At 43.1% G+C, this 128,065-nt stretch overlaps 7 protein-coding genes across 21 annotated transcripts; 2 read left to right on the top strand and 5 right to left on the bottom strand.

Moving 5' to 3' along the window:
* Positions 1-6,397: 6,397 nt before the first annotated feature.
* LOC112261267 (calcium uniporter protein, mitochondrial) lies at positions 6,398-37,769 on the top strand. 4 transcript variants are annotated; one of them, XR_006083009.1, is made up of 8 exons: positions 6,399-6,732; positions 30,801-30,873; positions 31,173-31,343; positions 32,004-32,135; positions 34,153-34,319; positions 34,586-34,789; positions 36,991-37,365; positions 37,497-37,520. XR_006083009.1 is itself a non-coding variant. In XM_042318936.1 (8 exons), the coding sequence occupies exons 1-8, from the start codon at positions 6,622-6,624 to the stop codon at positions 37,572-37,574; spliced, it is 1,053 nt and encodes a 350-aa protein (XP_042174870.1). In that variant the 5' UTR covers positions 6,404-6,621; the 3' UTR covers positions 37,575-37,769. The 4 variants fall into 4 exon arrangements, 3 of the variants coding, with proteins under 3 accessions (XP_042174872.1, XP_042174870.1, XP_042174871.1); XM_042318936.1 differs by having other exon boundaries at positions 6,404-6,732; positions 37,249-37,365; positions 37,497-37,769; XM_042318937.1 differs by having other exon boundaries at positions 6,405-6,732; positions 32,004-32,108; positions 37,249-37,365; positions 37,497-37,769.
* Positions 37,770-37,944: 175 nt separating this feature from the next.
* On the bottom strand, positions 37,945-43,364 carry LOC112261268 (caspase-6). Of its 3 annotated transcripts, none has more exons than XM_024436524.2 (8): positions 43,244-43,364; positions 42,721-42,759; positions 41,968-42,010; positions 41,582-41,734; positions 41,392-41,468; positions 41,094-41,269; positions 40,665-40,815; positions 37,945-40,360 (listed from the first exon to the last, which is right to left on the bottom strand). In XM_024436524.2, the coding sequence occupies exons 1-8, from the start codon at positions 43,272-43,274 to the stop codon at positions 40,218-40,220; spliced, it is 813 nt and encodes a 270-aa protein (XP_024292292.1). In that variant the 5' UTR covers positions 43,275-43,364; the 3' UTR covers positions 37,945-40,217. The 3 variants fall into 3 exon arrangements, with proteins under 3 accessions (XP_024292292.1, XP_024292290.1, XP_024292291.1); XM_024436522.2 differs by having other exon boundaries at positions 37,945-40,322; positions 43,244-43,361; XM_024436523.2 differs by having other exon boundaries at positions 37,945-40,322; positions 41,582-41,731; positions 43,244-43,361.
* An 8,794-nt stretch (positions 43,365-52,158) lies between these two features.
* Positions 52,159-54,817, bottom strand: pla2g12a (phospholipase A2, group XIIA). The gene is given in 5 exon segments (XM_024436525.2): positions 52,159-52,593; positions 53,454-53,619; positions 54,039-54,115; positions 54,413-54,652; positions 54,655-54,817. Coding segments are annotated over 5 exon segments (624 nt in total). The 5' UTR covers positions 54,677-54,817; the 3' UTR covers positions 52,159-52,474.
* Positions 54,818-55,966: 1,149 nt separating this feature from the next.
* Positions 55,967-71,017, bottom strand: dnajb14 (DnaJ heat shock protein family (Hsp40) member B14). Of its 3 annotated transcripts, none has more exons than XM_042318928.1 (8): positions 70,773-71,017; positions 66,979-67,162; positions 60,167-60,312; positions 58,774-58,962; positions 58,497-58,582; positions 57,925-58,034; positions 57,388-57,560; positions 55,967-56,939 (listed from the first exon to the last, which is right to left on the bottom strand). In XM_042318928.1, the coding sequence occupies exons 1-8, from the start codon at positions 70,780-70,782 to the stop codon at positions 56,815-56,817; spliced, it is 1,023 nt and encodes a 340-aa protein (XP_042174862.1). In that variant the 5' UTR covers positions 70,783-71,017; the 3' UTR covers positions 55,967-56,814. The 3 variants fall into 3 exon arrangements, with proteins under 3 accessions (XP_042174862.1, XP_024292294.2, XP_042174863.1); XM_024436526.2 differs by lacking the exon at positions 70,773-71,017 and adding an exon at positions 69,615-69,802; XM_042318929.1 differs by lacking the exons at positions 55,967-56,939; positions 70,773-71,017 and adding an exon at positions 69,615-69,803 and having other exon boundaries at positions 57,496-57,628.
* Positions 71,018-72,377: 1,360 nt separating this feature from the next.
* LOC112261271 (tetratricopeptide repeat protein 39B-like) lies at positions 72,378-88,049 on the bottom strand. 4 transcript variants are annotated; one of them, XM_042318920.1, is made up of 19 exons: positions 87,975-88,047; positions 87,192-87,209; positions 80,316-80,356; positions 79,613-79,717; positions 79,207-79,338; positions 78,683-78,759; positions 77,514-77,643; positions 76,808-76,913; positions 76,501-76,566; positions 76,098-76,206; positions 75,482-75,549; positions 75,342-75,401; positions 74,921-75,082; positions 74,254-74,345; positions 73,915-74,035; positions 73,707-73,818; positions 73,421-73,538; positions 73,146-73,262; positions 72,378-73,050 (listed from the first exon to the last, which is right to left on the bottom strand). In XM_042318920.1, exons 3-19 carry the CDS (start codon positions 80,354-80,356, stop codon positions 72,936-72,938), a joined length of 1,731 nt encoding a protein of 576 aa, XP_042174854.1. In that variant the 5' UTR covers positions 87,192-87,209; positions 87,975-88,047; the 3' UTR covers positions 72,378-72,935. The 4 variants fall into 4 exon arrangements, with proteins under 4 accessions (XP_042174854.1, XP_042174855.1, XP_042174856.1 ...); XM_042318921.1 differs by lacking the exon at positions 87,975-88,047 and adding an exon at positions 87,476-87,611; XM_042318922.1 differs by lacking the exon at positions 87,192-87,209 and having other exon boundaries at positions 87,975-88,049.
* On the top strand, positions 88,047-102,886 carry snapc3 (small nuclear RNA activating complex, polypeptide 3). The gene is made up of 9 exons (XM_024438030.2): positions 88,047-88,408; positions 88,739-88,822; positions 88,954-89,035; positions 89,425-89,529; positions 89,771-89,920; positions 90,878-90,960; positions 94,653-94,811; positions 102,418-102,525; positions 102,652-102,886. Exons 1-9 carry the CDS (start codon positions 88,179-88,181, stop codon positions 102,797-102,799), a joined length of 1,149 nt encoding a protein of 382 aa, XP_024293798.2. The 5' UTR covers positions 88,047-88,178; the 3' UTR covers positions 102,800-102,886.
* An 811-nt stretch (positions 102,887-103,697) lies between these two features.
* psip1a (PC4 and SFRS1 interacting protein 1a) lies at positions 103,698-123,942 on the bottom strand. 5 transcript variants are annotated; one of them, XM_042318923.1, is made up of 17 exons: positions 123,844-123,942; positions 123,092-123,185; positions 122,454-122,530; positions 122,139-122,277; positions 121,239-121,334; positions 120,676-120,771; positions 119,247-119,306; positions 118,799-118,862; positions 118,478-118,577; positions 117,830-118,028; positions 117,299-117,402; positions 112,906-112,961; positions 112,736-112,806; positions 110,935-111,036; positions 110,255-110,456; positions 104,982-105,078; positions 103,698-104,692 (listed from the first exon to the last, which is right to left on the bottom strand). In XM_042318923.1, the coding sequence occupies exons 2-17, from the start codon at positions 123,161-123,163 to the stop codon at positions 104,617-104,619; spliced, it is 1,611 nt and encodes a 536-aa protein (XP_042174857.1). In that variant the 5' UTR covers positions 123,164-123,185; positions 123,844-123,942; the 3' UTR covers positions 103,698-104,616. The 5 variants fall into 5 exon arrangements, with proteins under 5 accessions (XP_042174857.1, XP_042174860.1, XP_042174859.1 ...); XM_042318926.1 differs by having other exon boundaries at positions 103,698-104,647; XM_042318925.1 differs by having other exon boundaries at positions 103,698-104,642.
* Positions 123,943-128,065: the final 4,123 nt, after the last annotated feature.

The following is a 128,065-nucleotide window of genomic DNA, read 5'->3' as shown; positions in this document are numbered from 1 at the left end:
GGCGCTCCGCGTTAAACGAACGGGGGCAAGAAATGTGAATTATTTGCTCTCAAGAAAAGGGCGCCATTGAAAGGTGTGAGCCCTAGGAGTATGCCTCAGGACTACCTGACATGATGACTCCTTACTGTCCCCAGTCCACCTGTCCGTGCTGCTGCTCCAGTTTCAACTGTTCTGCCTTATTATTATTGGACCATGCTGGTCATTTATGAACATTTGAACATCTTGGCCATGTTCTGTTATAATCTCCACCCGGCACAGCCAGAAGAGGACTGGCCACCCCACATAGCCTGGTTCCTCTCTAGGTTTCTTCCTAGGTTTTGGCCTTTCTAGGGAGTTTTTCCGTGCTTCTACACCTGCATTGCTTGCTGTTTGGGGTTTTAGACTGGGTTTCTGTACAGCACTTTGAGATATCAGCTGATGTACGAAGGGCTATATAAATAAATTTGATTTGATTTCGATTTGATTACTGGGGTAGCAGTAAATTGACCAAGTGTGATTACTGGGGTAGCAGTAAATTGACCAACTGAAGGGGGAGATTCCCAGTGTTTGTGATGCTCGTCGTTTGGTGCAGCGCAGACAGGGTGGTGTGAGTGGTGAAACAGAAGAGTCATTGTCTGTTCTTTGAGTTTTGATGTAGAGTCTTTGCCTGACAAAGTGATGTTAGGATGTATAAGTTATCCTGTATGAGCTTTTGTGTCAAATACAGTACATTGTTACAGGTGTCAAAGACTCAGCCATGGACACTCTTACTGACAGTTGTGTCTGCTTGGCGTGATGTATTGTTGTCTCTACCTTCTTGCCCTTTGTGCTGTTGTCTGTGCCCAATGATGTTTTTACCATGATTTGTGCTGCTACCATGTTATGCTGCTGCCATGTTGTTTCGCTACCATTTTGTTGTCATGTTGTGTTGCTACCATGTTGTTGTCATGTTGTGTTGCTACCGTGCTGTGTTGTCATGTGTTGCTGCCATGCTAGGTAGTTGTCTTAGGTCTCTCTTTATATAGTGTTGTGGTGTCTCTCTTGTCGTGATGTTTGTTTTGTCCTATATTTGTATTTAATTTTTAATCCCAGCCCCCGTTCCCACAGGAGGCCTTTTGCCTTTTGGTACGCCGTCATTGTAAATAAGAATTTGTTCTTAAATTGTTTTAAATTTACAAAAGACAAAAATGTACGTGTGGCAGCAGTGTAGAAGGGAGGTTCCTAGGTGTGAGAAGTGTGCAGAAGGGAATGAGACAAAGGAATGTGTTGCATTGGGAAAGAAGCGCTATGTGTTAATTGTAGGGGTGCCCATGGGGCTGGGGATCAGAAATGTCCAGTGCGAGAGAGGCAGGTTGAGGTTACCAGGGTTAGAGTAGTGCAGAAGATGTCATATGCTGAAGCAGTGAATAAAGTAGAGGAAGATGGGTCAAGGGGGAGGGATACTGAGGGGTGGTGTGAGTAGTAGATCTGTACCAGTACAGAGGGAGGGGTCCTGAGAGGAGAGGTGTCAGTAGTAGATCTGTACCAGTACAGAGGGGTAGGCCAACAAGTGATATATGTTTCAGTAAGATTGGATTTTTAGCATTTATAGCAATGGTTATCAACTGTACTGCAGGGATGGAACGTAAGTCACAGAACATAGAGTTTGCAGCTGCAGAGAGGTATTTGGGTGTACAAGATTTGACATCAGAAGAGTTACATGGTGTGTTAAGTGGTGGTGTCCCATCCCTTCAGGTTCTTGGCCTGAGGTACGACTAAATACATTTAAATAGTGGAGTATGGTGGTGATGTTATTTTTTTCTTCTGAGTGTAGTGTTAGATTGTCGGGTATTTGTTTATTTGATTATTTATTTTTTCAAGCAAAGTATAAGGGAGTTGTACTCCAGTCTAGTAGGTGGCGGTAAACATTTATTGGAGGCCAACCGCAGTTAAACCTCTTCAAAGAAGAAGAAAAAGTTCAAAAGAAAAAAAATCCAGTTGAAGGGCCCTCTTACTGGTAATTACTAGTGGGGAACTCATCTAACATGCTTGATCTCCGACTTCTCCCACGTGCTGAACACGGACGTCACATATTAAGAAAATTACCTGGATAACGGCATTTATGGGAGTTAAATGCTACAAAACATTATTTATAAAGAGCAATCTATTAATACGGTTTATGAACACTATAATTTGTGTGTGAGCCTGATAGCTGTACTTTTAATTTATGGTTGACGCAGCTTGTCTCTCATTAGCCAATCGGCATTTCTCAATGAGTTCAAAGCACGTGAATGCATCCAACTTGCATTTACCCGTTCACACCAGGTAATTACCACCTTCCCACTTGGTTATGAACGCAGCATAAAATTCGATCATCGTCTATAATTCGAAACAACACTGTATAACACAAGAAGATCTAAATGGATATCCCCATGAAACTGATTGAGATCAAATGGTTGGTATGCAGATTAATTATCCTTCACGATTGACAGTGAGAAATATGGAGTGAGGGTGACGACAAAAATCTGTGTGTAAAGTCGAGGTAAAGAACGTGCACATAACGTGATTCAGATCTCTGGGCGAAAGAGATCCGGGAGTCGAGACGGTAAAGTTTACATACGGATCCACAGCCTCGTCCGTGTCAAGAACACTTTCGTTATATTTTAATGTTTATATGTGTCCACGGGGTGGCAGTGTAGACTTTGAATCTGTTTTAATAATGTTGGCGGGAGCTATCAATAGTATATTAATTATACTGTCATGCTTATCTGTATCCACAAGATGTCACTGTAGGCTTCGAACCGATTTTAATAATGGCGGGGAAGCTAAATCATCGTTACTGCGCTACGTATGAGGTGTTCATTTGCTCAAGTCTATGACCAATTGGGCTATACGCATGATGGCATTATAATATAACTGTTCAAATGTTTATATGCATCGAATGCACTTTTCAACCCCGAATACATTTAATAGGCAATTAATTTGTGGTTAGGATATTTACAGTAAACTCATTAAATAGATCAATCTTCTCCTGAATTTGAGGCTCACAAATTGAGGTTCATGGTCACTACAGTTAGCAAGTCTTTACAGTTATCCCCCGGTCTCCTTTTCAATACAAACCCATCAACTGAATAGGAAACCTGATGCGGTCTTTCTCGATTAATATGGAACCGGCCAGACTCCTCACCTCAGAGTGCTAAGCATTAAACGAGTTTAAAACCATTAACCTTTTATTGCAGTGGGCTAAATCAGGGTCACACAGTGAGTCTTGGTAGTCTTAAACAAATCAACTTAGAAACAGAAGAATGCACCTCACACACACAGTTATGGGCTTAAAAAAAAGAAGACACCTGTAAGATATAGAGTTGAAATGAATTCGATTTTGAGTTTGCATCCCAAAATTACACTTCATCACAGAAGGCTGAAATATAACAAAGCCTTTCTGGCATAGAGACACTGTTGTTTTTTAATCGTCTTCATTAATTATGAAATTATGAAAAATATTAACATTCCACCCATGAGGCAACTACAGGGTGCTTTTGGTCATTGACTGGAGGAAAGGGCTAGTACAATGTGGTTGATATCAGAGTCTCGCAGTAAATAACTTCACTGTTTGCTGAGGCTGAGTACATTCTCCTACTCGCCCCACTCTCAGCACATCATATAAATCTGGCCAGTGGAATAGCTGGCAGACAGCGTACTGATGCCGGCCACGGTACTCTGACCTCAATTTCATTACTTTCTGTCTGTGTCCCAATTGGCACCATACTCCCTATGTAAGTGAACTGTTTTTGACCAGGGCCCTGGAATAGTAGTGCACTATATATAGGGAATGGGGTGCCATTTAAGATGTACTTCTCTCTCTCTCAAAGCAAAGTAAGGAATGATGGTTTAGAGCTGAAGTGGTCATTAATATTGCCTGTGTATCCTGATACTCTTCCTTTCACTTTCTTCTTTCATCAGTGACAACTGATTGCTGTTAACCCATCATGTCACTTCAGTTCAGTGATTGTAAAGGGACAGATTATAGATCAGGGGTCAGGGGTCACTGATGAAAGAAGTCAGTGAAAGGAAGAGTAATGTGATTGCTGTTAACCCATCATGTCAGTGCAGTGCAGTGATTGTAAAGGGACAGATTATAGATCAGGGGTCAGGGGTCACTGATGAAAGAAGTCAGTGAAAGGAAGAGTAATGGGATTGCTGTTAACCCATCATGTCAGTGCAGTGCTTGTAAAGGGACAGATTATAGATCAGGGGTCAGGGGTCACTGATGAAAGAAGTCAGTGAAAGGAAGAGTAATGTGATTGCTGTTAACCCATCATGTCACTTCAGTGCAGTGATTGTAAAGGGACAGATTATAGATCAGGGGTCAGGGGTCACTGATGAAAGAAGTCAGTGAAAGGAAGAGTAATGTGATTGCTGTTAACCCATCATGTCAGTGCAGTGCTTGTAAAGGGACAGATTATAGATCAGGGGTCAGGGGTCACTGATGAAAGAGAGTGAAAGTCAGTGAAAGGAAGAGTAATGTGATTGCTGTTAACCCATCATGTCAGTGCAGTGCTTGTCAGGGGTCAGGGGGTCACTGAGAAAGAAGTCAGTAAAGGAAGAGTAATGTGATTGCATCAAAGGGACAGATTATAGATCAGTGCTTGTAAAAGGACAGATTATAGATCAGGGGTCAGGGGTCACTGAAAGGTAGCCACTGCCTGTTCACCCCGCTGCCATCCAGAAGGCGAGGTCAGGGACAAAGCTGGGACCGAGACTGAAAAACAGCTTCTATCTCAAGGACAGATTATAGATCACTTTAAACAATGGGTTACTTACCCTACATTGTCAGGGGTCACTGATGAAAGAAGTCAGTGAAAGGAAGAGTAATGTGATTGCTGTTAACCCATCATGACAAATCAGTCAGTGCAGTGCTTGTAAAGGGACAGATTATAGATCAGGGGTCAGGGGTCACTGATGAAAGAAGTCAGTGAAAGGAAGAGTAATGTGATTGCTGTTAACCCATCATGTCAGTGCAGTGCTTGTAAAGGGACAGATTATAGATCAGGGGTCAGGGGTCACTGATGAAAGAAGTCAGTGAAAGGAAGAGTAATGTGATTGCTGTTAACCCATGTCAGTGCAGTGCTTGTAAAGGGACAGATTATAGATCAGGGGTCAGGGGTCACTGATGAAAGAAGTCAGTGAAAGGAAGAGTAATGTGATTGCTGTTAACCCATGTCAGTGCAGTGCTTGTAAAGGGACAGATTATAGATCAGGGGTCAGGGGTCACTGATGAAAGAAGTCAGTGAAAGGAAGAGTAATGTGATTGCTGTTAACCCATGTCAGTGCAGTGCTTGTAAAGGGACAGATTATAGAGGTAGCTTCTTGTACTTTGTGTATGACATGTTTTCTTTTTGCCTCTTTTCTAAGCCTTTCTAGTTTACAATCTGGGAGAGCAGCCTAGTTGTCTCTGGCCCTGTTAAGCTCAGGCACCGCCTGCCCGCCCGACCTTCTCTATTTTTATAATAAGGTGATAGACTGAATGTCATCTGTCCTGCTGCCTGTCCCACTGCTCCCTCATTTACATACAATTCAATTCATTTAGCAGTCCCTTTTCATAGCATCAACTGCTGCTGGCCTTGAAGGTCAGTATCTGTCTGATAAAATACATCACAAAATACCCTGTATTAGGCCTACATTCTAGGATATAGACATTTTAGGGTATAGAGATGTATTAGCTACACACACACACGTACACACACACACACGTACACACAATTACACTTCTCTCACACACACACACACGTACACACACACACACACACACACGTACACACAATTACACTTCTCTCACACACATACACACACACTCTCTCTGTGATGTTAAAATATTAATGAAGCACATGCAGTGGCTGGATCAATAGGGTGGGCAACTTTCCCAGTCTGTACAGGTTGGCTGTGCTACAGTAGATTGCCACTTTGTACCACCGACCAGATGGATGACGATATTAATAGTTCATATAGCTGGGAATGAGGCCCTTGCAAATGTCTCTGCTATTGACCACCACACACACACACACACACACACAGAGAGAGAGAGAGAGACACACACACACACACACACACACAGACACCTTTTAGTTGGGTAGTCTATATTATCCCAGCCATGGGTTTGAAATATGATGTAATTGTATATGTCATTGTACTTCCTTAACCTCTAACGGAATCGATTGCTTTAATAAACCCTCTACTGGAAGCCCATTCTGTTGATTGAACACTCAAATATTCTAAAAGGAATCCACTCTTCATGTTGTATTATAGAAGATACGGTATTATGACATGTACATGCATTCTGTTCTGACGTGTCGCCATGCTGCATGGCCCATTCATACCCGACCTCTACTATTGTGACATCCACCAAAGGGAAGAGAATAAAGTCTGTCACGCGGGCGCGCTCTGCTTGTCACCACTGACTGCTGCACACGGAGGAAACGGTACGCTGCTCTCTCTCGGGCTGTGCTCAGACCCTATCTCTTATCTCACCCGCCCTCAGTCTGTTTACACGCAAAGCAGTCCGTTGTTGACTGGAATACGATACGAAGATCCTGCTACTAGGCAGGTTTTCTACAAGTGTTCTACTACTCGGTATGCCAGAACGCATGGACTAATTTAACGACGATGGCTTCGTTGCGAATGGTCGCCAAACTCCGGGCTGGAGTTGTCGGATGTACTAAACCGTTCCGCTACGCACTCAGAACAACCCGATCTCCGGTGAAATTACTGCATACGGTAAACTGAAACTACTGTGTGGGAGTAGTGAAAGGAGAGTGCCTCGCTGTAGCAAGACTTTATAGATGGGACCGCTGCGTCGTTATGTAGACATCCAAACTAGGGTTTTGTGTCTTCACAAGTTTTGCACAGTAGTCTGTTATTGTAGGCCTGCACTGTACATGCTCTGTTGGTTTGGGAAACCGGTAGAGTTCTAATGAACTGTCAAATAGTGAGATTGTTGAGCGAGGGTGTCATGCACGTCGCTGTTTCAAATATTTTAGTCTTCGTTTCCATCTTAAACGGCACTACTTTGAAGTACACTGGATTGTAACAGAATTACAGATCCTTGAACTAATCAATAGGCCTACGGTGAAAAAGATATAGGCAGTCTAGAGAATACAGTGATGCATTTCAATTAGCAAACCATTGAATCAAGAGAGGGTTTTCCCTTTCATTCCATCACGTCTTGACATGTTGTTAAATGAGGACTAAATAGCTTTCCTCTCTGAATATAGTCATATAATGTAGTGAAACTGAATGCAGAAGACCGGTTGGGGATCTCTCTCTCACACACACACACACACACACACACACACACACACACACACACACACACACACTTGAATTGAATGATTCTCTGTCTCTTTGTCCTCCTTTTCCCCTCTTGTTCTCCTTAGCTTCAGATGACTGCACTAAAGTGTCACCTATCCCATGCGTAATTAATAAGTTACTGTTAAGAGCTCAGTGATTTCCTAACTAGAATATCAACACCATGTCACCCAGAGTGTTGGCATGGCAATGAATAATAATACCTAGTCCCCAAGGGCTTATGAGGACACTAATGAGGTTCTTTGCCAAGTTAATGAAGAATGCAATGTGAATTATGTGAAACCTCACCCGTGTGTCAGATTAATATAGACGTGTGTGTGTGATGTCTGGCCTCCTTAATGAACTGTTTCATTAGAATGATGGCCGTCTGGCAGACAACAGTCAGCAAAGCACAAGAGTGTTGTTAAGGAAGGTGCAGCCAGCCTTCCAATAGGATGGGATGGGATAGGATAGGATGTCTTGGCCCGGGGCCTGAGGGGTCATTTAATGTGCTTTGATCCCAGTAGACGTGTCCCTGTACCACCCATACCTTACTACTGCTGCTGTATCTCTGTCTCTCTGACCCTGCACTTCACTTCGGTCATTCTGTGGGGAATTACATTTGTGCAACGTCATCACATATGGTGAATAAACTAAGTGTACAAAATATTCCATGACACAGACTGACCAGGTGAATCCAGCTGAAAGCTATGATCCCTTATTGATGTCGCTTGTTAAATCCACTTCAACCAGTGTAGACGAAGGGGAGGAGACCGGTTAAAGAAGGATTTTTTTAAAGCCTTGAGACAATTGAGAATGTCTGCCATTCAGAGGATGAATGGGCAAGGCAAAATATTTAAGTGCCTTTGAACGGGGTATGGTAGTAGGTGTCAAGAACCGCAATGCTGCTGGGTTTTTCACGCAGAGCAGTTTCTTCTTTGTCTCAAGAATGGTCCACCTCCCAAAGGACATCCAGCCAACTTTACACAACTGTGGGAAGGAAGCATTGGCGTCATGGGCCAGCATCCCTGTGGAACGCTTTCGACACCTTGTAGAGTCAATGCCCCCACGAATTGAGGCTGTGGGGGGGTGTAACTCAATATTAGGAAGGTGTTCCTAATGCGAGGGTATACTCAGTGTACAATTACCCCACATTTTCTACACAGCACCACACATCACTGTCAACCAGAATGGAAGGGGGAGTTGAGTTTTCATTGTCACACATCAATGACTATCACCACAGAACATCTGGGTAGATTGATACTCTTGTGAACGCAGCCCCGCTTCCAGAGGGGGAAGGTCATCAAAGTGTAACAGTATAACTTTAGACCGTCCCCTCGCCCATACCCGGGCGCGAACCAGGGACCCTCTGAACACATCAACAACAGTCACCCACGAAGCATCGTTACCCACCGCTCCACAAAAGCTGCAGCCCTTGCAGAGCAAGGGGAACTACTACTTCAAGGTCTCAGAGCAAGTGACGTCACTGATTGAAACGCTATTTAGCGCGCACCACCGCTAACTAAGCTAGCCGTTTCACATCCGTTACAAAAGCAACAACATGCCACTGATGGAGCATCGTCATCTGGTTGTCACGTAGCCCCCCCCTCCCACCAGACACTGACAGATGCGCGCACACACACTGTTTATCTGCTCCTGACAGGCCCTCTTGTCTGATGAGTCAGTGTTTAATTGAGAGGGTTTTATCCATCTAGAGCCGTGATTGGAGGGAATTGCAGGAGTCAGTCGTACAATCACTAGATCTGACTGGCTGCCCATCTATCTGTTTGTCATGTTCAGCAGGGAACCGTTTGTGTAATTAATGCTTGGATAAGCTTATTTACTATTATGTATTGATTTATTTTCCCCTCTTTATGCGGTGCGCGCTGCACCGAACACCGCAAGAATTATCACAGTGAATGATTTTAATGTTTGTTTATGTGTCAATTAATCCCGTAAGGGATGAGTTGCCAACTGGTGATTTGACACGAAAATAAAATGTCACTCATTCATTCATACATTGTCTTCTCAATGGACAATATGGGTAGTAGCTTATTCCCTGGACTCCTTTTCAAAACATATCCACCAACTGAATAGGACCCCTGATGCGATCTTTCTCGATTTAATATGGAACAGGCCAGACTCCTCATCTTAGAGTGCTGAGCATTAAAAGAGTTTAAAATCCAGAAGTGCGTTATTAGCTACCGCAGACTGCAGTTAAAGGATGTTGTTTGGAAATGAAAACCCCTGGGGTTATTTTTAACTGGATGTATTAGTCATTGTAGCTTGCATGATTCCAGACTGTCAGTGCCACTTCCCATCTCTATCTGCCTTTGTGAAACAAGAGCACTTTGGTTCGACCCAGATAAGCGAACATGAAAAACGCTGAGTTGAGGAGTAACGGGGTATTTGAATATGGGCCGTATGTCCTTCAATATGCCCTTCCACATGTCCAGGGGGTATAAGCCAAACATTAACAGCAGGAAGCTAGGAGCTTGGTTCTACTCTTCTCTCTCTCTCTCTCTTGGTGTCTTTTTGTCTGTGGCTATTAAATCAATGATGACGCAGATGGAAAAATAATAATACTCCATGAGTTATAACAATGAACAGGACAATACAGAAAGAAATGAATGAGGACAACAATGAAATAGTTAAGAAAGACCGTTAGCAATGTTGTTATGGGTGTGGCAGGAGGTTCCATATATACTGCAGGTAATCTGGCACAAAGAGGTCTCTCTCTCAGCACACCCCACACTGCAACAATGTGTGGTGGCTTTAGCAACACGGGTCATATTTCACTCCAGTATGACAGTAATTGGGAGACTGGGGAGCCAGAGCACCATGGTATCTAAACCACTCAACCACTCTATCCATCCATCGTTATTCTAGCCATCCATGCTGCCTTTTGCATGGCATTTGCCTGAGGGCTGAAGATATAGTAACTCCTTTGTCAGATCTCAATTGGATCAAATCGGCTGTTGTATAGTGGGCTGTCATTTTAAAGGTTTATGGCTGCATATTGCCACCACTGCACTCCCATATTCCTGCTTTATAACCAGAGCCTATTGGGGATTTATCCTGATTTAATGGGAAATGTGGGTTGCCAAATAATATCCTCCAAAAAGCCAGGAGAATGGAGTTGTAATTTCACTCGCTGCTTAACTGTTGGCCCACACAACAACAAACTATGAGGATGGTAATGATGGATGTTCCTATTAATCTGTATTGTGAGAGTGAGCGAGACCCCCCCCAGCTGCAGAGCAAGAACTAGCCAGCTCACTGTCACTGATTCACCTCCAGCTAGAGCAGACTTGTCAGAACCCATTAGTTGTAGTATCCAGCCTTATTCCACACTCAATGTAACCAACATTGCTTTCTTCAGTTCTATACAGCCTCCTAGTCAAGTGTCCATCCTGCTATTCCATTTGTGTAATCATAATTGTTCTGCTCAGGTCTGCACCACTAGTGTAACGATTGTCGTTGGTGGAAAAAGGAGTAGACCAAGGTGCAGCGTGGTACGTGTTCATGGTAAATTTAATGAAGAAACTGAACACTAGAACAAAAAAACAACAAAGCGGAACAAACGAAACAGTTCTGTCTGGTGCAGAGACACAAAGACAGAAAACAACTACCCACAAATCAAAGTGGGAACACAGGCTACCTCAGTATGGTTCTCAATCGGAGACCCCGATTGACAGCTGCCTCTGATTGGGAACCATACCAGGCCAAAAGCAGAAATACAAAACATAGAACAAAAACATAGAATGCCCACCCCAACTCACGCCCTGACCAACCTAAAAGAGAGACATAAAAAGGGACTACGGTCAGGACGTGACAACTAGCTTCAATCACGTAGGCCTTTAAATGCCTTGCAGATCTTAGGCCATTGACAAACCACTTTTAAACCATCCTCTTAGTAACAAAAATATCCATTGTAGTCCGAGGCCAAATACAAACTATTAGTCTAGACTTGATTCATCACACCCTGGATTTTACAATGCCCAGGGAATCAATGTAATGAATGTGGTGTGTCCGTTTAGAGACTCTTCATTAGTATTCCCTTCCCCCATCGGACTGCACCACACTCCTTTATTATAGAGTAGGGATGTGTCCCAAATGGCACCCTATTACCTATTTAGTGCACTACTTTTCTCTTTTTTTTACTGTTTATTCAGTTTTACACACAAGACAACACAAAACAATATTAATAATATACTCAACTAGAAAAAATACAAATCTTTTTTTTTAACCTTTTTAAAGATACTGTACTTTAGACAAGTTAAACACACCGGGCAGAAGGCTACAAAGGTTAAAGGGTAATCTATACTACAGGGACCGAGCAAACACCATTGTTCCTACAAACAATCAAGGGATAAGGGTGGAGAAATGCAACCACTCACAGACAGTCATGGAAACAGACCGACCATCCACTGGACCAAAAATAAAATATACAATGCTTTAAAAGAAAAACATGAATAATAATTTTATGTAAGCGTGAACAAAATGTTTAAAAAAAACAAAAAACCAGGGCAAAACAAGCTCACATTTTAGTCTCTGACCGGGCAAGATGAACAAGGCATCCGCAGGTCAATCAATAAGCACATCATCTTTACCTTAATCCCCCCCCCCCAAAAAAGAAATGCTCGTCCAGCCTTTAAGTCATAGGGGGGTCAAATACAGACTTATTTTTGTTTTAATTATGAATGCTGTCAGAGGATGGACTGTTTAAAGTAAGACCTGAATGGAGCCCAAGCCTCATTAAACAGTTTGGGGTTCCCACGTGTATTAAATTAAAAAATGTCTAGTTTCAGAGAGCACAACACATTTCTTACCCAATATTTATAAGATGGGGGAGCTGCCATCTTCCAGTTCTGTAGTATTAGCCGTCTAGCTAAAAGAGTTGTATAAGCAACAGTGTCCGACTGGATTCTTGACAGGGGGGTATCTATGGGCAGTACTCCAAAAAGGGCTGTAATGGGAGACGGATCTATAACAGTGTCATATATATCAGAGAAACATTTAAATATGAATTCCCAGAAACCTGACAGTTTATGACAGCCCCAAAACATATGCAACAGTGTGGCTGGTTCCACTTTACATCTGACACAGGTAGGATCAAAATCAGAGAATATTCTTCCAAGTTTGGCCCCCGACCAGTGGATACGGTGAACCACCTTGAATTGAATAAGGCTGTGTCTAGTGCTAAAAGAGGACGAATGCACCCTGTACAGCACAGATTCCCAGGTGTCTTCCACAAGTTCCTCCCCCAAATCCTTTTCCCATCAACTCTTTAAAGACACCAAAGAAGGGTTCTGTAGGTCATGAATGATTGCATATACATCTGAAATTGCGCCCCTAGGAAGCTTGTTAAGCTCAAAAATGCTCTCTATAGCTGTATTCGCAGGCCTATGGGGAAATTCAGGTGTGTTAGCTCTGACAAAGTTCCTAGTCTGGAGATAGTGGAAAAAGTGGGATTGGGGGAGGTTGAACTTTTCCTGTAGCTGAGCAAAAGAGGCAAATGTATCAAAGAATAATTGGGCTAGTGAGGAGAGGCCTAGTGAGTGCCAGATGGCAAAAGCCCCATCATTCAAAGTTGGAGGAAATAAAATGTTCTGATTGATTGGGCCTGATAGAGAAAAGCCTCGGAGGCTAAAGGCAAAACGGAACTGATTCCAAATTTTAAGAGACTGTGTTACAATTGGGTTAACACACCTTTTGCCTAGGGACACTGGGACTTTCTACCAATCCGTGGTACCTTTCCATCCCAAATAAAATACATGAATGTTTGATCCAGTGAATTAAAAAAAGATTTTGGAATAAAAATGGGTAAACATTGAAATAAATATAAAAATTTGGGCAACACATTCATTTTGATGACATTTATCCTTCCAATAAGAGAGAGGTAGCGAATTCCAAAAAGTAAAACATTGTTTCTGTAACGGTTTTCTTCTGTGGACGAAGGATCGGACCAAAGCGCAGCGTGGTTAGTGTTCAGCATGTTTAATAAAGACCATAAACGTGAACACTACAAAAAAAAAAATGTGAAAAACCGAAACAGTCCTATCTGGTGCATAGACACAAAAACAGAAGACAACCACCCACAAAACCCAACACAAAACAGGCTACCTAAATATGGTTCCCAATCAGAGACAATGACAAACACCTGCCTCTGATTGAGAACCATATCAGGCCAAACAACAAACCCAACATAGAAACATAAAACATAGAATGCTCACGTCCTGACCAACACTAAAACAAAGAAAACACAAAAGAACTATGGTCAGAATGTGACAGTACCCCCTACTATTTCATAAATGGGTTGTGACAGAAAAACTGAGTGGTGATACCCCTGAGGCTATTTGTTGCCAGTTTCCATAGGATTTCAGTCCTGTGGTATCCAATAGAGGCTCAGTTTCCATAGGATTTCAGTCCTGTGGTATCCAGTAGAGGCTCAGTTTCCATAGGATTTCAGTCCTGTGGTATCCAGTAGAGGCTCAGTTTCCATAGGATTTCAGTCCTGTGGTATCCAGTAGAGGCTCAGTTTCCATAGGATTTCAGTCCTGTGGTATCCAGTAGAGGCTCAGTTTCCATAGGATTTCAGTCCTGTGGTATCCAATAGAGGCTCAGTTTCCATAGGATTTCAGTCCTGTGGTATCCAGTAGAGGCTCAGTTGAGGAACTATTGAGATGTATTCTCCTCCAATTGGAGTTTCTGCCTTTTTGAAGTTCTTTACCTCAGGGAATTAAAATTCAAAGACTGTAAAATGGGTTTTTGCCTGTCCATATTCTAACCTTCAGAATGATACACTGGTGTTAAAGATTTGATCAGATATAGTTAGCCTACAACAAATAGGAATTACAACAGTAGTGACATAAACATACTATTTTAAGGCAATGTCAAGTAGTCTTGGACGGTGTACCGTTTATCGGGGTTATTTTAAAGTACCGACGGTATGCTTTTCAATACCGCCAATGAAAAACATTTCTGTTGTATGTTTACAAATGGCACACAGAGCGACCGTGACAATTCACTGTTGAGCAGCACAAGAGAGGTGATTCACTACTAATGTTTGCCTGCTAAATATCTTAACTAGAAGTTAACTATCTAACTATTTTCTCCAGCTCAGGGCTCCAGCTATACATTTGGTTTGCTAACTTGCTAGCTATAGGTGGCTAGCTTGCAAGATCACCCTGTGTTATAGAAGTTCACAAACACTCTCTTCAAAAGTTGTCTAAACTGTCACCCAACAGAGAAGAATGTTTTATTGCCTCAGTGTCAGATTGCTGTCCGGCTGGCTGGCTGGCACTCTGTGGCTAAATCTGCTGCCTCACTCCTGTCAGTCAGCCAGTGTCACAGTAACCACTATCTTAAGGAACACCCTGTTTGGGTAAGAATGAATATAAACATGCAGTGCTTGACTTGGGCTGGAGCTGTCCGGAGCGCTGTACCAACGATAGACCACAGCCTGTCATTTCAAATGGGAACAAATGAGCCATAGTGGTGGGCAGAGCCAAGCACGAGCTAGTGAGATCCTATTGGTGTGTTCTAGCATGGATTTGCATATTTCCGTTTGAACACCTACTCTGTGAAGTGCGCGTGCACAATAACCCAATTCACCTTTGCGCTTCTAAACAAGGTCATTTTTTGAAACAGGCAAAGGGTAAAGTCTACAAAACATAGTCCACTCTGTTCATAACAGATTATATTTTTGGGAACAGAACTATATTCAGATCAAATGTTTCATCGTTGAGTAAATGATCAGAATGTCGGCCCAGATCCATCTCATTCCATCTTCTCCCACTGCTGGTCACTGGGCTTCCTCTCACTAACATATCTGCAGGGTTTCCTAAACTCAGCCTGATGGGTTCTGATGGGGGTACAACAGTTGTACTAAACTCAGCCTGATGGGTTCTGATGGGGGTACAACAGTTGTACTAAACTCAGTCTGATGGGTTCTGATGGGGGTACAACAGTTGTGCTAAACTCAGTCTGATGGGGGTACAACAGTTGAACTAAACTCATGAGGCATTTAAGTTATATTCTTCAAGAATAAATAGTTACATATCGTTAACGTATAAATCCAAAAATGAATATAGCAACTGCAGATTGCCCCTTTTTTAACTATCTATTAATGAAACACTGATGTCAGTAGGGAATGTATCTGTGACGGGAGGTGCACTGACACACATTCTCAATGACCCTGGCTAGCTGTCACCCTGCTCCTAATCAATTTCAGATTTGTATTGGTGAATCTGAATCCATGATGAAGGGTGAGGAGTAATGAGTCAGCTCAATGATTGGCCAAAAATCAAGGAATAGAATTGGATTGACACTCCGTTAAGGGCTGCTGATGAGAACAGATCAGTTAAATGAATGCTCTTTGAAATGTCAAGTAGCCCAGGGTCCTGTATTCATAAAGCATCACAGTCATAGGAGTGCTGATCTAGGATCAGGTTCCCCCTGTCTATGTGATCTTATGAGTGCTGATCCTAGATACTCTGAGAGCGTGGTGTCTTTTCAAATCAGAGTAAATTGTTCCTGTTTTGTAGACACCTTTTGTCTCGCGGCTCTCACTTTTGACTTTGTGTAGTAGACTTGGACTGCCATAGTTATCACTATGCAGCAGTGGAGGCTGCTGAGGGGAGGACGGCTCATAATAATGCCTGGAATGGTATCAAACGTGTGCTTGCTACCATTCCATTGAATCCATTCCAGCCATTACTATGAGCCGTCCTCCGCTCAGCAGCCTCCACTGCTATGCAGGTTAGCGGGTTTGTGGGGTCAACCTGCTATCGTTGTTTAGGCCTATAACTAAGGAGTTAAAAAGACATAGCTGGTTTAGAATGGAACCTTTTTCTGCCAAGCGTGATAAATAGTTTAATTTGCATATACATTTTGGAATGAATCTAAAATGTTTTATAGAAGATCTTGGAACGCAGGCAAGATTATGCGCCAAGTATGCACACTGTTCTACAATGGTTATTGTATGCTCTCATATGCCATGCTACCAACTGACTGACAGTCTGAATGTACCTCGAATAACTCCAGGAAGGAAGCTGACGAGCCAGAAAAGTGCTTGTCATTTTCCGCCTGTAACTGTCATTGTTAGAGGCAGGCCACTGGCCATCCAATGTGCAGTTCCATGTTTTAAGACGAATCTCCTGAAAGAATATCTATTTGTGAAAAATGAAAAGGTGGATTCTCTTCAGTTTTTCAATCTCTTTTGGGAAGCAATTGACAGTGAGTGACACTGTCCAAAATCAAATCAAGTTTATTGGTCCCATACACATTTAGCAGATGTTATTATGGATGTAGCGAAATGCTTGTGTTCCTAGTTCCAAGTACAGTAGTATCTAACAATACACAAATCTAAAAGTAAAAGTATGCAATTAAGAAATATATAAATATCAGGACGAGCAATGTCGGAGTGGCATTAACTAAATACAGTAGAATAGAATACAGTATTTACATATGAGAGGAGTAACGCAGTATGTAAACATTATTAAAGTGGCCAGTGATTCCATGTCTCTGTATATAGGGCAGCAGCCTCGAAGGTGCAGGGTTGAGTAACCGGGTGGTAGCCGGCTCGTGATTGCTGATGAATATGTTTGTGTGGTTTTGGTAAGAAACGGTGAGTCGTTACGAAACCCACTTATCTAGGCCTAGCTACCTGCCAGTTATCTACTACTCACTTACCCACTTCTATTCCTGACACACGCTTAATATATTGTTAATCTACTCTGCATTTCAGCTGCATTTTCAGCAGCTGACCTTTAGCTACTGCAGTCTGTTGTCTTAACAGTAACCTCCCTGTAAAGAGTCATTCAAAACAATGAACTGCTCCAAACGGTATCAGAACCGAATTCAGACCAATATGTAATATGTCTGTTGCAGTACGTAGAGGAATAAAAACTCTTCAAGTTCCAGCTCTCTATCATTTCTGCTTTATCACCATGTCCCCTGAAGTATGCAGAACACACGTTTGGAGAGCTGTCATGGGGAGGACGTCCTATACTCATCCAACCTGCTTGACTGTTACATCCGCCTCGCTCTGCATGCTGCCTTTCCCTTTTTCCTTATGTTTTAATATGTCTGCTCTCTCGCTCTCTCACTCTCTCACTCTCTCGCTCTCTCTCTCTCTCTCTTCTCTCTCTCTTCTCTCTCTTCTCTCTCTCGCCCTCTCTCTTCTCTCTCTCCTCTCTCTCCTCTCTCTCCATGTTCTCACTCAGCTGTCTTTCCAATCGTTGCCCACTCTCCTTCTCTCTCCATATTTCTGCTCTCTCTCTCTCCATGTTCTCACAGCTGCATTTCCAATTGTTGCCCCCTCCCCCCCTCCCACTCTCTTTCGCTCACCCACCCTCTTTTTCTCTCTAAATCACTTTCATGGTACAGTGCAGCCTGAGCTCATGACAACAGCCGGTAATTTGGTTTCTCCATCTCTGTTTTTCATCCCTGGCCCCTAGAACTGTTTATTACATGGGAACCATTCAGAAGGTCAAATAGGGGGTGCTTGTATTTGTCCTTTTTCACACGTGCAAATGTCTAACCTGTACAGTGTAATGAAATTTAAATGTTTTTTTTGCATATCCCACTTCCCCTGAGACACCCTCTAGAGTGGGGTCACGGCCAGGGGATCAGCCACTCATGATGACGACCCTGGAGCAACTAGGGTTAGGTGCCTTGCTCAAGGGCAGATCGACCAATGTTTCACGTAGTCGGCCCAGGGATTTGAACCAGCTTGGTCGACCAAGAGTCGTTTGTTCTTTCGACCAATCGATTGGTGGAGATGTTAAAATGTGTATTTTTCCATATATAGACGCATCCTATGTGTTTTAATCTAATCAACTATGTGCACTGAGCTTGTCTTATGCTTTAAGCACACTGCTTGATTAAATAATTAAAACACACAAATGACTTGCTGTGGTAAAAAATGTATAATAAAAGATGGCGTGTGACTAGCACAAGTTGTCGCTCTCTCCTCCATGCTGCAGCGACCACCACAGAACATCAACAGTGTGTATCCCGCTGTCCATGTTGTGGAAGCTGCAACATAATTAGCCATTTCTGACTGAAAATGTATGTTACCAAAATCCCTAATTTGTTAAGGAAAAATATTCCCTCAACCCTTGCTCTCTTTATGTGACACGTGTGCATCGCATGCACGTGACCAATAGGGCCTGACCTAGAGCATATCATAAACGCATCATTAAATTGGTTATAACAAACTATGAACACTGTAACACATGTGAAAGCAAAATGGATGCAGAAGACGTGATGAACTTGAAACGGGGGAGTGTTTACTGGTTGTTCAGGAGGTAAAGGGGAAGTCAGATGTGTGGTATGTATTTGACTAGTTGTGGAAAATACTGGAGATCAATACAAATAAGGTAAGGAGCAAGCTCTGCGTGGATATTATGTCATACTATTCAGCCAAACAGGTGCTGTTAGATTACAAAATGACTTGATATTAGAGATCGAACAATTCTGCTTTTTCAACGCCGATACGATACCGATTATTGGAGGACCAAAAGCCGGTACCGATTAGCTGTGCCACCAGAGATTCTGGGTTCGAGCCCAGGCTCTGTCGCAGCCGGCCGCGACCGGGAGGTCTATGGGGCGACGCACGAATGGCCCAGCGTCGTCCGGGTTAGGGAGGGTTTGGCCGGCAGGGATATCCTTGTCTCATCGCGCACTAGCGACTCCTGTGGCGGGCTGGGCGCAGCGCACGCTGACCAGGTCGCCAGCTGTACGGTGTTTCCTCCGACACATTGGCGTGGCTGGCTTCCGGGTTGGATGTGCGTTGTGTTAAGAAGCAGTGCGGCTTGGTTGGGTTGTGTTTCGGAGGACGCATGGCTCTCGACCTTCGACTCTCCCGAGTCCGTACTGGAGTTGCAGTGATGAGACAAGACTATAACTACTACCAATTGGTTACCACGAAATTGGGGGGGGGGGGAAATATATAATACATAAATAATATCCATCTAGTCTCAAATAAATAATGAAACCTGCTCAATTTGGTTTAAATAATGCAAAAACACAATGTTGGAGAAGAAAGTAAAAGTGCAATATGTGCCATGTAAAAAAGCTAACGTTTAAGTTCCTTGCTTAGAACATATGAAAGCTGGTGGTTCAATATTCCCACGAAAGAAATATTAGGTTGCAGTTATTATAGGAGTTATGACGCGTCAACTATTTCTCTCTGTACCATTTGTATTTCATATACCTTTGAGTATTGGATGTTCTAATAGGCACTTTAGTATTGCCAGCCTAATCTCAGGAGTTGATAGGCTTGAAGTCATAAACAGCGCTGTGATCAAGCATTGCTAAGAGCTGCTGGCAAACGAAGTAAAGTTTGAATGAATGCTTACGAGCCTGCTGCTGCCTACCACTGCTCAGTCAGACTGCTCTATCAAATCAGACTTTAATTATAATAAAATAAACACAGAAATACGAGCCTTTGGTAATTTAATATGGTCAAATCCGGAAACTATAATTTCGAAAACATAATGTTTATTCTTTCAGTGAAATATGGAACCGTTCCGTATTTTATCTAACGGGTGGCATCCCTAAGTCTAAATATTGATGTTACATTGCACAACCTTCAATGTTATGTCATAATTATGTAAAATTCTGGCAAATTAGTTAGCAACGAGCCAGGCGGCCCAAACTGTTGCATATACCCTGACTCTGCGTGCAATGAAATCGAGAAGTGTCACAAATTCACCTAGTTAATATTGCCTGCTAACATGAATTTATTTTAACTAAATATGCATGTTTAAAAATATATACTTCTGTGTTTTGATTTTAAGAAAGGCAAAAGATATTTATGGTTAGGTACATTCGTGCAACGATTGTGCTTTTTTCGCGAATGTGTTTTTGTTAAATCATCACCCGTTTGGCGAAGTAGGCTGTGATTCGATGATAAATTAACAGGCACCGCATTGATTATATACAACGCAGGACAAGCTAGTTAACCTAGTAATATCATCAACTATGTGTAGTTAACTAGTGGTTATGTGAAGATTGATTGTTTTTTATAAGATAAGCTAGCAACTTACCGTGGCTCCTTACTGCACTTGCGTAACAGGTGGTCAGCCTGCCACGCAATTTCCTCGTGGAATGCAATGTAATCGGCCATAATCGGTGTCCAAAAATGCCGATTTGTTATAAAAACTTGAAATCGGCCCTAATTAATCCGCCATGCCGATTAATCGGTCGACCTCTACTTGATATTGGTGGGAACTGAAACACGCTGTCAATCCAGACCATCCCAAACATGCTCAATGGGTGACATGTCTGGTGAGTATGCTAGCCATGGAAGAACTGGGACATTTTCAGCTTTCAAGATTTGTGTACAGATCCTTGCAGACCGTGTATTATCCTGCTGAAACATGAGGTGATGGCGGCGGATGAATGGGACAACAATGGGCCTTATCTCTGCGTTCAAATTGCTTATCCCTGCCCATACCATAACCCCATCGCCACCATGGGGCACTCTATTCACAACGTTGACATCAGCAAACCGCTCGCCCACACGACGCCCAACCGCTCGCCCAGGTATTGCATCTCAGTGCAAGAGGCGTCACTACAGTCCCTGGATTGAATCCAGGCTGAATCGCATCCGGCCGTGATCGGGAGTCCCATAGGGCGGCGCACAATTGGCCCAGCATCATCCGGGTTTGGCAGGGGTAGGCTGTTATTGTAAATAAGATTTTTTTCTTAACCGACTGTCCTAGTTAAATAAAGTTTAAAACAATATACAATAAAAAAATAACACGTAGTCTGCGGTTGTGAGGCCAGTTGGACATACTGCCAAATTCTCTAAAATGACATTGGAGGTGGCTTATGGTAGAGAAATGAACATTAAATTATCTGGCAACGACTCTAGTAGACATTCCTGCAGTCAGCATGCCAATTGCTGCTGTGCTGAACCTCAACTTGAGACATCTGTGGCATTGTGTTGTGACAAAACTGCACATTATCCCCGCACAAGGTGCTGCTTAATCAGCTTCTTGATGTGCCACACCTGTCAGGTGGATGGATTATCTTGGAAAAGGAGAAATGCTCACTAACAGAGAAGTGAACACATTTGTGCTCACAATTTGAGACAACCTTTTCTATTATGCACATAGCATCATGGTCTAGGAAAAGGCGGCAATTAAACAGCGCACTCTGAACCGTGAACAGCAACCCCTGTCTAACGGGGGAGAAAGCGCATTTGTTATTAAATCATATCATTTTTATTTGTGTTGCACAATTGTTGTTAATATTACCATCTAGAATTTAAGTAGCACGTCTTAGTGATGGACTGCCTTCCCCACGGGCTCCACAATGGATCAGTCAGACAGGTGCCAGTCATGTTTTTGTTGTTACTGCTCTACTATCGACCAAACAATCGGCCAGTCGACTAAATGGGTTTAGGCCTAGAACCAGCAACGCTCTAACCGCTAGGCTACCTGCTGCCAGATAGTCTTTGTTTCCCGGGCCGTGTCCTGCTGCACCCAAAAGGATAACTCCTCCTCTTCTGGTCAGTCAGGTTTGGGAGGACCCAGACTGGCCACGCCATTGGTTGGTGCTAAATTCCAGTACAGATTGCCCCATAGCCCCTCGTACTGTACCACCTAGACACTCTTCTAAATGATTTGTCAGAGCTGGGTGGGTGTGAGGTGGACCCAGACTGGCCACACTATTGGTCTGTTGGTGCTGAATTCCAACTCAAACACCAAGCCCCTAGTCCTTAGACACTCCTGTAGATAGGATTTGATAGGTTTAAGCCAAATGCAATTGCTCAACCATTCCTTCTGATAGGTTGGTATGTTGCTTGTACCCATCAGAGACGTGCAGATCTACAGGAGTGCCTATTGGGGAAAAGTAGCAAAGGGACCATTCAGCATGAGATGGTGTTAGAACCCTGGGTTGTGGTATAGTGGGTGGTGGGTACTGAAATGGGGCCCCCACAAGGGGCCATAGCTCAGCCTGTGACAGGAGCCATAATAACTGGGTCTGGGCCTGCCTGCCTGCCTGCCGGGCTCTAGGCGGCCGGCCACTGGAGAAATTAGCCAGCCTGTGACTGTCACCAATCAATCACCATGATGTCCCCTGATGAACACTGCTGGCTATGGCTGCTCCACCTTACTAAGGAGGAAAGGACAGTTTATCACCAAGCTGCTGCTGTACTGACCCTCTGAAATCCAACTTAAATTCTGGCCTGGACTCCAAACTGCTAGTGGTGAAACAGAGCATATCACTTTGAACTCCTGGTTGACTGTATACAAGTGAAGGAGGAATGATACCACTGTGCTGTGTCTGACTCTGAGAACAAACCACTCAAAGTGAATCTAGTTCCTCTGGGGTGGAATCTGTTCCATCATGCAGTCTATTGTTTTGAGATATGGAATATTACATTTGGAGATAAGAAATGAGAGATGAAGGAACAGAAGTTGAGAAATATCAGCTGTAGCTACTAGCCTCTGTTCCTTGAAGGAGTCACAAAATGTGTGAATGTCACCGAAGGGCCAGGGCGTTGTGGCTGCAGCAGTTACCTCAACACCCTGCATATTTATTGGATGAAGGAGGGAGGGGGGAGATTTGTGTTTTTATTTCACAGGCGGCGAGATGTGGGGGAAGAGTGCACGTCTAATTGAACGCCGCTGGTGATGCTGATGGAGTCGTACCTCTTGTTTGAATTGCACTTGACTCGGCCCGTGTCTCGCTGAGGGCTAAATGAGTGGCTCATCTAAACCCCCAGGTGCTTGGCTGGGAAGTAAGAAACCTGCAGGATTATTCATTCTGTAGCTCTTAATGAAGGCCAATACGTTCTGTCACCCCATTGATATATGAAGGGAATACTGTATTACGGTATTAATGCTATAGCTCTTAATGAAGGCCAATACGTTCTGTCACCCATTGATATATGAAGGGAATACTGTATTACGGTATTAATTCTATAGCTCTTAATGAAGGCCAATACGTTCTGTCACCCATTGATATATGAAGAGAATACTGTATTACGGTATTTATTCTATAGCTCTGAGTGTGTTCCTGTTCCACCATGACAGTCATCTCCCATTTTATGTTTTGTATGATGGGAACGGTGCAACATGGCATTGAGACGGACTGCTTACATATTTCCAGGTGTTGAATCCGCTGTCGTCAGCAGTATATCCCTATGCACAGCGCGTCTTCACCCCAGAGATAAATGACCTCGGCCTCTGAGTTTGACGCTCGGCTCCTTAGCCGTGCATTTTTCATATGTATAAAACACACACACAACAGACAAACGCACACATGCATACACACAAATGTAGACAAACAAATGCGCGCACACACACAGCACAGTCACACACACGCATGCACACACTAACACACAAACAAACGTCACAGTGCTCAAATGCCTCTCCAGTCCCCGTCACCACAAAAAGCATTTCACAAATGAGAACGATGAAAGGGAGGGAATATTTTGCCCCTGAATTGTGGCTGTGGCCACTAGTGCTTGACTGAATGCACAATCTGACCGTTTCAGTATTTTTAGAACACAATGCCCGCAATGGAGTAAATGATGTGCACATTTACATATATTCCAACAGATCACAATTGAGTCTAATTTATCATAACCATTACAGATAACAAATCCTAATTGCTAAATTGGACCATATACTGTATATTCAGTCATTTAAAAAAAACAAGTGCTATTTAAGATTAATTTATTGAATCTGTAATATCAACTGGTTATATTATATCATGGAACACAGTCTGTAATATCAACTGGTTATGTTATATCATAGAACACAGTCTGTACTATCAACTGGTTATATTATATCATAGAACACAGTCTGTACTATCAACTGGTTATGTTATATCATAGAACACAGTCTGTACTATCAACTGGTTATGTTATATCATAGAACACAGTCTGTACTATCAACTGGTTATATTATATCGTGGAACACAATCTGTAATATCAACTGGTTATACGTAGTATATCGTGGAACACAGTGGCCTGGAACGCAGTGGAGCTTGCTTGTAGACGCCTATGGCTGTGCAATGGCATAGCCTTGTTTTGTTAATTTAGCAGACAAGACACTCTTATTTCTTGAGCCCTTACCGCAGTCAAGACACAACTATTTTATAGTAAAAAAAAAATACATTATGTAATACAACAGAATAAAATGGAACAGAATATTTTTCCTAATAGTTGCCAGTGTGAATGATACACATCTAGTGCCTGGTACAGTTATTCTCAGTGATCATTTAAAACGGGGCTCAATTTGGCGAGTTGAAATCTGTCTTTTCCATGTACAGATGTTTGCTTTAGTTTATTCTGCCTGCTTCTTTGGGATGTTCAAAATGGATGAACAATTCCACTCTGAACACTGTATGGGGATGAGTTACGGCCTCGACATCTGTTTGGAGAGTAGGTATACACTTACCCGGTGTAGGGTGCAGTTTTTTTGGAATGGGACGTTAAATGGGTGTCCTGAGTCTCTGTGGTCACTAAAGATCCCATGTCACTTATCGTAAGAGTAGGGGTGTTAACCCTGGTGTCCTGGCTAAATTCCCAATCTGGCCTTCATACCTTCACGGTCACCTAATCATCCCAAGTTTACAATTGGCTCATTCATCTTTTTTAAATATTTTTTTTATTTCACCTTTATTTAACCAGGTAGGCTAGTTGAGAACAAGTTCTCATTTGCAACTGCGACCTGGCCAAGATAAAGCATAGCAGTGTGAACAGACAACACAGAGTTACACATGGAGTAAACAATTAACAAGTCAATAACACAGTAGAAAAAAAAGGGGAGTTTATATACATTGTGTGCAAAAGGCATGAGGAGGTAGGAGAATAATTACAATTTTGCAGATTAACACTGGAGTGATAAATGATCAGATGGCCATGTACAGGTAGAGATATTGGTGTGCAAAAAAGAGCAGAAAAGTAAATAAATAAAAACAGTATGGGGATGAGGTAGGTAAAAATGGGTGGGCTATTTACCGATAGACTATGTACAGCTGCAGCGATCGGTTAGCTGCTCAGATAGCAGATGTTTGAAGTTGGTGAGGGAGATAAAAGTCTCCAACTTCAGCGATTTTTGCAATTCGTTCCAGTCACAGGCAGCAGAGAACTGGAACGAAAGGCGGCCAAATGAGGTGTTGGCTTTAGGGATGATCAGTGAGATACACCTGCTGGAGCGCGTGCTACGGATGGGTGTTGCCATCGTGACCAGTGAACTGAGATAAGACGGAGCTTTACCTAGCATGGACTTGTAGATGACCTGGAGCCAGTGGGTCTGGCGACGAATATGTAGCGAGGGCCAGCCGACTAGAGCATACAAGTCGCAGTGGTGGGTGGTATAAGGTGCTTTAGTGACAAAACGGATGGCACTGTGATAAACTGCATCCAGTTTGCTGAGTAGAGTGTTGGAAGCAATTTTGTAGATGACATCGCCGAAGTCGAGGATCGGTAGGATAGTCAGTTTTACTAGGGTAAGTTTGGCGGCGTGAGTGAAAGAGGCTTTGTTGCGGAATAGAAAGCTGACTCTTGATTTGATTTTCGATTGGAGATGTTTGATATGAGTCTGGAAGGAGAGTTTACAGTCTAGCCAGACACCTAGGTACTTATAGATGTCCACATATTCAAGGTCGGAACCATCCAGGGTGGTGATGCTAGGTCGGGCGTGCGGGTGCAGGCAGCGAACGGTTGAAAAGCATGCATTTGGTTTTACTAGCGTTTAAAAGCAGTTGGAGGCCACGGAAGGAGTGTTGTATGGCATTGAAGCTCGTTTGGAGGTTAGATAGCACAGTGTCCAAGGACGGGCCGGAAGTATATAGAATGGTGTCGTCTGCGTAGAGGTGGATCAGGTGGAAGGTGGAACTATGTTTAGGGGGTTTATAGCTCAGGGCAGGGATAGGGATGGGCAACTGGCAGCCCATTTTATATCTACCTTTTTACATTTTGGAACTCAGTCGGGGTCTCAACTTACTGTTGAGAGTTAGAATACAGAAGTTGCATTTCGAAATTTGGATGTGCATCAGCTGTCACTCATTTAGCCCATATCAGCTGTCACCCATTTAGCCCATATCAGCTGTCACTCATTTAGCCCATATCAGCTGTCACTCATTTAGCCCATATCAGCTGTATTTTTAAATATTTTTTTATAGATTGGTAAATTAGTCTAGCGACCAGCTATCTAAACTTGTAGTAAGCAAGGTGGAATTACCGACCGGGAGGGGAGCCCGTTTGATCATCAGTTGTCATATTAAAAACGACAAGCATTTGCTTCCACCCTATGGCAGAATGTGTAGAATTGCAGGAAATTAGTTATAAAATTGCTAGCTCGTCCGTTTAAGTACAAAATTACACATTCCCATCCCTAGAAGCAATGTAATGAGTTTCAACTAACATCCAGTAGAGTTCCTACTGAAACCATTGTTTATTCATTATGAATCCAATTATTGAATTGGATTACATTACTGATTACAATTTTGGACAGTTAACTAGTAGGACCAGGACTATACCAGTATCGCGATACTCGTAAGTATCACGGCAAGGAAACCGAACACAAAGCGGATTGAACTTCTTTAGGAAAACAGCCCTAATGCTGGAAACCAACATTATTACGTTGTCATCCAGAGTCACGTATTTATTTTCCACCAAGCAATAGCACACACTATTTTACATACAGCAGGTTTTTGAAGGACCTTTGCGATATTGGTATCTTCCCGGGCCCTAGTAACTATAGTTACATTTAGAAAGGAACCTACACTGCTTATTGCTGGAGCCTGCCCCACTCGAGGCATGGATGTCTCTCCTCTTAACAGTGTTTCCTACCTTCTTACTCTTAACCTTAACTACTGATGTGTAAGTCTATAGATCTCCCTTCCAGTGGCGATTTTAGCATGTAAATCTTGGTGGGGAAAACAAATGAAAAGTGGGATGCTCCCAGCAAAGTCACTTCACAACACTGAACAATACATTAATTACACTATAATGGTGACCAACAGTGCCCACAAACTGTTAGGGAATACATAAAGCTGTCCCAACAGCAGTCCCAACATCTTACCACTGCTACACCTGGCTAACAGTGAAGCCTTGTCTGGCAGCGAAACAGTTAATTCAGCCTCATTTACTGCCTTTAAAAAAAAACATAGCTGATATGGCTGACTTGCTTAAACAAATGTGGTTTCTAATGACAATTGAGGTGTACAAACTATGGCATAAGGGGATGACAAGCGGGTAAGAGGCAATATGTAATTTTGATTAAGACATTAATGAGCGAGCTAGGACAGGCGTAGTCAATATAACTATTTGTTCAGCACTTTTGAAATGTACAGCAACAGAATTCAGAACATGTGCCGTTCTTAGTGTTCTGTACACCAAGTCAGAACTGTAAGATAAATAAAGGGGAATAGGAAAGCAGACAATGGCAGCTCTTCGAATATTTGATAATTACATTTCTCTAAAACAGGTTATAGGCTACATGTGCACCACCAAGTCAGAACAGTAGACAAATTAAGAGGGGTAAATTTATTAGGGTGAGGCACATGGGCTACTAACAGCTTACTAAACAATATTAAAAAGGAATGACTTGATTCATGATGATTACTCTTAGCTAAGACTTAGCTAAGTATGATGTTGACATGATCAGTCCAATCAAAGCTACTGTACATATAACATGATTTGATGTCATTTTATCTGTAGCAAATGACCTTGAGTCTTCCTGGATGGGCACTTCTAATGTAACTCTATGGCAGCACCCAAGGGGCTAGAATTTTCAGCTCTACCCTTTGACTTGGTGGTGACATAGTGACCCCATGAGTGACAGAACACTGAGCCAATCACGGCGCAACGCTCCATATTTTCTGCTGGCTTGCCCCACCACCACAGAAAGCGCTGAGCAAGGCTAAAATACCTGCATTGTGGAGCTGCATTACTCAAGAAAACAAAAAAGATACCATGTTTGTATGGAGACTTTATTAACTCAATGATATATATATATATATATATATATTTATATATATATATATATATATATATATATATATATATATATATATATATATATATATATATATATATATATATATATATATATATATATATATATATATATATATATATATATATATTTACACTGTTTGCAAACTGTTATGGAACATGTATTAATGGCAAGCCCCCCCCTAAAATGTGGGTCTCAAAACAGGTGGGGCTCTAATAACAGGTCGCCACTGCTCCCACCCGTCTGACCATACCCCCTGTCCTTTCCTTTGTGCGGTGTCTTTGACCTGTAGCTGTAGCAGTGTACGGATGGCTCCAGCACTCTGCTTCTTTAACTTGATATTGATTGGCTGACAGCCCAGGCTACGGACTGGAGGGTCGAAGAGGAGTGGCTGTCAGACACGCACACACACCCACTCTGTCAGGTCCCTGGATGTCACTGCCGCTGGGACAGAGACTCACCGATTCATTCAACCACCCAGACTCCTTTTCTATTAAACTGTTATTCTACAGCAGAAGGAATCCATTGAGAAGAAATCCATTTTTTCACTCTTAAGCTCCTAATACTGACCTTTACGTGGGGTCAGAAAGTAGTCTACATTTAGTTGAGTAGATATTGACATTTGATCACTTTAAGGTCACGAGGTCACACATTAGGCTTCTAATGCCATCAGAAAGGAATGCTTTATATTTTGAATAGTCTTTTGGCATTTGATCACTTTAAGGTCACGAGGTCACACATTAGGCTTCTAATGCCATCAGAAAGGAATGCTTTATATTTTGAATAGTCTTTTGGCATTTGATCACTTTAAGGTCACGAGGTCACACATTAGGCTTCTAATGCCATCAGAAAGGAATGCTTTATATTTTGAATAGTCTTTTGGCATTTGATCACTTTAAGGTCACGAGGTCACACATTAGGCTTCTAATGCCATCAGAAAGGAATGCTTTATATTTTGAATAGTCTTTTGGCATTTGATCACTTTAAGGTCACTCACTGCAGCCACACGCTTTACAGGCTTCCAATACAAGGGGCCCAACTTGGTTTTGCTGCCCAGGAGGTGCTGCAGTGTTCATTAGGCATCGTTGGCAAACCCTCCAAGTCCTCTTCTTACGGGGTGGAGTCATTTCCATTTTAATGGTGTGGATGGGGGTAATGTTCTGTAGCAAGCACATCATTAATTCAACAGTTATGACCTAAAACCCTTATTCATTTCTCACATTTAACACGACCATGCATCTTTGCCCACTGTGGTTGTGTGTGTGAGCATGTGTTTAATAGTGGCAGAATGTATGCCTAAGGCATCACAATACTTATTGGGAGTTGTGTTGGTATAATTGTAGCACTAAACAAAATCTCTTTACAAACACAGGTGCGTGCGCACACACAAATACATATGATATATATACACACACACACACACACATTATCACAGCTATTACTCTACGTTCGTATCTTACCAGCTCCTTTCATTACTTCCAGCTGCAGTGCCAGCAACATATTCCCAACCATTAAACCTAATACTCCAAATCATTGTATTACTCTGCATGGGATCAGAAGGGGATGAATCTGTAGTGGGGATGTTCATATGGAAACCTGGAGGCTTTCAGCACCATTTTCTGTCTATTTTCAGCTAGTCAAGCATCATTATTCAGTCTGGTTTAGCCAGGCTACGTCTCTGTGGAGATTGGTGAGAGCCAGCCTTTTACCCTTACCTCAGTGAGATTGGATAGTGATGGTGGGAGGGATATGATTGTGAATATTAACACGGAACGGTTTTCCATCTTCCATCCAGGCCAAGAAGGTATTGAAATCAAATGGAGAAATGTTGCGTCAGCAGAAACTTTGACATGGTGTAGTCAGCAAAACAAATCTGTCGGCTGTAGGCTATTCGGTGGTTCGGGTGGGGGGGCAAGATAGGCTGCGGTAATATAATGATGATGATGCAATTTCTTGGAAATGAGATTCTGGAAATATGTCCTTATCTCAATGTTTACATCACACAGTATCTCAGTAAAAATGACTGTCTACATTTAAAATGATAATCAAGACATTCCCTGGCAAAACAAAGATGTCACGTAGAATAGAAGCTGGTGGTTTTCCGACTCTCATTTTTATCATGTAGAACTTCAAATGTTTGTCTTTCTGTCTTTGGCAGCATGATCGTTTGCCAAGGGAGGGCTTCTGTTGATACTGATGATATTGAGCTGATAAGCCACTAAGCCACATTCTGTTTTTAGTTGCTTTGCCGCCCATGTATTGTGAAATCTACAGCGTTCCTTGTAACAGTATGTTCTGGTGCCTCTCGGGCTGTTCATAATGTTGATTGGAGACCTATTTGCTGATTTAATGTTATTTGTGTTTCTTAAATGTACCGTATCTGTATTTTGTAAATTGTGTGCGAATGGTTCCTTCTGAAAGAGACCTTGGTCTGAATGGGACTCCCTGTTTAAAATAAAGGTCAAATAAATCCATTCTGTAATGTGTTCTCTCTCATTTCAGATCCATCCCAGACAGCCACAGTGGAGGTGTCCTCCCCAAGTGGTCTTCTGCAGTACTGTAGCACCCTCTAGTGGTATGATACTGGCATTACAGTGAACCTTTCTACAATTAATGTAGTACCCTGGCTGCCTTGACTTTACACACAGTGCAGTTCTTTATTCTAAAGTGCCAACCGATGATGAAAGGCTTTAGAATTGTAATCTTTGGTAGACTGTTCATATCACTATTAATAAACGCAGAGACAATCCATATATTGTTGTATGCAATGAGCTCAGTTATTTAAAACAGTAAGAATGAGCTGCACTGTATTTTAAACACAAGGCCATTATAAACTGCCCATTTTACCTGTGTTGTTCTCTGTCTGCGGTCTAGATGTGGTGTTGCAGTATAAACATGGACGACCGGTGCTGGCTGTGCCGCTACCCTCCAGGCAGGAGAGCTGTCTGTTCTTCCTCAGGCCCATGTTAATGACTGTAGGAGACCTCATCCACGACCTGCAGAGAGAAGACCCAGGAGTCACCTCTGCCTCTGTGCTCACCAAGGGTAGGACACACACATAAATATGTTGTACACACACATAAATATATGGTGTACACACATGTTGTACACACACTCAAATGCAAACATTTGCCCGTATACTCTAAAATGCTTTATGAATGAGTGCCTATCTAGGAGCAGTTCAGCCTTTTAGATAATAATGAATATGATTTAATGGACAGGGCAGAACTGATCCTAGATCAGCACACCTACTCTGAGATACTTTATGAATATGGGCTACTGTCTGTCGTGTACACAGACACTATATCCATCTGTTATCCTCCTGTCTCCTGCAGATGGTGCACGGGTAGCTAACAGCACCTCTATAGACACCACCCCTGTAGACACCACCCCTGTAGACACTATATCCATCTGTTATCCTCCTGTCTCCTACAGATGGTGCACGGGTAGCTAACAGCACCTCTATAGACACCACCCCTGTAGACACTATATCCATCTGTTATCCTCCTGTCTCCTACAGATGGTGCACGGGTAGCTAACAGCACCTCTATAGACACCACCCCTGTAGACACCACCCCTGTAGACACTATATCCATCTGTTATCCTCCTGTCTCCTACAGATGGTGCACGGGTAGCTAACAGCACCTCTATAGACACCACCCCTGTAGACACTATATCCATCTGTTATCCTCCTGTCTCCTACAGATGGTGCACGGGTAGCTAACAGCACCTCTATAGACAGTCTCCTGGACAAAGACTTCCAGCTCCTCATCAATGATGCTGTATACAACATCCACTCCCCTGAAAGAGGTGAAGCAACTCTTTCCCAAAACATAGGTAGTTTAAACAGTTTAAGAGATGATGATGATGATGATGACATAATAATAAATACCATTTAGCAGCCGCTGTATTCTGAAACGACTTAGTTGTGCATGTTTATATTTTAAATATGGTTGGTCCTGGGAATCGAACCCACTATCCTGGCGTAGCAAACAACATGCTCTACCAACTGAGCTACGGAGGACCACAGTCACACAGCTACAGAGGACCACAGCTACAGAGGACCACAGTCACACAGCTACAGAGGACCACAGATCACACAGCTACAGAGGACCACAGATCACACAGCTACAGAGGACCACAGATCACACAGCTACAGAGGACCACAGATCACACAGCTACAGAGGACCACAGATCACACAGCTACAGAGGACCACAGATCACACAGCTACAGAGGACCACAGATCACACAGCTACAGAGGACCACAGATCACACAGCTACAGAGGACCACAGATCACACAGCTACAGAGGACCACAGATCACACAGCTACAGAGGACCACAGATCACACAGCTACAGAGGACCACAGATCACACAGCTACAGAGGACCACAGATCACACAGCTACAGAGGACCACAGATCACACAGCTACAGAGGACCACAGATCACACAGCTACAGAGGACCACAGATCACACAGCTACAGAGGACCACAGATCACACAGCTACAGAGGACCACAGATCACACAGCTACAGAGGACCACAGATCACACAGCTACAGAGGACCACAGATCACACAGCTACAGAGGACCACAGATCACACAGCTACAGAGGACCACAGTCACACAGCTACAGAGGACCACAGTCCACACAGCTACAGAGGACCACAGATCACACAGCTACAGAGGACCACAGATCACACAGCTACAGAGGACCACAGATCACACAGCTACAGAGGACCACAGATCACACAGCTACAGAGGACCACAGATCACACAGCTACAGAGGACCACAGATCACACAGCTACAGAGGACCACAGATCACACAGCTACAGAGGACCACAGTCACACAGCTACAGAGGACCACAGTCACACAGCTACAGAGGACCACAGTCACACAGCTACAGAGGACCACAGTCACACAGCTACAGAGGACCACAGTCACACAGCTACAGAGGACCACAGTCACACAGCTACAGAGGACCACAGATCACACAGCTACAGAGGATCACACAGCTACAGAGGACCACAGATCACACAGCTACAGAGGACCACAGTCCACACAGCTACAGAGGACCACAGTCCACACAGCTACAGAGGACCACAGTCCACACAGCTACAGAGGACCACAGTCCACACAGCTACAGAGGACCACAGTCCACACAGCTACAGAGGACCACAGTCCACACAGCTACAGAGGACCACAGTCCACACAGCTACAGAGGACCACAGTCCACACAGCTACAGAGGACCACAGTCCACACAGCTACAGAGGACCACAGATCACACAGCTACAGAGGACCACATATCACACAGCTACAGAGGACCACATATCACACAGCTACAGAGGACCACAGTCACACAGCTACAGAGGACCACAGTCACACAGCTACAGAGGACCACATATCACACAGCTACAGAGGACCACATATCACACAGCTACAGAGGACCACATATCACACAGCTACAGAGGACCACATATCACACAGCTACAGAGGACTACAGAGGACCACATATCACACAGCTACAGAGGACCACATATCACACAGCTACAGAGGACCACAGTCACACAGCTACAGAGGACCACAGTCACACAGCTACAGAGGACCACAGATCACACAGCTACAGAGGATGATGATGAGATATCAATTTATCTTTATCAGTAATTCTGAAAATAAACATCATTAGTCACTTGAGTATCAGCAGGATACTCCTCCTCATCGTCATGATCAACCTCCAGTCTGGGGTGGAATTGGTGGAATAGTGATGCATGTTCCCAGTGTAATAATAATAATTTTGCCATGAGTTCCCAGAGTGACTGTGTTGTAATGAATTCCACCCATGTTGTGTGTCCAGAGGCGTCCAGTGTGTCCAGTGAGCATGTGGTGGACGTGGAGGACATGAAGCACATGGTGCAGCTGCTCCACACGGCCCTCCACCTGCCTGACCACCACCTGCTGAAGGAGAGGCAGCTGCTGGAGAGACTGGATGGACTCAAACAGGACCTCTCACCTCTGGAACAGGTACCGGAGGGGTGTACTTCTGACTCTGTTTCTCTCTTGTTCTTTCTCTTTCCTTCTGTCTGTCTGTCAGTATCTCCTCTCTTTATTTCTCTCTCTTGCGTCTCTTGTCTCATCTCTCTCGTCTCTGTGTGACTCCTACTACCTATCCCTTTGGTCGACAACCATAAAGCTGTCGCGGTAAACCTTCAAAGATAAGATTGCATGAGTGTGAGAGTTTGTTTTAGCTATCACTAGTAACCTCTGTCTCCCGTGCGTTCCCTGTACAGGTGAAGGCACAGCTGGCGCGCAGTGCAGAGTTCCACTCCTCCAGGACTCTGTGGACAGGTGTGGCCCTGCTGTCTGTGCAGGGCGGGGCCTTGGCCTGGCTCACCTGGTGGGTGTACTCCTGGGACGTCATGGAGCCCGTCACCTACTTCCTGACCTACTGCACCAGCATCGGAGTCTTCTCCTACTATGTCCTCACCAAGCAGGTACAGTACAGGACTGGAAGGACATGAAGACCCATGTCCAGCACGGTCTCAATACAAGTAGTCAAGACAGTGTCTCCCCCTTGTGTGCACAAAAAGTACTGTCACTACAGGGCACTTGAACAAAAGGCTTTCATTTTCTTTTCAGTCACACCTGGTCTCCTTACAACAACTTGGAGTCGTCAAGTTCTCATATGTGACCTTCATTGCCATACGCTGTGCAGTATGAAGGCAGTAATTATCCGGGTTGAATTCTAACTTTAGATAACTGTGTGCAGTCAAACTTCTACAAACCGCTGCATTGACATCAATGGTAGATGTAATCAAAACACAGGTGATAAGCACTTAGAAGTGTAACAGAGAAATCTCCACGTATGTCTGCCCTCCTGTGGCTGCAATGTGTATAGCATGCGCTGTATAGAAGGAGCACGACATGGTCTGACCGGTAAACCTTCCAGTTGGTCCCACAGCACCTGTGTCCTGCGTCTAAATTATTTTATAAGACTTTTGTAAGTATCTTATAAAAGTACAGTACGAACTGTGTACATCCATGCCACAACAAGGAGGCTGATACAAACCAACATTCCTCTGTTACGCTTCGAGGTGCATCACCTGTATTCTGATCATATCTCCTAATGACATCCGTGCATAATTTACACAGAGGTTCACACAGTTATCTCAAGTTAGAATTTAAACCCAGATAACTATGAGTGAGAAGTGATACACAAGTTAGTCTGCACCAGATGGATCATGGTTGTTGTCCTCTGTAGGATTATGTCTATCCAGATGGATCGTGGTTGTTGTCCTCTGTAGGATTATGTCTATCCAGATGGATCGTGGTTGTTGTCCTCTGTAGGATTATGTCTGTCCAGATGGATCATGGTTGTTGTCCTCTGTAGGATTATGTCTGTCCAGATGGATCATGGTTGTTGTCCTCTGTAGGATTATGTCTATCCAGATGGATCATGGTTGTTGTCCTCTGTAGGATTACGTCTATCCAGATGGATCGTGGTTGTTGTCCTCTGTAGGATTACGTCTATCCAGATGGATCGTGGTTGTTGTCCTCTGTAGGATTACGTCTATCCAGATGGATCGTGGTTGTTGTCCTCTGTAGGATTACGTCTATCCAGATGGATCGTGGTTGTTGTCCTCTGTAGGATTACGTCTATCCAGATGGATCGTCCTCTGTGGATTACGTTATCCAGATGGATGTCCTCTGTAGGATTACGTCTATCCAGATGGATCGTGGTTGTTGTCCTCTGTATCCAGATGGATTTGTTGTCCTCTATCCAGATGGATCGTGGTTGTTGTCCTCTGTAGGATTACGTCTATCCAGATGGATCGTGGTTGTTGTCCTCTGTAGGATTACGTCTATCCAGATGGATCGTGGTTGTTGTCCTCTGTAGGATTACGTACCAGTCCTATCCAGATGGATCGTGGTTGTTGTCCTCTGTAGGATTACGTCTATCCAGATGGATCGTGGTTGTTGTCCTCTGTAGGATTACGTCTATCCAGATGGATCGTGGTTGTTGTCCTCTGTAGGATTACGTCTATCCAGATGGATCGTGGTTGTTGTCCTCTGTAGGATTACGTCTATCCAGATGGATCGTGGTTGTTGTCCTCTGTAGGATTACGGATGGATCGTTTGTTGTCCTCTGTAGGATTACGTCTATCCAGATGGATCTATCCAGATGGATCGTGGTTGGTTGTTGTCCTCTGTAGGATTACGTCTATCCAGATGGATCGTGGTTGTTGTCCTCTGTAGGATTACGTCTATCCAGATGGATCGTGGTTGTTGTCCTCTGTAGGATTACGTCTATCCAGATGGATCGTGGTTGTTGTCCTCTGTAGGATTACGTCTATCCAGATGGATCGTAGGATTACCAGATGGATCGTGGTTGTTGTCCTCTGGGATTACGTCTATCCAGATGGATCGTCCTCTGTAGGATTACGTCTATCCAGATGGATCGTGGTTGTTGTCCTCTGTAGGATTACGTCTATCCAGATGGATCGTGGTTGTTGTCCTCTGTAGGATTACGTCTATCCAGATGGATCGTGGTTGTTGTCCTCTGTAGGATTACGTCTATCCAGATGGATCGTGGTTGTTGTCCTCTGTAGGATTACGTCTATCCAGATGGATCGTGGTTGTTGTCCTCTGTAGGATTACGTCTATCCAGATGGATCGTGGTTGTTGTCCTCTGTAGGATTACGTGTATCCAGATGGATCGTGGTTGTTGTCCTCTGTAGGATTACGTGTATCCAGATGGATCGTGGTTGTTGTCCTCTGTAGGATTACGTGTATCCAGATGGATCGTGGTTGTTGTCCTCTGTAGGATTACGTGTATCCAGATGGATCGTGGTTGTTGTCCTCTGTAGGATTACGTGTATCCAGATGGATCGTGGTTGTTGTCCTCTGTAGGATTACGTGTATCCAGATGGATCATGGTTGTTGTCCTCTGTAGGATTACGTGTATCCAGATGCCAAAGACAGGCAGTTCCTGTATTACTTCCACAAGGGTGCCAAGAAGGAGCGCTTCAACGTGCAGAAGTACAATGAGCTGAGAGAGGAGTTGGCTTCGGTATGTTGCTATACTTACTTATACAAGGCACTGCAGAATTTCTGCTCACTGCTTATTGGACTTTCCACTGATGTATTCAGTCTATAAAGGGGCTTCTGCTGATTTTGTGTGTGTGTGTGTGTGATCCTTAGGTGGAAGAAGATTTGAGACGTCTAAGGAATCCAACCCAACTTCAGCTCCCTGTAGAACAGCTCCAGAGCCAGCCATGAAGGGCAGCACCACACACACACACACCGTCAAACTGAAGGACTACTGAGCAGCAGCATTTCTTCCCATTTATTTTGATAACAATGCATTTTTCTTACTAACCCTGCAGATCATTTTAGAGTTTTGGTTTACACCGTTTACAATGTTGGAAGTCATTTGTGGTAATAGAAGTATAGTAATAAATATGAGAAAGCATCTTCCTGAATACTAATCATATTTTCTCTGCATTCCTGGCCATTGCCGTAATTCAATATAGTAGCTAGTGTCATTTCTATAGAAGAGCAAAGTTCTGAATAGTGATGACGTGTATATAATGAGATGATCCATTCTGAACGTTTACAAAGATTAAGAGGAACTGAGACTGAACACAAATGACATTTCAATATTTTATTGCACCTCAATTCAGACTTTTGTTTCAATCATCAAAACCCCAAACATACTTCAACAGTTTTACAACTGTCATTTTATAAATGAGAGATTCTAACTCAATAGGAGTCCCACGCACCTCTCCAAATGCTATTAGTGCAAACCCAATCTCCCAAAAGGTCAGAGATACATTTCCCCGGTGGACCACAAGAAAAGTACATTACTCTTACTAAGCAGTGGTTCCTTATATTCACCCATGGAGACTAAAATGGTCCTCATTTTCTTGAACAATTCAGAAATAGAAACATGAATTGGTGTCCAGCACTCAGGTTCACATACAAATGAGTAATACCTCATGCATTGTCATTGCTTTAGTAAATATCTCCCAGGTGACTAACAATTATTTATTTTTTAAACATGAGATGGTCGGTTGATTGGTACCCTGAGTTGTCTTATCTGAGTTATATAATGCACACTTGCGCATATTTTCTGGCTGAAGAATATGTCTGTAGTCATGTGGTGTACAAAAAATGGTATTTAAAAAGATTGGTACTGTTAAAGTTGTTCAGTATTGGAGCGGCAGGTAGCCAGGTGGTTAGAGATGCGAGCCAGCAACCGGAGGGTTTCCAATCCCAGCCCAGATGGAATGTGGGGGGGTGTAATTGACCAATAAAGTGATCTTAAGTTGAAAACAGTTGTCAAATACCCTCAATAAAGAACAATGGTAAAAAGCTGTAATTTTTTAAATAGTTAATTAAAAGGCCATTGATTTGAAGGACAAAAACAAAGGCACCATAGTGGCAGTAAACAATGTATAGGACTGGTTTTCCTGAGTCAGAGTAGTACAGTAGGTCATGTGACCAAACTTGCAGTATTTACTTAGTCTTTGAAGCACTAGACACTTGACTCCCAGAGGTACTTTCCACATTGGAGTTGTTTGTTCACGTTTAGCCTGCCGCTTTCAAAACATGTAAAACTACATTTGAGTTGTAAAGGCTAAGCACATCCAAGTACAAAGAGAAGTAACACAAATTCCCTTTTTGACAAAACAAGTGGGGAGGCAACATATTATTTATTTTTTACCCCCTTTTCTCCCTAATATCGTGGTATCCAATTGTTACTAATTACTATCTTGTCTCATCGCTACAACTCCCATAAAGGTTTGGGAGAGACGAAGGTCGAAAGCCATGCGTACTCCGAAACACAACCCAACCAAGCCGCACTGCTTCTTCACACAGCGCGCCTCCAACCCGGAAGCCAGCCGCACCAATGTGTCGGAGGAAACACCGTGCTGGACGGTATTGATATGGTATGAACCCACATCCTCTTGGTTGCAAGGAAGGCATTCAAACCCAGAGCCACCCACTCTTTACCCCAATCGGCACTTTTCTTCCTATGTCGGACAAAGACAGTTGCACAATCTTGCACAAGAGATAAGGATCAAAGCCACACCTTTTGGATGCAAGGTAGGGATTTAACCCCAGAGCCACATCCTCCTTCAAACAATGTGCACATGTCTTTGTATATTTGACACAGATAGTTGATGTAAACAAATCAAGCCCAGGGAACCACTAGTCAATGCTAAGAATTAGCAGTATTCTCTCGAGAAAGGCCTTAAGGGACTGGAGATGCAAAATCCTTTACTGACTGAGAATCCCCTCTTAACAAACAGCTATCCACAAACAGACTGAGAATAAAGTCATTTGAAATGTTAATGCTCAATTACCATTCTCATGTCACTCTTTTACCTGCCCTGCGGGTACATTCCATGACCTCTGTCAACACCAACAGGGAAAGCCTGAAGCCGAGCAGCCAAGCAGGTTTCACCAGTATAGTACCATGCTTTGTTTTAGGTCAGTTTTGCCACCACAGAATGTGTTAAAATAACACTGCATACACGATCATCAGCCAATGACATGATCTCCATTTGGTTTCATAGGAAAGATTAGAATAAAGGGAATATGCACAGCTTGATGAAGTGTATTTCATGGTTCTCAAGACAAACATCGAAATAATGTAGACAAACGTTTAACAAAAAGAACCACCAGACATTATAGTCAAGGACAACCTTTCTCCCAAAAAACATTCAAAACAACTACAGCAGGATTCAGGAATGACGTAATAGCTGCCCAGTGGATGGAAACCTTACTGCTTCTTGGGTCGGAAGTAGAGCTTCCTGGTGAGCATGGAAGCAAAGCAGGGGACCTGTTTCTTCCCGATGGCGGTCTTGTCGTTACAATTCCCAACGCTCCTCATGGACACCTTCCTGTTGACCAGGGTCAGGAGCTCCGTGAACTCCAGGGAATCTCCGAACTTCCGCATGGCCCCACACAGGTCCTGGATGTACCAGGAGCCGTTGATCGTCTCGCGGTGGGAATAGTAGCCTGCACAGGGACACCGGGAACAAGTATGGCAGTCAGATCTGTATTCCATTCATCCAAATGAGAAGCAAAGGATAATCAAGTGATCAAACACCATCACACAAACACAGGGAAACAGTTATTTAGGATATTGTCTAAACCCCATAACTGTATACAAGTCACAGTAAGAAGGAGTTGGGTACAAAATAGTAACTGTGCGTCTGATAAGGAATTAAAATAATGAATTTGTCTTTATTCTCCATGTATCTCTGATCTATGCATCTATCCTCATTTACGACCACAAGGTTTACAATATTTCTTCTTGTTTTCTGTAATGGACTATCAGCTGTGCCATGTGTTCCTCACCTTCAGCCACAGAGTAACACATGATGAAGTCAGCGCCAGCAGGGAGGGTGTAGACCACCCCAGCGTCCACCACCACCTCGTTGGTCTTCACTTCGCTGTCCACCACGTCCATGGGGGTCACTGGATCGTCATGCTTGTCCCCACGGCACGCCTGTCGGTGTCAATCAAATCAGAAACCAAAAACAGTCAAAACGTCAATATGATGGTTATATATAAAAATATATATATATATTTAGCAGTAAATATTTGTGGTTATGTGGATAAATGTTTACAAATAGAATTACAAATAATAGTATTGTTTCTGAGGAAGATATGGCTTCACCGGCCCCCAAACATCAGATATGGTCTATGAGTCAACAGTACTGAATGTCAAAGGTTTCCATCTAAAATGGATCTATTCAAAAGGCATCTCATCATCTGATCTCTTACCTGTAGTATGAAGATCTTGGGCTTGCCCACCAGGCTCTTACACTTGTCTCCTTTGAACAGGGCAGTGATGTCCTGGATAGTGATCTTGTCGTCGTAAGCATAGACGTGGTCGTTCTCTCCGTGGCTCAGAAAGACGCACACGAAGCAGTCTGCATCAGCATGGTTGGCCTCAGCAGCTATACAGTATCAGACATGTTTCATTTCTTATTCTGAAGTATAATACCGACTGTGACTGATACAGTATCTGTGTTAAGCAGATTATTTGAGGTGGTATCGCAGGACTAGAAGTGCTGCTTACCCTGACTGATTTGATCCAGAACTTCCTCCACCTTCAGATTATCAAAGGCCTGCACTTCAAAGTTCAAGTCCTCAAATCTGAATCAGACAAATCAAGTGTCAAACATGGTTAGGCATGAACATTTTAAACAACTCCATCAGCACTACAGTTGACTGAACCGGTCTATAGGGAGTTCTGATGCCATGTATACCTTTTGACCAGATTGGAGCGGTCAGCATTGGTCCCATTGCGGGGGGGCATCCTCAGATGCCAGTAGAAGTGCTCCTGGTTGAAGATGAGAGCCAGGCCTCGCCGCTTGTGGTTCATCTTATACTCCTCCGCAGGGTCCATAGAGAAAGAACTGCTGAAGGAAAAACACAGGCTCCCCTGTCAATACCTTGTTATGCCATAGTGGGTTTAGCTGAACGAGAGACATTTGTTAAGAGAAAGTGTAGCTTTCTTATCGGTTACCACAAGACATTCGGAAGAATCTGTTCACTTCAACTGTCAACAGACTTGAACTTATTTCAACCAGGTGTTCATTACATTCAAGTCATTTATAACAATGTAATGAGTAATATCATTACTAATAGTTACCTGCAGAAATACCCATCTGTTTCTGTAAGGTTCTCACTAGGACCTGATAAAGAGAAAGGAACATACAATCTGAACAGGTATGATAATCTTGCATGAATATTTATTTTATGACTTCTCAAAGGCCTCGTGGTTTTACAGCTTTCTGATATCTCAACATTAGGCAGTTTCGATGCAAATTGTCTCCAAAGCTTTTGGGATCAGATTTATTTGGGGGGGTCTGTTGTTAAGCTCTGCAAACAGGTTTGTGAATTAGTAGCCTCGGCTACAACTCCAGGGCCAAGCAGCCATTGTTCAATAAGCACCCGGTCCTGGTGGTTTTCAATAGGCTGGTTACAGGTGTTACGACCAGTAGAAAAAGTGACAAAGCTCTCCTATCTTACATGCTCTTTACTTGTGCTGCTGTTGCAGGTGTGGGGTGAAGCATGAAGGGGGAGTCTGCTGTTCCATTTCCTCATGTTCCTTGTGTTACGGGTTATTATTGAGAGAACAAGAGGAGGGTTTACTGCTTTTGATTCAGGTGATTGCTCAGTGCAAACGCCAAACGGAGAAATAACTACAGGTTTGTGTTAACCATTACATAATTAGCGTGTACTTTGAGTCTCGTAAAATGACATTTCGTGAGATAAGGTAGTTTCGTTAAAACAGTACCTCAAACAGTCTTTCTGTTTTGGTGTTAAATGTACATCTGCATATGTCTCTACAAGCATTGGGCACCTAGACCTACCTAACCTGATATCGGCCGTACATACTCACCTGTCGTCTGGGATGTTTTGTTGTCTTTTTCCAAGCTTCCTGTGAGACAAAAATCCCACATGAGACAATACAGTAAGATTTCACAGACCTGTGAAACAAGTCTGTACACTGATAACGTTGACATAACACCTGATATAAAATCTGGTCTGTGCTTATCTGTCAGTAACTTAGTCCCCGGGCAATTGCGTAGTGACGCGATTCATCTGACAGTGAACAACAATCTTGGCTACTGTAACAACAGTACAAACAGACACATATTGCGGTACATACACCGTATAAACGTATTAGACCAGATAAGCGAGGTAAATGGAGGGGAAATTGTGAAATCCATGACATCATTCAGCAAGTGATGTATTAATCTTTTGTTTCCTTTCCCAGGGAGGATCCCAAATGTCTTCTGAGAGTTCTTCTTTCATATTTGTCTTATATGATTTCCGTGACCACAACATTACATTAAACTGCAAGACTACTAATACCAATACATACATATAGTATTTTATAACTTCCAAATAGGACTTTTTACCTTTAGTGTCTTTATTCCCTGGACACGACATGGTTGCTGTCTACTCTCCTTTCAATGTGTACACGCAAGTGTAAAATGTATTGGTTTAACAAACACTGATGGAGAATGACACTTCCCGCCCCTTTAAGCTGATTGGCGGATCTACTCAAAAACTGGATACAATTGGCAACTGGGCATGGCAGTCAAGCGTTGATCGTTACAACTTCCGTATAATGCCACATTGTAGCCACTGAGAACCGTATAACAGAGTCAAATATATACTAAACAAAAATATAAACGCGACATGCAGCAATTTAAACGATTTTGCTGAGTAACAGTACATATAAGTAAATTAAAATAATCTATGGATTTTATATGATCTATGGATTTTATATGACTGGGCAGGGGCAAAGCCACTGAGACGGACTTTTTCCCCACAAAAGGGCTTTATTATAGACAGAAATATTCCTCTTGTCAGGGTGGCTGGCCTCAGACGATCCCGTAGGTGAAGAAGCCAGATGTGGAGGTCCTGGGTTGGCGTGGTTACACGTGGTCTGCGGTTGTGAGGCTGGTTGGACATAATGCCAAATTCTCTAAAACGACGTTGGAGGTGACTTATGGTATCGATTTATATTTTTGTTCAGGATAATATAAAACATGTTTCAGGGTGTGACATTATGCAGAGGGATACTGTAAAAACAAAATACATGTTTCAGTATGCCTGTGAATGAGGAAAGCTCAACAAACGTAAAATGTCAGCTAAGTGTGCACTTTAAAAATATATATATTTCACCTTTATTTTACCAGGTAGGCGAGTTGAGAACAAGTTCTCATTTGCAACTGCGACCTGGCCAAGATAAAGCAAAGCAGTGTGACACAGAGTTACACATGGAGTAAACAATAAACAAGCCAATAACACAAACAAGTCAATGACACAGTAGAAAAAAGAAAGTCTATATACAGTGTGTGAAAACGGCATGAGGAGGTAGGCAATAAATAGGCCATAGGAGCGAATAATTACAATTTAGCAGATAACACTGGAGTGATAAATGAGCAGATGATGATGTGCAAGTAGAGATACTGGTGTGCAAAAGAGCAGAAAAGTAAATAAAATAAAAACAGTATGGGGATGAGGTAGGTAGATTGGGTGGGCTATTTACAGATGGACTATGTACAGCTGCAGTGACTGGTTAGCTGCTCAGATAGTTGATGTTTAAAGTTGGAGAGGGAAATAAGTCTCCAACTTCGGCCATTTTTGCAATTCGTTCCAGTCACTGGCAGCAGAGAACTGGAAGGAAAGGCGGCCAAATGAGGTGTTGGCTTTGGGGATGATCAGTGAGATATACCTGCTGGAACATGTGCTACGTGTGGGTGTTGTTATGGTGACCAGTGTACTGAGATAAGGCGGAGCTTTACCTAGCATAGACTTATAGATGACCTGGAGCCAGTGGGTCTGGCGACGAATATGTAGCAAGGGCCAGCCGACTAGAGCATACAGGTCACAGTGGTGGGTGGTATAAGGTGATTTGTTAACAAAACGGATGGCACTGTGATAGACTGCATCCAGTTTGCTGGGTAGAGTGTTGGAAGCTATTTTGTAGATGACATCGTCGAGGATCGGTAGGATAGTCAGTTTTACGAGGGTAAGTTTGGCGGTGTGAGTGAAGGAGGCTTTGTTGCAAAATAGAAAGCCGATTCTAGATTTGATTTTGGATTGGAGATGTTTAATATGAGTCTGGAAGGAGAGTTTACAGTCTAGCCAGACACCTAGGTATTTATAGTTGTCCACATAGTCTAGGTCGGAACCGTCCAGGGTGGTGATGCTGGTCAGGCGGGCGGGTACGGGCAGCGAATGGTTGAAAATTGTTCAGGGGCAGAACGACAGATTTTTACCTTGTCAGGTCTGGGAATCGATGTTGCAAGTCCAATGCGCTAACCACTAGACTACCTGCCGCCCCGCCCCGCTACAAGATTGTGGACACATTATTGAATTAACTGTGAGGAATCCTTGACACTGGGAGCATGTCAATACATTAATCAGGGTTGTGTTCATTAGGCACCACACGGAAGAAAACAGACAAACTACCTGGAGTTCTCCATTAAGAAACACTCCTTTTCGTATTCCGTTGTAAAACGTTTTCTGTTGCATGCCCTAATGAACACAAACCAGATGCCATTTTACCTTGGAAACTCTAGACAAGTCCCAACATATTATGTAATCTCCTACAGAAATCTCTCTCCAGGCATTCCTGGAACTCATCTTCACAGTCATCTTTATCACAGTTACAAGTGGCATAGCAACAGTTGTGCTGGTTACAGAACTTGGTCAAGGATGGGTTGTCGATGTCAACTTGTAGAGTAGACAAAAGAGATGAACATTAGATCAATGCTCACAAATATTCAATGCAATATGTAATATGACAGGTGTAATCAAATCATATCAAATGTTATTTGTCACATGCACCGAAAACAACAGGTGTAGACCTTAGCGTGAAATGCTAACTTACAAACCCTTAACCAACAATGCAGTTAAGAAAAGAGTTAAGAAAATATTTACTCAAAAAAAAAAAAGTAACACAATAAATAACAATAATGAGGCTATATACAAAGGTACTGAATCAATGTATAGGGGTGAAGTGACTATGCATAGATAATAAGCAGTGAGTAGCAGCAGTGTAAAAACAAAGGTTGGGGGGGGTGTCAATGCAAATAGTCTGGGTGGCTATTTGATTAATTGTTCAGCAGTTTTATGGCTTAGGGGTAGAAGCTGTTAAGGAGAATTTTGTACCTTGCCTTGGCGCACCGGTACCGCTTGCCGTGAGGTAGCAGAGAGAACAGTCTATTACTTGGGTGACTGGAGTCTTAGACAATTTTTGGGGCCTTTCTCTGACACCGCCTAGTACAGTATATAGTTCCTAGATGGCAGGAAGCTTGGTCCCAGTGATGTACTGGGCTGTACGCACTACCCTCTGTAACGCCTTACGGTCGAAGGCCAAGCAGTTGTCATACCAGGCGGTGTTGCAACCAGTCAGGATGCTCTCGATTGTGCAGCTGTAGAACTTTTTGAGGATTTGGGGACCCATGCCAACTCTTGAGAGGGAAAAGGCATTGTTGTGCCCTCTTCACGACTTTCTTGGTGTGTTTGGACCATGATAATTTGTTGGTGATGTGGACACCAAGGAACTTGAAACTCTCGACCGGTTCCACTACAGCCCTGTCGATTTTAATGGGGGTGTGTTCGGCCCTCCTTTTCCTGTAGTCTACGAGGGAGAAGTTGTGGTCCTGGCACCACACTGCCAGGTCTCTGACTTCCTCCCTATAGGCTGTCTCGTCGTTGTCTGTGATTAGGCCTACCACCGTTGTGTCGTCAGCAAACTTAATGATGTTGTTGAATTCGTGCCTGGCCATGCAGTCGTGGGTGAACAGGGAGTACAGGAGGGGACTAAGCATGCACCCCTGAGGGGCCCCTGTGTTGAGAATCAGCATGGCAGATGTGTTGTTGCCTACCCTTACCACCTGGGGACGAGGGAGGTGTTTAGTCCCAGGGTCCCCAGATAACATTCCTGTAAAGAGTAGTCTTCATTCCCTAAGTTATAGACCTCACCAGAAATGCCTTCAGGGGGAGTTGTTACTGGTGGGGAAGATCATACATTGTTAGCCTGGTTAAACCAGAATGAATGCTGAACTCACCAGTGAAGTGAAACAATTGACAAGGGTGAGTGCAGGGTTCAGTATGATTTAACTATGCTACAAGATGGTGAACACATTATTGAATTAACTGTGAGGAATGCTTGAGTCAAGTCCTGCTCAACACTGGGAGCATGTCAATACATGAATCAGGGTGGTGTTCATTAGGCATCACATGGAAGAAAACAGACTGAAACAGGCAGAAACTACAATAAGAAACACTCATTGTCGTGTTCCGTTGTAAAACGTTTTCTGTTGCATGCCCTAATAAACACAAACCAGTTGCAATCTTACCTTGGACACTCTGGGCCAGTCCCAACATCTTCTGTAATCTCCTACAGATGGTCTCCAGGCATTCCTGGAACTCGTCACAGTCGCGTTTATCATGGTTACAGGTGTCATAGCAATGGTCGTGCTGGTTACAGAACTTGGTCAAGGATGTGATGCCGATGTCAAACTGTAGAGTAGAGAAGAGTTGACCATTAGATCAATGCTCACAAATATTCAATGCAATATATAATATGACAGCTCTTACAACATTCCTATAAACAGTAGTCTTCATTCTCTATGTTCTTGACCTCATCTGAATCTGGTAATGAATGGTGTGGCTGTTGAACAAGTAGGGGACACTAAATTACTTGGTGTTACCTTATATTTAAACTGTCATGGTCAAAACATATAGATTCAATGGTTGTAAAGATGGGGAGAGATCTGTCTGTGATAAAGGGATGCTCTGCTTTTTTGACACCACATTCCACAAAGCAGGTCCTGCAGGCTCTAGTTTAGTCTTATCTTGATTATTGTCCAGTCATATGGTCAAGTGCTGCAAAGAAATTCCTAGTTAAGCTGCAGCTGGCCCAGAACAGAGCAGTACTTATTGCTCTTCATTGCATTACTATGCTGTCAGTCTCTCTTGGTTAAGAGTTGAGGAAAGACTGACTGCGTCACTTCTCATTTTTATCAGAAACATTATTGTGTTGGAAATTCCAACTTGTTTGCATAATCAACTTACACACAGCACTGACAAACACACACTTACCCCACCAGACATGCCACCAGGGGTCTTTTCACAGTCCCCAGGTCCAGAACAAATTCAAGAAAACGTACAGTATTATACACAGCCATGAGTGCATGGAACTCCATTCCATCTTATATTGAGCAAGTGAACAGAAAACCTGGTTTCAAAAAACAAATAAAGCAACACCTCATGGCACAACACCTCTTCCCCATGTGACCTACTTGTTGTGTGTATGTACCGACATGTATGTGTCACTGAGAGATGCACACACGCATTACATGTTAATGGTTCTTAAATGTATGTAAATTGTAACGTCACCGATTGAAATGCTATTTAGCGCGCACCACCGCTAACTAGCTAGCCGTTTCACATCCGTTACACGTGCAGTCTGAGGGAGGGACTTTACCATCAATGCATTCGTAGTGACACATTCCATCACGTCCTCCAAGTAAGTCCAGAGCCACGTTGAGTTCTTTTTTAATTGTATAGATCTTATTGAGGTATTTGCCAATGTTATGGATTCCATTGAGAATGGCCTTACTATATGAATATACACAGCTCAGAAATCCACAGGAACACAGTAAGCCCACGAGAAAAAACGAAATGCAACTCTGAACGTGCACGATGACTGTCCGTCCACCTGATGCAAGTGCTAGAAAATAGTTGCAATTGGTCTGCATGTGAATCCCAAAAGTTAAATTATCCTAACATGTAAACCGCTGTGATATATATTTTCAACAACCAAAAACAATGCATTTTCAGCTGTTCGAAGTTGGTGTACCAAACCGATAGTAAAAGACGCTAAAACTACATTTAAGAACAAGCAGCATAGAAATAGTGCACATAGAATATAGGCTACCGGTTCTTAGACTTGCCTTCAACGAGAATGGCAGATGTATAACTCACATTTATATGTGAATTTGATGTGGTCGCCCAAAAAGTTATATTGTAGCCTAGTTGGGCATGCGAAATCAAGTGAGTCTAGTATCAGTGCTTAGTTGTGGCCGAGTTGTCTGGTACGCGGTACCAAAACCTAAATTTTAGGGTTGAATTGCGTACCAGCTCCGATATAAAACAAGTAGAATATCGCCGGCCCAGTGAGCCAAAAAAAGTTTGATCAAAGCGGAATGAAAGCGGGGTCGACATTTCTCGATTCTGCTATGTTCAAGTTTATTTATTTTTTACACTCGGTGTATATAGATGTCTAATTAGATAGCATTCTGAAGTTATCTTATCCATATTGTCCCTGATTCATTGAATGAATCTCGCAAATGGAAACTCGGCCAAAACCTTCCTTCCGCTAATGTCGTTGTGTCTATGTACTGACGTGTGCAACTGATAGATTCACACACATTAATGTTTTTAACTTTATGTAAATTGTGTCTGTCTATTTCGTTATGGGTCTTGGCCAAAACCCTCCCTCTGCTAACTTAGCCAGTGTTTATCATGGCCAAAAAGCTTTTTTTTTTTTTTTAAAGATTACAAACTATTTAGATTTTGTGGCTGTTGAATCTAGTGGAAACCGTTTACCATCCACACAGGGGCTTGAAAACCACTGCACCTGTCAGGGGTGCGTACTGGCGGCAGAGTCAGACGCAGGAGAGCAAAACTGTGCTTCCAACTGCTCAGTTTAATCATCAAAACCCACCGGATACAGAACAATAAAATAAATGGGTACATAACCCAACGCACACCAGGACAGACGTGCACAAGCACTGACAACAAACAATTACGGACAAGGACATGGGGGGGGTGGTGTGGTGTGTAACAGAGGGTTAAATACACAACATGTAATTGATGGAAATGGAACCAGGTGTGATGGAAGACAAAACCAATGGAAAATGAAAAGTGGATCGGTCATGGCTAGAAAGTCGGTGACGTCGACCGCCGCCGGAACAATGAGGGGCCGACTTTGGCGGAAGTCGTGACAGCACCAGTTAAAGCAGCAGTCCAAACAATAACAAAGCGGTTGTCAGTAAAACGCTGAGGGATGGGGCTTGAGGAATGTAACCTCTCTCAAAATCATAGACAGAGCCATGGATACAAGGACTGAACAGCCATTGTATCAACATGATAGTTTAAACCATGTTTTGAGGCTGCAGTAGGCTATTTGTTTGACATTTTCTTTGTTTACAAACATTGCAGTAAAACGAGCTTATAATTGGGGTTTTGATGTTGTATGCCAGTTGAACTAAGCTCATGATGCATTTATAAATTATAGCCTATTCTTCAAGAATCAATGTGTGCATATCATTAATTTATAAGTTAAAAAAATGATGTAACTGCTGATTAGCACTTTATGCATGCATTTGCCCAATCCTGATTCGTCCAAATAAACAACAAAAAAACAAATCCAGAAACTACTGGGAGGATTGATTATATGTAAGTGTTCATCTACTAAACCCTTTTGTGTAAACTCCCTCTTCATCTATGTAGTCTGGTCTCCTTCACCACCAGCAGTTACCATACCCGGTCTGATGGGCAGTTGCTACTTTTAAAAAAACATTTATTTAACTAGGCAAGTCAGTTAAGAACAAATTTTTATTTACAATGATGGCCCAGGAACAGTGAGTTAATTGCCTTGTTCAGGGCCAGAACGACAGATTTTTACCTTGTCAGCTTGGGGATTCAATCTAGCAACCTTTCTGTTACTGGCCCACAGCTCTAACCACTAGGCTACCTATTTAAAGTCCTCAGGACATTTGCACTATTAAGCAAGACTGCCTTGTTGTCTTGTGCACCAGAGGTATGGTGTAGTCTACAATCCATACTTCATCTAGATATGTTAGTGCCACTGAATGAATTTAAATGTTCATGGGAGACTGTTACAGAGTAGTGTAAATGCTTTTTTGGGGCTAGATCATATTGTTGTATGTTTTAATCCTGTAATGTATTGATTGTTACGGCATTTTCGGCCATGTATCCCTTGAAAAAGCGACTCTGGGTCTGTTTTTTTCCTGGTTAAAAAAAAAGTTAAATAAAATGGTGAACCGCGGGGCATCGGTATGTCCTTTGACGTGAATTGGCAAAAGCACTAAGGGAGGAGGAGTGCCCTTTTCAAGTCAAACAGTAGTATTGTGCCGCTCTGTCAACAAGGTGCATCATCCAGAAACATACATAGGCCTACATCTCTTTTCCATTCAAAATATGTTTGCATTTTCAAACTAGTTTTCATTGGGAAAGCGGATGCTTTTTTTTGTCAAAAGCAATCACTTTTACATGTGAAAACACAGAACCGTACTCTTTACTCCACGTACTATTTACGTTTTGAGCGGATTTCTCCGTGGGCTTTGAACCGGGCACCTGTCTCACACCTGGGAGGCAGGCCGGTTCCAAAACAAACGCAATCAACTTTCACCCGGTAAAAAAACACACATTATCGGGCGCCGGGGCAGATTAATTGAACCCCTCAATGTTGCTCATCAACCACATAATCCTACATGTGCAATGGCAGATTCTCGCCGTTTCATCTGTCCACATGAATTAGTCCCCGAGAGATTATAGTCTGGTCTCAATGAAATAGAGTAGGCTGCCTATGCGTGGGAGGAGACTCAAGTGGCAGTCGTCTTTTCAAGAAAATTACATTAAATATGATTAGACTACAGTTTACTACAGTGTCTGTAAATAAATGATAATGGAAAGAAGTGGAGGACGCTCAACCAACGTTAGTAAAGGTGCAATAATAACAATTATTGAAAAGGCGTAACGCGCGGATTGGCTATGGTGAGGGAATCTTTCATTTTCAATAAATATTAATTACCCATTTATTTGTCTGACTGCAAATTATCCTCCTAAAAGGTAGGCTATATCCTATATGCAAAACGTTGTTCAAGAGAATGTACAAGTGTCCGCTCTCATCGTTCTCGCTGCCTCATATTCAATAGCCACACATGCGAAATAAAGCAGTTTATATAGCCAATGCATGGGCGGAGAAGTGTAACAGTATAACTTTAGTCCGTACCCTCGCCGGGCTCGAACCAGGGACCCTTTGCACACATTGACAACTGACACCCACGAAGCATCATTACCCATCGCTCCACAAAATCCTCGGACATTGCGAGTGACGTCACCGATTGAAACGCTATTAGCGCGCACCACCGCTAACTAGCTAGCCATTTCACATCGGTCACAGAAGTGTAACCAAAACAATACACTTACTGGGCAATATAATGTAGCCAATACCCTCATCACTGTATCATTATGTGCTTGTAGTCATACATTTGTCTTCCAATGTCTTCATACCTTTTATAAACATTCATATTCTTAATTTATACTCCATATAAATGTGTGGCAGAACAAACAAATGACATACATGACAACCACTAAACAACCTTTGCATAGGAGAACAATTCTACAAAATTATCAAATCGCAATTTAAAAACTCAGATCACCCAACGTTCATTCATTGAGAGCACATCCAGGCCCCTTCACAAGGCTTAGCACATTGTTATCAATGGAAACTTCCACAGCTCTATCCCAAGATACAGTATTGACTTCAATGTTTCTCTGGTGGCTTGACTATTCCAGAATCCCCTCTGGATGGCAGCTCATAGATCCCTCTTGACTTCAAATTTGCATATGCAGGAGTCTCTCTGGCTGTCCATGTAAGGTTTACACCCCATGTGCATGACAGCCTCAAACAGTAGGGTCACAGTATTCTCACACGCTGTATAGAGAGAGACATGGAAACACGACTTGATCATTATATACAGACATGAAACACACAGAAAAATGAATCAATATCAAATGTTTTGTCACATGCACAGTTTACAGTATGTATAAAAGGTGCAGTGAAATGCTTGTGCTAGCTCCCTCAACATTGCAGTACTATAATTAAGCAATATGGCTCGAGGGGGTGTGGTATATGGCCAATATTCCACGGCTAAGGGCTGTTCTTCTGCACGACAACACAGCCGTGGTATATTGGCCATACACAAAAAAAAAGGTGACTTATTGCTATTATAAACTGGTTACCAACTTAATAGGTGCAGTAAAAATACATGTTTTTTCATACCCGTTGTATGATATGATATACCACGGCTTTCAGCCAATCAGCATTCAGGCCTTGAACCACCCGTTTTCTGTTGCATGCCCTAATATGGATATAGACCTCACCCTAAATTATAGACCTCACCAGAAATGCCATCAGGGGGAGTTGTATGATCTTCCGCACCAGCAAGATTGTTAGACTGGTTAAACCTGACAATGCTGAACTCACCAGTGAAGTGAAACAATTGACAATGGTGAGTGCAGGGTTCAGTATGATTTAACCAGGCTACAAGCTGGTGGGCACATTATTGAATTAACTGTGAGGAATGCTTGAGTCAAGTCCTGCTCTGTGTTCAACACTGGGAGCATATCAATACATGAATCAGCGTGGTGTTCAATAGGCAACACATGGAAGAAAACAGAAAGAAACAGGATGGAAGAAAACAGACTGAAACTACAATAAGAAACACATTGTCGTGTTCCGCTGTAAAACGTTTTCTGCATGCTCTAATAAACACAACCCATGTGCCATCTTACCTTGGACACTCTGGGCCAGTCCCAACATCTTCTGTAATCTCCTACAGATGGTCTCCAGGCATTCCTGGAACTCATCGTCACAGTCGTGTTTATCACGGTTACAGGTGTCATAGCAACGGTCGTGCTGGTTACAGCACTTGGTCAAGGACGGGATGCCGATGTCAAACTGTAGAGTAGACAAAAGAGATGACCATTAGATCAATGCAATATATAATATGACAGGTGTAATAACATTCCTATAAACAATGGTCGCCGTACAGGGGAGCCGCCCTACTATGGCTGACCCTGTAAAACAACACATTTCACTGCACATATGTGTGACAATAAAATAAAATACATTGTGTGTGTGTGGGGGGGGTCTTCATTTCTGGTCCTGAAGAGCCGCAGCTATAGCAATACACTATAGTGTGTGCAGGCGTCACTGTCTGAAACACAGGTCTCTGCTAATCATAAAAAAACATGAGTTGCTAAACCAGGTGGGTTAGTGCTGGACTGGGAAAACAGTCTGCACGCACTGCACCCCCCCACAGGACTAATAGGTTTGACCACTGCTATAGATCAAAGTCATACATGACACTGGCTCACCTGGAATCCGAACAGGGGTGACCCACATCCATTGGGTGGGTTTGGTTTGTAACCAGGCCGGGGTTCTGGTTTGTAACCTGCAAGGAAAGAGCAAAGGTAGAGGTGTTCAGAGTTCTTCTTTAATCTTGTTGAGAGAGACGACCTGTTCAGAGAAACTACAGTGTGTGTTGGGGGTGGCACTGTACCAGTTTAATGGTTTTACAACTCAAGATGGCTACAGTGGTGCTTATCTGCTTTGTTTGTGGAACATAATCACTTTCAACTGAGCTTTTTAATAAATGGCCAGTCTGCATAATAAGCAAATTAGTTATGGCCATGTTTGTATTTCCATTACCAACAAGTACTGACTGTGTGTGTGGCCTGAGAGACCTTACCATCGCTGCATTCATAGTGACACAGTCCATCTTGTCCTCCAAATAAGTCCAGAGCAACGTTGAGGTATTTGTCAATGTTATGGATCCCATTGCGAATGGTTTTTAAAGTCATCCGCCAGTCCGGTGTTTCAGGTTCCTTACTACATGACACACAGCTCAGAAATCCATAGAAAGATAGTAAGCTAACGAGAAAAACCGGGATACAACTGTTATGATGCATGATGACAGCACCGGTGCTAGAAAATAGTTGCAATTGGTCGGCATGTGAATCCAAAGTTAAATGACTGCACCAAACGTCGGTAAAAAAAAATTCACACTTTGCCAAATGTTACACTATTGGTCCTATTCGATGTCAACAAATCGCCTGTCATCCAATTCTCTTTCCGGATGTGGGATTAGTCACGTGACAGCAATAAGCCTATCAGTGCCAATAGATACATGGCACTTACAGTACGTGGTCACTCAACGCCCACAGATGTTCGAAGTTCATGCATGCCACGAACAAACGTATATTCATGACCGATTTGATTTTTACTGAGAAAGTCTTGCTTTCTGTTTTAAGCCAATATTAATCAGTGTAGTACTTCAGTATTTTTACTTAAGTAGTGTTTTTTGTGGGGGGGGGGTATCTGTACTTTACCATTTATATTTTTGCCAACATTTACTTTACTACTTTTCTAAAGAAAATAATGTACTTTTTACTCCATACATTTTCCGTGACACCCAAAAGTACTTACATTTTGACAGGAAACTGGTCTAATTCACACAGATCAAGAGAACAGCCCTCGTCATCCCTACTGCTTCTGATCTTGCACTCACTAAACACAAATGCTTCCTTTGAAAATTGTCTGTGTGCCCAGTTATGTCAATTTAAAAAAGGCAAGAAAAGTGTGCTGGTTTGCTTAATATACAGCATTTGAAGTGGTTTATACTATTACTACCTAAGTACATTTTAGCAGTTCTTTAGTTTCGCTACATTTAAAACCATTTACATTTAACACCAAATACTTAGTATTTTACTGGGTGACTTACCTTAATAGAAAATTACAAAAGTATCTTTCCTTTTACTCAAGTATGACAATGGAGTACTTTTCCCACCACTGATCAATACAAGTGATAATCACTGTAGGCCTATAACCTATGTATTTTTCAGAAACACCACAATTCTCATGGACTTCCAGGAAAAACAGCAAAGTTTCCTTTCTAGTAGACTTGTTCAGTTGCATTTCAGTTTTAAGAATCACAGTACCAACCTTTTTGGGTACCAAGCTGGAGCATGTAGCCATACAAATCCACAACACATCTTTTACAAGCCTCATAAATATGGTGAGGCCATATTAGGTTGAGAACAAGGCTTCCTGCAAAACAAAAGTGAGACCGTATACAAACTACTAGAGTAACAGATCTGTATGCCAGGGAGAATATTATGTGGAGAGAATAGGCCTACAGTCTGAGTACTATGAACACATTTTAAAAGGGTGTTTAACCTGCCCTTCCATCTGCTTCATACACACAATTGCACATGCTCTTGTGCTCAAAACAAATCAAAACTGCTTCTGGTAATAATTTATTGTTTATTCAAATGATTAATCGAGCAAATGAAGAAAAACCTTGTTTTTCTACTTAAATAACTCCAGAAATGTTCAAACATTCAAAATGAAAAATATACAATTGATGAAGATTATGGTTCCGACTTCACATTTTATCCCAGGCCAAAAAAAGTTCAAGTGAGACAGTGGTCATTTCTTCATCTGCGGAATGAACTTCAAGGTCCATGTAACTCCACACAAGGTTCCACTGTGGGTTCCACTGTGGTAGCTAGGAAGCATTCTCTGGGTTCCTCACAATACTAGCACTGCTAATGTATGGATTGGAAGGAGGGCAGCATCTCCAGATGAGCCTAAAAATCTTGTTTAAGTCAAGCAGGTGAAGTAGTTATCTAGAGTGAAGACGACGGTGATTTGCTTGTTACAGCAGAATGCTTGGCGCTTCAATACTCGAGGCACCACCACAATGCCTTCTGCTTTTCCAGTCAGTGTTCATTTCCAGAGTGGGCTCTTATTTCCAGAAAACACAAAAAGACAAGCAAAGATAGAAGAGAAAGAAGTTGTGGTTCTCAAGTGTTTTGAGAGGTTGGTCTATTCTTCAGTTGGTTCATTGAGATGCAGCAAGGCAGTTCCCAGGGAGGAGGGGGTGGTGAGGAGGATGGAAAGATGGGTACTGGGGGAGGGATGGGGACAACTTATAACGCCAACGGTAAGGCTAATTATTTGTATTTTTCCTCCTTTCAATCTCCATGGTTTTCCTTAAAAAAAAAAAAAACACATTTACATACATATTATATATCTATTCATATATCTCTTCTAAAAGCGTCCTGTGGGAGCCTGCGGCATCGGGCGGGCTCAGCCCCCTCTGAACAGGTCATTTAGTCTGTCCAGCTCCTTGCAGTTATCCATGGTCATCAGCTCAGCCTTCTTACGCAGGCGGTCGTCCCTGTAGACCTTAGCAGCATACAGCAAGTCTGTTTCTGAGAGAGAAGGGGGAGATGAACAGAAGACTCAGTCAATATCCACCATGTCACACTAAGCTACGTCGAGGGAATGCTTTCGTCACAAAATAGAAGGAAATGAATGCGTGTTTTGTACGAGTAACTTGTATTGCTTTACATGGGACTAATTTGATTGAAGTCCTCACTGTAATTATACCCTGCAGGGGCTGCGTGCTACGCCACTGCTTATAACTATAAGAAATCTGTGTCAAATCAATTATATCCAGGTCAGAGCTTCAGCTAGGCATTTGGTTTTCTAACTTGCTAGGTACGTGGCTAGATTACAGCAGAGGCATTTAATCTCCTCCTGGATCAAGATCCCTGTTGCCTAAATTGTTTTAATACTTCTGGTAGTACCTGGTATGGTACAGAAACGGTATGAACATCTGGATACCGCCCAACTAATAGAGGCATGATGGACACCTACTCGTCTGCCTCTCCTTCCAGCAGTTGTTTCTGACATTAGACACGTAGTCCTCCTCCACGTTCTTCTCAATCTTCTGCAGATTGGAGCCCTTGTACTCAGTCTTGAAGTCTCTGTTGACGTAGTAATCCACATGCAGGTTCTCTGTCTGCCGTTTCACCGTCTGCCCCGTGGACCTGGAGAGGACAGGCATCAGGTTACATACGGCTGTTCTGAGAACAGCGAGATGTATAGCTTTTTATACCTGGTGAAGAGAGGAGGCAATGCATCAGTACTTTACTGGTAGGTGTGTCCCGTTACATACACCAACCACGTCCCCATTTGACAGTATTTTTCAGCACCGAGCATGTGGAGCAGGGGTACAGAATAAAAGGCCTGGGCCGTGTTCAGGTGGGAGAAAACGTTTGGAAACGGAGTGGTACCACTTAAATGTATGATGTGTCCAATATGAACACAGATTTTCATTTTCTGTGGCAAAACCTTTAAGTAATGTGATCCATACTGAGCACGACCCCAGCGTATGTGTGTGTGTACACGTACGGTCTGGAGTAGAGGCTGTAGGGGGGGGTAGACACCATCAGTTGGCTCAAGATGGACACCAGGATCAGTACAACGATGGGTATCAGCTGGATAAACATGGAGAACCCTCCCTGGAAAACAGATTACAAAAATCACTAAGCATACACTATTTTGTCCTGCAGCTCAGTTGGTAGAGCATGGCACTTGCGACCGCAGGATAGTGGGTTTGATTCCCAGGATCACCCATACGTAAAATGTATGCACGCATGACTAAGCCGCTTGGGATAGAGTCAGCTAAATGGCATATATTACTATTTAATATTTTAAGACATGTACTGTCCTGTTAGTGACTCTGCATGTTTTCCTGCTTTACTATGTAGCACACAAATTAACTAGAGCTCATCCCAGTCAAGGCTGGAACGGTTGCGTCCTTCACTAAAACAGAGCCTGCAATATGCTGCCGAGACTCCCATAGCTTGTAGAGGGGGGTCTGCTATGGAAGTCTGACCTGAAGTTACCCCAGACTCACTAGGTATTATATTGACAGTCACAGTATACATCTGGCAGTGTAGATGCCAGACATGCATGCATACCTCTCCCCTCTCCTCTGCTCTCTCCCGTCTTTGGTCCGTCTGCTGGCTGTATCGCGCCCTGCCGTTGGTGAACGTGTGGGCAGCCGCTGTGGAGAGGAGGTACCCTGTTAGTGACTCGGCAAAGACTTGCAATACAATACTCATTTAATAAACATTCATGTTTGAGCAAGACAATTGTGTTTAATTGATGTAATGAATTAAGACTTGTTTATTAAACATTGAGACAAACTCTGCAACCACGATGAAATTAACTTCAAAATGTATGCGTGTCTCTTACAAGAGGGGAATCCTCCTCCGAAGAACATGTTGAAGAGGTCCTCGGGAGTGATGTCGGCCTCGAAGCCCCGGTGGAAGTCAAACCCTTGGCTGTGGGCGTGGCCAGGGCTGGTCGGCTCCTCCGCCCCTGTGAGGTCATACTGCTTTCTCTTGTCTGGGTTGCTAAGCACGGCGTACGCGTTGCCGATCTCTGTTAGAACCACAACACACTCGTGGTCAATAAGTGTCACATTAAGTCAGCGAAAAAGTAGACATTGGCTCGGATCCGATGCCCCATTTAACACTGATCTGCAAACTTCACGTCGGGGGGGCCAGACGTAGATACTCTGCCAGTCCTCAATCTATTCCAATTCAATTAATGGCAGGTCAAATTTATGCTGCTAACAATGCTGTAGGGGCTCACTTGTTCCAGACCCGGTCCGATCAGTGAGGGAAGCAGAAGAAGTCATTTTTGAAAGCTACTTCATTAACCAGAGCTGAGTGAGAGAGACCATTCTAGCAGGCGGGAGGGAGAGACAGCAACCAACCAAGCTGACTGGCACTATAGACTAATAGCTGCCATAGCTTGATTATTTATCATCAAATATGATTACGTAGTGCCCGTCTTAACTGCATCAAACCGGGAAAAGCTAGTTAAGGTAGGCTGAGGCTGCAGTGCATACGCTTCCTGATCCTACAGTTACAAACAATTCTATTCAGATAATTAAGTAGCAGCCTGCCTACCTATTGGTTCTTGTAGACTATTCTTCTCATTTAACTCCGTCATTTTAATTCCATCTGCCATTGATTAGATATCTCCTAACTTTTGCCACACACGGAGTAAGGCTCGATCGCTATAGCCCATTGCCACTTTGACTAATGATTGGCCAACAACATACACCCACCACTCGTGAAAACAAGAGCAGCAGCATAAATGATACAATTTCTCTCCCTCTACTGCAGCAGTTGCGTTCGGATTTGTACCTTCCGAACAAGTTGGTTAAATTTACACATACCCGAGACCTGTGTCAATCATATCAGATCTGACCCAGACCTGTGACTCGCCCGGGTCCCGAAATCGGGTACAGGTGGATCCGTGAAGACCTTACAGCCAAATTTTTATTTATTTAACTAGGCAAGTCAGTTAAGAACAAATTCTTATTTTCAATGACGGCCTAGGAACACTGCCTGTTCAGGGGTAGAACGACAGATTTGTACCTAGTCAGCTCGGACATTTGAACTTGCAACCTTTCGGTTACTAGTCCAACACTCTAAACACTAGGCTACCCTGCCGCCCCTGTAGATGCCAGACATGCATACCTCTCCCCTCTCCAGTCTTTGGTCTGTCTGCATCGCGCCCTGTGATACATGTGATTGGCACCGAACACAAAAACAATGCATGTGAAACTTCTTACTTTTGAAGGCCTCTGTAGCTCCGGGGGCTTGGTTTTTGTCTGGGTGGAACTTGAGTGCTAGTTTCCTGTAGGCTTTCTTCAGCTCCTCCTCATTGGCCTCCTTGCTGGTGCCCAGGACTTCATAGTAGTCCTTACACCGCTTTATCCTTTAAGAAGAGAGATGACAGTGAGTGATTCATCAGGGCTATGTTACACATGTCCAGGATACAGATATAGACCTAGTTTATTACAATGCAGTGGATCTGATTAATCATGAGGGTTGTAGCACAGATCACATTTGGCCCAAAAGCAATACAAAAAAACGAATGGATATGTTTTGCTTCAAGAACTAGTGTTTGGAAAGTATCTAGGTTGTGCCTTTACATTTAGAGAAAATAAACATCCAAAGTGAATCATTTTCACTTCTGGTCTGTTTCTCAAGCTTTCCAGGAAGTCTCGCAACATGCCACTGGGTTTAGAAAACTGTGCTCCTGGAGTACCATTTGAAACCACAAGAGGGCAAATCAACAGAGCAGGAGAGTTCAAACGCAGTCGACTCTGTATTGCATGACCTGCAGAAGTGAGATTGCCTCCAGTCTCCAAGGAGAACCACCTGAGATATTTGCCAGACTGTTACATTAACATTCAATTAGAATAATCAAATATATGCTGATGTCACTGTGTACCTTTCAATTGGAGGTTAAACCCTACACTGCATGTAGGCCTGTTTTAACAAAAAAAAATACAGGTTAGTCTCTAAACAAACACAGCATCTTAGTAAACAAACATACCGTCTTACGCTCTTTACAATGGGACTAGATGTTGGTCAGGCCTACCAAGCGCTTATGTGAGTGTTGCCATAACAAGATGTGTCACAGCTCTCTTTTGTCTCACTCTCTCAGTCCCTCTCCCTTCCCCTCTCACTGGCCTTATGGGCACCTTGCCGAGTCTGAGGTTCCCATAGGGGTAGTATGGTGTGTAGAGCACTGCAGTGTTCTCATTGAACAGTTGATTAACGGCCCACACACACACCACCAATGGCACAAAGCCGACCACAACAAGCCACCCAAACAGCTCTGCCATGAAAGACTTGCATACAAATACAGACAACCGTCTGCTGTCATTAGCTCAGCAAACACTGAAATATTCCACAGGCTTCAACTTCAAACCCAACTCCAAAATGTTGAGCTGAGTAAGTGTTTCAACAGCAGCCTTCTCTACAAAAAGTGTGGCTCATAGTACAGTAGAGAAGTTTAACCCCTCTGAGTACACCACACTGGAGGATTATGAGTGATCCTGTAGGTCAACTGCAGGGTTAATTAACAAACCATAAAGATGCTAGAGAAAACAAAACATGGAGCCCAATAGAACCATCTAACTACCGTCAGACGACCTCGCTAGGGGAAGGTGGTGGAGGCCTAGGCTACACTCGGCCCATTATTAGCAACACTTCTGTTCACCAGGGACATCAGTCGCTCGGAGCTCCCAGTCCCAGCCACCTACCCTGGCCTATGGGGACAGCAATGATGAAACCGTGACACAGAAAGAGAGGTGTTTAACAAGAACTCTCAAGGGAGATCATTCTAGAACACCCCTCCCCCCACGGTTGGTATGATTCAGGGTCCAACAACAATCAGTGGCCAAAGACCCATACTAGCTAACATACTATTTAGCACGTACCGTTCAGTAAAAAGTGTGCAGTGTGCCACAACACAGTAGCGGCTACTGATTGGCCGAGTGGGTGGGGCTGCATGCGGGTCGATTTCCCCCCCCCCAAATTCAACAGAAATGAATCGCATTAACCAACCTGATAATAGCCAATTTGATTCATTTCTCTAATCAGGAATGGAGTTATAGTCTCTCTATAACAAGCCTCAGTAGGCCTGTCACATTCAACCTATACTGCAGTAGACCATATAGCCCAGTGGTGTATAACTCATTCCATTTATAGCCTAGTGTCTGCTGTTTCTTCTTCTTCTGTTGAATTAAGACCTGGACAACCAGGTGAGGGGAGTTCCTTACTAATCAGTGACAATTAATCAAGTACAAGGGAGAAGCGAAAACCCAGTCACTCCGCCCTCCATGGAAAGAGTTTGACATGTTATATCTCTCATTTAAAAAGGACTGAAGACAGAAACAGATCATTTAGTTCAATTTCAAAATATTTGTGAAATCAAAGTGCTGTAGCATATAGAAATTAAATAAAATGGTGTAGTACACACACAAACTCAAAATGTTCAAATCAAAAGCCTATTGAACAGAAAAAGAAAAAACTGTCAGGTGAATCGCAAATTCAGAACCGCTGGACAGTAACAAAGCACTGATCATTGGGAACAAGATCTGAATGACTGCTAAGTCTTGATCCATAAATTAAATAGTTTGTTTTGTAGGCTACCTATCTATATGTTCAAATCAAAAAGCCTGATTAACATGACATCAATAATGTAGCCTCATCCCGAGTCCCTAGTGCAGACACACTGACAAAAGATGGTTTATTATTTAATTTAAAAGCACTGATGGCCAAGAAACTGAGAAGCCAGAAATTCCATTGCACCCCCCCCCCCCCCAAAAAAAGAATAACACTTCCGTTTTCAAAGATGTAGCCTACAATGCAATACTCGTGATCATTTTAAGGAGTACAAACTCTACTTAGCCTACATTTGAAATGCCATGCAGAAGCTTCACTATTTAGCTACTTCCCAAATAAGTAGCTTTGTTAGGCCCAAGTTCTCTTCAAGTAGCCAATCCCTTGCAGCCCACCTCTTCCAATGTATAGTGGAAAGGTGTGCGCACCGAATGCAACTAGATGAGCCGAAATGAGTATAACATCCTAGCATTTAACCATAGCTTATTTTAACATTTCACGACACCCCCCTAAAAAAAAAAAAAACTAACGACAGCCTTAACCTGGAAAATCTCATTTTTACATCAAAAATAACCTTCAATTGATAGCCTTTTCATCTCTTATCAAAAGAACCCAATACATACATTTACTCAGTAAAATAATATTTTTCAAATGATTCTCAGCAAAAATTGTATATTGTCCCAAATAATAATCTGTACTGTTAATTATTAGTCCCCCCCGTAAAAAAATAGAGGTTTATTTTGGGCAACTACACTGACCCAGACGTTGAATACCACTGCTTTAAACCAGGATGGGCATCTGGACACAATGGATCGTTTGACATCACTTGACTTTCACCTGTTTCACCACAAACTGGCAAACAATCTCACAAGTATCAGACACCGTAAACTCCCAGCTACTATCTAATCAACTCAACATTATCCCACCCCTGGTTATCCACTATTGACAAACCATTTTTTTAATTTGTATTATTTCCAGCAATATTGCCTGTGTGTCTGTGGTGTGTGAGTTTATCACTCTGTGTGTAGCCAGTTGATGTCATAACGGTCTTGTGGGTTGCCATAAATACGGTCCCCAAAACCATCACTTAAACATTAACTGCAAAGATCAGAATGACTACTAAGGCTTTGATCCATAAATTAAACAGTTTTGTAAGCTAAGCTACCTATCTACATGTTCAAATTAAAAGTATATCATGAGTAAGTATATCATTTATATCTATTATTTCTCATTTGCAAACTTTGCCATGAAATGAGTAGTAGAGAACCATCATGTCATAGATGGCAAATTCCTCAAGCACTAGATGCATAAATTACAACGCCAAAAGCGCAATTACAATTTTTAAAATTGTCTTGATGTGATTTAAGCATTCACATGGACTCAGAACATCCCATTCCGTTGGTTGTCTATGAACAAAAATAATTTTAAGAGTGAAAAATTTAACAGAACATAATTTGGGGAAAATAGTCCATTTATTTTGGGAGCGGAATCACAGATTTTATAGGGCCCCCCTTAGAGTTGTTTATTAACCATTATTAACTGGGTGGTTTGAGCCCTGAATGCTGATTGACTGAAAGCCGTGGTATATCAGAAAGTATACAAAAAGATGTTACTGTTATAATTACTTTGGTAACCAGTTTATAAGAGCAATAAGGCACCTCGGGGGTTTGTGGTATATGGCCAATATACCATGGCTACGGGCTGTGTCCAGACACTCCACGTTGCGTCGTGCTAAGAACAGCCCTTAGCCGTGGTATATTCGCCATCTACCACACCTCCTCAGCCCTTATTGCTTAATTATTTTTTACCAGATATATTGACAGAAAACAGAACACTACTTTCTCTCTTACACTAAGGACCAGGGAAGAGTTGCAGGGGAGAGAAGAATGTGGCCATTTGATAGCTAGAAAATAAAATACACCTTGCGCTGTTGATTTTTTTAAAAGTAGCTCTCATGCTAGTGTAACGGATGTGAAACGGCTAGCTTAGTTAGCAGTGCGCGCTAAATAGCATTTCAATCGGTGGCGTCACTTGCTCTGAGACCTTGAATTAGTAGTTCCCCTTGATCTGCAAGGGCCGTGGCTTTTGTGGAGTGATGGGTAACGATGCTTCGTGGGTGACTGTTGATGTGTGCAGAGGATCCCTGGTTCGCGCCCGGGTATGGGCGAGGGGACGGTCTAAAGTTATACTGTTACAGTAGAAAAGGTTGGAGACCCCTGATCCACAGGTTAGTAAAAGGGTTTGAGAGGACATGGATTTCAGAGCCCAGGCGTAAGGCATGGGGGTCTTACCATGGTAAAAGACTAGGGGATCAGGCTAGTACGGGTTAGCCTAATTGGAAACGTGTTCAGGATGTTGTTTAGTTCATTCTGGACTAGCTGGCGTGGCTCACCATATCTGGCCTTCAGGGCCTGGAGAGCAGCAGTGTATGGTGTTGCGGAGTGCATAAAGGATTGGGCCAGCCTGTATGCATTGGGAAACCGCAAAAGATCCATTAGTACTTGGTTTTTGTAGCGTTCTGACAGATGACTGAATACCCTGTAGGCTCTCCAATGCCATTTCCAAAAGGACAAAATCATGCTCCTTTCCGCCCTCAAAGTATGGCAGTTTGGGTCTGGGAATTCCATAGGCTGAGGCTACTAGAAGTTTCATAATGTTGGCTCCCTCTTCTGGTTGCGTGAAGGATAAACCCGGGACTTCTGATGAACCCACTGTGGCCTCATTGGGCCGGTCCCCTACTGTCCCAGACCCTCCATTGGTGGCAGCCGGAATTGGGTGAGAGCCCTCCCACCTGATGTTTGAGGACTGGCCTAGCCTGGCCCTGGACGAGAGGAACGATTTGCCGTGGTTGGTAATTGGCGGAAAAGCGAAGGAGTGATGCTTTGTCCAGATGGGGGAATGCTAACTTGTGTCACTGGCATAGAGGGCTTTGGTGGAGCGGCCTGTCCCCCGTGCTGGCTGTTGACCCCGGAGCCTCCGGGGACTGTATGCCATGGGGTACCAGAGGGGCAGATTGGGAAAGAAAGGCAGACAGGTTAGGTCCATGTGGAGGGGTGGTCAGGTAAACTCCCTGTTCGTTCCTCTCCAGGAAGGATGAGACCATCCGTGCCTCCTCCAAATCCCTTCTGGCTTGACAGTGCAGTCGCTGCTGTGCCAGGTCCTTGGCAATGAATTCCCGTAGAGCTCTACGGGCCTGCACATCCAATTGTTGACATCGTTCGTCACCCTGTCGTTCCTCCTCAATCTGACGCTCGATTTACTCCAAAGCTAATAGTTTCATCCTGTCTTGTAGGACAGCGGTCTGTGAATCGCTGAGGGCTAGTGAATGGCGGCTGCCATGGACACTTCCAAAGGGGTATCCACTGGTCAAACTTCCACTCTGTCTAGAGTGCTTCACGATTTCCCATTAGTTTTTAAGGGGTGAGCGGAGCCTGCCTCAGGAAGCTGGTCGACCTGTGCTGTGGGAGTCACCTCCATGGGTTCTTCCTGTAGACCACTTTCCTGCTCCAAAGCAGTTTCCGGTCCTTGGCTCAAAGGGGATGGTTGATGGCTGAAACGTATAGTTGATCCATCAACACTTTGAGCTCTGGTGGGCTTGCCCTTTGATGTCAGAAACTCGACCACATAATCCTTAAGATAACCAGGTGCTGGCCTGGTTCTTCTGGTGCTGCTGGTGGTTGAGGATGAAGCCTTTGTTGCTTTAGGCTTAGCTCCTGGATATTTCCTTTGTTCCAAGACCTTTCCCTCAGCTGCTCTCTCCTCCTCTTCTTCTTCTTCTTCTTCCTTCCAGTGGAGACAATTCTTCCCTCTCCGCCTCCATTTCACCTGTCTTTGGTTCAGTCATCATCCGGTTCGAAGGACCGGTTACTGTCAGAATGTTAAGCATAAAGCACTGACTAATGGTCCCTCGATTGAGACAGAATGACACAGAGTACATGGGTTAATTATTTTTGGTGTGAAGGATATACTTCCAGTTTAATCTAAAATACATCTGATTTGTGTGAGAGCATGCTCACATGACGTGACAGATCCTTATCAATTTCCTGTTGTGAGAAGAACCAATCAGGTTAATAGAAAATGTAACTTATGATCTATTTTACACACACATGCAACAGGAAATTCAGGTGAGTAGGGGAATTTACAATCCACCATTTCCTCATCTTAACAGGTAGCCATACGAAAAAAAGAACACCCAAAAGTGTCAGTCTCCTAAATTTACATTGATTACAAAAACTCAGGGTCAACAACCCCAATCAGGCTGAAAGTGGCTCTCCCGCCCTAATCGCCACATGAGAATGCACCAGAGTGAAGCAACAACTACACACAGGCCTGCTTGCTGCACACATGAAAAGTGGGACAGAGGATCGTACAATACGGCCGTCAGGGAGGGCGGAACAGAGATTTTACAAACAGATTACACGAGTGAGCAATCAAGTGGGAAAAAAAAAGTCAAAAGCCTTCTGCTCACCTCTGCACTCCTTCCACCTGGTCCTTGGTGAAGCCCTTGGTGCTGGGCTCGCCCCCTCCGGCCTCCTGGTCCTGCCCACCAGCCCGGGCCTTGGTGCTCTCCGAGGAGCTGTCTGTAGTACGCTGTCTGCAGTGCGTGCCATTCCCCGCAGAGCTGCCGTTCCTTGTCAAGGTGTCCAACAAGGCTAGGAGGGAAGAGAGAGATGAAGAGAGAGAGAAGACAGAACAAAGCATGACGTGGCACATTCAGAAAGAGAGACAAAGCTAAGCACTTCAAAGGCAAATTTCACAGAACCAGATTAAAGACGGGTCCTCGACTAAAAAGCGTTCTCATTTTCAATCGAAAGTGTTTTTTTAGTCAAGGACTAGTCTTAATCTGGTTCTGGAAAACTGGCACTCAATCTTACAGGGCGAAACACTAGACTCTTGAAAGTCAGACCACCATGCAAGGGAACATCAGCGGTTCACACAGAAACTAAGGTTACATTGTTCCCAGCATCCAGTTGGCTTCCATAGACGAGCTGTAGTGGAGATCTGGTCATGCTTCCATGAGAGCCGCAGGCGAATATATCCAGCTCTGGTTGCTCAATGAGAATGTGCTAAGCTTTTCCAATGACACAAAGCAGCGCTCTGTGTCAGTCTACCCATGACCACTGCAGCAGCAGCCTAAGCAACAGCCTGAGTATACTGCCTAGTGCATCGCTGTTCTCTCTGGCAGCACCCAGACTGTGCAATACAGCTCTGCAATTCATGTGAAAGTTTACACAGGTAACTGAACACTATGTTGGATAGACACGCCAGAGTGAGAATACTGGCATGTCGGGAAAGATACTCATCTTAATGGTTGAAGTAGTAAATGTATTATTGCATGACACTGAACTGAAGACGGTGGCTGTTTTTCTTCAATCAAGATGCAATCTTCCTGAATCCTCAGAATCCTCATTGAATCCACTATTCTTTCTTGTTGTGAGTTAATGAAATAAATAAACTGAAATTAAAAAGTGAATAGGATGATGGTTTTCCCTGGCCCACTGCCCTATCATTCCTTACCGTGGCCCCAGCTTAGCCCTGGCTAATGCGCTACCATTGTTCCCTCAGCTCTGGGTCAATCATTCAATTAAGGGATTGAGGTGGACAAGCCTGTTCATCCCTCTAACCTCGTCCTGCACGAGCCACGTTACCTCAATTTCCAAAAAATGATTCTCAGCAGAAGTTGAGACCGACACTTTTCTACTTCCTTCCATTTTTTATATTGAATAAGGCATTGGTGAGGAAGAGCTCGCAAGTAAGCATTTCACTGTACTGTTTGCACCTGCTGTATCCCATGAACATTACCAACTAAACATTGATTTGAGTGAGGTGAATAGGCTGCTATAGCCATCTCCTTGGTGACCATTATAAACACTATTTAACCAAACCTTGAGTATTCACTACAACTAAATGTTCCTAATGAATGTAAACAGTCATGTTTAACTGCATGAAGTGAGAGTTAAGCCAACATGAGGAATAATTGCTGTCAACTGTCACATAGCCAACCGTTCAGCTAATATGTGTTCTATTATATATGGCTGCTGTGGAAATTGCCATTTACCTTCATAACAAGGTAAATATGTCTCCTGCCTGACATACTAGTATTGACAAGTTCAGAAGCTTTTAAATATGATTGGTAGGTGGCAGGCTGCACAATTGACCATAATGCAAGCAGCCTCTTGCAAGCACACGATTCACTCACAAAACATAAGTGTTTGATTACAGACAAGCACTTTTCAACAGACAAAGCAATGAATTACGAAACATCACGGCAGCTGAGAGCAATAAGCAGATCAATTGCTTATGGCCCGAGGTAGCTGCTGGATCATCACCATGTATCAATACAACCACAGCCAGGCATGGCTTGTGTCCGGCTAGTTAGCCAAGTCCCTTACTAAGCTAGTATCAGGCCTACATTGATACCCATTTTAAAAGTAAATTTCTGTCATGGGGACACTGGAAACAACCCGTAGCTGGCTAACTTACTGGTGCATATGCATCACTTGCTTAGTCAGTTGACCTTGTTATTGCGAAAGACCGTACATGTGGAAAGATAACATCCCAGATTGGGAACTTCACTCCACTGACCACATAATGCAAAACTGAATTTGTTGGCAATCCAACATTTAGCTAGCCATTATAGGCTAGCTAAAGTTTGTAAATGATAGTTAGCAATAGCTTTGCTAATTGGCTAGTTAGCATAGCCAGTCCACATTCGTCACTGAGCTAAAACATAACTATAAAATGAAACATAGCTTGTCAAGTGAGACATTTAACCGTGGATGTCAACCTTATCAAATCAACAAAATGGGCTAAGAAATGGCTAACGTCATGTAGTTAACGTTAGCGACATAGTACACACTGATAGCATGCTAACGTTAGTTAGCAATTTAAATAAACGTCACTTCTACCTTTGCCCTGAGCAGTTTAAAGCGTTAATGACGTTACTTAACCATTTCATCATGTATTCGTTTACGTATTATCCGTGCATTGCAAGTGACAATATTCCAAGGCAAGTTGCCAAATCGTATTTTAAATCGGTGTTTAATGTGTAACGGGCTAACTAACGTGGCTAATGAACTAAAATATGGTAACGTAGATATTTACCTTTCGCTTTGTAGGTTGGAAAGAGCTTCTCTGCTTTGTTTAAGAATTTCACCGCCTTGTCTTTGTCTCCTGCTTCAAGAGCTTTAGTGGCTATATTTATACATTTTTCTGCTTCGTCTCTGTTCCCTTCCATCTTTCTTCCTCCCCCCCGGCTCTCAGCTGACAGTAGTGATGGGTAGTTCGCAAACGAACGGATCTTTTTGGTGAACGTCGGGAACCGAATCAGTGAAAGAGCCGTTTATTTGGCTCCCTGATTTAAATACTGCCTACAACAGCTTTTTTGTATTTACTTCAAGATATTATTTAAATTCATAGTATTCATACAACACATTTAGATATTTTTTAACCCCCCCCCCACCCCGGCAATCTGATAGCATATCAAATAAATCATGAGAAAAACTAGTAAAATGAATAATACATAGTAAATCTACTGAACAATACATCATATAGACCCAGAAAAAGTGACAAATTATTGATACTCTCATGAATGTAAAGACGCGTTGGTTAAGAGTTCAGAAATGTCCGCTGCTGCTTTTTTCCATGTGTCCAAAGTGGACACCTTGGCCCTGTGGATCCTGGTGTTGCTACTGCTTTTGATCTCAAAACGTTTTTTTTGCAGATAATTATTTTGTAATTTATCTAAAGCAGGTGAATCTTCCCTGCAGAAACAAAGTGGGCATGTCAATCTGGTCCATGCAACAAAAACAATTCAGCGCCATCTAATAATCCAGCCAGGTAAACATTTATTTGGAGGTGCATTTCCTGATTTGACATAATGGGAGCCTACCTTTTGGGCTTTAAATTGGAAATGTGTTATTTTTTCACTGCTTCTAGATTTACATTTCTAAAATGTTCAACTTCATATTCATAATCTCCAGCACCACACTAACATATGTGAAAACACAGTGTTTATGTTTTGCAGTCAAAAAGATTGGAAACACATCTTCCTATGACGTTAAACCAATTAGACAATTTGTAGGCACTGCTTACTAATAATTGGTTAAAATCATGACGCACATCAATGATGTCACTGGAAACACTTACCTTCCTTTCTTTATCAATTAAACATAGACACGTGCTGCCATTTTCACATATGTTGATGTTGGTTGTGCTGAAGATGAATCTGAAGTAAAATAAAATACAAAAAGTTTAACTCACCTTCAAGCATTTTTAACAGAGCCGTTTGGGGGCCAAATGAGCCGGCTCTTTTACGTGACGGAGCCAAATGATTCGGCTCACCGAAAATACTCGAGAAGCGTCATCGCAAAACACATCTGAACGTTCGGAGCAGCACTTTCGTCAGTGATCCTCGGACGCTGCAATTATTCTGATCTCATATAGTGGGGTTGTTCTGCATTTCTCAATATTAGAGCATGACTTCCAACCCACTGAAATATACACTACATGACAATGTGGACACCTGCTCGTCAAACCTCATTCCAAAATCATGGACATTAATATGGCGTTGGTCCCGTTGCTGCTATAACAGCCTCTACTCTTCTGGGAATGCTTTCTATTAGATGTTGGAGCATTGCTGCGGGAACTTGCTTCCATTCAGCCAAGAGCATTAGTGAGGTCGGGCACTGATTTTGGGCAATTAGGCCTGGCTCGCAGTCCGCGTTCAAATACATCCCATAGGTGTTCGGTGGGAATGAGCTCCGTGCAGGCCAGTCCAGTTCTTCCACACCCATTTCATTATGGACCTCGCTTTGAGCAGTGGCACTGTCATGCTGAAACAGGAAAGGGCCTTCCCCAAACTGTTGCCACAAAGTTGGACGCACAGAATCGTCTAGCATGTCATTGTATGCTGTAGCGTAAAGATTTCCCTTCACTGGAGCTAAGGGGCCTAGCCCGAACCATGAAAAACAGGCCCAGACCATTATTCTACCACAACTTCAGGTAGCATTTTCCTTGTATCCGCCAAACCCAAATTAGTCCGTCAGACTGCCAGATGGTTTAACTGCAACCTTTACAACACTCCAGCCGACACTTGGCATTGAACATTGTAATCTTAAACTTGTGTGCGACTGCTCAACCATGGAAACCAATTTCATGAAGCTCCTGGCGAACAGTTATTGTGCTGACCTTGCTTCCAGAGGCATTTTGGAACTCTGTAGTTTGTTGCTACTGAGGACAGACGATTTGTACGCGCTACATGCTTCAACTCACGGCGTCCCGTTGTGTGAGTTTGTGTGGCCTACTACTTCACGGCTGAGCAGTTGTTGCTCCTAGACATTTCCACTTCACAATAACAGCACTTAGTTGACCAGGGCAGACATTCGACGAACTTGTTGGAAAGGTGGCATCTACGACGGTGCCACGTTGAAAGTCACCGAGCTCTTCAGTAAGGCCATTCTACTGTCAATGTGTATGAATGGAGATTGCATGGCGGTGTGCTCGATTTTATACACCTGTCAGCAACGGATGGCTGAAATAACCGAATCGACTAATTTGAAGATGTGTCCACATACTTTTGTTTGTATGACACAAACCACCTGAAACATATCGGTTGGAGTGTGATTGTACAGTAAACGCGCTATAACAACCTCTGATTTGGATACAGCACTGAATAGTAACAAAAAGCATCCGCTGAAAACTGACTGAACAGTTATAGTTTGCTGCGCAGACAACAGTAATGTGCAGTTTTGTAGGTGTGATGCGTTTTGTTATTGAGATCTGATAGTGACAAGTGGGCTCATTGTCGGATCTAATTGTCAGTGAATGAATGGCAGACAATTCATGCAAAAAATAAAATCTCATTCATCCATTCCAACAGTTTTATTTGTCAAAATATTTGGAGTAATCACTTCGTACAATGACAGGTAAAACTTCGCATTTCCAGTGCACCTTCATACGTGGATAATAAAGAACTATGTGTTCAAATGTAAATTGGTTAAAATTAGCAGAAAATTAAACAGAGCAGAATGTATAACAGCATAATGTGTATAGAACATAAGTATAAGAGAACAGAAACCGTACAGGTACATGTCTTTACAGACTCAAATCAAAAGGCTAAACCCAAACATTTAGGCCGTATCCTAACTTAAGATGCAAGTGTGTAGCTGACATGTTTCCTGTAAATCATGCATCAATTACACTGGAAGACTTGTGCTTAAAATGAGTTATGTACTCAAATCTCTAGTCATGAGTCGGCCCTACAGAGAAGACTCAAATTGTCATATTGCAACGTTTACATTTTAAGTGCAGGCTTTTTCTACGTGTACTGTAATCAAGACTCTTTCAAGTCTGTACACCTCCATATCAAGGTAGAATGGAACCAAGATATTCAGCAATTCCTCGTTGGCAGTGACTTTCACGACCTCAAGCTGACGTGCGGTGGGGTGGAAGTTTGGCCACCGAGGTCCCCATTGTGTTAAGGGCAGCATGGATACGGAAGTGTAGCCTCGACTCCATGCTATAACCCTTGTAGTTCAGCCTGTAAACATCCAGATACGTCTTAATAACATTCACTCTTCATCCTAGGCAGCAAACAATGCATCTAAAGTAGTGCTGGTTTCAATTGACACTTACTTGGCATTTTCTATGGTGGTGGTAGCCTTCCCCAAGTCTCCTTGCTGCTTGTAGAGAAGACCCAGTTCATACATGCTGTATGGCACCAGGTAGCAGTCATGCTTGATCCGGTTTTCACTGTCAAAACAAATCACCACAACAATCAGATTGTAAGAAAGCCAACAGATCTATTACATTTGGGTGCATCAACAGTCTTAGTAGATGGTGGGCTGCCCCCTGAGGAGCCACACAAACCACATTCCTCAATGATCAGTGAATGGCGATAATAGCCTTACCTGGAGATGACGTGTGTGAAGCAGAGTTGGGCCTGGTCCAGATGGCCCAGGTGTCGCAGACACAGCCCCTTGAGCATCTGGACCATGCATTGGTCATCCACGTGGTACTCTGATGGATCTGGGAGAGGAAAGAAGAAAAAAAAACTTGATTATTCTGTATTAGACAGGGGCTGACGGACCAGAAATCAGCCCTGGCATTTCTACCACACCTGACCATTTTTTCCCCCCTTGAGACTCCCACACCGTCCCATAGATTAGACCTAGAGCATTGTGAAGGTAAACTCACTTGGGTCATTCTTCAGTTGCTCCTCTGCTTTCTCGATAGTGACCAGAATGCTCTCTGTCAGTTCAGGCCTTTTGCCAATGATGGTGAAGCCATTCCAAACATATATCATTTCCTGTCATGAGGAAAATGCATTTTAGACCTAAATACCACATTTTAAAAGTTCACATATATTGCTTTGACTAAATAAATAAAAAAGAAGAGTTCTCACCACGGCAGGAATCACCAGCGTCACTGGGGTTGCGGCGCTGTACCGCTGAGCCTTCTTCGCGGCAAACTTCTCTGTTGGGATAGACTTCCCTGCAATCCGCAGCCGCAGGCTCTCCACTTGCCTATAAGACACACGAAAGTAGCCATAGCTATAAACCTTAACAACCCACCTTCCCTTTGTAATAGTGCCTTCTGTTCAGTTTATGATTCATGTAAATATTACATTTATGCCATCCTGAAAATATAGTCATCTTTTTTTTGGTGTGGTCCTACTTTCTTTCAAATTGTATAGTATCTTTGGGTGCCATACAAATAAAATGTCTTTATTGACAACACATACCTGAACAACTGTTCCACATTCTCCCCAGTTTTCTTCACCTCCTCCTCTGGCATCATGCTGAGGATGGAAGCTTTCTGGAACACGTATACAGCCTGCCAGGAGAGAACACAAGTCACAATGAATATGAGCCATCTGTACCCAGACCTCCAGGGACTATACCAGTTTTAGAATATGGGGGAGCTGTAAAGAGCAAGGAGGAAAGACCGTAAGGGATGGATAAAAACATTTTTTAAAGTGTAGAAGGAGAGTTACTGGAAAAGGACCTTAATCTGTGACCGGGAAGTAAAATGGTTTTAGTTAGGCTGCTAGGGCAGCAGGTAGCCTAGCAGTTAGTGTTGGGCCAGTAACCGAAATGTCACTGGTTCATGTACACAAGGTGAAAAATCTATCGATGTCCACTTGATCCTAATCTGCACCAGAGGGCATCGTACCACTATGGTACGATAAAATAACACATTTCACTGCACCTTTCCAGTGTATGCAACATCAACAAAAAGTGTGTGTACTATACCTGGGAACTCCATCCTAAATGTTTTAGTCAGGCTGCTACAGGTGTACTATACCTGGGAACTCCATCCTAAATGTTTTAGTCAGGCTGCTACAGGTGTACTATACCTGGGAACTCCATCCTAAATGTTTTAGTCAGGCTGCTACAGGTGTACTATACCTGGGACCACTTGCTCTCTTTGCAGAGAAGGTCTGCATACTGGTATGCCTCCAGCCAGTCCTGCTGGAAGGAGTAGGACCACATAAGCTCCCAGTAACACAGATGGTGGATCTGACGCCACTCCTGCTGCGCCGCTATGCACTCCAGGAACTTCTTCTGGGCCTGGCGGACAGATACACAAAACAAGGAGATATGGTTCTTGTTAGACAGAGGGGTCGATTTTATAACTTGTAACATAGCAGACAGGGTCATATTCATTAGGGCACAGCATAGCAAAATGCTTTGCAACAGAACACAAGCATTTCTCATTGGACAAGTTTAGGAAGTTGCTCCCAATGATGTTTTCTTCCATTTGGTACCTAATGAATACTACCCAGGAAAATGTATGAAGATGCCATTCTTAAAAAAGGAGATTACTCACAAATTCAAAGTTACCCTTGAGCAGAGCAATCCTGGCCTGGTAGAAGAGAATGAGGGCCCCCTAGAGAACAACCACAGTCGATGTTAATGGAGGAGATGGGCAAGTGGGAAGACCTTGCAGGAGGGGGACTGTTCACTTACATTGGGGAACTTTTCAATGTAGGGCTCCAGAAGAAAATCAGACTCTTCCAGGTTTGCCTCACCAGTACCTATAGAGAAGGAAAGACAAGGCATCAATCAACCCTAATGGCTGTTGTGAATTAAAACCCATTATCTAAGGATACATTTACACAGGCATTCCAATTCTGCTTGTCTTTTTCAATAATTCGTCTTTTGTCCAATCAGATCAGTTCTGAAAAAGATTTGATGTGAAAAGACCTGATTGGTCAAAAGATAAATGAGCGGAAAATAGATCACAAATGGGCTGTTTGTGTAAACACAGCCTAATAGGCCGTACAAATGGATTAAATGCTCTTCACATAAGAAACCAGCTGAAGACAAAGTGACTTTGTAAAGCGTGACTGCGACAGTTGATGATCACAGTGCTGTAGTAACAATGGAGCAGTTTAGCATCATCACCACCAGAGGGCATCCTTTATCCTCAAAACTCCAGTGGCCTGTGTGGCATTTAAGGAGTAGGTCAAATGTTGCCCTTAGACACAGGTCTTGGGTCCTTTTTGGGTTTTCCCCAATTTAGGGTTCCGAGGTTATGGTAAGGTTTCGGGGAGGGAAAGCTGATCCTAGATCTGTACCTTACCCAGTATGACGCTGATGTAGAGGTGGTACATCAGGAGGCACAGAGTGCTGAGGATGGAGCGCAGGCTGTTGCTGGCTGCACCCTCCCTCAGCTGGGACAGACCCACTTCCTGCACAACAAGCCTCTATCAACAACATCCACTTCATTGCATCGTCATTGGCTTAATTATGAGACATAATGGGAAGTAAACTAAAGAAATGTATAATTTCAAACATTTACAGATGTATTATTTTTTTACTTATGCAAGCACTCAGTTTTTGGGGGACAATAATTACTTTGAAGAAAAATAGCCTCCCCACTCGGACTATCCGAGAGAAAAGGAGTATTTTGCCAAAGCGACCGGAGTGTGATGCTGAATAGTCTGTCAGAGAGAGAAGTGGTGAGACTGCTCCTCGTCACCTACCCGGTCTCCAGAGAAACCCATCCACTCCAGTAGTCTGAGGACCTTGCTCGGCAAGAGAGACAAATACTGAAAGAGGAAAACCAAATGGTGAAGATAGTGACCTCAGCATCCGAGGACCACAAAACAAAAATCCCCCTTCCATGTCAAAGAAAAAAACAGCCAATAGAAAATAAAAACATTCATAATTTTTGAGTTGAGAAAAAAACATTTGTAATCTTACATTTGACTCTTATTAATCTGCCTGTCCTACCATCTTCTACCTCACCCATAACGCTGAAGCTGAAACACTAAACACCAACGCTCTTACCAAGTTAAATGAACCAATGCCCATGTTCACACCGCTCCTGAAGTGAGTTTGTGTGCTCATCTGGTCAGACTGGTTCTTTGCCATGGTTGACATAACATCACATTCCCTTGTAGAAAGGAGCCAAACAGGCATTTGGTTATTTTATAAGGATCCACATTAGACATTGCTAATGAAGCAGCTACTCTTCCTGGGGTCCACACAAAACATGACATAATACAGAACATTCATAGACAACAGCAGCTCATGGACAGAATGACATATTGAACTATGAACTTGAGTACACTATCAACCATGCAAGATCTCCCAAAATACTTGACTCTCAAATGTGACCCTGCTAAAAACAATCACTGCTTGATAACATCTGATTCATTTCTTTCTAGTGCATCAATTCTGAGAACAGTCATTCATATACTGAAAGCACAGGAGGCTGGTGAGAGGATGGTAGAGGCGGCTAATAATAAACTGGAATGGAGTGAATGGTATCAAACATATGGGAACCACGTTTGATGTGCTTGATACCATTCCAGCCATTGATTTGAGCCTGTCCTCCCCAATTAAAGTGTCACCAGCCACCTGTGGCTGGACTACCCAAACACAAAACACAATATCCTTTTCACATTATATCATCAACCAGTTCATGTGAAACCAGGCAAGACCAGGGTAAGTCGTGTGAAGAAAAAAAAATATATTTTTTTAAACTGCCCACTTGTAGATCAGAAAGCTGTTGCGGATCTTCATGCCTCCTTTGATGAAGCTGATCATGCTCTCGTCCAGAAAAGTGAGTGCAGCCTTCTGCAATAGTGCCTCAGCATAGCACAACTCCGCATGCATCTCCTCTGCAGCGGGAAAGGGGCAACAAAAAAAAAAAGAGAGATGCCTGTCAGTCAAAAGTCCAGAACAGACCCACACATTTAAACCAATGTGGATGTAGTACATGTAAACAGTGCATTCGGAAAGTATTCAGGACCCCTTCCCTTTTTCCACATTGTTACGTTGCCTTATTCTGAAATTGATTAAATACATTTGTCAATCTACACACACAATAACAGGTTTAGACATTTCTGCAGAACATAGAAATGTATTTACATAAGTATTCAGAGCCTTTGCTATTGACCCTTTGAAATTGAGCTCAGGTTCATCCTGTTTCCATTGATCATCCTTGAGCTGTTTCTACAACTTGATTGAAGTCCACCTGTGGTAAATTCAATAGATTGGACATGATTTGGAAAGGCACACACCTGTCTATATAAAGTCCCACAGTTGACAGTGCATGTCAGAGCAAAAACCAAGCCATGAGGTCAAAGGAATTGTCCGTAGAGCGCCAAAACAGGATTGTGTTGAGGCACATACCCAAGAAGAATCAAGGCTGTAATCGCTGCCAAAGGTGCTTCAACAAAGTACTGAGTAAAGGGTCTGAACATGTACGTAAACATGATTTTTTAATTAGCAAACATTTCTAAAAACCTATTTTTGCTTTGTCATTATGGGGTATTGTGTGTGTGTAGATTGAAAAATAATTTAATACATTTTAGAATAACTTAACAAAATGTGGAAAAAGTCAATGGGGTCTGAAAACTTTCCAAATAAACTATACTGTGCATATATTATAATTTTGCTACAGAAAATAGTATTTTAACCCCATGTGTGCTGGGCATCCTGAAGCATGACAACCCAAACAATAAAATACATGAAATCAATCAAAAGGCCAGTCATGAAACATGTATATTTCAGTATGGATGACGCATACTACATGTATGGATGACGCATACTACATGTATGGATGACGCATACTACATGTATGGATGTCTAGATGTCGACATATTGATATCATCCTTTATAACCTACAACCATCACGGAGATGGTAGCCAATCACACCTTCAGTTAAGTTGTCAGCTGGCTGCTTGTAAAACATCTCAGTGATGGCCTCCACCATGGTAGTCTTCTTCCGGAACCTGTGATGAGATAACGTACTGTGTTAAAGTTACAATCCTTAGGTGCTACATCCACCTTTGGACAAAAATGTATAATATGTACACTACGATTGATTCTTGAAGAATATAACACAGATACATGCCTCATGAGCTTAGTTCAACTGTCATAACCAAATTTACATTTTGGGTTCTGATGGGGTAACTCCAATGTTTGCAAACTAACAGTCCTTGCATCATCCATTGTTGGATTACTCCAGGTCCATCCTTCAGCATTTTACCAAAACAGAGGCGGGGTGTCCGCTTAGCTATTGTTTTGATTCAAGACTCTAGCTGTAAGTCCTGCCATTGCCCAACAATGTCTGAATCTGACGTGTGAGATAAAGCTTCTTCAATGCATTGGCAATTGAAACTCTATAGAACGAGATGCCCTACATTCATGTCATTTCTACGAGAGAAGCAAAACCGTACATCTGGCACGTCTGCAGAGACTCCTTCAGAGCAGTCATGGCCTTTTCAACATCCTTGGGTTCAAAGGTCATGCCCGCCTGCATGGCCAGCATGCTGCTGTAGCCCACAGCGTGGTACATACTCTGGCTCCTCCTGAGAGAACATGACAAAGCCCTTCAGAAACAGAAGAAACTCGAGAAGCATTTTTATTGAGAAATGGATCCAATGTGACCAACCAATGAATATACACAGAGAAAGTGGACAGTTTCTGGTAGCCAATTAGGACAATTTGTGTTGGCAATATTGCAGTAGAATTCACTTTACCGAACAGGTCACCACCAATCACTATTAGAGACAGACATGAGCAGTTCACCTTAAAGCATGTAAAGCCTCAAGGCAAGCTATGATGAAGTTGACTGGGACATACCAGGGTCTGAGGAGATCCAAGGCGTCTGAGAACCGGTTGTTGAGGAAGAGGTCAAGGGCTTTGGCACTATCCTGCAACGCAGTCTCTAAATCCATCTGGGATTTCCTGGGAAGGGAAACAGAAGTGCAGATCAGGTGTAGTATTTCTCCAGTAATGTTCCACACATGGATGTCATTTCTAGAGTCCTGTCAAAATCAGCCAAAGGGTTACTCAAGTACTATTTGAGAAGGTTGGGTAACACAAAATGTCCTAGGCGGCAAAGGTCATTTATTGGCGTAATAAAATAAAACTCACAACCCATGCGATTCCAAACTGTTCAAACCCCTCTTGCTGGCGTTGAGAATTTAGAAACTTTAAAGCTACTTTCCTGTAATTCGACACTCTTCCATGTCTTGTGTGTTTATATGATACCAGGGGTCAAATCCCAACAGAGTTCCTAAAAAACTTGAGTCCACATTGACCCTGTTCTGGGTCCGGATTGCAGTCCACCAGTTGAGTATGGGGGCTATAGCAATCACAGCATGTGGCAGACCGTATTAAATATCTATTTAGACACAGAACACAACGTTGAATGTGTCTGCATCGGCTGAGATTTGTGCTGTAGGCATTAATACTGTAACTATGGTTACATAGCTCTTTTTACATAGAGGGAAGATCTAAATCAGTGTGTATCTTAGCATAGACTTTGAAGTAGGAGACTTACATCTTATCAGGTACCAGGAGAAAGGGATCCTCTGGGTCCATCTGAAAGTCAAGGAAATCAAGTTTATCAACTGCACAAGGAGCCATCATCAGTGCCTAGCCAAACTGCAAGCCCTTTGGCTGTGTTTATACAGGCAGACCAATTTTCATATTTCTCTCCACTAACTGGTCTTTTGACCAATCCCATTGGAGCTTTTCACATCAGTTCTTTTTCAGAGCTGATCTGATTGGTCAATAGGCCAATTAGTGGCCAAATATAAGACATGGGATAAGTGTAAACGTAACCTCCTGAGAATCAATCGAAATACCATCGCAGTGAATTTATTTTTCTTCTTTGGTATAGCAGTGCATTTGTCACAGGATTCCCATTGGATAATTGAGAATGTTGGGCCTCGTTCAAGTTCCTTAAGTGTATCCTTCCTTACCCTCTTCCCTGAGGTGTTTCTAATCAGTTATTACTTCAAAGGGAAGGCAATAACAAAGAAGTCCCTTACAGTGAGGGGTTTATTAATCCTTGTTCACACTGCAGGCCTTTACGCTCAAATCAGTTTTGCTTTTCAAATCCGCTTTGGAATACTGACTGTCCAAACCGCAAGTTACAAGTGACCAAATCGGATGGGTGTGTGTTCAGACTGCAGTCATTTTCTGACATGGCTATGCTAGTTGTCATAGTAATGACGGGTGTGTGCGTGGTGGTGTAGGCTGAATGGTGGTGCTCGTGGTTCCTTTCACTCAGAAGTTATATAACAAGCTAAGGTGACAACAATGCCTGCCATGGACGTTTCCCAGGTGCTTGGAATACTCAATCAGTGTAAAGAAATGTTTTGAGCTTCAAAGAATAAGACAGTCCAACTTTCAAAATAGTTGACTGCTAGCCACAGTTGACTGCTAGCCACAGCAGTCAACTAGCTAGCTGTTTAGCTCTCTAGCACACAAACTAATTTGTTTGTCAACAATTAACAAAATAGTTAGCTACCACTTAAGAGTATCAGCAAGCAACAAGATATGCCTAAAAACAGTCTTAAAAAAAACACTTGAGAGAAAATAAATCCGATTTGAATCTGATTTCAAACCACATACAAAGGTGATTTGAAATGTGACTCGAAATATCAGATTCATGTTGTTGTTCTTGTCAAACTGTCGTAGCTCGCAAATAACAAGATATGCAGAATAACAGTCTAAAAACCACTTCAGGGCAAATAAATCAGATTTGACCGTTAAGACAAGTCACAGCGCCAGGAATCAGATTTGTACCGGACTTCAAACGACCTACAAAAGGGGTTTGAAGCGGGTCTTGAAATAACCGATTCCATGTGCTTTTTGGCTGTTCAGAATGCAGGAAAAAGAAAAGACTCATATCAGAAATGAAAAAAAAAAAAATGGATTTGAGTCATTTCAAACTGCCAATGTGAACAAGGCTTTAATACCCCAGGTGAACCAGGTTACTGTTGATTGCATTCGTTTTAGAACCGTGCTGCTTCCTAGGCGTGAGCCAGGTGCCCGGTTTTGGCCGATGGCGAAGTTTTAAAACAAAAGTGACGTAGGTTAGCTCTTTACACTCATACCCATATACCGGTTCCGACAAGCCAATTTTGATAAGTGTCACTGATAACTGAACTAAATGACTAAAACCCCATAGCACTCACTTCTGTCATCATGAAGTGCACTGAGAGACTACTCAAGGATCATATCACCGCCACCTTACCAGCCACCCTAGACCCACTTCAATTTGCACACCGCCCCAACAGGGCCACAGACGCAATCGCCATCCCACTGCCCCATCTCATCTGGACAAAAGGAATACCTATGTAAGAATGCTGTTCATTGACTACAGCTCAGCATTCAACACCATAGTGCCCTCCAAACTCGACATCAAGCTAGAGGCCCTGGGTCTCAACCCTTCCCTGTGCAATGGGTCCTGGACTTTGACGGGCCGCCCCCAGGTGATGACGGTAGGAAACAACATCTCCACTTGGCTGACCCTTAACACTGGGGTCACACAAGGGTGCGTGCTCAGCCCCCTCCTGTACTCCCTGTTCACCCACGACTGCGTGGCCATGCACGCCTCCAACTCAATCATCAAGTTTGCAGATGACAAAACAGTAGTGGCCTTGATTACCAACAACAAAGTGACAGCCTATAGGGAGGAGGTGAGGGCACTCGGAGTGTGGTGTCAGGAAAACAACATCAACAAAACAAAAGGAGATGATCGTGGACTTCAGGAAACAGCAGAGGGAGCACCCCCCTATCCACATCGAAGGGACAGCAGTGGAGAAGGTGGAAAGTTAAGTTCCTGGGCGTACACATCACAGACACTGAAAAGGTCCACACACACAGAGAATTTGGTGAAGAAGGATCAACAGCGCCTCTTCAACCTCAGGAGGCTAAAGAAATTTGGCTTGTCACCCAAACCCTGCCAAACTTTTACAGAAGCACAATTGAGAGCATCCTGTCGGGCTGCATAACAGCCTGGTACGTCAACTGCACCGCCCTCAACTGCAAGGCTCTCCAGAGAGTGGTGCGGTCTGCACAATGCATCACCAGGGGGCAAACTACCTGCCCTCCTACAGCACCCGGTGTCACAAGAAGGCCAAAAAGATCATCAAGGACAACCACCGAGCCACTGTCTGTTCATACCGCTATCATCCAGAAGGCGAGATCAGTCCAGCTGCATCAAAGCAGGGACAGAGAGACTGAAAAACAGCTTCTAAAACAGCCATCACTAACTCAGAGGCTTTAATAGATGGATCACTAGTCACTTTAAATAATGTATACATATCTTACATTACTCATATACACTGCTCAAAAAAATAAAGGGAACACTAAAATAACACATCCTAGATCTGAATGAAAATTCTTATTAAATACTTTTTTCTTTACATAGTTGAATGTGCTGACAACAAAATCACACAAAAATTATCAATGGAAATCAAATTTATCAACCCATGGAGGTCTGGATTTGGAGTCACACTCAAAATTAAAGTGGAAAACCACACTACAGGCTGCTCCAACTTTGATGTAATGTTCTTAAAACAAGTCAAAATGAGGCTCAGTAGTGTGTGTGGCCTCCACGTGCCTGTATGACCTCCCTACAACGCCTGGGCATGCTCCTGATGAGTTGGCGGATGGTCTCCTGAGGGATCTCCTCCCAGACCTGAACTAAAGCATCCGCCATCTCCTGGACAGTCTGTGGTGCAATGTGGCGTTGGTGGATGGAGCGAGACATGATGTCCCAGATGTGCTCAATTGGATTTAGGTCTGGGGAACGGGCAGGCCAGTCCATAGCATCAATGCCTTCCTCTTGCAGGAACTGCTGACATACTCCAGCCACATGAGGTCTAGCATTGTCTTGCATTAGGAGGAACCCAGGGCCAACCGCACCAGCATATGGTCTCACAAGGGGTCTGAGGATCTCATCTCGGTACCTAATGGCAGTCAGGCTACCTCTGGCGAGCACATGGAGGGTTGTGCGGCCCCCCAAAGAAATGCCGCCCCACACCATGACTGACCCACCGCCAAACCGGTCATGCTGGAGGATGTTGCAGGCAGCAGAACGTTCTCCACAGCATCTCCAGACTCTGTCATGTCTGTCACATGTGCTCAGTGTGAACCTGCTTTCATCTGTGAAGAGCACAGGGCAGCAGTGGTGAATTTGCCAATCTTGGTGTTCTCTGGCAAATGCCAAACATCCTGCACGGTGTTGGGCTGTAAGCACAACCCCCACCTGTGGACGTCGGTCCCTCATACCACCCTCATGGAGTCTGTTTCTGACCATTTGAGCAGACACATGCACATTTGTGGCCTGCTGGAGGTCATTTTGCAGGGCTCTGGCAGTGCTCCTCCTGCTCCTCCTTGCACAAAGGCGGAAGTAGCGGTCCTGCTGCTGGGTTGTTGCCCTCCTACGGCCTCCTCCACGTCTCCTGATGTACTGGCCTGTCTCCTGGTAGCGCCTCCATGCTCTGGACACTACGCTGACAGACACAGCAAACCTTGCCACAGCTCGCATTGATGTTCCATCCTGGATGAGCTGCACTACCTGAGCCACTTGTGTGGGTTGTAGACTCCGTCTCATGCTACCACTAGAGTGAAAGCACCGCCAGCATTCAAAAGTGACCAAAACATCAGCCAGGAAGCATAGGAACTGAGAAGTGGTCTGTGGTCACCACCTGCAGAACCACTTCTTTATTGGGGTGTCTTATAATTTCCACCTGTTGTCTATTCCATTCCATTCCCTCGCTAATTGCCTATAATTTCCACCTGTTGTCTATTCCATTTGCACAACAGAATGTGAAATTTATTGTCAATCAGTGTTACTTCCTAAGTGGACAGTTTGATTTCACAGAAGTGTGATTGACTTGGAGTTACATTGTGTTTAAGTGTTCCCTTTATTTTTTTGAGCAGTGTATGTATATACTGTACTTTATACCATCTACTGCACCTTGCCTATGCCGATCGGACATCGCTCATCGATATACTTACATGTACATATTCTCATTCACCCCTTTAGATGTGTGTATTAGGTAGTTGTTGGGGAATTGTTAGATTACTTAAATATTACTGCACTGTCGGAACTAGAAGAACAAGCATTTCGCTACACTCGCGTTAACATCTACCAACCATGTATATGTGACCAATAAGATTTGATTGAACATTGGGACACAGGGGCTGTACAGTAACATGCTCATAGAATTAGAATATCAGAATGGCCATCAATCTTCTTATGATGGAATAAATGTCAGTCATTTTGGTCTGTGAGTTGGTCAACCATCTTTGCCAGCGCTGTGATAATATACTGATTAAAAATATAAAAACAACATGTAAAGTGTTGGTCCCATGTTTCATGAGCTGAAATAAAAGATACCATCAATGTTCCATATGCACAAAAACCTTCTCAAATTTTGAGCACAAATGTGTTTACATCCCTGTTAGTGAGCATTTCTCCCATTTACCAAGATAAATTGATCCATCTGACAGGTGTGGCATATCGAGAAGCTGATTAAAGAGCTTGATCATTACACAGGTGCACCTTGTGCCGGGGACACCAAAAGGCCACTGTAACATGTACATTTTTGTCACACAACTCAATGCCACAGATGTCTCAAGACTCGAGGGAGTGTGCAATCGGCATTCTAAGTGCAGGAGTGTCCACCAGAGCCTTTGCCAGAGGATTTTAAGTTACGTTCCCTACCATAAGCCACCACCAATGTCAAAACTCATTCTGATTGGATGGGCATGGCTCCCAAGTGGGTGGCCCCTGTCCAGTCATGTGAAATCCATAGATTATGGCCTAATGCATTTACTGATGTCCTTATATGAACTGTAACTCAGTAAAATCATTAATTGTTGCATGTTGCCTTTATATTTTTGTTCAGTATATATGCACACCAAAATTACAATCTGCTTCTCTGAATTGCCTTGTGAAAGTCTAACACTGTAAGACTGTATTTAGTAACTTAGCTAGCCATATTGGCAATAGAACACACTTTCAAATGCCCACCTGACCAGTTCGCAATTTAGTATGGACCTTTTTTAGAATGCGTAAACAGTAATTGTGTGATGGCGGGGATGCAGGGTTGTGTTCCATAGAAAACTCAGCTTGCTCTCGTAGTTCCTCAACAGCACAGCTAGGAGAGCCCTATTGGTATGAAAATAAGCAACTGAACAACTTGCTATTTAGAGCATTTACCCAAAATGCATGTCTTGTTTTTGGCTTCAAAGACAATAACAATTGTAGGCTATAACAAATGTGCATTGTCACGCAGTGAGAATGATAATTGAGATAATCCAAATAATGAATGATTACCTAGTTGGGCAAACTGTTTTACTTCTTGCTGTAGGCCCACATCATCCTCTTCCTGCATCCCTACCTGTAGCCTACCTGACTCTGGTATAATGCACTTTCACCTCTCACTATCAGTCTTGCATGTGCATCTTCCTGAATTAATATTACATATTTTAACAGATCAATCTCGCTGGTTTAACGCAAAATCTTTTGGCTATAGTGTGGATGTAGGGCTGTTATTGTAATAATGAGTTTATGAATGCAATTAATCTGTAGCCTATAAACTGCATGGTTTCCCGACTTTTAGTGGGAGGACAACACACCATATCTAGAAAATATTAACTTATTTTAGAAATTGACTCCAATTTTACGTGGATATGGTGTTTATTATATCAATAGATGCGCTTACAGCCCTTTCCAATGCCATCTCTCGCATAACGAATTTTACGACACAAAAATATCCTACCATGTCCAACGAACAAATTAGGCCTGTCTGCATGCATAAAATTGTACCGAAACCTCCTATTTCCATCACAGCTGTCTTTGTTGATTTGTTTAGAAGGTAGCATATGACTTTAATAGCATAACAACTGGGGATGGAAACGTGGTTAGTAAAGCAGCCCACTTAATTGTTACCCAGAAATGATTTGATATTGAGATTTTTTTTAAAGGCAACATTGGACCTTTAAAGAACAAAACAATGAAGCTATTAGGCAGCTTCGACCAAATTACACTTTCCTTCTCTAAAGTCATGTTTATGATGCTATACAACAATTATATTGAACGCTTCTATAGAAAGTAGGATTAGGCCAACAAAAGAAATGTTGGTCAGTCCCATGATAGCAGATTATTTTAGTGGACATACAAAATACCCTCCAAAAATGACATCACAATTTTATCCATAGAAGGGTCCTTTGGAAGAAGGACTGTTGACATATATTTGACACCGTTATTGAAATGTAACCACTTTCAAATTCATGGACAGAGCTACAAAGACTGATCATCAATCAACATTACAGATTTAACCTTTAAATAAAAATGTAGGCCTATTGAACATTCAAATAAAAAGAAGTAAAAAGGCTAAAAACGTCTTACCTTTTGGATGTTCCCATTCTTCACGTGAGCCATGTTCGATAGGTCAGGAATGATTATCAAATAAAGAAGAAACGTATTTATGAATACATTTGGGGGGAATAGGTCTAAAAGATACCAGTTGTTGAAAGAAAGAATAGTTCTCTCTGAATTTAGACGAAAAAATAGCTATTGGGCTTTGGAGTTAATCTTTCACCAGAAGGAAGAGAACTTGCCCATTTGACACCTTTATAAAATAGCCTACTAAATTATGCATGGTGGGGTTACATAATCATGGACACACCCACCTAAATTGCAGGGCTCCGGAGTGACGCAGCCGTCTAAGGCACTACACCTCATTGCAAGAGGCGTCACTATAGTACCTGAGTCGAAACCAGGTTGTATCAAATCCGGCCGTGAATGGTAGTCCGATAGGACGGCGCACAATTGGCCCAGAATTAGTTCTTAACTGACTTGCCTAGTTAAATAAAAGTTAAATACAAATTTAAAAATTGCAAAACGCAGCCCCACAATTAGCCTGTATTAGAGAAGGGGTTCGATTAATCTCGCCCGGGCACCCGTTTAGGCGTGTTTTTGCCGGGCTGAAAGTTGATTGCATTCGATTTGGAACCTGGCTGCCCCACTCTGTTTTATGGCGAAGTCGGCGCAATGCAAAAGTGACGTGTATAAATGTATTAGGATTCTGTGATTGCTTTGGATAAAAACGCTTAATCTGCCCTCTCAATGAAAACTAGTCATGGAAAGAGATGTATGTTTCTGGACGGGGCACTATGTTGACAAAATTACCGAGCAGCGCAGATTACTCTTCCATTTGAGATGGGCACTCCTCCCCTCCAGCTTTCGCTGGATGACGTGCCGGGTTTCGCCCGGTTCAACCCGGGCCAGTGTAAAATAACTCAATCAATCGGTAATTTCTCTTGTATTTTCCCATCGCGAGACACTTCATTACCCAGCGTTACCTGGGAGTTTTGACGTCATTTAGATGAAAACATGGCGGCGGGCAGCAGCTCAAACGTGAACGAAAATATTCCAGTTTTTGAGTATAAAGACATAAACACCAAACCATTCCACGTTGGCTCATTCAGAACCGCATGGCTTGAGAAATTGAAACCAATTGACTATTCCTACGAGGATAAATACGAAGAGAATGAAGATGCCGACTTTGCAAAGGAAATGGGAATCGCACCAGAAACGTTGGATGAACTGAAAGCTATCTGCAGGTTTGTACAGTAAGGGGTAGTTATAAATGTATTTGCTACTCTAGCTAGGTAGCTGAAAATCCATTGTGTCTGTCTAGTTGACAAGCAGTAACTTCTCAATATGCTAGTTATCGTTTGTCAATAATAATATGTTTGTTGTTGAACTTCAGCGTCTATACTAGTGGACCAGGGATATAACTTCCCTTTGTTTTTGTTTTATGACGCATTTTAGAATATTGGTCGAAACTAGCGGTATCAGAGATGGTTTTTATAAAGAGAAGGTTCCCACGTTTTGCTGTCAAATGACCCATCTGTTCTGTAATCTTCACATTGTTGATTTTTTTTCTCCAGCGTTGACACTCTTCGGTGTCAAGCTGAAGACGAGCCTCTTGACACGAACGTTGTGCCACCTGACCCCACTCTTCAAACACTAATGTAAAACATTACGTTTTTACTATACAAATGATATCCTAGACCATTTCTACATGACAAATGCAGCAATTCCATGTTCTGCAAACAGTTACTCATGAACTGCAATAAAACAGTGTTGCCTTGTTGATGTTCAGACAGAGGAAGAAGAAGCAGGACTACAAAGGCACCCTGAGGATCGATAAGATAAGCAGAGTTGACCACTACCAAGACGAACTGGTTAGTTATACCCTGTGAAAGTAACCACCCCTTCCGTTTTAAGTCATTTAAGATATATAAACTTATATTTGTGTTTGAGGATGAATTTACTTCTACCAGGTGGTTGTGTTGCAGACCATTGCACACATTTTTTTTGCCCATTGAATGTCATTTTAAAAAGCCTACAAAAGTTCAAAAACTTCAAGGCTACTTCTTGGAAAACAATGCGTCACTTGCATAGAGTATAACCTGTTGATGTAACCTGTAGCGTGACTGACACCCAGAAGTCTACACACCCAGACCCCTGGGTCATATTCTTCAGTTTGGTGCCAGATGAACATGACCGACAAGAGCTAAGAGGGGGGCTGTTTTTAGAAATTTGATTGACTTGTGTGTTTTGATTTTTCTAGGAGAGCCTAGCGGTGGGGAAAAGGCCTGAGGACCCTGTTGACTTGGTGCCAGAAGGGGAGATCATTTTGAGCATCAACGTTCTCTACCCAGCCATATTTGAGAGAGTACGTGCAGTTTCACTTCTTCGATTCCAAGTCTTTGTGAGAATCACCAAAAGTTGAAAAGCCTAATTCCAACAATCTCCATCATTAAACACAACAATAGATGTGCTTTTGTAAGACATGTACATTATCTTTGCCTATTAATCTCATTTATACCATGGCATTGTTGAATACCCATTTCTGATTGGCTTAAAGGGCATTCTAGAGCGTGCATTATTTCCCTATAACATACATTCTCTTCCAGTTTAGGTATGTGAGGCCCCACATGACCCTTCAGATGCTGGGCTCCCATAGTCTGGTGGACCTGAGGGACGCTATCTGCTGTATCAGCGACCTGCAGGTCTTTGGAGAGTTCAGCAACACGCCCGACATGGCACCGGACTTCATCAGCAAGGTGACACGCACACAAAGAGATCGAGCTCAAACCATACTATTGTAATGGTAGGTGGGTGCTTATATTTCCCTGTTTCACACATGTACAAGTGTGTATTATACACGTGTGAAATGGAAATGTATTTTTTGCGTATCCCAACTCCCCCTGAGACGCCCTTAGAGATTGGGGTCACGGCCAGGGGTCAGCCATTATCAGCGGCGACCCTGGAGCAATTAGGGTTGAAGTCTTTGCTCAAGGGCACATAGGCATGTTTTTCACGTTGTTGGCTTGGGGGTTCGAACTAGCAGCTGACGCTAGGCTTCCGTCGGGATGTGAATCCATAGTCTGTAGACAGTTCGTCTTAAGAAGTCATCCCTTACATCACAGAGCAGTGCACAACAAACTAATGAATCCAAATGTTAGACACTACCACCCCACTTCCAAAACCCAACATTCAGTAGATGTGTAACGGATGTGAAATGGCTAGCTAGTTAGTGGCGGTGCGCGCTAATAGCGTTTAAATCGGTGACGTCACTTGCTCTGAGACCTTGAAGTAGTGGTTCCCTTTGCTCTGCAAGGGCCGCGGCTTTTGTGGAGCGATGGGTAACGATGCTTCGTGGGTGACTGTTGTTGATGTGTGCAGAGGGTCCCTGGTTCGAGCCCGGGCAGGGGCGAGGGGACGGACTAAAGATATACTGTTACAGATGCCAGTAGATTTCTTGTGCACGGCTCTGTGACGTAAAGGACGACTTCTCAAGAAGAACCGTCTAGTCATCATGGATATACAGCTACACAGGTAGTCATTGATTGTGAGTCTTGGAACACATTGACTATGGAATACAATTAGTAACAAATGAGATAATAAGGATGTCCAAGTTGGGAGCTACTCAGCCACACACTCACAGAGAGTATAAGCCTACATAATAGGACTTGATCATCATGTCGGTGTTGGGTGAACCTTTTCACTGTCTGTTTCAGGATCACTTCAAATCCGCCTTCTTCTACTTTGAAGGGGTCTTCTACAATGACATGCGTCACCCTGAGTGTCAGGACATGAGCGAGTAAGTGGCTCTTCTTTCTCGCTTTCTCTGACATCCAACTGTCATCTGGCTACGTCGACTGGACTGACTGAACCATCATCCCCTCTGGCTACGTCGACTGGACTGACTGAACCATCATCCTCTCTGGCTACGTCGACTGGACTGACTGAACCATCATCCCCTCTGGCTACGTCGACTGGACTGACTGAACCATCATCCCCTCTGGCTATGTCAACTGGACTGACTGAACCATCATCCCCTCTGGCTACGTCGACTGGACTGACTGAACCATCATCCCCTCTGGCTACGTCGACTGGACTGACTGAACCATCATCCCCTCTGGCTACGTCGACTGGACTGACTGAACACTTCAGACTAGGCTTACTTGAACTCACCTTAGCTGATTCTGTGAGAGAACATCTGTGGAAATGGGCCTGTAGAAGCCAGGGAGTAACCCGAAAAAGACAAAAGCCAGGCCTGTATATTGCAGAGACAATACTGTCGAGAGTGAGAGGTAGGGGCAGATCCACACAGAATTAAGACAATACTGTCGAGATTGAGAGGTAGGGGCAGATCCACAAAGAATTAAGACAATACTTTTTTCAGCCATAGAACTCTATATTGGATCGGAGATGGAGGTTTTAGGTGTAGAATGTTGCATTCGGTTTGCCTAACTGACCCAGACTAAACTATATGCCTGGGTTAACCTTGGGTCATGCGGTGTCAGCGGAATCAACAGATGTTAGATTGTAATGGGCCACAATCCAGTAATTTAAAATGTCAAACCAGGCCACAAGACCCATTGGAAATAGGAAAATATGTTCTACATGCTCTCCTCTCATGCACTTAGCCATTTGCTCAGTATCTGCTATATCTAATGGATATTCATGTGCCTTTTATTGATGAACTGGAAACAACCTTTTGAGTTTATTTGTTGAGTTTATTTTATTTTTACAGGGACAGTGCACATTAATCAACGTTTCAGTAAAAGTGTCGGTTTTAGCCAGCCGGCTAATTTTCAACCACAGTCCCTGGGCAGGTTATTAAAAACAATTACAATATAGACAATCATTGAGCAGTGAGCACATGCAGAGCAACATAGGACAAGCAAGACGTAGTATACAGACAGAGCAACATAGGACAAGCAAGACGTAGTATACAGACAGAGCAACATAGGACAAGCAAGACGTAGCATACAGACAGAGCAACATAGGACAAGACAAGCAACATAGGACAAGCAAGACGTACAGACAGAGCAACATAGGACAAGCAAGACGTAGCATACAGACAGAGCAACATAGGACAAGCAAGACGTAGCATACAGACAGAGCAACATAGGACAAGCAAGACGTAGCACACAGACAGAGCAACATAGGACAAGCAAGACGTAGCACACAGACAGAGCAACATAGGACAAGCAAGACGTAGCACACAGACAGAGCAACATAGGACAAGCAAGACGTAGCACACAGACAGAGCAACATAGGACAAGCAAGACGTAGCACACAGACAGAGCAACAAGACAAAATCCATAAAAGCAACAGTGTTTCCACACCTCACAAACTACAGACAACATGGAAAGTGGCAATACACAGCTAGGGATTATGTTCACAATTCTGATAGGTCTTTAGCCATGTCTTCATGTTTTTTGTGAAAGTGTGATATGTGGTGCAGTTATGTGTGTCTGATGGCAGTGTGTTCCAGACATGGGAAGCTCTCACAGAGAAAGTGGATTTACTAAAGGTGCTTTTCCTTAAGGGAACTATACAGTCACCTCTCATGGCAGACCTTGTGGATCTGCTGCCATATGTTTGGGTTTTCTGTTTAACAAAAATACTGAGTGGAGGGGGAGCCAGGCCATTTAGGATCTTGAATACAAGACGTGTTGGTATATTGCACAAGATTTTCCCAACTCAGGAGCTCATGCTTTCTGAGGATGTAACAGTGATGATGGCTATTGGGCTTCCTATCAAGCACTTTGAGAGCCTGTTTGTAGACAGACTGAATGGGTTTTAATGTTGTACAGCAAGCTTGGGCCCAAGTAGTCATGCAGTATGATAAGTGGGGGAGTATCATAGACTTATAGTACAGTTTTGCTACCTCTGTAGTCAAACAATTTCGTATCAATCGGAAATCAGCTAGGTTGAATTTAGTTTTTTGAATTACCTTTTTCACCTGCTCTTTAAAAGAGCGGTTGGATTCAAGTATGATGCCAAGGTACTTAATCAGATACCACCTGGAGCTTCTCACCTGACACATAGACATCTGGCTCAGTAGCATCTGTTACCCTCTTTGTGAAGAACATGCAGACAGTTTTTTTCACATTGAGATGCAAACACGAGTCACTGAGCCACTTTGTAACCTGGACCATTACAGTAGTGAGTTCTTGTGCAGCTTGTTGTTTGCTCTTTGCATGCACATATATCACTGTATCATCTGCATACATTTGAACTTCAGACCCAGTACAGACAGAAGGCAGATCATTAATGTACAGGCTGAACAGGAGGGGCCCCAGTATTGACCCTTGGGGCATGCCCACATCATAGCTTAGAGTGGGCGACAGCTCATTGCTCACTCTGACACACTGAGTTCTCCCTTCAAGGTATGATTTCATCCATCAAGGCATCGGTGGAACAATTGAACTTGGGCAATTTTGTGATGAGAATCTCATGGTTAACAGTATCAAAAGCCTTCCTTAGGTCCAGAAACACAGCCCTAACAACGCCCCCTTTGTCCATCTTGGACTTCACAATTTCCAGAAGAAAGCAGTTGACCTTTTCTGTGGAGTGTTTCGCTCTGAAGCCAAACAGCATGGAGTGTAATGTGAAGGGGCTGTTGTTGAGGTGGGCAATCAGTTGTTCTGCTACACACTTTTCAACAACCTTCGACAGCACAGGTAGTATACTAATGGGCCTGTAGTTACTCACGTTAGCAGAGTCGCCCGATTTAAAGATTGCCGTTATTATGGCTGACTTCCATGCCCTTGGAAACACCCCCAGACCAATAGATGTGTTGGTGACCTTAGTAATTGGGCCAATGAGTGACTCTTTGTAGTTTCTAAGAAAGGTAGAGTCCAGCGTTCTTTAGTGAGCTAATCACCTTTAAGCCCAAGTATAATCAAATAATTTCTCAGACAATGCTAGTAAGTATACTGTACAAAAATATGAACACAACATGTAAAGTGTTGGTCTCTCATGAAACATGAGCTGAAATAAAAGATCCCAGAAATCTTCATACACACACAGCCTATTTCTCTAAAATGTTGTGCACACTTTTGTTTACATCCCTGTTAGTGAGCATTTCTCCCATTTGCCAAGATAATCTACCATCTACCTAACAGGTGTGTCATATCAAGAAGCTGATTAAACAGCATGATCATTACACAGGTGCACCTTGTGCTGGGGAACAATAAAAGGCCACTCTAAAATGTGCAGTTGTGTCACTCAACACAATGCCACAGATATCTCAAATTTTGAGGGAGCGTGCAATTGGCATGCTGACTGCAAGAATGTCCACCAGAGCTGTTTAGGGCCTTGTTTATTTCAATATGAACTGTAACTCAGTAAAATCTTAAAAAAAAAAAAAAAATCTGTGTAAATTTAAGATGAATTTCCAAAGCGTATTTTCTGGGTGTTGGAGTTAATTTCTCTTCCTCTACTTTCTACTGTACTTTTCAAATTGGACAATAAAGTTGCATTGTACTATATTTCCAGGACCACCATTGATTGGGCAAAGACCAGAGACTTCCCCACATTCCACAAGGCCAAGATGGAGGACACCAGGTTCTACGACCTGAAGGTGAAGGTGGGCTACCCCTACCTCTTCTGTCACCAGGGAGACTGCGAGCACGTTGTCATCATCACCGATATCAGGTCAGAGGTCATTTTGTCATCCATATTGATACCTGGATTTTGAACTTTGACTTGGTATGTCATTTCCCCCTACACTGAGCTCCAAAAGTATTGGGACAGTGACACGTTTTCTGTTTTGGCTCTGTACTCCAGCACTTTCGATTATAAATGATCCAACTATGAGGTTAAAGTGCAGACTGTCAGCTTTAATTTGAGGGTACTTTTATCCATATTGGGTGAACCATTCAGAAATTACTGCACTTTTTGTACATAGACCAAACGTATTGTGACAAATTCATGTAAAATATTTAGTATTTGGTCCCATGTTCATAGCACGCAATGACCATATCAAACTTGTGACTCTACACATTTTTGGGATGCATTTGCTGTTCGTTTTTTGTTGTGTTTCAGATTTATTTTGTGCCCAATAGAAATTCATGGTAAATAATGTGTCATTTACAATAAAAGTGACTCAAATGACACACTACATTATTTCCCATGAATTTTCTATCGGGCACAAAATAATCTCAAACACAACCAAAACAATCAGCATATGCAAGAGAGAATATAGTAGACAGTTGCTGTCAAAAACTGATTGATGTGCTTTGCTGTGTCCTTTTGGTGGACCTGTTAATGACATCCTCTCTGGATGTTCTCACTTTATTTAGTGTGTCATTAGGTAACTTGACAGTACACCTGTTTCTTTGAAGTAAAAAATGCATTTGAAGTTTGAACTCTTAGTGACATCCTCTCATGTGATGTGTAGTGAACTTGTTGAACTTAAAGAAATGTGTTTAAAGTAAAAAATATGTTTAAAAAAAAACTTTTCGGGAAGGCTTGAGTTTGAACTTTTGACAGTTCAAACAGTTGGTAAGTTTTGTAGTGAACTTGTGGAAGTGTTGTGAGCGTGTGACCCCCTTGTAGAATGAACATAAAAGCAATTTCAAATCACATTTGAAATGTTTGTTTCTAGTTCTGACAGTGCAGCATTATCTAACATGTAATCTCACAATTCCACAACGACTACCTAATACACACACATCTAAGTAAAGGAATGGGATAAGAATATATACATATAAATATATGGTTGTGCAATGGGAGCGACCATAGGCAAGATGTAATAGATGGTATAAAATACAGTTTATACATATGAGGTTAGTAATGCAAGATCTGTAAACATGATTAAAGTGACTAGTGATCCGTTTATTAAAGTGGCCAATGATTTCAAGTCTGTGTAGGCAGCAGCCACTTTGTGTTAGTGATGGCTGTTTTAGCAGTCTGATGGCCTTGAGATAGACGCTGTCTCTCGGTCCCAGCTTTGATGCACCTGTACTGACCTCGCCTTCTGGATGATAGCGTGGTGAACAGGCAGTGGCTCGTGGTTGTTGTCCTTGATGATCTTTTTGGCCTTCCTGTGACATCAAGTGCTGTAGGTGTCCTGGAGGGCAGGTAGTTTGCCCCTGGTGATGCGCTGTGCAGACTGCACCACCCTCGTTTGAGCCTTGTGGTTTTTATTTATTTATTTATTTATTTAACCTTTTATTTAACCAGGTAGGCAAGTTGAGAACAAGTTCTCATTTACAATTGCGACCTGGCCAAGATAAAGCAAAGCAGTTCGACAGATACAACGACACAGAGTTACACATGGAGTAAAACAAACATACAGTCAATAATACAGTATAAACAAGCCTAAATACAATGTGAGCAAATGAGGTGAGAAGGGAGGTAAAGGCAAAAAAGGCCATGGTGGCAAAGTAAATACAATATAGCAAGTAAAACACTGGAATGGTAGTTTTGCAATGGAAGAATGTGCAAAGTAGAAATAAAAATAATGGGGTGCAAAGGAGCAAAATAAATAAATCAAATACAGTTGGAATGAGGTAGTTGTTTGGGCTAAATTATAGGTGGGCTATGTACAGGTGCAGTAATCTGTGAGCTGCTCTGACAGTTGAGGGCGGTGCAGTTGCCGTACCAGGATGTGATACAGCCCGACAGGATGCTCTCAATTGTGCATCTGTAAAAGTTTGTCAGGGTTTTAGGTGACCTGTTGTTGCGCCGTCTTCACCACACTGTTTGTGTAGTGGACCATTTCATTTTTGTTTGATGTGTATGCCCAGGAACTTACCTTTCCACCTTCTCCACTGCTGTCCCATTGATGTAGATAGGGTGGTGCTCCCTCTGCTGTTTCCTGAAGTCCACGATCATCTCCTTTGTTTTGTTGACGTTGAGTGAGAGGTTGTTTTCCTGACACCACACTCCGAGTGCCCTCACCTCCTCCCTGTAGGCTGTCTTGTGGTTGTTGGTAATCAAGCCAATTACTGTTGTGTCGTCTGCAAACTTGATGATTGAGTTGGAGGCGTGCGTGGCCACGCAGTCATGGGTGAACGGAGTACAGAAGGGGTTGAGCACGCACTCTTGTGTTGAGGATCAGCGAAGTGGACAGTGTTGTTTCTGACATTCACCACCTGGGGGGCGGCCCGTCAGGAAGTCCAGGACCCAGTTGCTCAGGGCGCGGTTGAGACCCAGGGCCTCAAGCTTAACGATGAGCTTGGAGAGTACTATGACGTTGAATGCTGAGCTGTAGTCAATGAACAGCATTCTTACATAGGTATTCCTCTTGTCCAGATGGGATAGGGAAGTGTGCAGCGTGCCGGCGATTGCATCGTCTGTGGACCTATTGGGGCGGTAAGCAAATTGAAGTGGGTCTAGGGTGACCGGTAAGGTGGTGGTGATATGATCCTTGCCTAGTCTCTCAAAGCACTTTAATGACAGAAGTGAGTGCTACAGAGCGATAGTAATTTAGTTCAGTGCCTTCTTGGGTACAGGAACATTGGTGGCTATCTTGAAGCATATGGGGACAGCAGACTGGGATAGAGAGAGATAGAATAGCCAGCTGGTCTGGGTACGCGGTCTGGGCCGGTGGCCTTGCAAGGGTTAACACGTTTAAATGTCTTACTCACGTCGTCCATGGCGAAGGAGAAACCACAGTCCTTGGTAGCGGGCAGCATCGTTGGCACTGTATTGACCTCAATATTATCCTAGTTTGTATTATCCTAGTTTGTCTGGAAGCAAGATGTCTGTGACGTGGCTGGTTTTCCTTTTGTAGTCTGATTGTCTGTAGACCCTGCCACGTATGTCTCGTGTCTGAGCCGTTGAATTGCGACTCCACTTTCTCTATACTGACATTTCACTTGTTTGATTGCCTTGCGGAGGGAATAACTACACTGTTTGTATTCGGCCATATTCCCAGTCACCTTTCCATGGTTAAATGTGGTGGTTTGCACTGTCTGTTTTGCGTGAATGCTGCCATCTATCCACTGTTTCTGGATAGGGTAGGTTCTAATAGTTCCAGTAGGTACAACATCTCCTATACGCTTCCTTATAAGCTCACTCAGACTCGGCGTATACTTCAATATTATTCTCTGAGGCTACCTGGAACATGACCCAGTCTGGATGATCAAACACAATCTTGAAGCGTGGATTCTGATTGGTCAGACCAGCGTTGAATAGTCCTTAGCACGGGTACATCCTGTTAGAGTTTCTGCCTGTAGGAAGGGAGGAGCAAAATGGAGTCGCTCACATTTGCCGAAAGGAGGGTTGGGGAGGGCGTTGTATGCATCGCGGAAGTTAGAGGAGCAGTGACCCAGTGTTTTTCCAGCGCGATCAATATGCTGATAGAATTTAGGTAGCCTTGTTCTCAAATAAGCTTTTTTTAAATCCCCAGCTACAAAAAATGTAGCCTCCGGATATATGGTTTCCAGTTTGCATAAAGTCTAGTGAAGTTCCTTGAGGGCCGTCGTGGTATCGGCTTGAGGGGGGATATACACGGCTGTGACAATAACCAAGGAGAACTCTGTCAGCATCTGTGAGTCATTATAGGTCGGGTGAGCAGAAGGACTTGAGTTCCTGTATGTTGTTACAACTACACCATGAGTTGTTAATCATGAAACACAGCCCCCGCCCTTCTTCCCGGAGAGATGTTTATTCCTGTCGGCGCGACGCACAAAGAATCGACTCTGACAGCATATCCCGAGAGAGCCATGTTTCCGTGAAACAGTATGTTAGAATCCCTGATGTCTCTCTGGAAAGCAACCCTTGCCCTAATATCATCTACCTTGTTGTCTAGAGACTGGACATTAGCAAGTAATATACTCAGAAGCGGTGGGTAGTGTGCACACCTCCCAAGTCTAACCTGAAGACCGCTCCATCTACCTCTTCTCCGGCGGCGTTGTTTTGGGTCAGCCTCTGGAATCAGTTCAAATGCCCTGGGTGGTTCAGACAAAGGATCCGCCTCGGGAAAGTCGTATTCCTGGTCGTAGTGCTGGAAAGTTGATGTCGCTCTGATATCCAATAGTTCTTCCTGGCTGTATGTATGATTTTCTGGGCTAACAATGTAAGGAATGATGCAAAAAAATACTGCAAAGTTTCCTAAGGCCTAGAAGCGAGGCAGCCCTCTCTGACAGCCATTTTGGTCAACCCGGGTAGGTCTGCCTGTGTATAAGTAAGTCTTAGGCTTGTCCTGTGAACACTACGAGCGAGAAGAAACCTCGAGAGAGGAACAGAACTCTAAAGAAGAAGAAAAAACATGGAGTTGTCACTTAATGACACACGTGATGACCGTAACGTCGGAAGTAGGATGATGCAGGCTTCAACAGAAAAAGGGCTTAGTGTAAATCAGCACTACAAAAAAATAGTTGTCTACATTTGTGCAGAACCCAAATACTATCCATAAAGGTGCTGTGAGATCAAGTGGTTATGTCTAATGGACAGCTATGGGGTTTGATTACCCAGCCTGTAGAGTGAAGCTCTATACCTTAGCTGAAGGAGAAGAATATACAGACCAAACCTTGAGTGGAATACAGGCTTGAGGACTAGGATGTGTTTCACAAGGTGGTGTGTTATGAGCTGAGAGTTAGCTAAAAAGGTTATTTATACCTTGTACGAGGGTAAGGGTTATTTATATATTGTACAAGGGGTAGGATGGCAAGTGGAGGTGTTCGGTTACAGTCAGTCCCAGGTCAAAGACAGACATGCTCTTCTCTAAGAACAGTAATTAGAACAGTCTTTTCATATTGCATAGAACACTTTAATTGTAATATGTATGCTTACATTTCTGTACCAAAGATTTAAGAAAATAAAAGGTTTTAAAGAAAAATGTTATTTACCTTTTAATTAAATCTTTCTCTTGATCTGTCTCTCCCCGCTCTGTTTCTGTCTCTACACGAGAGACAATGGGTTCTTGGGATGTGTGTCAAATCAAAATCCAATTATATTTGTCACATGCGCTTACTACAAAAGGTGTAGTTCTTACTGTGAAATGCTTACTTACAAGCCCTTAACCAACAATGCAGTTAAGAAAAATTGGATTTAAGAAAATATTTCCTAAATAAATAAAAAATGTAACAATAACGAGGCTATATACAGGGGTACTGGTGCAGGGGGGGTGTCGGGTTACAAGCAGGTGTATTTACAAGCAGTGACTTGTCTGCAAGCTCGGAACTCTAGGCGTCTAACAGAACGCCTTAATGCGTTCAATATTATGAACTTAGGGTGACCCTAGGTTCACAACATGCCTAATGACCTGGGCAGCCACAATGTTTCTGCTTATGAAGCAATAAATGATTGACAGGCTTAAAACCACCTAAAAATATATAATTTTACTCCTTTAACGATGTGTTCTTTACTAATGACTTAAACAGATAATTTTACTCCCTTAATAACCTTTTACTGCAGTGGGATAAATCAGGGTCACAGAGTGATTTCTTGGGAGTCTTTAACAAATCTACTTTGAAACACAAGTATTCACATGACACACATTGTTATGGGCTTAAAAAAAGACACCTGTACCATGTCAGATACAGAGTTTACATTTATTCAATTAAGTTTGCATCTCAATATACCAGTGAAATGTAACAAAATGCCTGGTGTGTTTATTGAGCTGTACACCTATGCTCAGTTGGTCAATATTCCCCTCCAGTGATTCCCCAACATCTTGTCAACATGTGCTTTTCCACATTGTTACATTACAGCCTTATTCCAAAATTGGATTAAATAAACAATTTTCCTCATCAATCTACACACAATACCCCATAATGACATTAGTGAAAACAGGCATTTTTAAAATATTTGCCAATGTATTAAAATGAAACGCCTTATTTACAAAAAGGGTCTAAATGCTTGAGAAATTAAATATTACATTTACATATTTTTTTCAAACATTTCTAAAAACCATTATGGGGTATTGTGTGTAGATTGAGTGGGGGAAAACCATTTAATCAATTTTAGAATAAGGCTGTAACGTAACAAAATAAGAAAAAAAGTCAAGGGGTCTGAATACTTTCCGAATGTACAAAGTGTTAATTTCTAAACAGGTCACCCGATATGAATGAAAGTAAGCTCAAATTTAAGTTGACAGTCTACACTTTAACCTCAGTCATTAAATCATTTAAGAATCAAAGTGCTGACTACAGAGCCAAAATATGTTGCTGTATCTATACGAAATCAATGTGTCAGAAATCAGTTCACCTTACTCATATCAGTACTGTGAAGAAGGCCAGATTTCTGGTAAGACAGCAGGTCAGGGGAAAGTGCTGCCCTTTCTAGATGAATAGGATAAAGTCATATCTTTGATCAATTCACTCACATGATAAAGAGCCTTGAGGCTTTCCAATTGATCTATATTGTAGGACAGCCTTTTCAGCTTTCTGAGACTGATTTGATTTAAGTTTTAGCCTTCTTCTGACTGGTTTTCTTTGCTGGAGGCACTAACTGTGCATGAAGGCTGGTTTTGTGGCGTGATGTTTCCAAGAAGGCCTCAGCCTCAGTGCTGCCAGTAAAACTGTTACAAAACTGTGCTGGCTCAGATCTTTTCCCATCACTTTGTCCTTTTCAACAGTTTTTATTTATTTAACCTTTATTTTGACAGGGAGTCAAGGCTGAGATCAAGGTCTCTTTTCCAGAAGAGCCCTGTTTTAATACAGTACAGAATACACATTCATTCAAAAATAATTGTGATAGTGTTTTGCTTTTCATGTATTGTTGGGTTGTTTTAAAATACATTGTTCAGTAAAAGATCCCCTAGGAGCCATCACATGCCCTAGACCAGTGTTTTCCAAACTCTGTCCTCTGGACCCCAACGGGTGCACGTTTTGGTTTTTGCCCTAGAACTACACAACTGATTCATCAACCTTTTGATCATTTGAATCAGCTGTGTAATATTAGGGCAAAAACCAAAATGTGCCCCCCCCTTTGGATCCAGAGGACTGCGTTTTGGGGAAAAAAGTGCCCCAGTCCTACAGCACAGGGGTCAAGCTCATTCCACGGAGGACCGAGTGTTCGCTCCTCCCTTGTACTTGATTGATTTAAGGTTAGCAATTAGTAAAGAACTCTCCTCACCTGGTTGTCCAGGTCTTTATTAAAAGGAAAAACAAAAACCAGCAGACACTAGGCCCTCCATGGAATGAGTTTGACACCCCTGCATCATATTTTAAAGTGCATTGGAGATCATTCCACGCTAAAGGTGAAAGGTTCCAGCCACTATGGTAGATGTGTAACAAGGCTTGGTTTGGCTGGGTTTCATTAGTGTGGACATGGTATGTTTTATTTTATCCCTGCCCTATGTTTCCAGACTGGCTCATAAGGATGACTGCCTGGATAGGAAGTTGTACCCTCTCCTTACCCACAAGCACAGGGTCATGACCAGGAAGTGTGCCGTGTGTCACGTCTACATCGGCAGGTGTGTAGAAAAAATATCATTCTTTCACATGACCTGGCCAAAAAAACATATCCCTAACAATTGACTGTACATTAGTTTAAATTCATTACAAGTTGTCAGTGTACTAATTTGACTTGTTTTTTTCAGATGGTTAACCACAAATGATCCATTTGCCCCAAATGACCCGTGTCTCTTCTGTGAGCGATGCTTCCGCATGCTTCACTACGACAAGAAAGGAAACAAACTAGGACAGTTCCTGGCCTACCCTTATGTGGACCCTGGGGCCTTCAACTGAGACGTCCCGTTTCTCCCTCCTACTGCTGGGCAGTATTAGTGATGGCACATATATTTCTGTTGGCATTAAAGCACTTTATTTACTGTTCTATTTGTCTTGGGATTCATGATCACATGGAAATGCTTCTGTAGTCATAGAATTGTAAAGCTCAGACTGTTCGTTTCGGATTGATGAACCTTCAGTGGTGAGCTGGTGATGTAGCTCATGCTACTCATGAGAAGTTCACTTGAATGATTATAGCTCGTACGAAGAATTGGTTTCACTAATTAAAGTGGAAATCAGTGGGACAACACCCTTCTGTCTTCTACCTCTGGATAGGGATCTCGCCCTGCAAAAGCTCTTGAGTGGTGACTTGGAAGGGCACTCTAGCAACGTCTTGATTCAAAACACTTCAATGGAATCATCTTAACCGATCTGTTAAGCTAATGATGGCCATTTTAGACCGGAAAGCTCAGATCTAAGGAAAGATGTTGGGCTAATAGTTTTCCGTGTGACCTGTGAAAGATTGACCGTCGACTTGACACAGTACCATTGATAGAAGCAATTTATTTGAATGTGTACAGATGAGGTCAATTATATTGGCGCCACTTGTACTTTGCAGTAGAGCAGAATGTTCTGCTTTCTCTTACCCTGTAGGCACCTGCAACTTACTACAGGTGACAAATGACTTAATGAAACTCATTGCCTCCAAATGAATGAATTTTGAATAAGCTAGTCTAGGCCATTTGAATTAAGTGAAAAAAATATTTTGATTTGTTCCTGTGAAGTGTAAACAAGTTATTCATTTAAATGTATTTTGAAGGAAGTGAATCATGCCAATATTTAACCACATCTAAAAATGAGTACTCATGTTTCAAACAAAATAACTGAATATCAATTTGTAGTTACCGACAAACGGTTATTGAACCAATGCTTTATTACAAAGGAGGCTAAACAGGCTTTCAGACAGGCACAAAAATACTCTTATTTACAACAGACAGACATTTAAACTTGGGTGTGCGAGTGGAAGAAAAAACACTTTGGCACACAAGTAGTATTTCCTTTCTGTGCAAGAACAAAATGTGCACCTACCCGGAGTAATATTGGTCAGTATTAAGTACATTTTACTAAACTAACTAGTAATACAAAGACTCCTCTACCAGTAACTACTGTATATTTTATCTATCTTGTATAATTCAGAGTTGAACTGCAAGATCTTGCGATGTCAAACTTTAAGTGATTTTTAAAACAGACTATAAAGCTTCCTTGTCCCACTCCATTTTTGCCATGACATTCTCAAACATGATACTGTCAAATTTTCACCACATAGCAGAATAGTTCAAACAAAGTAAGGTCAGGGATGGGTTAGATATGCAAGTATTATTGGGGTAGCCTAGTGGTTAGAGCGTTGGACTAGTAACCGGAACGTTGCAAGTTCAAACCCCCGAGCTGTCGTTCTGCCCCTGAACAGGCAGTTAACTCACTGTTCCTAGGCTGTCATTGAAAATAAGAATTTGTTCTTAACTGACTTGCCTAGTTAAATTAAACATATTTTCCTTGTGGAACCACTTACTACCATCAGTTTAAAAAACAGCCACAGTGGATGCATTCATCATAAATGAAATCTAAAATAGGACTTTGGAAGACACTGCTCTGTAGGGTTTAAGACGTGGGTGTTCAGACCAGAGAAGAGCCTGGATTTGTACAACATGTCAAAGCAACAGGACCTCTTATTGGTGGTGTTTGGACTAGTGTGATCAGCACAGATCAGTCAGGACTCAGGAGAAGGTCAGCAGCACCAACATCCCCTTCAGTTTAGTCAGTCAGATGTTTCTTCATCAGTTGGTTTCCTCTTGGGCCTTCACTACACTGCCGGCAAAGGGATTAGAAAATGGGACGGCAACTAGCACAGCGCTGTTAAGAACGTTTATAGAAGTTATACAAACACAAAATGGGGATGTAACTAGCAAATTGACAAAATACGGATACTTTGAAAATGTCCTTGGTTTAGGACTTCTTGTTCATGAAACCTACTCAGGCCCAAAGAGATACAGTGAACAGAGTGAGATGGAGGACATTCGCCAACGGCCTAAGGAACATGCAGGATTGGTTAAGTCTTGTGAGCAAGCACAGACCTCCAAACACCCAGAACCTATTGGCCCCTGTCGGTCTGTCCGTCCAACAGTCCATCTGTCTGTCTTACCTGCTGTTATCACCTGTAGAGGCCTCTTCAGCAGGCTTCTCCTTGTCCGACTCCTGCTTCTTATCATCCGGACTGGAGTCGCCATTCATATTGTTATCTAGAGCAAGCGTCACACAGACACACACACTTTCAGCCTGCATTAATAATCCAAACAGACAACCATCTTCTTGCCCAGACACACATGTTTTTCCATCTCTCCTTTTACAACCCCAAATCTGAAATCTCCTGTAGGCATTAGGAGGGGGATGACATGTGATACGCTCATGCCTATATCTGGGCCAGGCGGAGACTAATCTGATTTTCTATCCATTGGAAATGCCTGTTTCATGGAGATGCTTATCTGAGGTATGGCTAAGTGGTACGGATGTGGTCCCGACTAGAACACAACCCTCTTGGTCATGTTAATACTTACGGAGCCCATCATAAAGGGCATAATGCCTACAGACCGGTCATAGTCTGAAAAGTTATAGGATCACAGAAATTGAATTCTATGGTGGTAAGGCTGCTGGGGCATTTTACTCTTAAGCCTTGTTCACATTGGCAGTTTGAAATGACTCAAATCCAAGTTTTTTGCATACCTGATTATAATCTGGTATTTTTCCTGCAGTCTGCAACCAAAAAAAATAAAATCACATGAATCTGATATTTCAAGTCACATTTCAAATCACCTTTGTATGTGGTTTGAAATCAGATTCAAATCGGATTTATTTTCTCTCAAGTGTTTTTTTAAGACTGTTTTTAGGCATATCTTGTTGCTTGCTGATACTCTTGACAGTTTTGACAAGTGGTAGCTAACTATTTTGTTAATTGTTTACAAACAAATTAGTGAATGTGCTAGAGAGCTAAACAGCTAGCTAATTGACTGCTGTGGCTAGCCAAAAAGGACTCCTTTTCAAAGTTGGATCATATACTTTGAAACTTTAAAAAGGGTGTTTTTTACCAGGGGTCACTCATATTACCGGCAGTCACGAGTCATGACCGCAGTAAGATTCCACGTAGCCGTTTATGGACATCTCCTTTTATGCACTCTGGACATTCTTTGGTCTACCCAACTTGCTATCTACCATCAGGTCCTAATGGCCTGCTACTCAGGGCTCTATTGTCCGCTAACCACTCTGATGTCAATGCAAATACAATTGAAAATCACATCCAGCACTTATCAAAACAGTAGCCCTATCTTACTTTTAAAATGCACCTCACGGTGATGATTCATTTGAACAGTGTAAAACATAGTTGGACAGTTCTTTCTAAGGTGATGATTCATTTGAACAGTGTAAAACATAGTTGGACAGTTCTTTCTAAGGTGATGAATCATTTGAACAGTGTAAAACATAGTTGGACAGTTCTTTCTAAGGTGATGATTCATTTGAACAGTGTAAAACATAGTTGGACAGTTCTTTCTAAGGTGATGAATCATTTGAACAGTGTAAAACATAGTTGGACAGTTCTTTCTAAGGTGATGAATCATTTGAACAGTGTAAAACATAGTTGGACAGTTCTTTCTAAGGTGATGATTCATTTGAACAGTGTAAAACATAGTTGGACAGTTCTTTCTAAGGTGATGATTCATTTGAACAGTGTAAAACATAGTTGGACAGTTCTTTCTAAGGTGATGATTCATTTGAACAGTGTAAAACATAGTTGGACAGTTCTTTCTAAGGTGATGATTCATTTGAACAGTGTAAAACATAGTTGGACAGTTCTTTCTAAGGTGATGATTCATTTGAACAGTGTAAAACATAGTTGGACAGTTCTTTCTAAGGTGATGATTCATTTGAACAGTGTAAAACATAGTTGGACAGTTCTTTCTAAGGTGATGATTCATTCAAAACTCCCATAAGCATATTGGAGCTGATGCATGAGCCCAGATCCCCCAAAAAGAAAATGGAATTAAGATGTTATAAAATACATACGCCTACTGCATATTACACATGGTAGAAAAACAAAACTGATTTAATATGTATTTGGTACATAATTGGTCTTCTCTATACAAATGATAGTAATTGCTTTTCAGTGTGGACTGTATTATTATGCAGAATGGATGGACTGGACCTGCTGCTACGCTCCGAAATGTATACCACGAGTCTGGGAGAGAACGTACAGGCCTAGGCCATGCTGTTAGTTCACTGATTGTGGAGGTCGGCTCACAGTTAGCCTGCAATTAGTGAATTTGATTTCATTTTGAATAGCCTTATAATAAGGAATGTTCATAATTAATTGGGTGACATGCTTGGAGTGAAATAAATATTCTTATATTTATTTCTCAGCTGCTCATATTAAGCAGATGCTGGCTATAAACCCCAAGTAGCTTACAAAACGGGTTGGTGGGAAAGCGCGGCCTCCACTCACTATTCGAGTGCAGACAGATTACGTCTTCCCCCCCTGCCTCTGTTCCTGCCCATTTGATAAATGGGCCATTCTAAATCGAAACAAATGTTACATTTTTGGTAAAGACCAGACTAAATTGAGAATAGTTTGATGGTTGAAAATATGATCAGTTGATGAGGGAACAGCTGTGCAGCCTGAGGCAAGGAACAGAGTGCAAGCTTTTTTTAAATACTTTTTCAAATCATCAACAGCTTATAGTCAGTCGGATCATGCAGACCATATACGTTCTGATTTCTAAGACATTCTAATGTTTGCATCATTCACAACTAAAGTTCCCAAATAACTCTAAATCTAGCATATAAGACCAGTTTCAAATGGTCACCTTTATGCTCAACATACATACTTCATATGTGCACTCGCTCCAGAATGGGGAAAAATATCCTTTCTATTTGATGCAGATAAGTTCAATTACATTCTTCTTACTATAAAATCATAGAACATAAAATGATGTGATGGGACTTCTATATTATCAGCTAGATGAACAAGCCCATAGCATGGAGCATAGCCAGATAACATAGGCCTACAGTAGCCTGCAGTCTGTGGCATGGAGCATAGCCAGATAACATAGGCCTACAGTAGCCTGCAGTCTATGGCATGGAGCATAGCCAGATAACATAGGTCTACAGTAGCCTGCAGTCTGTGGCATGGAGCATAGCCAGATAACATAGGCCTACAGTAGCCTGCAGTCTGTGGCATGGAGCATAGCCAGATAACATAGGCCTACAGTAGCCTGCAGTCTATGGCATGGAGCATAGCCAGATAACTACAGTAGCCTGCAGTCTGTACTATGGAAATCATAGCCAGATAACATACAGTAGCCTGCAGTCTATGGCATGGAGCATAGCCAGATAACATACAGTAGCCTACAGTAGCCTAACAGTCAGTATGGCATGGAGCATAGCCAGATAACATAGGTCTACAGTAGCCTGCAGTCTATGGCATGGAGCATAGCCAGATAACATAGGTCTACAGTAGCCTGCAGTCTATGGCATGGAGCATAGCCAGATAACATAGGTCTACAGTAGCCTGCAGTCTATGGCATGGAGCATAGCCAGATAACATAGGTCTACAGTAGCCTGCAGTCTATGGCATGGAGCATAGCCAGATAACATAGGTCTACAGTAGCCTGGCCGACTCATGTTCTGTTCTTCTGAAATACCTTTTCTTCACATCATAATGTTTCTTTAGACCGGACTAAAATACATGGACTTATTGTGATGGTGTCCATTAAATTGATTTAGACTTTTTAAAAATGTAGATGTTCCAGAGGGGCGAATCAGCGGCTTGTATGCGAGGAGGCATGGAGATGCTGAAGGTGTTTGTTAATTAACGGTCATTTACCGTGAGACCGGCAGTCTTTGCATGACAATAACCTGCTGACCAGATTTCATGACCCTAAAACTGATTTTGAACATTGAAAGCAACTGGGAAATGTCCATGGCAGGCATTGTTGTCACCTTAGCTTGCTACACTTGGTGCGGCAGCGTAGCCCCTGAGCTGACAAGGTACAAATCTGTCGTTCTGCCCCTGAACAAGGCAGTTAACCCACCGTTCCTAGAACTGTCATTGAAAATAAGAATTTTTTTCTTTAACTGACTTGCCTAGTTAAATAAAAGGTCAAATAAATGGAATGCTAGGAATCACGTCACGAGCACCACCACCAATCAACACCACCCGTCGTTACTATGACAACTAGCATAGCCAAGTCAGAAAATGACTTGTCTGAACACACACACATCCAAATTTGGTCACATGCAACTTGCCATTTGGACAGCCAGTATTCCAAAACCAATTTGTGCATTAAGGCCTGCAGTGTGAACAGGGTTTTAGTCTACACGAGTGGCCTAACCGGTCATAAAGGGTGGCCAATGACGTGGCCAGAACACCAAAGCCTATATGATCAGTAGACAACACTCTTTTCATACAGGGATGAATGCACAATGCTCACGCCAATTTTCATTCCAATGAATCTCCCATTGACAACATGACGATTTATGCAAAAGTTGCACGTATTTCCAGTTGGGATCCAGCCCACCATAACTGATTAAATACAGTGTCAAATCATAATACGATATGTGGGCATAACTAGAATTTGAGATAATTCTCCTAATCTTAACACTGCCTGACTTATGCAAAAAATCAGATTTGTGTGTGTATATCACAGCGGATACGTAACTACCTATACTGAGTGAGTGTTTATCTTTCATCACAATATGTTCCCACAGTAATTGTTTATGTAAAAAATGTCATTACTAAAAAACATTCCAAACAAAAGGGCACAGATCTGTTAAGTCTCAGAGTCGGTTTGGCCTTTCTCTATACTGGCTGGTGAGAAATTCACAGGATATGTCACAGGCCACACAATGAGCATTGCAGAACACTGAGGAAGACACACATCCTTCTGAATCTGGAATGTTTGATGAGTTGACGCTCATCACATCTAGGATTTCTATCAGATTCCCAAGGAGGAATATGTAGGGCATTGACCCTAACCACAGATACTGGGTAATATTTCTTCATCTTTCTGAAGGATTCTGTCGGCTAATCTGATCTGAGACCAGTGCTTTTGGACAACTTCTAAACCCAGCTATTGTGAGTGATCAGGTATCAACCACACGACTCCAAATTACATTAGCCCACTGAGCTAAAGCCTTGGGTTTAGCTCTAGGTCCAGACATACATTCAGTAGTGTGTCACCAAACCACCTCCCTTACATGTATCACTTATCTCCCACTCCACAAGACCCCGGTCCCACTCCCATTGTTGTGTTGTTCTCCCTGACTTGCTCAGCCTTCTTCAAAGCACCACTCTTGGCTTTACTAAGTTCACTAGTGTGCAGCTTGCCAGTGTGTATATAGGAACAGAGCCCCAGTCCCTCACAGTACCTGTGTTGTTCTCCCTGGCCCGCTCAGCCTTCTTCTGGGCTCCCTTCCTGGCCTCCTCCTGCTGCTTCTGCTCTGCTATGGACTTGTTGAGCACCTGGCTGAGCAGCTGGTCCCCCTCCCCCAGCAGGAACATGCTCTTAAACTTGTTGTACAGCATGGTGGACTTGTCCATGATGTCCTGGCTGGCCTTGAACCTCCGGATCTGCTCACCCATGGAGAACAGACAGTAAATACAGGAGATATAGCTGGTCCTCTGTAGCTCAGGTTGGTAGAGCATAGCGCTTGTAACGCCAGGATAGTGGGTCTGTGGAACCCACAGTTCCATACAATTAGCAGATGTTCTTATGTACTCTTATAATGTGATGACCTAAGCAGAAGGAGAGGGCCAAGTGGCAGTAGGTGTGAGTCTATGACCTAAGCAGAAGGAGAGGGCCAAGAAGCAGCAGGTGTGAGTCTATGTAGGGGAAGCTCTACCCTCAACCCCAGCAGGGTGGGTCAGCACATGCATTCTGGGACACTTTTGGTGACATTCACACTTCAACATTAACTCAGGACACAGCAGCTGTGTGGAGGGACTAGCATAATGATTGGTACTTGGTTTATGGTGAAACAAAAGGCATTGAGAACTAAGTGTTTGTGTGTGTGTGTATGTAGGGGGGCAGCTCTGACAGAGACGTTACCTTTTTGAGTGTTGCAATGAGCTCTGAGTGTTTCTGCAGGTGCTGGGTGGTGACCTGCAGCATGCCCAGCTCATCCAACGCCACCAGACACTTCTTCACATCCTACACACACACACACACACAAGACAAAACTATGTATCTTCTTCAACCAGGTGAGTAACAGCCTATTAAACAAAAATACAAGAGGTCTTACCCCCCCAAACAATAATAACAGTATAGTGCAAGGCTGGGGTCAATTCCATTTCAATTCAGTAAGTTAACTGAAATTGGCCATAACTTTTGCTGGTATTGTCACCAATACAGCTGCTGGTTTTGTCACCAATACAGCTGCTGGTTTTGTCACCAATATAGCTGCTGGTATTGTCACCAATATAGCTGCTGGTATTGTCACCAATACAGCTGCTGGTTTTGTCACCAATACAGCTGCTGGTTTTGTCACCAATATAGCTGCTGGTATTGTCACCAACATAGCTGCTGGTATTGTCACCAATACAGCTGCTGGTTTTATCACCAATACAGCTGCTGGTTTTGTCACTAATACAGCTGCTGGTTTTGTCACTAATACAGCTGCTGGTTTTGTCACCAATACAGCTGCTGGTTTTGTCACCAATACAGCTGCTGGTTTTGTCACCAATACAGCTGCTGGTTTTGTCACCAATATAGCTGCTGGTTTTGTCACCAATATAGCTGCTGGTTTTGTCACCAATATAGCTGCTGGTTTTGTCACTAATATAGCTGCTGGTTTCGTCACCAATATAGCTGCTGGTTTTGTCACCAATACAGCTGCTGGTTTTATCACCAATATAGCTGCTGGTTTTGTCACCAATATAGCTGCTGGTTTTGTCACTAATATAGCTGCTGGTTTTGTAACTAATATAGCTGCTGGTTTTGTCACTAATATAGCTGCTGGTTTTGTCACTAATATAGCCATCTTGCCCATTTGAGAAGGTATGTGTTGACTGGGCATAATGGACATGACTAAGTCACCCAGGATAAAAGCATCTGCTAAATGGCATATTATATGTCACCCAGAAATACATCTGGTAACAGTCAGGAAGGTGTCAAGAGGTCAAGTGAACTCAATGATAACTAGTGTTCCCCTTGTCCACATGGGTACTCCTTGTATATAAACTCCTTATTTGTTTTTATTGTGTTACCATTTTATTTAGCAAATATTAGTCTTACTTTTTAACTCTGCAGTGTTGGGAATGGGCTCGTAAGCATTTCACTGTTGTATTCGGCGCATGTGACCAATACAAAATGGGATTAGATGTTTCCCCTCCCATAAATATGGTATAGTTGGTGTTGTTTGGGTGGGGTTGAAGGTTAAGAGTAGCAGAAGAGCCATCCGTTACAATAGATGGACACACAAAACGTTGAAATGTACTTATACCATTGCATAATAACTTCACCCTCGGTCTAACCAAAAAGAGCAGCTTCTTTTTCTTTCAGCCTCATGTAAACCCAGACAAAAACCTGATGCTTTACTCAGTCCACTTGTCTGCTCTGAAGACCTGCATCCATCACAGGTCAAGATGAGGTTCAACTTGACTCTGGCTTCAGTGTGACAGCCACAAATGTCAAACAAAACCAAAACCACCCTTCAGCTTACAATGGCTAGGCTAGGAGGATCCATTACACCGTCTCCCAACTAAAACCTAGAATGATTTCAAAGCTTCTTCTTCTGCACAAAGTGAGTGTGTAAAATGACCCTGGTGAAGTAAATAATTGATTGTCTCTTGGGTAAGGGCTCTGTAGAAGGCAAGGTCTAGATTTAGGGCAGTCTTTTAGGGCAACTTACTGGGTTGTCAATCTTGAGGGAGATTTTGATTTCTCCATGCAACCTCTGCAGCCTCGATTCTATCGATATCTCTGCGATGAAGGAAACAAAAACCGACAACGGTCATGATTTGTTCATGAAAGCCAGAGTTGATCTATCTCGACAGAGGACAAGTAGCACCAAGTAGTCACCTTTCTTCTTGTCTCCTTTCCTTTCATCCACTTTGTTTCCATCATCTTTGTTTTGCCTGAAACACAGAAGACCATTAAACGCACCAAATCAACTCAGGTCATGTGTCCATTTCAATTTGAAGTTCACATGCAAATAACTTACCAAAAACCTCACACACACACACACACACACACACTGAACTGCCAGTCATTTTAAGAGTAGCACCACTGGAAATTCCATCATCAACTTATCAACTGGGGATCATTTGAGATGGATGTACAGAACAGGGAACCCAATTCCCACCCCATCCAGACCCCTATGGAGTGTTTCTATGGAGACTTCTGCCCAGCGCCAACAGGGCCCTTGTGACCTGTGCACATGGAATAACCCTCATGTCTGACATCCAATTGTCACTCCCCTGTATTCCCGCTGCGGCTGCCATTCAACATAAACCCTGACCCTGTCATCTTGTCACATTGACCTCTGACACACGGCATTCTACACACCCGACTGTCACGTCGGGAGCCATTTTTAGATGGAGCAGTAAAAAATAAAATCACTAGCCATTGAAAATGTATATCCCCGTGTGGGGGGGATGTGGAGGCCCCGTGTGGGGGGATGTGGAGGCCCCGTGTGGGGGGGATGTGGAGGCCCCGTGGAGGCCCCGTGGGGGGGATGTGGAGGCCCCGTGTGGGGGGGATGGCCCCGTGTGGGGGGATGTGGAGGCCCCGTGTGGGGGATGTGGAGGCCCCGTGGGGGGGATGGGGAGGCCCCGGTGGGGGATGTGGAGCCCCCGTGAGGGGGGATGTGGAGCCCCCGTGGGGGGGATTGTTTGAATGGGAAATGACGAGACAGAAGCATTGATGCGGGTAACAGGTCTTGTTCAGTACATCACAATCCATCCGGGTATCTCAAGCACACCAGTAAAACACATGAGTTGGTGCATTTACTGACATAGTCTTTGATTTCACTCTGCATTCCTGGCCAATACAGTGTGTCACGTGCTTGTCTGTAACAGGCCTCACCTCCTATGTGACTTGAGTGCACGCGCGCCAACATCTCAGGGTGCAGAGACCGGGGAATAACGACTCTCTGACTCTTGAATATTACTCCGTTTTGAACACTGAGCTCCTCTTTGACTGACCAATATTCTCTGACGGCTAAAGCAGTTTCTTCCCTGCAGTCGGGCCAGCCCATCAGAATCACAGACGTCAATGCCTGGAGTTGCCCGTCCCTGTCTGTGTCCTGTCTGATTTGTATAAGGCGCTGGTCTGTAACATTGAGGTAGTCAGCCTGGTTGATGTGTTCAACATACACTTGCTCTGTTTGTAAGCTGCACACTGCGTGTTGTTCATGCATGGAGCGTGTGTGAGTGCCTGATGCAGTAGCCCTGCTGAGCGTGTCACTCACATACATCTCTGGCCCTGGCTTATACACCACCTTGAGGTTGTAGTTTTGTATGGCCAGTAGCGTGCACTGCAGTCGTTTTGGGGCATTCAGGAGAGGCTTGCTGAATATAGCAATAAGGGGCTTGTGATCTGTCTCTGCCCGTACAGGTAGTGGTGGAAGCGTTGGCATGCAAACACAATGCTGAGGCACTCCTTCTCTATCTGGGCATAGTTCTGCTCTGTTGGGGTGAGTGCCCTAGAGGCGAATGCCACAGGCTGGCCCTCCTGCATGAGGCAACAGCCAGCCAAGTCCATACTGCCTTGAGTCACTCTGAATCGTGACAGGTTTTGACACATCGTAGTATCGCAGTACAGGTGTCTGGGTGACCAGTTGTTTTATTTCCCTCACCGCTGCGTCATGTTTTGGGAGCCAATGCCAGATGGTGTCCTTGTCCATGAGCTTCCTTAGTGGCTCACACACTTCAGAGAGCCGCGGTAGGAACTTGGCCAGGTAGGTGACGAATCAGACGAAGCGCTGCACTCCCTTCACATCAGATGGGTGGGGCATTTCCAAGACAGCCTTCACTTTTTCAGGATCCGCCGGTGGAGGACAAGATGTGCCCATGAAAGCGGACCTCTGGCACTTTAAACTGAAGCTTTTTTATGCTTAGCCTTAGCTTGACCTGTCTGCATCTGACCATCAGGGCCAGCAGCTTGGCGTCATGGTCACATTCTGCCTCCTCATCACTGTCCCCTCAGCCCAATACGAGGATGTCATCTGCTATGGGTTCCACGCCACTGAGTCCCATCAGCAGCTCATGCTGTTTCCGCTGATACACCTCTGGAGCCACGGAGACACCAAACGGAAGCTTCAACCACCTCTTCCTGCCCCAGGGTGTCCAAAAGGTGGTCATGTAGCTGCTGGGCTCGTCGAGCTTGCACTGCAGGAAGGCATCTCTGGCATCCACGAGCGTGAAGACTCTGGCCTTTGGGAGCTTGTAAAGAACATCCTCCAACGTGGGCATAATGTAATGTGAACGTCGCAGAGCCCGGTTGAGGTGTTTAGGATCAATGCATATCCGTAGCTTGTCTGGTTTCTTGATGATAACCATATTACTTATCCAGTCTGTAGGCTCGGTGATGGATATGATGTGGCCATCTGTTTCGTATTTGTCAAGCTGAGCCTTCGTAGCTGCTTTCATGGCCACTGGGACATTGCACACTGGACAGACTGGATTGCTGCGTCCAACTCAAAGTGGACTTCCCCGGGAACTGACTCAACCGCTGCGTTGAAGACATCATGGTACTTGCTTAGGAGTGTCTCCTTGCTCAGGGGCCCAGCCTGGACTTTGTCTATAATGTTAAGATCAGCTGGGATGGTGAAGTTAATAAGTCCAAGGCGCTCGCATGTAGAACCTGACAGTAATGGCTGTTGACTAGCCTCAACTATTTCAAACTCTAGGGTGTGTTTCTGGCCACGTAAAACACATGCTGTCACAAACAGGCCTAAAGAGGTCATGAACTGGCCTGAATACAGTTTCAGCTTGGTGCTACTCTGTGTGAGTTTGTCTCTGGGCGCGAGCCTCCTTTTGTCTTTAAGGCTCATAACGTTGCATGTGGCCCCTGAATCTAGCTGGCATTGCTGTGGTTTATTATTAAGTAGCAGAGTGACAAACCACTTTGTCCTTTTCCCCTCACTGCCCCTATGCACTCGCTAGCATATACATCCTCTGTGGTGTCGTTCCCTTCATCTGTGTTTGTTCCCATGGAGTGCACTTTACCCTCCTTTCTCTTGCTTTTTTTCCAGAGGCTGGGCAGTGTTCTTTTCCTCGTCCATGACAAATGCCACAATATCGGCATGTATTGGGGTTGTCTACTGCAGAGTTGGCTGTAGTATTAGCATTAGCTGTGGCAAAGGGGAATTTCTTTACTGGCTGCCTGAATGTAGCATTGACATTGTCCGTATGTTGCCTTTCTAGCTCCATGGACCTCATCCGTATATCAGTAAGCTCTGCTGCACGGCATGTCTCCACTGCCAAGGCCAGCGTCAGGTCACGTTCTCTCAGCAAACGTCTGTGGGTGCCCTCATCAGTTATGCCAAGCACAACCTGATCTCTGATCAGTTCATCTCTTAAAGCACCAGTCATATGTAGCTACCTTTTCCCTTAACCTAGTGACAAAGCTGTCAGTGGACTCCCCGTCCTCCTGTAAGCAACAACAGAAAACATAACGCTCGTAGATGACGTTCTTTGCTGGTGTAAAGTAATGTTTAAGAGCATCAAGAATAGCTGCAGCGTTACCTTGCTGAGCTGTTGTTAGGTTCAGGTTGTGTTTGTATACGTGTCGGCATTCAGTTCCCATTATAGTCCTCAAAGTGGCAGCCACTACCTCATCTTCCTTTTCCAGAAGTCCCGTTGCTAGCGCATAGTCCTCCCATTCACCTCTAAACGTATCCCAGTCCGTGCTCCAATCCCCGCTGAGCTTCATAACGGCGGGAGGGGGAATGTTCGCTGCCATGTCTAACCGGTGCTAACAACACTGAAGCGAACTACCAAACTCACTCTAGCTAAGGCCAATTCCGGCTAAATATTACTCAAATAAGCATTTGTTTGGTAAACCAGAACAGGTGACTCTAATTTGCGGAAAGCATGGTTAGTTATCCGACTCCATGTTTGAATGTTATAAATGATGAGACAGAAGCATTGATGCGGGTAACAGGTCTTGTTCAGTACATCACAATCCATCCGGGTATCTCAAGCACACCAGTAAAACACATGAGTTGCAGTAATGAACATTTACCAACAGATGTCATCACTGTGCCATCTTACACCCATAACAGGGATGTGGAGCCCCTGTGTGGGGTGATGTGGAGCCCCCGTGGGGGGGATGTGGAGCCCCTGTGGGGGTGATGTGGAGCCCCCATGGGGGGGATGTGGAGCCCCCGTGGGGGGGATGTGGAGCCCCCGTGGGGTACTAAATAGAAAGGTGAGTGTTGGGAGATAGATAAGACGGATGGTTGCCTTACTCTTTCTGCTCGTCTGGTTTGCGTCGTTGACGATCGTCTTTGTCCCCTGTCTCGGTCAGAGTGGGCTGCTGCCGCTTGCGGTCTCCCGCAACCCCCTTGCTCTTCTAATGGTTAACGGGGTGGAGAAAGAGATGCTGATTGGATGTACATACATGTAGACATGCTTGGCTGGCACCGTTTGTCATGACATGGTTTCACTGTGTAACTGTCTGCTTCACTAGGCTATTTAGGGCACACTCTGTAATAGTGGAAACAGTAACTAAATTAGAATAACTAGTTCACTACTTTTGACCAGAGCCCCAGGCACCCTAATCCCTATTTAGGGCACATAGGGAATAGGGTGCCATTTGGAATTTAGCCAATCCCTGTTGGTGAGGTGATTTGTTGTGGTTCTCCTCTCTGAGTCCCAAATGGCACCCTATTACCTGTTTAGTGCACTACTCCCTATGGGCCCTGGTCAATAGTAGTGTACCACATAGGGATTAGGGTTCCATTTGGGACACTTGCCCTGTCTGGTTGTGGAACACCCACCTCCTGGTTCTCTGAGTCAGAGGAGCTCTCCTCTTTGGTCTGTCTCCTCCGTTTAGCATCAGGGTCCTTCTTCCCCTCCAACTCTCTCCCTTTGTTATCTTCCTTCTTTCTCCTCCCGTCCAGCCTCTTCTCCTCCTCTCCTCTCTTGGACTTGTCTTCCGGCGTCCTCTTTCTCTTTCTCTCCAACTCAGCAGTGTCCCTGAATGGAGAGAAACCTCTTTTAGGAGTTATTTTACCCAGGAAAGTCAAAGCAATGTTGCTCAATGGTAGCTACAGTAGTGGTGAGCCACTGTTGTTTTTCTGACAAAAACATTCCGTTAAATGACGGATTACTAGTGGATCCTTTAAAATCAGCAGATGGGTCTCATATAGAGATTCTATTAGATACACAGAACTGAAATTGTATAGAACTGAAATTCTTAAAATACACATGTATTGTTCTTGTAAATATACATTTGCTCATATTGTATGTATTTCTGTGTGTTTCTTGTCTGTCTGTATGTCTCTTGCTCTAGATAACAATATGAATAGCGACCCCAGTCCTGATGATAAGAAGTAGGAGTCGGACAAGGAGAAGCCTGCTGAAGAGGCCTCTACAGGAGATAACAGCAGGTAAGACAGACAGAGGAACCATAACCACAACCGTACATGTCACTGCCTGAGCCCTGGGGGTCCTGCTGCTGGAGTAGGAGCATCTTCTCAGCTTTGGTCTTCCTGCCTCGCCGCTTAGGAGTGGGGCCCTCTCCATCTGGACACACACAGGTCATAGAGTTTGTAGTTATGAGTCGTCATCAGCTATCATAATGAGGGGGGACACTACTGTCCCAATACAGAGGAGTGCTATGCAAGCTGGTTTCCATTACTTTGGTTGTTGTTTTACCCTTTGACAAAACAATAGAGTGCCTGGGGTAGGTCTGCTGTCTTGCACACAGTGGGAAAGGTAGAGGGTTGCATTGACAGACACTGTACCTTGAGGGCTGGATGTGGGACTGTTGGCAGTGTCCTCTTTCTCAGAGTCGGCCTCTACATCACTCTGACAAGAGACACAAGACAGCGAGTTTAGGTTCAAAGTGATTCACAAGTTGTATTATGTCTAGATTAGGTGAATTCATGATATACTTCAGCAATAATGCCCGGGGGGGGTATATGGTCAATATACCACGGCTATGGGCTGTTCTCATCCACGACGCAACACAGAGTGCCTGGACACAGCCCTTAACCGTGATATATTGGCCATATACCACAAACCCCAGAGGTGCCTTATTGCTATTATAAAAACTGGTTACCAACATAATTAGAGCAGGAAAAATAAAATATTTTGTCATACCCGTGGTATACGGTCTGATATACCACGGCTGTCAGCCAATCAGCATTCAGGGCTCGAACCACCCAGTTTATAAATGAGGATATGGGATACCTTTTTCTTCCTTCTTCTCTTGGGTTTGGGAGTGTCTGTAGATTCATTTGGTGTGGGGTCCTAGAAAAAACAGACATACAGAGGCTGTAAAATAGATTGGCACGCTTTGCTCTTCACAATGCAGTGCAGTGCAATGGAGTAGAATGTTCTGCTTTTCTATAAAATTGCTATTTTTACCCTGCAGGCACATGAAACTTAGCACAGGTGAGAAATTACACAGTAAACAAGAATCATTGGCTCCAAACAAATTAATTTGATCAATTTAATCCAAGCCATTATTTTACTTTGAAGTTAGAAATCTTCATGAATTTATTTTTTGTCATGTACAGTTGTAAATCAAACAAATACACGTGTAAACACCAACATCTTTTTCAATTTTAGCTTATTTTAGAATAAATAGTAAATCATACAAAGGTGCCAATATAAACCATGCAAGGGTGCCAATATATTTGACTGCATCTGTATTGTGCATTAAAATAAGGGGAAGTTGTGTTTCAGCCACATCTAGTGGATTACTGTGGTATTACACCTACCAAGCCAGCAGGCTAGAGTCTAGTTTCCAAGTCCTAAAAACAGTTCCTATCAAATGAAAGATCAGTCATTGGCGCAAGAGAGCAACTTACCTTTCTCCAGAGCGACATAGAATGCCATGCAAAAATAAAACAGAAATACGTTGCTTTAACTGATAAGAATTGCTGTAGTTCAGCCCACCAATTAAAAGCTTGATAAAAACACCACAAGGAGTGAGGGAGCAACACGTGCCACTGATCAACAATCAGGCCTCAGTGCCTCAGTCAGTAAAACAGTCTAGTACATCAAACCTTTAGGAGGTGGGAAGGAAAGGGAGGGAACATGCATTCAGGTCATGCAAATTACATTTAACATACCACATCTAATTCACAAAAACATTTACCCATTTATTTAAATTTTTATGGTGAATGACTACTCTCACTAAACACAACATTTGCGTCATCCCCCATAGTGAGCCCAGGTTTGTTCAAAATGAATGACAGTAGTTATTTTAAGGGCACAATCACACCAATATCCATGGTATATTAAACTTACAGGCTGTAACACAGGTACTGAAAACTCCTCTCTCTTTGCCCTGCCCTCTCACCATTCACTACAGGGAAATAACTCTCCATACCCCTGTCCTCCCCTGTAGTTCAGTGGTGCAGTTGTAAAACACTCAAAATACTATTGTTACCAACAGAAAAACCAGACTAGCTAAGAAACAGAGGGAGGATACGGCGCCAAACCATCACCTTAAGGCTTTGCAACGGTAGTCGAGCAAGCCAATGGTAACACGGTTGCCTAGCAATAGGAACAAAATAACACCACCTATAAAAGGAAAGTCACCAGGTGCCATGTCATGCTTTCCCTAAGTGGGGTGGGAGGGTCACCTATCCCATCATGCAACTGTACGTACATCCTGGCCCTGGGGCTGTCCCTGTTCAGAGACCTGCATGCCCCCATCCTCCTCATCATCCTCCTCCTGTCCAGCCTCACTCTCAGCCCCCGACACCTGTGTAACCATATCAAAACACACAGGGCCCAGGGTATGGGGGGTTAGGTTAGTTATTTAGTGGGGCCAATTGACAGCTAGACAGAGAGAGAAGTTGGGCCCCGTCTCTCCCTTGACGTCAGTCCTTCGCTCCCAGACAATTCCACACGTAATTGGGATTCAGCTTGAACAAACAACTCTGGTCAAGTACTAGTAATATACCCCACAAATAACATTTGCCAATTCAAGATTTGCCTCCTGGGGTATTAAGACACAAAGCACGGTACCATTGGCAAAAGGAGACAACATCAACAGCAGACAGACACATTGTTACAAGAGCGCACAGCATTTAATGTTACGTAGGCGTGGTGCTTGTCAAGAAAGTGAGGTTAGTCAGTATTCTATGGTGTTCACGTGAATAACACAGTAAAGTCCATGTAAAAATAATGACCTATGAATTAAGGTAGATGGTAGAATAGTTAGCCTACTTTGGGTTTCTTCCTCTTCTCATAATCTCCCTCCTCGTCCCCTTCCGGGTTACTGTCAGAGTCCTTCTCTGTTACGTTATCCGACAGCATCATTTGCTAATGAAAGAAAACCAAACATGTTACTAAAAATAAGAAAACACTCCTAAATCACAGACCGAGGATCAGACTACTTTCACCCCAAAACCCAACCTTAAAGGGGAAATCCACATCTGAAACAATAACAAAAAGGAGTCACTTGTTTTGGTAAACAGCTGAGGGATGGGCCTTGAGAAATACAATATTACTGCTCTTGCATTCATAGGCAGAACTATGGATGCAAGGACTGACCATCCATGATATCCAAATGATAGATTTAACCACATATTTTGAAGCTATACAGTGTTTGTTTACATTGACTTTGTTTTTTTAAATGTTGAGTTAAACAAGCTTATACTCTGGGTTCTGATGGGGTATGACACTTGAACTATGCTTATGAGGCATTTATAAGTTATATTCTTCAAGAATCAATGGCTATATATCATTCATTTAACAGCCCAAAAATTGATGTAGCATTGCACCGTTTATACCTGCTGTAAACTGTGTACGTGACAAATAAAATAAGATTTGATGGGTTAGCTAAAATGCTACAGTTGTCCCTGACCCGACTCTCAACGTGCAACGTAGACGGTCGCGGATCAGGCCCCTCATCCTCCCCACTTTTGTTTCTGTCTAAAGTAACTAGACCATTAACAGGCATCATACAGTACGTCTTAGAGGTGCTTAGACATACGTAAAGTACTTTTCATATGGCTCTGAGGCCAGGCTGAACGCTCACATTCACTTTCTGTTCGTCTTCCGTTTGTGTGCCCTAATGAACACGAACCAGAGCAACATGACAAAAGAGAGGAGATAAAAACAAACCTTCTCTCCATTCAGCTCCACCTTTGGGTTGTTCTCAACCTCCCACAGGCCTTCGTTGAAGCCCTTTCTCTTGTTAGGCTTGGCATACTTCTCTTTATTGGGCAGGTAGGGATATATATCTTTGGGGCCTAGGAATGCACTGCAATAGAGGAGGAAAGTCAATGCATAGATGCTTTTCTGGTGCTCAAACTGATGTTTGTATATTGTACACAATGCCAATATCAAGTACTGGTGTATTGTTCCGATAGAGGGTGTAGTGTATTGTAGTATAGTGTATGGGTGAGACAAAGGGAACTACTGTAGCTAACTTCTTACGTTTCATGGGTACCAAAGAAAAAGATGGGAAACTTCATGTTGGCCGGCTTCACAGCTCCATCAGAGTAGTCATTAATCTGGTAGAAAGGGAAAGAGCAGTGAATTGATTAGCCTAGTATGTACATTAGTATGTACATGTCATGTAGTTGGCAGACAATTCAAAACATCCATCTTTAATAAATGCCCTATGTGACAAATTAACTGTGTAACAAGTGCATTAAGTGTTTAGAATGGAAGTAACAACTCTATAATACCATGAAATAAGACAAATGACTATACGTTAGAGCTGGGACGATAAACCAAAAATAATCGACAGACCATACCATCACAGGCATTTTGCTGATATCGTTCATTAAGATAAGTAGCCTATACTAGAGAAATATGAAGTTTGAAATGAAATAATTGTGCTAATATGAGTGATTGTTAATGGGACAATTGATGGCTACAATCAGCAAACTAGTAGTAGTAGTTTAAAAGAATAATACATGAAAACATGTGGTGTAAATGTAAATGCATCGTTATTGCATCATTTCAGCCAATTTATCGCGATATGGATTTTTGTCGATCTCGCCCAGCTCTACATATGTCGTTACGGTAAATGGAAGTAACTTGTCTTGTGTGATTGTGTATTGGTTTACCCTGGCAGGCCAGTGAGGGTAGCCCTTCATCTTCGCAAAAATCAGGTCACCCGGTTTGTAATCCCGAGCCATTCTTCTTGCGACGTACGGCACTCTGTTGACACATGTGACCAATCACATTTGATGTGATTTGATATTATAATAATAATACACAGATCATCTACACAGTGCAAACAGAATGCAACTTTAGCCTACATACACAGAAAGAACAGCTAGATGAAATGCATCCAGTCCTACGAAAAAGCCAATTGGGAAAATGTTACAGGACCATGCACCTACCTATTGCACACCTGAATTGAGTTTCAGATGTGGATCCATTCTACAAGTGTCCGACTCAGAAGACATGCACGAATCGTGTGGGTATGTAGAAAGGACACTAACCCTTACCCCCATGCATTAGCCCATCGGGTCGTGCACACAAACAGAAACGTGGACGAATGCAGTTTCATTCCAAACACCGATATTCTCCCGCGACCCATGAACATGGCATTACATATGTTTACATGTAGATACATTTCCATGCTTGTCAAAATGTAGCTACCTAGTGTTTAGATACAATGTTTCCTTTTCGCGACATTCTAGTATTTTCCGGTGACAACATGAACATGCGGGCTGTCTTTCTAGCTTTGATCTCAGTTCAAAACGAACTAATATACATAAAGTTAAGAAAGGAATACTATTATGTGTATATAAGTATAATATTCACAAACATTCTGAATGGTGTTACCTAGAAGAAAATGTAAAATGCTTACCAAAGTAGTACTATATTCGTAGCTAGCTAAGCAGCCTACACAACTTGTCCTGCTCCCGCGCAACACGGTAATGGATTTTACCATAATAGCTCTAAAATAGGGTGAGCTAAAATCCTAAACACAAAAATGATAGTCTTTGCAATGTGTATCTTGATCTTTTTACGTGAAGAAAGTAATTGAAGTGACGTTATTTGTGCTTCTGGTGTGCACACAGTTGTATTTGTAGATGTAATCAATGCAAGACAATTCCAGTGGATGAGGTACACCCCTCCTGTAAGATGCAAGTTTAGGAGAAGTGCGCAAGTACATTTCCTTGGTACTGATGCTGCATTCTGTTATTATGGTTGACCAAGTCCACATGTGATCATTCTGACAGCTATTACAGTTGACTTGAGGAACTATACTTTCCGTTTTCCTCAAGTTGCCTCAAACTGAAATATGAGTTTGTCTAATACTCTAAAATTCGACTATGTTATCACATACTAATACATATCACTCATTTGCAGGTAAGAGCATTTGGTAAACCGTTAGCCGACTCCTGCGTGAAATAACTTAATATTGAAATTGTTGGCTACTTTGTATGTCAACGTGGTCATTATAGCTGTCTTCATATCTTACAGAATGCTGACATGTTGTGGAGTATTCTAGTCTTGCACCAGTACAGGAAATCACATTCCCTACTGCTTGCTATTCATTGCCCTCCAGTGGTGAAGATCTGTACTTAGCCCTACTAACATACCACTACAGGAACTGAGTATTGTTCCCTCACTTCTCTTTCATTGTATTATAGTATTTAGTTACATTCTCTTTTGCATCTTCTGAATGTCTCATTCATTCAGGAACATACATGTTTGTTTATGTGTGCGTTGTAGTGCAGGGATGTAGTGGTAAAAAGGGTAGATAGACCCTATTCACACAATTAAAAAGGTTTTAGTTTGAGTTTATCTTCCACTACATCACTGAGTTGGAATTATCAGAGGTCTCGTCCAGAAAGGTGAATCTCTGTGCATTGACAACAGCAATGACATCCCATCAGTAATACTAGGCCTGCGACTGCTTCCTCTGACACCACCAGAACCGTCACGACTACTTGAACCTTTCTACTGTTGAATGAACACAGCAGGAAGGACTGAATGAAGGTGACCTAGGTGTGTGTGCCCACCAAACACAGGACAGAACAGTTGTGTGTGTGTGTGTATGTGCGTGAGAAAGACAATAGGAGTAAAGGAGATACTGATGAATGTGAAGGACAGGCCCGTCACCCCAGAGAGGGGGATTGGGGAGGAGAGAGAGAGGAGCAAAGCAGGTCAGGCAGGCCCCAGGAATAGCACTGAAGAGCAACCAGGAGGAGGAGGAGGACCCCTGCCCAGCCTGTAGGGTGAGAGACCTTGGTGTTGGACCTGAGCCAGCTCAGTGGGGTTCAGACACCAGGCCTAGTGGGGATGGACGTAGGTAGGGAAGGAAGGAAGGAGGGGGATGGACGGATGGAGAGAGGGAGGGAGGGATGGACGGTGGTAGTGTGTCTATCTACCCTTCACCCTGGCAGACGAGGTGTTGGCACCACGTTCCATCCCTCTTTCTCTCTGGAGCCCCATGATGTCCTGCTATTCTCACTGCTGATGCTCCATATCACCTAGTGACATTCAGAGTGTGTGTACATTTACTTGGCGAATAAAGGTGATTCTAATATATCCTTAACATAATAACATACCCTTAACATGATAACACACCCTTAACATGATAACACACCCTTAACATAATAACACACCCTTAACATAATAACATACCCTTAACATGATAACACACCCATAACATAATAACACACCCTTAACATAATAACATACCCTTAACATAATAACATACCCTTAACATAATAACATGCCCTTAACATAATAACATACCCATAACATAATAACACACCCTTAACATAATAACATACCCTTAACATAATAACACACCCATAACATAATAACACACCCTTAACATAATAACATACCCTTAACATAATAACATACCCATAACATAATAACACACCCTTAACATAATAACACACCCTTAACATAATAACATACCCATAACATAATAACATACCCATAACATAATAACGTACCCTTAACATAATAACACACCCTTAACATAATAACACACCCTTAACATAATAACATACCCATAACATAATAACATACCCTTAAACCTGTTCAGGTTTTGGCATATTTTAGGACAAGGTGTGCAAGGTTTAGGGTACTCCAGGCCTGTGTATGTAGTGTGTAGGGTTTACGGTACTCTAGGCCTGTGTATGTAGTGTGTAGGGTACTCCAGGCCTGTGTGTGTAGAGTTTAGGATACACCAGACATGTGTGTAGGGTTTAAGGCATTCCAGGACTGAGTGTGTAGGGTTTACGGTACTCCAGGCCTGTGTATGTAGGGTTTAGGGTACTCCTTGCCAGTGTATGTAGGGTACTCCAGGCCTGTGTGTGTAGGGTTTAGGGTACACCAGACATGTGTGTAGGGTTTAAGGTATTCCAGGACTGAGTATGTAGGGTTTAGGGTACTCCATGCCTGGACTGTGTGGCTTCTTCTGAAGGGCACCTTGCCAGAGTTCAGTGAACGATGGTGTCCTTGAGTGTGTGTGTGTGTGTGTCGTGCCCGTGGATTGGCATCCTTCCCCTCGCCGCTGCTGGCAACTCTTCAGCTCGTTGGGGGGTGGGCAGGGGTGCCATTGGTGAATGATAAAGTAATTGCCAGGCAGGTCAGTATCTTCATTAACACCACAGCCGTGTTCAGGGGGCATATTTTTTGTTTATGAAGTGTTACTCGACCTGGTGATGAACTATGGAACTCTATTAAATGACCTAGTATGAAAGTAAAATAACCAATCAAACTTCATATGATTGAGTAGGTATTTTGAATAGTGTTTTTAATACTATCGGTGAGATGTTGTCCAAAATAATGGATTTAATTAAATGTCTGAAACAATATTTGGTACCGAGTGGCACAGGTCATGTATTAGCAGAAATACAACATGGCTATTGTTGAAACACTGGATGTCTGGTGGAGACTAATCTGAAGTAGAATTAGTTTGTAAATGGATAGTGACGGCATGTGTGTTTTTAACCCCCAAGTCCAAAAATGAATGTACCTTTTCCAGATTAAACAAGAACGAGAGATGGCAGAGTTTTTCTGGAGGAGGCGTAAGAGAGCTTCCTATCAGCTCTGTAGCGAGAAAGAGAGAGAGAGGGGTGGACGAGAGAGGGAGAGAGGGAGGGGCGAGAAAGCGAGAGAGAGGGAATGAGAGTCAGGCCCTCGGACAGCAGGTGAGTGTGTGAAGGCAGGGGATGACAGATGCTTCTGTCAGCGTTCCAACAGTCGCCGGTTAGTGGGAGCGCCACAGATGCCTCCTCCTCCCTCCCTTCTTCCCTCCCTCCATCCCTCCCACCTCTACTCTCGACAGGCTGCGATGGGGGATGACAAGACAGGATCAGTCCTCTCAGTGGTGGAGTGACCACACTGACACACGGGCTGGCGTGGGCAGAGGAGGAGTAAGGTGATGGAACGGGCCAGAGCTGTGCCGGGGGCTCGGGTCTAGGGGGCATGTGTGGGGCTGCTGGCGGGGTTATAAATGCGGGGGTCAGCGAGCGAGGACAGGAGAAGGGCTCTCTTGCTGGGCTAGAGGAGCCAGCTGAGACGCAGGGTCCGCCGCGCTGGTCCACCCTGCGAGGGGAGCAGATGTTTTCGCTCAGGGGCGAGCCAAGTTCCGGAGCAACCTTCAGGTGCTTGGAGGTCAGGTCTTCAATAAGGGGAGCGGTGCACGGGACATTTCGGAGGCAAACGCTTCAACTTTGATACAACAACATATTAATTATGGTGCTAGATCCGGTGCCGAGGGTTATAGTGGAACATCCCACCCCACTGGGTTGAGCCTCGATCAGGTTGACATTAGCCAAGGTTTCCTGGCAGTTCCTGCGCTGTCCCAGAGCTAGCCTACTTTTTTACCCAGATACACACACACACAGACACACACACAGCAGACCTCTATGGCCACATCTCTGTGGAAGAGTAGTTCAACCGTGATAGATGGACCAGGATAGATTTAGATAGCAGCACCTCTGTCATGACGAATAAGAGTTTAGGACAACAGCTAAACTACTGAACTTTTACCCCAGTGGTGCATGAGGTAGGTTTACACATGTTTATGTATATATCTGACCGACCACCTCTATTCA

This window comes from Oncorhynchus tshawytscha, unplaced genomic scaffold (assembly GCF_018296145.1).
Source record: "Oncorhynchus tshawytscha isolate Ot180627B unplaced genomic scaffold, Otsh_v2.0 Un_contig_5990_pilon_pilon, whole genome shotgun sequence".
Taxonomy (NCBI): domain Eukaryota; kingdom Metazoa; phylum Chordata; class Actinopteri; order Salmoniformes; family Salmonidae; genus Oncorhynchus; species Oncorhynchus tshawytscha.
This window is presented reverse-complemented; position numbering and strand designations above follow the sequence as displayed.

Excerpts from the sequence above, each read along its gene's own strand:
- psip1a (XM_042318923.1), bottom strand. The coding sequence starts at position 123,163 with ATGGCTCGGGATTACAAACCGGGTGACCTGATTTTTGCGAAGATGAAG. Across the intron at positions 121,335-122,138 it reads TGGAGCTGAATGGAGAGAAG|CAAATGATGCTGTCGGATAA; the intron begins GTTTGTTTTTAT and ends TTCTTTCATTAG. Across the intron at positions 110,457-110,934 it reads TCATTGCAACACTCAAAAAG|ATCCGGAGGTTCAAGGCCAG; the intron begins GTAACGTCTCTG and ends ATGGGTGAGCAG.
- dnajb14 (XM_024436526.2), bottom strand. The coding sequence starts at position 69,747 with ATGGAAGGGAACAGAGACGAAGCAGAAAAATGTATAAATATAGCCACT. Across the intron at positions 57,561-57,924 it reads TACAGCCTCTACTCCAGACC|GTCCACGGGGCAGACGGTGA; the intron begins GTACGTGTACAC and ends TGTCCTCTCCAG. Across the intron at positions 56,940-57,387 it reads CTGGAAGGAGAGGCAGACGA|AAACAGACTTGCTGTATGCT; the intron begins GTAGGTGTCCAT and ends CTTCTCTCTCAG.
- snapc3 (XM_024438030.2), top strand. The coding sequence starts at position 88,179 with ATGGCGGCGGGCAGCAGCTCAAACGTGAACGAAAATATTCCAGTTTTT. Across the intron at positions 88,823-88,953 it reads CCCACTCTTCAAACACTAAT|ACAGAGGAAGAAGAAGCAGG; the intron begins GTAAAACATTAC and ends GTTGATGTTCAG. Across the intron at positions 102,526-102,651 it reads TGTCACGTCTACATCGGCAG|ATGGTTAACCACAAATGATC; the intron begins GTGTGTAGAAAA and ends TGTTTTTTTCAG.
- LOC112261268 (XM_024436522.2), bottom strand. The coding sequence starts at position 43,274 with ATGTCGTGTCCAGGGAATAAAGACACTAAAG. Across the intron at positions 42,760-43,243 it reads AGGGAATAAAGACACTAAAG|GAAGCTTGGAAAAAGACAAC; the intron begins GTAAAAAGTCCT and ends TTTGTCTCACAG. Across the intron at positions 41,735-41,967 it reads ACAGATGGGTATTTCTGCAG|CAGTTCTTTCTCTATGGACC; the intron begins GTAACTATTAGT and ends TTTTTCCTTCAG.
- LOC112261271 (XM_042318919.1), bottom strand. The coding sequence starts at position 87,224 with ATGGCTCACGTGAAGAATGGGAACATCCAAAAG. Across the intron at positions 75,402-75,481 it reads ACATTGAAAAGTTCCCCAAT|GGGGCCCTCATTCTCTTCTA; the intron begins GTAAGTGAACAG and ends GTTGTTCTCTAG. Across the intron at positions 73,819-73,914 it reads CGCTGGTGATTCCTGCCGTG|GAAATGATATATGTTTGGAA; the intron begins GTGAGAACTCTT and ends TCCTCATGACAG.
- LOC112261267 (XM_042318936.1), top strand. The coding sequence starts at position 6,622 with ATGGCTTCGTTGCGAATGGTCGCCAAACTCCGGGCTGGAGTTGTCGGA. Across the intron at positions 31,344-32,003 it reads TGCCTCTGTGCTCACCAAGG|ATGGTGCACGGGTAGCTAAC; the intron begins GTAGGACACACA and ends TGTCTCCTACAG. Across the intron at positions 37,366-37,496 it reads TGAGAGAGGAGTTGGCTTCG|GTGGAAGAAGATTTGAGACG; the intron begins GTATGTTGCTAT and ends TGTGATCCTTAG.